Source organism: Leptosomus discolor, chromosome 4, assembly GCF_034619465.1.
Source record: "Leptosomus discolor isolate bLepDis1 chromosome 4, bLepDis1.hap2, whole genome shotgun sequence".
Taxonomy (NCBI): domain Eukaryota; kingdom Metazoa; phylum Chordata; class Aves; order Leptosomiformes; family Leptosomidae; genus Leptosomus; species Leptosomus discolor.
In genome coordinates this window covers 48,362,319-48,506,497 of record NC_141394.1, presented here as the reverse complement: position 1 = coordinate 48,506,497, position 144,179 = coordinate 48,362,319, and the positions used below count along the sequence as shown (strand labels likewise).

The 144,179-nt window shown below is 38.1% G+C and overlaps 1 protein-coding gene across 5 annotated transcripts; it reads left to right on the top strand.

The window, feature by feature from the left end:
* Positions 1 to 31,859: 31,859 nt before the first annotated feature.
* FAT1 (FAT atypical cadherin 1) lies at positions 31,860 to 132,727 on the top strand. 5 transcript variants are annotated; one of them, XM_086464091.1, is made up of 29 exons: positions 31,875 to 35,142; positions 61,471 to 61,785; positions 80,046 to 80,107; positions 85,042 to 85,371; positions 85,902 to 86,112; positions 88,268 to 88,336; positions 90,271 to 90,410; positions 98,957 to 99,232; positions 99,433 to 99,643; positions 102,198 to 106,265; positions 106,894 to 107,090; positions 108,513 to 108,666; positions 110,125 to 110,358; positions 111,648 to 112,037; positions 113,428 to 113,642; positions 114,053 to 114,190; positions 114,497 to 114,640; positions 116,826 to 117,023; positions 121,218 to 122,019; positions 122,851 to 122,982; positions 123,089 to 123,252; positions 123,858 to 124,320; positions 124,862 to 125,015; positions 125,273 to 125,383; positions 125,578 to 126,209; positions 126,455 to 126,592; positions 128,622 to 128,681; positions 131,138 to 131,173; positions 132,102 to 132,727. In XM_086464091.1, exons 1-29 carry the CDS (start codon positions 31,875 to 31,877, stop codon positions 132,725 to 132,727), a joined length of 13,938 nt encoding a protein of 4,645 aa, XP_086320217.1. The 5 variants fall into 5 exon arrangements, with proteins under 5 accessions (XP_009958721.2, XP_086320217.1, XP_086320218.1 ...); XM_086464092.1 differs by lacking the exon at positions 88,268 to 88,336; XM_086464093.1 differs by lacking the exons at positions 88,268 to 88,336; positions 128,622 to 128,681 and having other exon boundaries at positions 123,095 to 123,252.
* The last annotated feature ends 11,452 nt before the right edge of the window (positions 132,728 to 144,179 follow it).

Genomic DNA, 144,179 nt, shown 5'->3' with positions numbered 1-144,179 from the left:
CAACAGAGAGGGAGACAGGGATTTCAACTATGACATTGTAATGTATATCATCCGTCAGATTCAAATTTTCCTCCTCAGTCAGTTTGGGGAATAGTCTTGCATCTGATTCTCAGGAGGTCTGTGTTTATGCCTTGTCCTTTGGGCAGTAAACTCCATCTCAGCTTCTGTTTCACTCTGTGAATATCAAATTGGGCAATACAGAAGTTCAACAGTTTCAGTAAAAATGGATGAGATGGCTTGGGACATTCAGAAAACCAGTGAACACAGGAGTTCTGTAGATAGTAGATTTTTTTCTTCAGTGGTGAAGTTAGACATTTGCAAACCCACACTACCAATCACTCTCCCTTCACTTAAGATAATACAATATTTTGTGGACAGGCACTATGAACTGAATGACTAAAATAAATTTGGATTGAAAACTAAAGAACCTTTATAACAAAGCATCCAGCTGGCTTTTAATCGCATCCTTTAACCACTGAGGAGAGGTCTACAACTGTAGATTGCGTCTACAACTGTAGATTGCATGTACACTTACCATAGCATCATGCTCAGAGATAGTGCCAACTACAGTAGCTCCAACACTGGAAGCAGAGTAGCTCCATTGGCGTGATGTTGCACTCTACATACTTAGGCGAAGACAAGGAGAGAAAATATGATGCTGCATTCTGTCAAGCTCCCTTTCTGATAACCTAGCAAAAAGCTGTACATCTCCAAGTCCCTAGTGTAGCATCTTAACCTGGCTATGTGCAGCACTGTATGCGTGAAGTTAACTGAGACATCTTCGACACAGCATAGCACAATGTGGCATAGAAAAATCCTGCTGTAAATCTGCAGAAGGGGAAGTGGCCAGCTGCTGGGGATGTCACTGCTGGTGTTCTGGATCATGTCGCAAAATAAGTCTTTTCACTGTCAAGGACGACAGTAAGCTAAACTGACTAAATATGCAATGGGTTTCAGTACAGGTAGTGTTATGAAATATCTCTGCACATAGGGTTGATAGTCACAGGCCCAGATCCTCGGCTGTTTTAAGTGGATATGAGTGGAGCAGCATTAACTTGGAGCTGCCTTGATTTACACCTGTAGTGTGTTTGGGTTTGGTTTGGGGTTTTTTTGCTTTTTTGGTTGTTTGTTGTTTTTTTTTTCAGGGGGAGATGTCTTTCCTATTCCCTTTCCCATAATCTATGTTTTTAACATCTTTAGTCTGCCCATCTGCCCAAACTTCTCTTTATCTATTCAGCTATGTTTGGGCATTACGTGTTGTTGCAGGTTGTGAATTAACTTAAAATATAAACCTTGAAAGGTCATGATACCATTTTGCAAGACTTTGCTTAGGTCTCATCTAAAATCAGCAAGAGCAGAGTATGATAGATTGGAAAAAAGACTTAATGAGGAGAGACTTAATAATATGCAGCTATATGAAAGGTTGGTGGGGGAAGTGAAGATGTGAACCAAGAACAAACTCGCTTTTGTTGCTGTATTCAAATATAAAATGTATACATTAGCTAAAATGATGAACACAGACATGAAAGAGGAAGAAAATGGGAAGGGATGAAAGTTTGTTGAGACAGAGAGAGACGTCTGAAAACTTTGCATACGACACTTATTATTCATATTCTAGCATGTAAATTCACTGTATTGTATCAATTCTTCCTTACATTAAATAGGAAAATGCTGGGAGATGGGAAGGACAAGCCTAGTACAAAACATTCATCAGTTACAAATTCAGCACTATATTTCATGGTGTTACTGCTCAAAACAAAAGAAAGGTTTCAAATCCTTTCTGCAGTTTCTAAAAGGCTTTTAACAGTATTATCACCATCAGACAAATCATGTCTTTTCTTGCTAACTGTAAGATGCAACTTTATAACTGTATTAAAAAGCTACTGTGGAACAATGATCCAGAGTAGTGTCTAAAAGCATTTGTTAGGACATTCTTTCATTCTGTGGAAGTACATGCTCAGGGCACAGTTCTTGACAGGGACAAATGGAAGATTGCATTTTGATGGCCAAAGATACCTACAAAAACAAGAGAGAAAAACATGCAATCTCTTTTTCTTCAGTATATCACAGTGCTTTGTAGTGGGAAAGAGCAGCTTTTGAAAGACTAAGATGCAGACAAGGGTGCATGCTTGTACAACCTACCTTCTTAGAAAGGGAAGAGCTACAGCAGTGGATTTGAAAACTTAAAAATTAGCTGCTAAAAGGATGAAAAAAAAAAAATTTCTATGTTCTGCCCCAGAGAAAACAGCAGATGAAAAAACAGACATCTGTCATTTTATACCTGATTAGCAATTAAACAGCTCTTAATCCCTACAACTATACTTACAGGTTAATCAGACTTACAAGAAGGCCTGGACTTCTTATTTTTTGCTAACTTCTTCTGTAATCAACATTGCTACAAAGCACAAACTCAGATTCTTGGATTGCTTCTCTTCTCTAACTATACTTGCATTCAATTTTTAGAGAACTCTCCGTAAAATAAAAATAACATGCCTTATACCTTACATTATTATGCACTTTATTTACCGTAAGGAATTTCACTAGTGTTCACTTTCTGAACATAAAGAAATATACAAAGATTTATGTATCTATGTATGTCTTCACTTAAATACTCACACACGTGGAGACGTATTTATATAGTAAAAGATATGCATAAAGCATTTCTGGCAATCAAACATCAACTAGAAGAGGAGGAGATACAACTAAATGTAACAAAGCAGGTCACTCACTATACTCCTCATACTGAGGAACAGCATGGTTTGATAACAGCAGAGAAATGGTGCAACTATACTGGAAAACTATAGACTGAGCTGGGTGTTTCAAAGAGGGACAACGATCATGGGTAAGTGAATGAGCATTCATCCAAGTTTTGAAGGACCTGATCCACGCAGATTCTTACAGGTCTCAGCATTGGAAAATGTGCCCCTTCAGGGTGTCTATGGCTTTTTAAGCAGTTCAGATGCTGAAGAATACGAAATAGGATTAAGATGTGCTTCTCCAATTTTCTTACAGTTCTATGGTTTTTCTCTTCTGATATCCCCAGCTGTTTTCGGACATGGGGAAGCAGGTTACCGTTCAGACACATTGAAGAGAGACATTGTCTCTGAAGTGCTGTTACCACACACTGATCAGTTGCTTACTCACTGCAATTTGAGGTAGTTCACCATGGCAAATGTGGGGGATTTTGAGCACTGGAAAGAGTACAGATAAAAAGAATGGAAGATGGACCCAGAAGATATACAGACTTTACAAAATTTCCTTTAAATCACAAAAAAAAAAAAAAAAATCCCCAACGTAAAGCCAGATTGTCCCAGAGAGTTTAGACATGTGAACCTAATGAAAAAGTGGAGAAAGATCATTTAAAATCAGTGGAAACTAGGAAAAAAAAAAAAAACAACAAAACAAAAACCAAACAAATAGGCAAACAAAAAATCCCTCATCCAAGCTTCTGTAAACGGTATCAGACCAAGAGACTGTAATCTGTTGATTTTATATACCTGAGCTACAAAGCAAGGGCCACATGATCAGTATGTCGCTTCTCTTGGAAATTAATTTTATTCTCCAGTTCAGCATAATTAAATCTTTGCCTTTAAGACATCAATGGAAGGGAATAGGAGTTATTTGCCTTTTTTCCCCCTCAGTGATATCTCTTCAGGAGCAGACCAGAATTTGCCCTCTGTTTTCAGTTTGTATAACCTCATACTGTGCTTAAATAACCTACAGGGTGAAATTCAAACTGATGTAGCTTCAGTTCCTTCAGGAAAAGACTATATTTTCCTTAGCAAGCTACTCTTCAGAGGTGTGATGTAAGATATGAAACACAGCATTTTAAGGATCAGAGGAAATGTCACCCATGGGGTACAGTAATGCTGAGAAATACAGAAGCCACAGATCCTCACAGAGGAACAAAGTTTAAATATACTACAAACGCAGAAATGCTGGGTCACAGTAAACTGAGAAAAGTCAAGCAAACATGAATGGGTCATGCTTCACTTACAGTCCTACAAACTACATCCAGTAAACATCCTTCGAACAACAATAACTTTAATCTACTTTTCTAAACACTTGGTGTATGCATTTTCTTTAGACAGAGGCGTAAAAACAGAGGGCATGCTCTTGAGCTATTTTTTTCTTTTCTGATTGTCTATATCGTTTCTACACCCTTTGGAAGCTCAGTTTCGAGGTTATAATTCATTTAAGGAAGAATGCCACAATTTAGGAGGAATATCACATCGGTCCTCAAATACAGGCATACAGGGTACTCCTAGAAAGTAAAGATGGAAATATTTTTTTAAAAACAAACAAACAAACAAACAAACAAATGGAAAAAAAACAAACCAGAAGGTAGCTTTAGTGACTTCTTATCTTAAAACAACTGTGCAAACAGTAATAATTGCTCCAAATGGTTGGGTTTCTTTCACAGCAAAGAATGTACCCAATTAATGTATCATGATTTTGCTTCTATATTATCCAATAATCACTCCTAACGTCTGGAACTGTATCCCTTATTCATAGGTACAGTATACGGATCTACAGCCTGAAAACCATCGACATAAGCAATATGCTATTGGCAAGTCTGCTTGGTTAGTCTCCTAATATTATCCACAATAGTCACTGAGGTCACACAGTGCTTTTTTTGTTGTCTTGCTGGATGACTTGAATTTTTTTTAACTGGAGGATAGTAAAAACCAACAAGCAATAATTAAGAGCAAATGCTGTTGTATCTACTAGCTATTTTGAATGTGCAAATCACATATGTTTGAACTAATTTACATTTTGAAGACTTAATAACCTGCATGGATTTCAATTACACCTTTTTTACCTGAGGAACAAGAATATATTGTCCATTCTTTGGAAAATATTTATTCCTACTTAGGATTAACCTATAGATAGAAAGTCTACAAATATTTATACAAGAGAAGCATGACTACTATTCATTTTTCCCTTCAGACATTCTATGGTAGAATCATGTTCTTGAGATATTGTGAAGTCTGGGCTGCTCAGTGACACTCTTCATCCTTAAAGATCTTCCTTCTAATTAAACTTTATATTAAAAACCGAATGCAGACAGGTTTTCCTGCTTTCAATTATACGAAGTTAGTAATTCAATGGCTATATACACATTAATTTACCTCGAACTTAATGGAATTTGTCTACCTAGTTTCAATTGATACTGACATTCGCAGGGCTGTGCTGAAACTCCATTCACATTCCGTATATTCTTGCCTGGTGAAAAAATAGTTGTACATGCATGTGATTGCCTCTTTGGATCTCTTTCAAAGCCTTCTTTAGGAATCTGAATACGCCCTTCTGTGGGAAAAACTGCAGAAACAAAAAAAAAGGAATGAAAAATTCTTTAAGACTGTCCTTCCTCCCAGAAGTTTCTCAGAACTTGATTGAGGGCTTCAGATACAAGGGATCCTAAAAGAGTACGAAGGATCAAAGTCCCCAGCATCAAAACATTTTGGTTTCACCTTTCACTGCACCTCCTCCTTACAGCCATTGGTGTAGAAACAGTAAAGCACAGGGAGGGTGGAGATGCATCTCTGGGAAAGATGTTTAAATGGGAATTCCACCGTGGAGGGAGCCTGGCAGAAAGGTTATATAAGTTGTAGTATTCTTCTGCTTTGATCCCTGTTGGGAAAATACACATCTTTCACTTTCTCAATGTCTGCCATCCCAGAGAAATTGCAGAATATCCAGAGCTTCAAAAGAGTTGTGTGATCTATACATTCATGCACACAAACAGATTCAAACATACTGAGAGCATAAATCAGCAGACACTTGTAGTGATTCATTCACTGTGAAATCATATTCTGCCAAATCAATGAGTTACTGCTGTGTAACCAAAGGTAAATTTCACTCATTATGGACAATTCATATCTGTTGTGTTTGGCAGCATTTCGTCAAAGAGCAATTGAAAAAAATGATTGTATATTATTCAAGAATAGCATTATAAGCATCACATACTATAAAGTGAAAAACTTCTTTAAAATTTTAGTTTTGAACCACAACAGTTTGGTCATAGTGAAAGAAGTCAAAGCATTCAGTGGTTACATGAAATTTTCCGTTAGAAAAGTAGATTTATTTTATGCTTCCTTCTACACCTAGATCAAAGAAGGCTGTGATGTGTCTCATGATTCTAAATAATATTATCTCTGTCCCCAAGGTCTTCACATATCCCAAGAGAATTGGCAATATACATCAATTGCTCTGTAGGTGTAAAGTATAATAAACAAATCTTGGTGTACTAGCAATTATAAATTATAGCTCCTCATGTTTTACTGATTGGTATGAGAGCATCTGTATTGACTTACGAATGATGCTCAGGGAGTGCATACACGTTCTACCTGCTTATGAGCCGAGTTACTGAAAAGCCCTTGGAAGATGAGTGCTTCTCAGATCCTACATAGCATAAATAACTATGAAGAGGTCAGACATAGCATGCTTTAGCCACTTCCCTGATGCTTGAACTGTAGGTGTCTGTGGTTTTGCATTTAGAAGGAATGAAAAAAAAAAAAGAAACAACTGTTCATATATTGGTATTAATCATTTACAGCAAAGTAACTATCCCACATTTGTATGAGCTAAATCTATCCAATGTGCAAATAATTAGATGTGAGGATCAAAGCTGCTTGTTCCTTTTGATGCATTATTTTTATAATATATTTTTAAATGTTCTTTTTTTTTTATGCCAACAAAGAATAATAGAATGGCATGTGACATGTGAATATAGATGTTCACACTGTGTTAATATAACACATGCAGAGGTTGAAGCTAAACAAGAAATTTTGCACTAATTTATTCCTTATGTAATTTACAGAAAATTATGGTAAAGAAGACCATTCAGAAGGACATACATTTATTTCTATGGACATAGTTCATGGGTTAGGATTGTCGAGGCCATTTAAAGGATGAAGGTGTTCAGCATGAAAATTAAATAAACAATTAGATATTCATGTAATCTCTGAGTTGTTTTTTTTTGCCAGGGAACTTAAAATATCACAGCTTTATTGCTACCGCATCTTTTTAATATCAAGGAAAGGGCACACTGGTCCAATAGTTTCTCATTATATGCTTGAAATATGATTATTGAAAATCCTTCATGGCAGTTCTTGCTTTGCAGACTTGCGGGTGTCTTTGGAAGGGCAGATGGTTCTGGGACTATCTGGTTTAAGAACAACCTCTTTCTGCCTTGGTTACTAAAGTAAGAATATAAGAATGGTCATTACATGTCCATCTAGCCCATTATCCTGTGCTCTAACTGTGGACAACAGAGATGCCTAGGGAAGAATATTAACAACCAAATGGCTGGGCCCAGAATGTTGTGATCAGCAGCACAAAGTCCAACTGGAGGCAAGTCAGTGTATACTCCAGAGCTTGATAATGGGGCCAACGCTGCTTAACACATTCATTAATGACCTGGACACTCCTCAGGTGAGGAGAGGCTGAGAGCACAGACTGTTCTGCCTGGAGAAGAGAAGACTCAGGGGGATCTTATCGATGTGTATAAATGCCATATGAGAGGGAAAGAAGAAAAGGGAGCCTGAACAAATGCCCTGAGTGGCGTTCCTCAGGGGTTGGTATTGGGACCGGTGTTGTTTATTATCTTTGTTGGTGATATGGACAGCGTGATTGAGTGCACTCGTAGCAAGTTTTCCAACAACACCAAGCTGTGTGGTGTGGTCAACACTCTGGAAGGAAGAGATGCCATCCAGAGGAACCTTGACAGGCGGGAGAGGTGGGCCTGTGAAAACCTTATGAAGTTCAACAAGGCCTAGTGCAAGGTCCTGTACATGGGTCGAGCCAGCAGTGTGTGCTTGCAGCCCAGAAAGCAAATCACATCCTGGGGTGCACCAACAGAAATGTGGCCAGAAGGTCGAGGAAGGTGATTCTCCCTCTTTGCTCCACTCTGATGGAACCCCGCTTGGAGTACTGTGTCCAGCTCTGGGGCCCCCAGCGTGAGAAAGACATGGACCTGCTCACGCAGGTCCAGAGCAGGGCCACAAAGATGATCAGGGGGCTGGAGCACGTCCCCTGTGAGGACAGGCTGAGAGAGCTGGGGTTGTTCAGCCTGCAGAAGAGAAGGCTCTGGGGAGACCTTCTAGCGGCCTTCCAGTACTTAAAGGGGGCCTACAGGAAAGGTGGGGAGGGACTATGGGTAACGGTTTCAAGCTGAAAGAGGGGAGATTTAAATCAGATATTAGGAAGAAATTCTTTACTGTGAGGGTGGTGAGAAACCGGAACAAGGTGCCCAGAGAAGCTGTGGCTGCCCCCTCCCTGGCAGTGTTCAAGGCCAGGTTGGATGGGGCTTTGAGCAACCTGGTCTAGTGGAAGGTGTCCTGGGCCATAGCGAGAGGGTTGGAACTAGATGGCCTTTAAGGTCCCTTCCAATCTAAAACTTTCTATGATTCTATAACAACTCCTCTCAGTGGTGCCCAGTGACAGGACAAAACGCAGTGGGCACAAATTAAAACACCTGAAACTCCCTCTGAACATAAGAAACACTGTTTTACTGTGAGGATCACCAAACACTGGCACAGGTTGCCCAGAGAGGTCACGGAGTCTCCATCCTTGTAGGTATTCAAAACACAACTGGACACAGTCCTTGGCAAACAGCTGTAGCTGTCCCTGCCTAAGCAGAGGGATTAGACTAGATGATCTCAAGTCCCCTTCAACCACTCAGAGACTCTGTGTGATTCTGTGACAACAGGAATGCCCAGGGAAGAATGTTAATATAAGGTAAGCACATAGAGATATTTCTCCTGAACACTCTTTCAACACTTTTTCTTGGGAATTTCCTTCAGCCAGAAATGGTGTTTTGATATTTAACAGAACAGTCATAAATTTCATAGTTACCCGTAAAATTGTTCTCTCTTTCTTTCTTCTACCATTTGACCAATGATTAAATAGTTAACACTCTGGAGAGGCACTAATTTCAGCCTGTCTGCAGACTCACAAGAACCACTGATTTATTTCAGACTAGTATTTTAAATATTATCCCTGCAATCTGTAAATGTGTTTAGGGCCTAATATCATTTACAGATGTGAATAGAGGAGTTCAGTGGCAACTCACTATTTGCATCATCTTTTTGAATTATATAAGTGCTTAACTTACTATGGCACTTCTGAAAACATCTATAAGCATTTATCTATTTTCTGTCACACAAATTACCTTCGGACACCAATTCCTAATATCTTAGATAATAGTATGCTAGAAGCTAACACATAGGAAATAGTGCTTGCTTGCTGAGGGGGCCCAGTTTAGTTGCTACCTTTGTGTATTTCATTTTTAGGTTATATCATAAGTGGTACTTGATATTGCCCTAAATTTGTGTCAATAACACTTAATCTACTAAATGTCTTCAAAGTCTTTTATAGTAAAGCTAGACTTTATCAACCTGCAAATTTGCATTTTTTTTTAATTAAAATGTTCGTATTTCAAGAAATTTTCATGGAATCTAAAAAAATTCATAGAGATTAATATAGAATAAGTCTTGACTAGCCATATCTTGAGATACAAGTCCTCAGATGGCTGATGAGAGTTGCTTTTTGCTCCTTGCTTTTTTTAAATGATGTCACCCTTTAAATCTTCAGCCCCTGAACTGTAAAATGTCAGTATGTTATTACACTGCAATAGCACATTACCTTCCTGAATGATGGCTGTATTGTTTTCCAAGACTTGAGAGTAAAAAACTTGATTTGAAGCCATTCACAAGGTTCACTCTTACATAGCAGCTTTAAGAGTAGATACAGTCACCACAGTTTCTACTGATTCAGGATCAGGTATAGCACCAGCAGTAACAGATAAAGGAACTATAGCAACATACAATTGGTTCTGATGTTGTCTCATATAAAATGTTAATTATTGTTGTTCTGAATTCATTGACCTATTTTTGATGCCTCAATATTCACAACTAATAATTTAAAATACGGCCTTTGCGTGCTTGAATACCAACAGTACTCAGCAAGATTTTGGCATTAAAGTAATTTAAAAATGGGACTTGGGCAAGTTAATAAAGGTTCTCCTTTGTACTTCTCTTCCTCGAGTACAAAATGAATATGCTAACACCTTCTAACCACAAAGGGTTATTATAAAAAGAAACACATTGAAGTTGTGAAGTAAACAATGGTTATATAATAATGTAAAATGGTAGTTACATAGACTCTTAGCACTGGATTTTGAGACAGATCAATGAACTACGACAGCTCTACACTAAAATGACTTCTCTTGTACTGCAAGGGTAGCTTTGGTACACTTTTTACTTCTCTTCTACAAAGGAAATTAAGATAAATGCCAATAGTGTTCAATGGTATGCTACCAAACCGCATTTATTTCACCTAGGTAGCTAATGAATTTTAAAATTCAATTCTTAAATCTTGCAATTTACATTCAGATAAAGAAAGTACCCAAAATGCAAGCTTCGCTTTCCCAGGTAACCTTCTACTGTCTTACATGTTCCCTAAAAACATTTAGGAGTCTTGTAATATGCTCAAAGAGTTGATTCATCTGGATCCTGAGAGCAGCGAAGAAGTGTGTTTCATGGCTATGGATCTAGAAAGATCAATGCCATGAGAGAGAATGAAATAAACCAGCTGGGACTGGGCTTCTCAATAAATTGAGGGTCATCTTGTTCATACCAGTCACATCCAAAAAAAATTTTGTCAAAGCAGACATAATATATCAGCCCAGATGTGATTAAAACAACCAAATGAAAACTGTTTACAGAGAGTAAAATATCAACTCCTTTAAGCCACTAGACATATCCAAGATGATCAATTAATCCTTAAAAAAAAAACTACTTTTTTTTTATGGGACCACTGAGCATCATGGTGATGTCAATGAATCCTTTTCCTTTTTTTCCTGTGTGTCCTCTAACATGAACAAAAACATTTTTGTTCTTAAGTCAGTTGCAAAGCTTTCCTCACCAGCAGTCTGGTGTTTTCTTCCTCTCAGTTCATCTCTCATAAGTCATTTCTACACCTCGATGACAGAAACATGGAGGAATCACAGAGGGATCCTTTTTTAGCACTTTGGGGTAGAGGATCATTTGCAAATTCTATTTAACATGTTGTTACTTTTACAAACGTTCTCATATTGCCGTCTGGAAACACACAATGCAGCACAACACACTGAAAATTATTTCAAAGGACAGCCATCCCTTGACGTTCTTCAAATAAGTAGCTTAAGGATATAAACTGTTCAATTATGAAAATATCTAGTAAACATCTTGATTTATTTGGGCTCACTGGCCCACAATGTCAGGCTCTCCCATAAGTGTTTTTAAAATAATTAGTTAAAATCCTTCTGAAGCAACCCCAAAAATCCTGATAACAGTTAGTTTACTGGCAGTGATACTTAGTCCTCTCCAGCTGACCAGCACCATTTCACTGCTTCTGGATACTTCCTGTCACCAGTTTGTATCTGCCTATTTTGCTTATACACACACACATTATGAAATCTTTGGAGCAGGAATTTTTTATTCTGTACACAGAATCCAAGAACAATTGTCCCTGAAAGCATTAGCAGAGAATCTAGGCTCTATTTATAACAATACTTGATAATAACAACAATAATGTATTTTAAAGATTTATGTGTTTGTTGAGTAGAAATCATGAAATGCTACTGAACAGAAGAGGCAACAGTAACATATGTTGTGTATTTGACCAACAAAAAAAACGCATTTAAATAAAAGACAAAGAAAGCAAATTCTTAATTTTCTGTGGAAGAAAAAAATATCAAAGAAGCCAAGGAATTTCTGAAAAAACAAACAAACAAACAAACAAACAAACCAAACCAAATCAAAAGTAAAAAAAACAAACACATTTCTGATACTTCCATTGTAAGTGGGAGCATACTTGTGTGTGTCTTTCTACTCTTGTGCCTGTTTCAGAACATATGCTAACTAGTGAAAGGATCATCATGGCATTAAGAAGCCAAACAAAATGTTTCTTTAATAACAGAAAGAAATGTACACATAAATAAACTGTGAAGGTCTCTCTTAGACTAGACCATATTACACAGATCAGCTTGAAGAAATATTTCAAGATCTTAACCAAAGGGGAAAAGCAGTTAAAAAAAGGGCAGTTATTGGCTAACTGTGTTCCTTTTTAATAACTGCCTAATTCACAACTGGAAATCTGAAAGGTGTCGTCTTAACAAATAAATCACAAGAAAGTTTTCATTGGGGTTGTGTGTGACATTTTTCCTGAATGTACTTTAATCAAAAATCAGTATATATTTTTCTAGAGTTTAAGATTATGGTAAAAATTTTTTTGATCTTGAATTTTGCGTAGGGTCCAATTCTGCAACAGTTGCTTACACTGAATTTTGCTTACGGAAGAAGTTTTGTTAGGTACTAGTTACAGAATTTCTCCTTATGTTTAACCAGGTATCTTTTAAAAAGAATAATTATTACCAGTAGTAATCTGTGAACAGCCTGAGAAACTCAACTCCTTGATGAACACAGAAAACATGGAGGTATGGCAACATAGGCTTCACTGTATTGCTATTACCCACTTGCATTTTCAGTGAAAATGTCTGTCTTATGATAAAGTCTCTAGAAGTATCCCTTTTTGTCTTCTGAAACTCTAAGTGTGTACATCTTTTTCTGCATCCCAAACACACATCTACACAAAACTAGATTAATTCACAAACAAATTTCTTACAGCCAGTGACGAGCTATCAGAAGGTAACTGCATTCAGTCTCCACTGAAATGGGTCAGCTTCAAGCCAGTGACCTGGCAGTGAAAAATCCATCCTCACTCCCCTGAGCATTCATCATCTCAGATAGCCTTTATACGCTGTAATTATTTATTTCCACTAAACTCTAAAGTACTCTGTGATGCTTGGTAAGATACAGGCAATTTAACTTTTTTATTTGATATTTCATCAAAATGCAGAAAACTCTTTCATGGTCAGAGCTTTTATTCTTCTGTGCAGTGATCTTTGCAATTAGAACACAATTGAAGAAAATAAAAAAGAAGAAATACAGTCTACTGTGTATGAAGATACGCTGGAAAAATATTTTAATCAGAACTGAAGGCAACAGTCAGTGTTGCCAAATATTAAAAAAAAAAAGAAAAAATCTTCATAACACATTTACAAATACAGTTAACACAATACAATCAAGTAGTGCTCTGTTTTAGCCAATACAATTTAATTATGTAGAATCTTTTTTGTGTGAGCCTATCTGATCGAAAACATCCATTTTCATCAGAAAGAAGGCCAGAATGAAACAAAATCATTTTAATAGGTACTTTTGCTTACACAACTAGATAGTTGCAGTCCTTGTCACCATATAGACTAAGCACTTACCTTAACAATATATTTGACTGTTTAAGTCAAGCAAGAAGAGAAGACTTGTATACAGCAATAAACAGTTTCACATAATACAGTTTCTGCCTGCCCCTCCAGTAATGAAATATGGAGATAGCCAGAATATTTCAAGCAGTTGAGTAAAAAACTTACCTCCTGCCAGCTCAAACACAGTTACTTCCTGAACATACAAACTTATTCCATTGCTGTGAAAGTAGTGAGACTTCTTTAGTCTGCATTTTACTTTCATTTTGCAAAAGGATTATGAGAGTTATGGTAGTGACTTCATGAGATACAACCACTCAATTGCTTTTTATTCCCCGACATACTTCAATCCTGACAGGAAAGTACAGGTGATAAATTTTTGCATTTATTTTATTTGCTTTTCTTTGGGTCATAAATTAAAAATGCTAGTGTAAAAAAATTTCTAGGTCAACATGTCCTTTCCTTAGAATTATTTCATTTGAATACTGCATTGAAAACATCAAATGTAAAAAAGGGAGTGATGGGCTTTACGGCAGAAAAAGGGCTAAAAAATAATCTGGATTTACTGCATTTGTGGGGAGAAAGTTTCAAAACTAAGACCTCCTGAAACAGAAAGGACTCTTAGTTATATTGAGGGAACAGTAGATAAGAAATTCTGCTGATCTTGGGTAGATTTTCAGCAAAAGTTCAAATGAAGGTTCAATGGAGTGCCCCATTCCTGAACACACAGTGGTAACAGTAATAGGAGAGAAAACTGAGCAGAGAGAAAAGTCAATAACTTGAGAGCAGAGAAGGAGTCATCATCAAAGCCAGCCCTTCCATCATGTACTCAGATTATGATTCCTGTTACAGTCATGGGATGGTAAGCACACAGAAAAGTTGTGAGACAGACAGCATTAACAGAAATATCCTTAAAACCTGATAAAAAGGGGAAGAGGAAAGTGGAAGGGAAGAGAGAAACTACAAATAAAATGCTGATCAAGGAAAAGCAGGATTAGGTATGACTTTTCTTCAAAATCATTTAATTTAATACGATGCCTTGGAAATGCCAAAAGTCAAATTTAAAGAAATTTTTTCCTCTTTCTCTTTTGCTAGACTGCTCTTGGTTAACTGAAATATATTTTCCTGTGGGTATTAATCAATCAGTTTGTGTTAGGTAAAACACAGGTTGAAGTACTCTTTATTCCAGTTTTTGGGCAGCACTGTGATTTATTCAGAATATTGGAATGGGCCTGGTAGGGTCTTTGACTCCACCTTGAACAATGTATCTAAAGTTCCACCCATAGGTGTGAAAAATTCTATCTGCACAAGATGTATATAGATGAATGAATCAGCATAAGCATTTATTACTGGCTACATCTGCTTTCAAGGTATAAATAGATCTAACTACACTGGCTAGTTGAAAAATCTGCATGAAACATGCGAAAATTGCCTGGTACAAGAGTAAGTTTGAACATCTGAACTGAATGTCACCTCTGTAGCTTGTGTAGTACCTTTTCTGAAAGTGAAAATATTTCCTTCTTTCTCTCTCATGCATCGTCTGTTGAACTCTGTCCAGTCTACTTCACCAATCTACTTTCTTCTTTCTGCTCCCTGTGTAAGACCTTCCTGGCAGATACATTTTTCAATTTAGCTTGAACTAAAGCAAGGGTAAGATTTTCTGAACTTAAATAAACTGGTTAGGAGTCGAGCCTAGGTGGCATACAAGTTTTATTATACAGCTTCAGCTTCTGAGACACTAGCTTTATAAAGATTGTCAATATAAAATAATAATAGAGTAGAATTTTATTTTAAGGGCAATTCATGCCTGAAGGCATGCTCTGTAACTTACTGTAGGTAAGCAATGATGTTGCAATTACAAGCAGAAAAGGACACAATATATTTCTTGTGTCTGACACATTTATGTATGCTTATGATGTGAAAATGGGTTATATTGATATTGATTCTTACTTAGATCCTATTTTGATATATGCTTTTATTTTACAGACATTGACCTTTATGTGATCCCATTTATACAAGGGAATTTTTCCACACATTCACAGTGACACAATACTGGTTTGAATGAACACTTCTACAGTGTTAATTATTTGGCTAATTCACATAGTAATAACCCTATTTGATGTGCCATAACAGTACTAAAGATGGTATAGAGTACTAGAGATAGTATAGAGACTAGAGCTTGAATATGACATAGTTTTATTATGGAGGATGGCGTGTTGCATCGAACTTGGATGTTCTGTGAGGCTTTTAATTATTTAAAATACAGAACTTTGGAAAAAAAAGGAATAAAGCAGGCAGCAAACCATGTTCTCTATGTTTACAATGAGAGATAAACAGAAGTGTTTTAAGTGCTGAAAGAGTAAGAGAAAAAAACACTTTGTCAAATCCTATTCAGTAATACAGAACACATGGGAGAATGAGAACAAGTAGATAAGTTTTATGCTGAACACATATTAATCCTTTTATTTGGAAATTTAGTTTTGGTAACACAATTCCTTTGCATATAGCAGAAAAGAAATGCCACAGTTCTATGAGAAGGATTGAGATGGAAACCCAGATGAGACAGAGCAGATGAATCAAGACCTTTCTCTTTCACTGAGACTCTGAAAAGGGTAGTAAATTACTTTCAAATACAGCAAAAGTAAATTTTATTAAGTTTTAAAGTAGGAGACTTGACTTCTTAAACAGGAAAAAAAATCCCAGTGATCAGGTAAGATAGAAAACAAATAAAAAGAGTTCATAAATGATTCTTTCCCTGCCCACTGTGCCCTTGTAGGAGAGGTTCATCTTTCACACACTGTATTAATTTCAGGTAGATGAGTAACATTTGAGAAGTAAAGAACTGCCCCCTAGTACTCATGAAGCCAGTTTTCTTTCCATCATCCCTGGCAGAAAACTCTGTATCAGCTCTCTGGTCCTTTCAGTAAAGTCTTCTTAAAGCAAAGATTCTCATTTCCTTGCTATGACACTGTGCTTGAACTAGATAGCTAAAAGGAAAGGGGACTTCTTGTCATGCTGAGCACCTTCTGTTTGTTACTCAGGCATCCAGGCATTTGCAAGATCTGATAGGCATTCATTGAACTTAGATTCTTTTCATTGATTTCAGTTGGATTTTAATTAATACTATAGCAAAGAAGACCACGTAAGCAAACGAAGGAAGGGCTTTTTCACTTACGTAATCTTTCTGGACGAGACAACTCAGTTTATGGTAGCTAAGATGTCATGTGGGATGGGAATGTCTAGTCATGAGAGTCCTCTCTTCCATTGGATGAAATAAAATTCCCAAATATATTGAACTCCAGAAGGTGGATACATATACACAAAGCTTAATCAGAAATTAATCCTAATATTACTGAAATGGGATAAAATCATCAGTAAAGGCCAGGAATCTTCTTCTCAATGCAATCTAAGGGCTCCAAGCCCACAGTAAGAGAATGTAATACTTTACAGACACAGGAGACTAAACTTTTATGAGCACTGGGTTCTCAATTAATCATTTTTGAAAATCATAATCTTAGCTGTAAATCTAGATTAATTGCTGTAGAAGGACTAGGTATAGTATTCCATACCATGGAACAAAACATTGAGCCTTAGTGATGATGGAAAACAGTTTCCTTTCTAACTATCAGCTTTTCAAAATTCTGAAGTCATATAGGCTTTTAACTATTTGGATTTGCAAGTCCTAAACCAAACCATAACCTAGGATTAATTAAAGCTGGAGGAATAAGCAATACCTCTTAAAGAAACATGAAGCTTATGACATTGTAGATACTAGCTCAGTTCAAATCTTTTTGAGCCCTACAGCACACTGAAGTCAATTGGGTTCTAAACTTATACGCTATATATATTTTAGTGCTATAGATTTGTAAGCTGTAAGTCTAAACCTAGTCTTTATAAAAGGACCGATGACCACAATAAAGGGGGCATAATGACTTACTCCCAGTAGAGACCTATGCCTTTCCTTCTTCTTTATGACCTGAAGAATTTTGTAGACATTCAGATAATTAAATTCCGACATCAATCATCCTGGACTAAATTAAAACTGGCCTACTAATCCATGAACACTAGGCAAATCTGTGGCTTACACAGAGACCAAACTTACTCCTGATGTTTATGACTACCACAGTTGCTGGGCTCTCTAGTTTTCTCTACAGTGCTTTAAACTCTAATTCCAGCTCTAGGACCAGTTTTAGAACCAAAAGGACCAGTACCTTACTACAAAACAGAACATAGTACTTTTAACACCAGCCCTTCTTTTACTTCATTCAGCCTTATGTAACACTAATGTCACCTGAGCTCTTAAAAGTAATTTGTGAACTCACATCAACTCTGGGATTAATGGAACCTGAACAACTAATTCCAGCTACTCAGAACCAAGGAAGGTTAGTTCCCAATTTATTACTCTCTTTTAGCACTATGATATATTAACATCATCTGGGCTCCAACTTTTTCAGTTTTCAAAGCCCCAAGCTTCAAATTGCTAAATTTACAGCTGAAGAATCACCTCAAGAAAACAGGAGGTTTAAAAACCAGTGGAGAGCATATTTCTTTCAACTCTTTTTTGTCCTATGAAGGGCAGAAGTCATGTTGGCTTTGGAGTGGTGAGTCTGGAAATTCTGTTCCTAACTGCAGTGTTAAACCTGCGCTTCACACAACCAAAATACAAGCCCACTGAGCTTTAAAAAAAAAAAAAAAAAAAAAAAAAAAAAAAAAAAGTTTAATCATCATTATAGCGTAGCCTTTTTCTGATCTTTTAGAACACTTTAATTGTCCTTTAATTATTTAAATGTAAATTGAAGAGTTCCTCATATTATAGGCATGAGACTGTGAACGGATGCCTTTCTGCCTTGAGCTCTGTGGATTTGAACTCAACAGTGCAGTGTGAGCACCACTCAGTAGCAAGATAACAACACTTAACGGAGGAGCAGACTTATCCAACTTTGCTGAGACATACAAGTTGAAAATCCCTGCAGATCTCCATACCACTATCATTCCACCCCAGGGAATATTGAAGATAAGTGTGATGTTCCACTTTCGATTGGTATGCAGTAGCACCATTACCTTAACTTCAATTCAAACCTTTAATCAAAATACCAGTACTGTCCATAATGGTGCAGCTGGTTGTTCCCGTTTGACAGAAGAGCGTAGAGTAGGATAAATGCCATAAAAGCAAACTTACCTTATGTGATGCTTTTTATTACGTGGTCTTAAAGTAATCTATTGGACTAGCCCTCAGTCTGAGATAGATTGGTGAGGAAAAGTGTGATATGAAAAAGTGTCTCGTTTCTGAAGTGAAGTTGAAATGCTTCTCAAAAGTTGACATAAACAGAGGTAATCTGTAAGGTCAAAATATTGTAAATACGAGGCTGTCTAGCTCACTCCTGTTTAGAGAATGTATTTTTCATTCCTGCTGCTTGGGAAAAAAAAAAAAAAAGAATTAAAAATCACTCTTTTTCAGATCAGCTGTCTCTGACAGTTTGAAGTCTCAGAAAATAACTATTCAAATATTTGGGTATCCTCCCCCCATTAGTACCTGAAGAACTAGTTGCACCTAGAAATATAAAATAATATTTTAAGTATGTTTTCATTTTTTTCCTCTGAATTGCCCCAGGTTTTCTTTACTGTTGCATATTTGTGTATTTAAGACATATCCACAAATAGCTGTAGCTTGTAGGTTTAATCATTGAGTCGCCTCAGTAAACTCCTCTTTAGATTCACAGGGCACAGAATGGGTTGTCAAGTAGCTGAGGTTGTTTAGCATTTCATTACACTGACGCTGATATATGACTATTATTTTGACATTGCTGCCTTGAAAGTCTTGAAAAGCACTGTGAAAGGGTACCTAATCAAGTAGAAAGTGATATTCTACACAGTAAGAATTCTCTAGGGTAAACGAAAGTCAATAAAAATAATTAAACCATGAAAAGTTAAATATTCTTGCTCAAATTCTGTCAGATAAAGAGAAATAAGCAAAGGCAATCCTAAAGATTTTCAAGGGTTTTGCAAACATTTAGTTTAGGTAGAAAAATGCCAGCACTCTCTCAAATGTGTCTCTCAGAGTGCCCCCTTTCTCCCTCTATAAAGGGGGGCTGGGGGAGAAGTGGACAGCTGTGGTTCAACCTAAGCTTGCAGAGAGTAGTCAAGAATAGACAGAAAGGCCGAATTATTTTTTATTCCCCAGGTCTGCATTTACAAGCAAGGAAACAAAATAAAGTGGTAAAGGAGTATACATGCTTGACTGTAGGCCAGGTAGAGGATGATTACCAAGTAGTTGGGAGTTGTATTGTTTTGTTTTTCTTTCCAACAGCTACAACTAATTGAAATGCTGAGGAGTTCTTCCTGAAGTGCTATCATAAGACATTGGGGCCAGATGAGGAACAGCAGAATGGCGGAGTAGAGCTTCTGCTAATCAGACTCCTTCTCTCTGTGTAAATGCAATTCAGATAGAGCACAGGTTTTGTGCTGTATTTTTGTACTGTAGAGAAATTTTTTCTTACCTTAAAACCAATGTCAGATCAGTTCATATTTAACTGATGGACAACGTGCTTGAAGCTGCGCCTGACCCCATTACTGAGAAGATGTATTTGCCCTCTGCCACAGAGGCTCAATGTTTATGAGCCCTTGATTGCCCCTGAGTCAGAGGCAGCTATTGTGTTCCGAAGTGCTTTTTTTGACGCTGCACTTGGTGTAGCAACTGCAACGGTTTCACCCTCATAGAGACCAAGCCATAATTATCCTCGCCTTTGCCTTCTCTGAGCCAGTGCAATTCAAAGGGCCGATTTCGATCTTTAAATCTTTATGCAGTTGAAGTCCCTACAATTTAAAATGAACTTCTCTTTTCTGAAACAGGAGCTGAGACATCAATCCAAACTACTTGAGATGTCATTCCCCATGTGCATACCTGGGCCTGGTAGCAGGAAAATTTCTCTGGAGAACACTGGACTTCAGTATTTACTTCTGATCTATTGATGTATCCTGTTGATCTATCAGCTCCTGTTTGTTAAATATATAGTAAACAAGACTTGAGACCTATAATGCTAGGTTTTGAGGTAGATTAGTGAGAAAAGTGTTAGTGCCATAATGCCTTACAGGGAGATGATGATGAAGATGATTATGTGGGAATATAATTTCTGATTGTCTTATTATTTTATGAAAAGAGTTTTCTAACACAAGTGCTTGCTGGCAGTCTGACATCAGATTTCTATTTTAGTTTTGGGGGAAATAATTCCAAAGTTGAAGGATCCATGTTTCTCTTAAAAGAAACCCATATAATCCAGAGAACTATTTTTTTATTGACAGCTGAGCTAAAACTAGTTTCAGCTCATCTAGTTTCATAAGAACAAGCCTATGTTAATAGATGACAGAGAGCACCGAACATATTTTGCTACAATGGTTATAAGACTTGAAGTTTTTCAGAGCAGCGCATGGTGCCCTAGGTACTGCAGTGTGATTTCAAGTATTCTCTTTTGTACTTTTCCTATAGGTTAGCAAAATGTAACAGAATATATTAATTTTCTTTAGGATAACATATCAAAAAGATACCCTGGGAAGATTAATCTTTAAATGTGAAAGTCAACAGTGATTATAATAGCTTTATTGACACTATTTCCAAGAACAAAAATCAAAGGGCAGAAAAGACATGAAATAAAAACAGAATATTTAGTAACTATCAGAATGACTTTGTCAATATTATTCATTATGTTAGAAACCTGTTTTAGGAGATAAAACTATATATAACAAGAATACACTTGCCTGGACATCTTGGCTCCAACACTTTATCTGAAGTGCTAAGCACCATTACCCACCGTTGGAGAGTGACGGCATATCCTTTTATTCTTCATCTAAAGTACTTACTGTCAGCATAGCATGTGTATAGCAGGAAATCCAAATCAAAAGTCCCTGGGTTTTTTGTTATCTTTACCAGCTACTTTTAAGAGATGCTCCTGTCCCACTTGTAGGAGGTTAGTGCAATTAACCACCACTGCACCTCTCCAGGCATTGAGAACTAAAGTTCAGATAAAAGTTTAAACAACCTGCTGCTCTGGCCTTTCATTACTTAACATAGCAATCAACCACAATATGGCCAGGAATCTGAAAGACAGCAAATTTCATGCTCCAAAATTATGAAATATTTGCAACTGTACTGAGTAGAAGTGTGATTTACATTTTTTTCTAGCCCCTAACTATAGTGCTTTTAAAGTGTTTTAGCTCTTCTCTGGAATGCTATTTGCAATGCAGTTCAGTTTATGAAGATCACTTTGAAGCAGTTTTCACAGAAGGAAAAATCATTTGGCCCAGTGGCACTTGGATAAGGACTGAGTATAATTCCATTTAGGGTCTTCAAAAAGTAACTCTGAAATGCTAAGTAAGTCAATCAGCTGTGTCTGTTGTGGAAATCTACTAGGCCAGAGAATTTTGACATTAAACTTTCCAGACAGGTTCATTCAAAGTGATCATTCCCAAGCTGAATTGGTTTGTATGCACTATTTGGAAATGTACTTAGTATTTATACACTGCAGTTTGTATCTGCTCTTCGTAACACAGAATGTACTGCACGCTCACTTGGCTGATAGATTTTAGTGGTGTATCCTACAGGAAATAATGATCTAATGTCTTCAGAAGTCAATTTGACTTCTGGAGGAAGGCCACGACTTTAAGGTCCTTTGGGATAAATGGTGTCATAAAAGAATATTTTATCTTCTGAGAATCTCAGAGTGCTTTACAAAGTTAATGTTACACTATCTGTCTCAGGTAAATAGCTTTTAGAGCATTTTCTGTAGTTTCCCCAAATTTTTACAAATATTACCATTCAGGAACTACTCAGGCCCCCGGTTTCAGCTGATCCCTGCCACTTAGCTGTGCCACCTCTCCTGGACTTTGTCAAGGAAGAGTAATTGTTTGGGGGTTACTTTGAATGAGGTAGAACCACAGTATAAATATGCCTTGCTCGGTTATGCTTTACTATTTTTGAGAAGGAGATGTCATTTTGCATTTTGGGGAGGAAGGGGGGTGGTGGTGCAGAAAGCCTTTGCTGTGTCTTGAAAAATACAGCTCTCCTGAAGAAAAGAGAAAGGAAAAGGAAAAGGAAAAAGAAAAAGGGAAAAGGAAAAAGAAAAAGGAAAAAGAAAAAGGAAAAAGAAAAAGGAAAAAGAAAAAGGAAAAAGAAAAAGGAAAAAGAAAAAGGAAAAAGAAAAAGGAAAAAGAAAAAGGAAAAAGAAAAAGGAAAAAGGAAAAAGAAAAAGGAAAAAGAAAAAGGAAAAAGAAAAAGGAAAAAGAAAAAGGAGAGGAAAAAGGAGAGGGAAAAGAAGGGGAAAAGGACAAAAGCAAAAAATAAAGAAAAAAGAAAAAAAGACAAAAGAAGAAAAAAGGAGAGGAGAGAACTATTCTAGTCGTTACGTGGCTGTGGGAGAGTGGGAGATTCCCGTGCTCAGCCCACTTGGAGTCACCCGGTTATTTCAGCAGCTGTGCCCCGCCGAGGAGGAGCCGTACGGCGCTGCCGCGGGGGGGAAGCGGCGTCCCCGAGCCGAGCGGCGCTGCGGCGGCGGAGCTAGCGGGGTCCTCAACCGGCAACGGCCGCGGAGCGTCGCCGCAGAAGGGGGCCGGGGTCGGCGGGGGCTGCTGGGCGCCTCGCCTCACCTCACCGGCGGGTGAACGGCCGCGGCCCAGGTGCGCGGCAGAGTCCCCCGCGGAGCCGTGGGGCGCGGAGCCGCGGGGCGCGCACCCGTGGGGCGCGCTGCTGCCTCCACCGCCGCGCTCCGCTGCAGCGGTGAGAAGAGCGGGGGGGTGGTGCTGCCGGGAGCAGGGTCTGAGGGGGACGGACGGAGTGCGAAAGGCAGAGGGAGGGAAGGAGGGAAGGAGGCGGGGGAAGGAGGGAGGGAGGGAATCGGCAATCGAGCGCCGCTTCCCCGCTCTCACTCTCTCCGCTGCTGCAACTCCTCAACTCTGCCCGTTCTTTGCCTGGACATGTCTTAAGAAAGTTGGATCTGTCCCTCCCTTTCGCCTTTTTTTTTTTTTAATTTTTAATTTTTCTTTTTTCTTTTTTTTTTCTTTTTCTCCCCCTCCCCGTCTATTTTTCCTTCCCACTCTCGTTCAAGTTTAAAGCAGCGGATGGGTCGGAGCCGACATGCCGCGCTGTGGCGATGGGGACGGGCGTCGCGCTTGCTGCGCGCCGGGACCGCGGCGGAGTTGAGGCTCTAGAGGCGTGCGGACACCGGGGCAGAGCTCGCTGCTTCTCAAAAGGACAGAAAAGAAAGGGGGGGAGGAGGAGGGGATGAACTGAGCTGGAGCGGACTTTGGGAGAAGAGCGCCGAGTCCAGCTGGTCTGGTGAGTTCTTTGTTTAATGAGTTTATTATCAGCAGGGTGCTCAGGTGTTCCCTCGAGAGTTTTGGTGCTCTAGTTTGTTGCGTTATTGAAAATACTCAGGTCTTCGCTTCAAACTGTGGTTCGTAACTGTGTGGCATATGTATGTTTCTCTATATATCAATATATATATATATATAGATGCACACCGACTTTGTCCAAAGCTACGCGTACGAAGGGCTGAGGGCACCCCCGACTCTACCGCCACCTTCACGGGCAGGGCGGTACGCAGGGGTCCCGACCCAGCCCCCTCCCGCCGGAGCCCGGCTCGGCGCCGCGGGCTCCGGGCTATGCTCGCCTCGGCCAAGCCCGGACTGCTGCCGGCGCCCTGCCCGGCCGCGGCCGCCCGTGCGCTGGGGCGCGGCGCCCCCTGCCCGGCCGCCGCGGAACTGCGCCCCCGCCGCCGCAGGGCGGCCGGTGCCCGGGCCGAGGGTGGCCGGGGCGGCCCCGGGAGGGGGCGCGGGCGCCGCGGGGGCGCTGCGCGGCGGAGCCTGCCGGCTGCGGGCTGGTGAACCTGAAAGCCGGCGCGTTCCGAAGGGGTCGGTTTCTTCTGATCTGCAGCCCCGGGCGTGCGAGGCTTTGGTTACAGAAGGGCCCCCTGCGCAGCTGGCTTTATTTATTTATGTGGCTAATAAAAGACGTGGCGGGGCTAATGCGCGGTAAATGCGCCTCCGCCGGTTTCTCCCGCCCGCAGCCCAGCTTCGTCGTGAGCCCGCTGGGTCGGGATTCCCCAGGCAAACGTTTGATCGTTATTAAGCGTGATCACTTATTAATGAGCGGGGAATCCTCCGAGGACTATTTCCGAGTATTAATCTTTAACGTGGTCTGGCTGACAGACATCCTTTCAGCACGACTCCTGCAGGGCGCTCCCCCGCCTGAGGTAGCCCCTACCCCCTCCCCGGCCCGGGGGCTCGCTGCCGCCGCCGCGCTCCCCCGGCTGTCCCCCGGCCCTGCGCACGCTGCCCCCGCCGCTGCTTCTTAAAAAGGTGGCGGGGAACGGCGGTAGCCGTCAGTCGTTCTTGGCCTCTGCTGGGAGACCTCCGTCCGCACGGCTGCTCGGCGGCGGCTCGCCCAGCCCAGCCCAGCCTAGCCTAGCCCGGGGCCAAGCCCGCCGGCGCGACCCGGGGACGGCAGCCCAGCCGCCCGCGCCCCCTCCTGCTCGCCGCACGGGGGAAGGGGGAGCGGCCGCCGAGGCGCTGCGGTCGCCGCAGGGCGGTCCTCGCTGCTGCCGGCACAAGTGGGGACCGCGGGTCTCGTCCCGGGTGCCCGCTGCTCCTCGGACGACCGAGCCCCGCCATCGAGGACCGCCTATTCCCGTGGGCTCTGACGGTCTCCCTCGCCACCCCCGTAAGATATTCTCCGGCAGCTGCTTTATGAAGTTTCTGAGCAGCCTCTCCGAGGGACGACTTCGCCACGCGCGAAGCCGCTCGCGCCCCCGGATCAGCAACCCCTCCTTGCCGCCCCGGCCGGGCCGGAGCAGGGAGAGCGCGGCTGCGGTGAAGGGTCCCCCCCATTCCCGCCCCGCTGGCGTCCCCGTGAGCGCCGGGACACCGGGAGGAACAGCTTGTGCTGTGGTTCGTCCTTCCTTCCCCCCTCTCCCCCTCTCCGCGTTTCGTCCTTCCCGGCGGGGCCGGGCCCCGGGCAGGGAGGCGGGCCGGGGTTCGGAGGCTGCCGCCGCTCCCGCGTCCGCGGAGCGCCGCAGAAACGAGTTCCGGAGGGGCGGCCGTCCAGCGCTGCGGAGGAATACGGCGGCTGGGGGCGCCGCGGTCCGAGGGGGACCGGCGGGACGCACTGGCGGCCGGGGGTAGAGAGGGGGAGCGGCTCGGCGGGCACCATGCGGGGCTGGCCCCGGCCCGCGCCCCCGCCCCGTAGGCAGTGAGCCGCGGAGAGGTGAGGTGCGGCGCGGCCAGGCCAGCCGGGAGAGTTGGGAGAAGTTTTGGTGGCGAGGGAGGGCTGGCAGCGGTATCGCGGGGAGGGGGAGGCGCGGGTCCCCTCGGGAAGCTGCGGCTGTGAGGCGAGGCCGGGAGCACGGCGAGGCCGCCCGGACGCGCAGGGCGAGCGGCCGCCTCGTGGTGCGGGGCCCCGCGGGAGGGGGGCGCCGGCCGCCCCCGCCCCCCCCCCTCCGATCGCCGGCCTGCCCGTGGCGCCGGGCCGGGCTGGCCGCCGGGCGTCGCGGGCCCTGGCGCTCCGCTGCCCCCCTCCCCCATATCCCGCGGCTGGCGGCGGGGCTAGAGCCGCGGCCGCGCTCCCCTGAGAGCCGGCAGGAGTTGAGCCGGCAGGTTGCTGCTAAGTTGCGTCGAGGCAAAGGGGTGGCGGTGCTATTTCCCCCTGCAGGCAAGGTGTCTTCGGGTGCGTCTGATGGGCCGCGACGAGCTCAGTTCCCCGGTAAGCCGGCAGGGGCGATTGGCGGCGAGCAAGTGCCTTGGGGTGACTTTCTTCCTTTGTTTGCACTATAAGACCGCGTCCCTCGTTGTGTTCCTCGCTGGATTCCTTCGAAAAATAAAGGGCAGCGTCCGCAAGGACGCGGCGTTTAGCAGCGGTGCTCTGGGAGATCCCGGCTGAGCGCATCAGCCGGCTTCTGCTGCTGCTTCTCTTCCTCTTCACGGCAGCTGAAACAAAGCAAAGCTTTGTTGGAAAGGTGCACTTTTTAATCCTGTAGTGTCAGTATGTGGCGGTTTGTCTTACCGCTGATCAGTTCCCCCCGTTGTAAAGTTGTTTGGGTTTTTTTGGAAACGCATTAATAAATTAAAAAATAGTGCCTTCTAACTGCAGGTTTTCCTACGGTTTTAAGTTACTTGCGTACAAGTTGTTCCTAGGCAGCTGCGTGGGAAATACTACCTGTATTCTCTTACCACCTCTTGTCTTTCTGTAAGAGAAAAGAATGCTGTGTAATAGATGTGTCTTTCTTATTTACTTGTTTAACCATGTGGAAATAATCAGCTACTTGGTGAGTAAACGTTGAAAACTTTTTCACTTAAGTTTTTGTTTTGTCTCTGTGAAATCCTGAAATCTTACTTTTAGGAGACTGGGAAGCAAGCTTTAGTAGTCCTCCCAGTAGCAGGATAGTCTCCTGAGTTTTATAACTTAGAATGAGAAATAGATTTGTGTAGCTAAGTTATCACTGTTATCAGTGCAAGTAAGCAAACTTAAAATCCCTTTAACCCCTCAAAGATTTACGTCTTTTAATTTTTTTTAGGTTTAAAACGGAGTGCAAGCTCAGTAAAAATATTTTTGTCATCATAAACTTTAAGATGTCGTGTTAAATTTCGATCAAACTCTTTCATTCACATTTCTTTCACAGACCATTGGAGGTCTGCTTTTCCTTGCACAACTGGTGAATTCAGTATTAGATATGCTAGTAAGTAACTGTCCTGCAGATAAATAGTCAAAATTCTCTGCATGAAACTTTGTTTTACTCTGGATGCAGAATCGTTGCCTGCTGTTTGAATACAACTGCTGTGTTTTCCTTTCAACAGCAGAGATCTCAAAAGCATAAATCAAAGTATCTCATGAGATTAACTCATAATGTGGAGAATACAAGCATAAAACTTACTGGACTTCAGTCACAAGTTGAAGCTGTTATGTTAATCTCTCGACAATGTACATTTTTTGAATAACTTACCAGCTTTACTAAAGTAACGTTACCATACACTTTCATCGTGTTAATTTTCTGAATACCAAGACAGATGGATACCCTCCCTCCCTCCCAGAAAAGCAGAAGACACTGTTAAGTGTTTTTGATTGGAAACTTAAGCATGTTGAAACAGCAAAACCTGATTTTTTTTTTTTTTTTTCCAGTGGGGCTACGTAAATAATTGCTTTTAAACAATTGAAAGCACAGCTGTAACTACAGTTAGTGCAGCCCACAAAGCCACATGATCTCTCATAGACTTCTACAATAGGAACCCTGGCATGACAGTTTAGTTACTGCAGTAACAACTTTTCACAGTGCATTTGTGTCAAATGGCATCAGCTGTGTGTGCTGATCAAAACTGACAGGTGATGTTTTGATTGGTGGAGACATTTTAGTGTTAATAACATTGTGAATTAAAGAAGCTGGTGCACCTCTGGGGGGAAACCCCCACTACATTGGTTAAAAGGTAGTGAAAGATTTCAGTAGACAAGCATTGTAGAAACCACAGTAAAGAACCTCTTTTAGTCCTCAAAATGCTCTCTGATGTGTCCCTTGAGCTGCGTAACAGGCCATGCTCACAGACTCCCCTTCTGCTAACGTAAACGATGTAGCTTAGTCATACAGTAGGTCCTGCTGGAGTTAACCGGCAGACCTTGTGTGTAGAAAAGGGATAGCAGCAGCACTAAGGCTCATCTCCACTTGGGCTATGTGTCCCAGTTGAGGTTCTTTTACTTGATTGCTGGGGGAGTAAATCTCTCAGTGTACACTCCTCATTGATACATTATGTAGAAGATAAGCTTGTTTTATCTGTTATTTTTGTTGTCTTGCTTGGCATTGAGATTGCCATTTACCAAATTTTGTATTTTGTGCTTAAAACTTTCAAATCTCAAACTTTGAAATCTAGATACTGTAAACATGCTTCTAAGAGAAAGTCTTTCATATGACTGCTATCTTATCCAGATCATCTTCGTTTGCAAGTTATCAGTTTGAGGTCTGCTAGCCCCATGATTTTGCTTGTTCTTGTACCTTTAGCATGAAGACAGTTCATATTTCTAAGTTGTGTTAGTATTTTTTCCCATATACAAATTACGTTAAGGGTGTTGATGTGTTAGTAATTTTGTTAACATTGTAACTAAGTAATAAAACGGTCTTACATATCCCAGTGCTGAATAGGCATATAAATAAAAATAACCTGGGTATGCATATAAATGAAAATTACCCAAATAATAATTTCCAAATAGGAAATCAAATTTTTTTGGAAAGTAACTTTTCAGCAGAAATACAGTGTGCACTTCTTATAAACCTAGGGCTATTATGTTTTGCTAAGCAAACGGTTGCTTTATGTGTTGCAAATGGATGCAGAAAATCCTAATCTGGTCATGTTCCAAAGATAATAAAACATTTAGGAGTTCAAAGTGTAGCCTTTGGCTAAAATGTTTCTGAAATTCAATCATTCTGGCTCACTGCAATGAGCCATCTGAGTTTATATCTAACACATTATCACTTTATATTAACACTTTCATACTTACCCTTAGTAGTTAACTGTCTTTGCAACTGGCATTGTTTAATACTTTAGATATTTATCAAGATTATATTATGTTGATTTTTTTGGATAATCCTGGATCAACACTTTTTAGTTTCCAGTAGCTCTGTAAACTATGACAAGATGGAAGAAGTGTCATGTAACAGAAATGACTAACTTCTTTTTATCTAACATGGTTAACTGTTCAGTTGAGAGATGCTCTTAAATTCTTGATTGTGACTCAGCAAACTTTAGAAGTTGCTGCTGAGGAATGGATTCTCTTACTGGTAGCTGCATCATCGTGTGTAATGGGCTGTCTGCTGCCAGTTCTGAAGGAACTCCATTTGAAGTTGCTACAGAAAACCAGGAAAAAATGCTTAAGGTGTTATGTCACAGGAAAATATTTACGGTAATAGTAAAACCTACACGTCTTCAACTTTGAATTTTCATGGTGGGTTTGAGTAGCTTAATGCAGTCTAGTGCATCACAGTGTGGTGCGCGTTGTGTCTGAGATGTGAGGAGCAAATGATAAAAGATGCGGACAGGTACAATATTTTACATAATAGGTACACCACTTCAGACAGCTTGTTGCCAAACATAAGCATAGGGAGCGAGTTACAGGATGTCGTAGCATCAGAGGTGAAGCTGGGTTTTGGACTTAAGCATAAATTTAAAAAAAAGGTAAAAAAAAAAAAATCCTAGTGTGACTGAGGGAGAAGGGAAGGAAAGATCTGATCACTAACTGATTTTGATAATGGACAGCTTCCAAAATTCCAGCAAGATGGAGCAAAAGAACCTGTTGCTGTTGATTACTTAAAAATTACATAGTAATTTCTTAATGTCTTTTAGGACAGTCTAGTGGCATCTTAAATTGCTCAGAGTTTTGGAAGTATTGATAACAGTTATTTATGGCAGGGTGGTTTGTTGTTGTTTGGGTTGGTTGTGTTTTTTTTTTTTTTTGATGAAAATGTTCGTTTATCTGGCAGTGTGTTAGGGGGATGAAGCCTTGGAGACCCAAGTGTCTGTTTGTTCCCAGGATGAATCATATCCTGCGAAGAAAAGTAGATAGGGGAGGAGTAATACTGTTAACCCATTGAAATGGTGACTGTCCCAACCTCATGTTTATTTGCCCTCCCAGCCTTCCCTTCGTCCAGCGTTAAGACCTTGTAAGTAGTGGTTCCAGCTAGTGACTTTTAAAAGCTCGTACACTTTTTATTGTATGCTCATTCACTTTTTATTGTTTGCTATGGTTATAGCTTTAATCGTGTAACTCAATTGCTAGATTTGTAAAACTTGGCGTGTTGTGTTTTTTTTTTTTTCTTTTCTTCCAAAAGGAATACTGGATAAGTTTTCATTACTCCTCTCCAATATTTCCTGTAGTTTGTGTGGACCCAAGTGTTAAATTCTTCTCTTCTCAAAGTCATTGACTTACTAATGTCTGTGGCTGGATTAGCTTCTTCTGAGGTTTTTGGAGTCAACTGTTCACATGAGTAGATTAATTTGCTGTAAAGCTTTCTAGTGGGCAGAGGCAGTCCATGGAATTTCAGCCAATGTGATCTTTCATGTATCTATCTGTGCAGTTAGGAATTAGGGGAAAGAGAAATCTGAGTGGAGGAAGTAGACAACATAATGCGATACCTTTTCAGCTGAGATGAACAGAACTAGTGTGAGGATAGGACCTGAGGAGAGGCTGACAGCCACAGATAGTGTGAGGACAAACTAGGGCTGAAATGTGAGAGAAAAGGTCAGGAAGAGTGAAAAAAGGGTACAGCTGGGAATTAGCATGATTAGGTTTTAGTATGAGTTGCCTAAGAAGGTGCTAAAGGAGAGGTAAAGGAAAAGTATTTAGCATAAATAGGGAAAGGTGAAAGAAAAGGGTGTGTACTACTTAAAGTAATCAAGCCAAAGCTAGATTGCCTTCTGCTTGCTGGAAAGAATTTTTTCCCCCCAAGATTTTGTTGGAAGCTTGGACTTGTTGAGGAAGGATTCTGAAGGTTTAATTTATTATCCTGTGAGACTTTGGGGAGTAAAGACTGTTGCTATAAATGCAGATGAAGAACGTGGTCCCAAAGGTCTTGTTTCTGAGGTTTCTGCCTTTCTTCCTACTGAAGTCTTACCTGGACTTAGGCCTTGGAAAGGATACGCTGACTTTTTCAAAAGGGAAAGCCAGTGAGGGTGTGTCTCCATGTCTGTCTTGCTGTTCTAGGCTCTTTCCCTGTAATTTCTGGAGCATGTTTGAGAAACGTGTCTTAATAGTTCCTCCAGTTATTTTGATAAGATTCTTGTTCTCATAGCTCTTGCTACTAATTTGTTTCAGATCTGTTCTGAGAGGGGAATAAAGGAATATGTCTCATTCTTTGTTGGTTTTACAACTTAGTGATGCTTGATAAAAATGTTTTTTATTATATGCACTGCTATCCGCTGCTCTTATAAGGGTACTCAGAGCTGGAGAGAATACAATACATGCAGAATTATTATGTGTTTATCACTTTTATAATTCTTGGAACACGTACTCATAGGATACTTTGAAGAATTCATGGTAATTTCAAGCCAACTCTTGCCGTTTACTTCCACATCATTGGATATCTGCCATTTTAACAATCTAAGTGAAAGAAGAAGAATTTTCTATCAGAAGACAATGTCACACGTGAAGTAGAGGACTGGAGTGAGTGTTTACTACTCCAGTTTAGTTCAGACCTAGTTTGCTCGCTTGTAGCAGACAGCACTGGCATATTTCTTCTAACATGTATCTTCATGGAGTTGTTAATTTGAAGTTAACTCTGTATGTTCCCCTTGTGTCATGGTAGTAATTCCTAGACTTTTGGTCTTGCGGATTTGTAGCATTTTTTTGGAGTTCTAATTTATCTGCTTTTCTGTTACTGTAAATCATGTTGAAACTTCCTGCAAAAACGGATATAACTTAGATGTGTAACTTCTAGTTTTCTTTCAAGTGTGAATTCTAAACTAAATATCAAGATTATTTGAATAATATTTGAACAATTATAAGTCTTAACACATCTCTCTCTTGTTTTAGGGTTTCTTTGTAATTGCTGCCATGGGAAGATACTTGACTATGCTGTTGCTGCTGATGCTGCTGATGCAGCGTTTCGAAAACTGTGAAGGAAATCAAAGGCCACATCATGCTCCACCAATGCAATTTACACAAGTACAGTATAATGCTACTGTGTATGAGAATTCTGCAGCCAAGACGTATGTTGGGCATCCAGTGAAAATGGGCATTTACATTACAAATCCATTATGGGACCTAAGATACAAAATTATTTCTGGTGACAATGAGAACTTGTTCAAAGCTGAAGAATACGTTCTTGGAAACTTTTGCTTTTTGAGAATACGGACCAAGGGAGGAAACACAGCTATCCTTAACAGAGAGGTAAAAGACCATTATATGCTGACTGTTAAAGCAGTTGAAAAAAATACAAATACTGAAACACGCACAAAGGTCAGGATACAGGTACTGGATACAAATGACTTGCGGCCTTTGTTTTCTCCAACATCTTACAGTGTTTCTTTGCCTGAAAACACAGCAATAAGGACCAGCATCGCAAGAGTCAGTGCAACAGATGCAGATATAGGAACAAATGGAGAGTTCTACTATAGCTTTAAAGAAAGAACGGATGTGTTTGCTATACATCCAACTAGTGGAGTGGTAGTTCTAACTGGTAGACTTGACTACTCGGACACTAAGCGTTACGAGATGGAAATTCTTGCGGTGGACCGTGGGCTGAAGCTGTATGGTAGCAGTGGCATAAGCAGTATGGCAAAACTAACTGTTCACGTGGAGCAAGCAAACGAATATGCCCCTGTTATTACAGCTGTTACACTGACTCCGTCAGAATCTGACAAAGATCCAGCTTATGCAATTGTAACTGTAGAGGACAATGATCAGGGTTCAAATGGGGAAATAGCATCACTAAATATTGTTGCAGGTGATCCGCTTCAGCAGTTCAAAACAGTGAGGTCTGTTCCAGGAGGTAAAGAATACAGAATAAAAGCCACTGGTCACATCGATTGGGAGACCCACCCTTTTGGATACAACCTTACCCTTCAAGCTAAAGATAAAGGAGATCCCCCACAGTTTTCTTCTGTAAAAATTGTTCATGTGACATCACCACAATTTAAGTCTGGTCCTGTCAGATTCGAAAAAGAGATATATAGAGCTGAAATAAGTGAATTTGCCCCTCCAAACACACCTGTGATAATGGTGAAAGCTCAGCCTAGTTACCCACGTTTAAAATATGTATTTAAAAATACACCGGGCAAAGTAAAATTCAGTTTAAACACTCACACTGGTCTTATTACCACTTTAGAACCCATAAAAGCACAATATGCATCCCATTTTGAACTTGAAGTTGTGACAAGCGACAGAAGAGCTTCTGCGAAAGTATTAATTAAGGTACTAGGCATGAACAGCAATCCTCCTGAATTTACTCAGACATCCTATAAAGCCTCTTTCAATGAGAATGTGCCAATAGGTACAAGTGTCATGAGAGTAACTGCAAAAGACCCCGATGAAGGGGAGAATGGTTATGTGACCTATAGCATTGCAAACCTAAATCCTTTGCCGTTTGTGATTAACCATTTCAGTGGGATTATTAGTACCTCAGAAGACTTGGATTATGAATTGATGCCAAGGGTTTACAATTTAAGGATTCGTGCTTCTGATTGGGGTATACCATATCGTCGAGAAGTTGAAGTTCCTGTTACTATTATTTTAAATAACCTGAATGACAATATACCTCTGTTTGAGAAAATAAATTGTGAGGGCACAATACCCAGGGATCTTGGTGTTGGAGAACAAATAACCACTGTATCTGCTATTGATGCTGATGAGCTCCAGTTGGTGAGATACCAAATTGAATCTGGAAATGAACTGGATTTATTTAGCTTGAATCCAAATTCTGGAGTACTTTCACTCAAACAGTCACTAATAGATGGCCTAGGTGCTAAAATGTCTTTTCACAGTCTGAAAATTACAGCTACCGATGGAGAAAACTTTGCAAAACCATTGTACATCAACATAACTGTAGCTGCTAGTCGCAAACCAGTCAACTTGCAATGTGAAGAAACTGGTGTTGCCAAAATGCTCGCAGAGAAGCTCTTACAAGCAAATAAATTGCACAGTCGTGGAGAAGTTGAGGATGTTTTCTTTGACACTCACTCTGTGAATATGCATGCACCTCAATTTAGAAATACTCTCCCCAGCAGCATTGAGGTAAGAGAAGACCAGCCTGTGGGCTCCAACATAATACTTATGAATGCTACTGATCTTGATACGGGCTTCAACGGAAAGCTAGTGTATGTTATTTCTGGAGGTAATGAAGATAGTAGTTTCATTGTTGATATGGAAACAGGAGTGCTGAAAATTTTATCTCCCCTTGACCGAGAAGTAAAAGATAAATATACTCTAAATATTACTGTCTATGATCTTGGAATACCACAGAAGTCTGCCTGGCACCTTTTAGATATAACAGTTTTGGATGCTAATGACAACCCACCAGAGTTCCTGCAAGACAGCTATTTTGTTGAAGTGAGTGAAAACAAAGAGCCAAACAGTGAAATAATTCAAATTGAAGCTACTGATAAAGATTTGGGAGCTAATGGAGAAGTGAAATACTCTCTTCTTACAGATACAGACAAGTTCACTATTAATGCTGTGACAGGAGTTGTGAAGGTTGTAGGGGTTCTGGATCGAGAAGAACAGCAAGTCTATTTCTTGAAAATAGAGGCTAGGGACCAACCTACTGAAGAACCTCAATTATTTTCAAGAGTTATCTTGAAAGTATCTGTGGAAGATGTTAATGACAATCCTCCTAAATTTATTCCTTCAAATTATCATGTGAAAATTCGAGAAGATCTTCCAGAGGGAACTATTATTACGTGGCTGGAAGCCTATGATCCTGATTTAGGCCAGTCTAGTCAAGTACGATACAGTCTTTTGGACAGTGGAGATGGCACCTTTGATGTTGACAAACTAAGCGGAGCAATACGTGTTGTACAAAGACTGGATTATGAAAAGAAGCAACTCTATAACTTGACTGTGCGAGCCAAGGACAAAGGAAAGCCCGTTTCATTGTCCTCTACGTGTTACGTTGAGGTTGAGATAGTTGATGTGAATGAAAACTTGCACCCTCCACGGTTCTCTCTATTTGCAGATAAAGGCTTTATAAAAGAAGATGCCCCTGTTGGTTCCTCAGTAATGACAGTATCTGCTTATGATGAAGATGCAGGACGAGATGGGGAGATTAGATACTCCATCAGAGATGGGTCTGGTATAGGAGTTTTTCGAATAGATGAAGAGAAAGGTAAGGTGGCTTTCTGTTATTCTTATATTCTAAATAAAATCATATGCCAGCAGAGAGCTAAGAGAAGTGGCATTGTCGAAGTTAACATAGATATTCTTGTTAGGACAAAAAGATGTCACCAGTAATGTATATAGTTCTGTCTACCTACCACTTTAGTGAAATTATATTTATACATTTGATTAGTAATTTTCCTCTATTGCCCTCATTTCTTTTCAGCCTACCTAAAGCAGTTCTTAGATCTTAAAATCTATGCCACCTGGCAAAAATAAGAATACCATTAATACAAAAAGAAGGTCTGTCTCGTGTGAACACTGTTGACTTGTGTACAGTGGGACTGTGAAGCTAAGGCAGAAAACTGCTTTCTGCAGGGATTTTCATGCTTTTTAATCATAAGTGGCATCTCTGTTGCTTCATTTACTGGAGGTTTGCATGGGTGTGATATTGCCATACATGTTGGTTTTGGTAGTTATCTTTCAGTTATCTCTTAAGTTATTAAGCGATGCCTTCTTCATGGAAAGGCTTCTGTCAAGGAAAGCGTAGATGTAGCTTTTAAAAACATGAAGCAGACTGAAGTGTTGACTTAATTTCATTAATAATGCATAAATTGATAAGCAACTGTGAGAATTATTCCACTGTCGTGTATTCAGAAGAAACATAATTATGATTTCAATAAAATTCTCGTTCTGGCTTTTAACGTTTTGGTTGGACATCTGTGTAGCTACCCATTCATTTATGTCTCTGATAAAGATAAAGATATCTGATAAAGAGCATTGATATTGTGCTGCTAGCTAAGCACCTTAAAATAAATTGAGGAAGAATCTTGTGCAAAATTCAGCTATGGGTTACATGTAGGTAAATTATGTCATAAGTGATTGATGTCTCACAAAAAAAAACCCTTGTAACTGAGAATAAAAACTGCCAATCATATCTGATTCATTCAGTAGCCATTCTGGGTGTTCTAGATGCTTCCCACAATTGTGAACGTGGGTAATATGGACTCACAAAGTCACTTTAGTCTTTGAGGATTAGGTGAACAAACTGTTACTGGCAATATTTTTTCTTCTATAGAAACTCAGTTACTAAATTATGTTGTTTGCGGCTAAAGAGCCAACTCTAGAGCTTGAGATGTGTGGCATTGCTTGTCTTAGCTTTGCTTTTAACACAGCACATAGTTAAGATTGTGGAACAGATTTTCTGAAAATGGAGAATTGAATATTTTCCAAGACTTAGTAGTTTCACTTTTAAGTTTTTAGTATGTGTGCAGACTATTCATTTGTGTATCGTTATGCCTTTCTTTTGACACAAGTACATTCACATTTACTTTGCATTATAATATCTTGGAAAAGTATCTAGTTGTCCTATAGAATGAGTCTGAGTTTGCCAATTTATTGTCCAAATGATAGACAACAGTAATGAGAATGAAAGTGAAGAAGGATTTTTATTTTGACACCAATATGTAGATGTGTATCTATTTATGTGTATTTTTGTGACATTTCTACTGTGGCAGAATTAGTTGTCTGCATGTGTGGCCTCTTTACTTTTGGCACAAGGCTAGTTTGCTTTCCTGAAGAATTGGTGTGAGTTTAAGTTCCTTTAATCTTCCAGGTTTACAAAGTTGGCAGAACTTGGGGGAAAAACAGCTTCTATTTAATAACCTTGTCCAGACAGTGGCTCTGTATTTTCAAGGCTGTGGAGAGGCGTTGTCTATATTTGTATCTGGTATCTAGTGTTTGCAGTTCTTCAGAGATGAAAGTAGAAGGATTTGGTGGGGAGGGGGTGGTGGTGAAGAGGGATTACTAGTTTTTAATCTCAGTGAACAAATTCCACTTAAGACACTGGTGTGGCGAAGAATGTCTGTATTTGTGTCTTTTAGGTGTGCTTTTTCTGTCACAAAAGGAACATGGAGTATCTGCAACCTTGACAATGTATCTTAAATTTTGTCTTGATGCCTTTTTTTTTTTTTTTTTTGGCAAAGAAGCCATTGGAATTGGTATAGAAAGCACTCTTATACTGTGGCATCTGAATATTTGTCATGTTTTTCAAAATGGACTGGCCTTGATACTGGGAGCAGACTGATAATTAGCCAAGAATGCACATTAAAGAACTTGTGAAAGCGATCTGGCAAGCAACTCGTTGACTTTTTCAGCTTGCTAAAGGGCTCTTCTGACTTTACCCTTGAGCTACATGTCTCTTCCTGCTGTCTTTGAAAGCATCATACTAAACTTTCAGTTCAAAGACGGATAAACTGGGTTTAGGAAGTTATTTGGAGTCAGCACTTAACTATTCGGTGGCTAAGAGGAATCCTTTTGTGCTTTGCTTGGTAGGAATCAAGGACAACAATCACATTTGCAGAAAGACTAGATGATTGATGGTTATAGAAGCAACAAATAGCTAGGTCCATACGTGGAATTTTTGCGGCTTTTGGGTTATCTTTTCCATGTTAATAGGGTTTTTTAATTTTACATTTCCGAAGGTAGGAAATTCTGTTAGTGTTTGGTATTTGTACCTGTAATTCTGGAATTTTCACAATATAATTTAATATTTCTTTTCTACTTAAGTCCTTTTTTTCTAAGACGTAGCTTTGTTTCAGGTCAGCTGGTTTTCATAGGTTCTGTTTTCTGCAGTCCTGTCCAAACGGTGAGAAGTACATTTCTTAACAGGGAGCCCTAAGGCATCTCTAGTCCCAAACTCAGGAGTTGCTTTGGCTACTTTGTTGCCCAGTTGTTCCAATGCTTTTCAAAAAGACACAGGAAAAAAGTACGTTAGGGGTGAATTTGGTTGTCATTCATATTTCAGCTTTCATGTAAGTATTCTTTAGCCTGAAAAGGCAATGGTCAGGAAAGGAGGAGAGCAAGATGATAAAAGTCTGTAAAATTGCAATAGTTTCTATACCACCTTCCTCATATCACTGTCTGTTTTTTGCAATGCAAGAAGTAGGGCACATGCAGTTAACAGGTATCCACCCTAAAAGGAAGTCTATTTCACATGAAGTGTAATAAACTCATGAAACTCATTTGCCCAGGAAGTTATAGAGATTGAAAGTATGACTAAAGAAAATAAATGGTACTAATGAGATTACTTTGAGTTTCGGCCACATGCTATCTCCAGCTTAACTGGAAGCGAAGTGGATAAGAGAAGGAGATCAGAGATCATGCCTCAATATATGATGATTCAGAAGTGTAAGGGTGCATTGTGGCTGTTATTGTACAGAGATAAAATTAAAATTACATAATAAATGGAGTCGCTGAGTGTATTATAACAGTATGAGGGGAAAAATGTTAAAACAAGTTTTCTGTACAGTGAATTTATACCACAAAGCAATTTGTTTATCCTTCAGGTATGTGTGTTCAGGAGAAGTTGGAATTTAAGATCGATTTTTATGTGTTAGCTAGACTTATTTCTGCAAATTGAGGTGATCAACTGGCTATGTAAATTGTCTACTAAAGCAGCTGTAAAATATTTTGCCGAAGAATTTGATAAGGAGTTGAGCAGATTGGGATGTATTAATAATAGAATGCGTTGTGTTATACAGGTCCCAGTGTGCCACAAAAAACCACACATACACCATCTAAATCCCATTAGCACTGAGCAATAAAAGTGAGATAAATCATGTCAATACCATGCTGCTACTGCCATTTAGAAAAGCTCTAAGGAATGATAGAAGCAATCGCTGGAGGAGAAGCTGCATGGGACCAAGGCAATACTGAAACCTCTTCCTTCCTTGTCCTGGTTCTCATCCCAGCAGGCAAGCAGGGAAAAGGAGAATGTCTTCGTGTTTACTTTTTAGTTGTCAAATAAAAGGATAGAGTATTTCCATTAAGTATTTACACTCCTCAAAGGTGAAATGAAAGATGGAAGCTCCAGTATGTAAAAATGCTGTTAGAAAGAACTCCTAGTACTTCTTCCAGTTGTCCAGGTGAACAAGGCTATTCAGTGTTTCCCACTGGGCTGGATGTGACACTGTCGTGGCAGCACCACCACTGGTGAGCAAATTTCCACACTGATCTTCTGTTGTAAAAATGAGAAATGTTACTGGTTTTGCTCAGTATCTGGCTTTCTCCAAAGAATTTTTGCCAAGCAGTTTCTCCTTTCCTTGAGATATCAGGGCTTTTAGCATATTGCTGAGAGCTGTTTTTTATCTTGTTTCAAGGTTTTCTTCTTTTGATTTTGGTTTTCTTTCTAGTGCTCAAAATTTAGATACCTGAGGGAGCCAGCAGACTTTGGGAGTGTAGATGCCCTAGGTCGTTTAGCGTAAGAAAGGTCTCGTTGCAGTGTTTGTAGAAGATGGGAGCCTATCCTGGAAGCTGGTGTTCCGAGACAAAGTTTCAAGAGCCATGAATTCTTTGGTGTCCTGCTGTGTCTAACCAGTTGTGTACTAGAGCGGTTGGATTTGCAACCCTTGTACACCCAGATGTGGGGTGTTACATGCAGGCCCTACGGAGTAAGGCTTCCCCTGATGACATTTTGTTTGAACTATTTTAGTAAACCACCGTGAATTTTGCAAACACTGTTATCAGAAACTTCCCAGCTAGCTCAACTTTTGCGAGGCTACCAGCAGGTGTTTTCTAAGCTTCTGCAATTGAGTATTTTTCCCAGCACATAACCTAGTTTCAGAATGGTGTTAAGGGTGATGTGGCAGTCTGAACTTCATGCATGATAACGTTATTACTCATGTTTTATCCAGTGATACAGTTATTTGTTACAAGGAATCTTCCCGTTCTTTCAATAACTTGAGTTTAATTTACTAGGCCATGAGTGTTACAGAAAACAGTAATTCTGTTCTGACAATAACAAAGTTTCAGGTGATTAAACTAATTTGCTGACTTAAAAAGTCATAATATGACTGCTTTATTAGAACAAAGGTCTTGTCTAGCCTGATATGCTGTCTCTAGTAGTGTAAGGAAGAATAAGAGCAGGGCAGACACATGATACTTCCTTCTAATACTTTCCCAGTCTCCGGTTATTTTCTGTTTGGGGAATTTTTGTGTCAGATGTGGTTTGTGTCCTTCAGCAGATTTCTCTTTCTTGGGTAGTCTTCCCTTGGAACCATGTAATTTTCAAGTGTAACCTTGCTACCGTGATAAGTAAAGTTTATTTGTTTTGGTGAAGAATGTTAAAGGAGCAAGTAAAAAAAAAAAAAGTTAACTGGGATATATGGAAGGAAATTAATTTTATTGCACCATCTCTGTGTGCATAAAATACCATCAATAAAGCTTAATGGCTATGAGCACTTTTTTAATATTACCAGAGCCATTTCCAGCTGGGAAGACAGTAATTCATTAAGCAGAATGAATAGGATTTTAACTACATAAAACAAAGTACTGAATTGTACTCTTGAAAGGTACAGAGCATTGCTAACACATAATAAGCATGTTAACATTTCTTCGTAGTGTTCTTGTAATTGCATTAATTAAAATGCGGGATATGATTAACATTTATACATAAGGGCTAGCTTCAGGTTCTGTTTCTTCAGTGATCTTTGGCTTTTGAGCTTTTCAAATCATCCCACCACTCACTGTTGTTGAGCTTTAATATGAAGACAGGCGTTAGCAAAGATAAAGGACTATGATCATCCGTTGAGCAGAACACTTAAGTACCTATTGGATAGCTATTAAACTAGCAGCCTTGTGTGGAACAGAAGCCAACTGGCCTGCATCTATCCTAACAGCACTCGCACCTTTAGGTGGGGTGGCTGCATCCAGATGGTCTGTTGGGAGTGTTATCTACTGCATTTGGACTCCTCACTGCACCCTGGTGCTCTTTGGAAGAGTGATAGCTGGCATAGGCCAAAAGTAGTTTAGCAATGTAGAGAATAAAGTTCCAATGCCTGGGAATGTTTTCTGTCTGTTTGTTGTGCTAATACAGCCATAAACCACTTGAAGGTAGGGGAGGCATTTCTAATCAAAACTGAGACTAGTATGATTTGATTTTAAGTTCATTGTAGCTAAGCTTACAAATATGGGACTTTCTTTGCTGTCTTTAAGTGAATGCTTCATGTTGAAGTTGCACCTTCCATATGCTTTAGTTTGTTACCCCTTTTGTATAAGTCATGAATATAAACAGCAGGATATACAAGAACTTAGTTTCCCTCAGTTTAAATTTAAAAAAAAAAAAAAACAAAACCACAAAACAAACCCCAAATCAAAAAAAAAAAAAAAACCAACCCAAAACCCCCAAGAAACCAGAAAGTTCCTAATAATGTCTGGATTTCTACTGTATCTATTCCAAACATACTACTGTCAAAGCCATATGGTGACTGTGTGCTGTGTTTTTTCCGAGTCCTTGCAGATCTGTTATATAGGTTATAGGTCAGTGAAACTGTTAACAGAAAAAATGTTGCACAAATCTTTTTCTTATAAAGCTGTTAAATATTAAATTAAAAATTGTAATCAATTAGGCGATGTTGATAGTCAGGAAAGAATGTTCCTGGTGGGTTTGATATGATAGGCTATGAGGAGGAGATACTCTTAAGATTTAGCCAGTTTGTTTACAGGAGTTGTGACAATGATGTTTCCTGCTTAGCTTCTGTCCACAGGTACAGTCTCATTGGTACATAGTTTTGGCGTTAAAATTCTTTATGTGAGTATTTTGACCAGGTAAAAATGAGGAGTAAATGGGAAGACGAACCCTCTCCTATGAGGGTCTTCTCATAGTGTTTTCTTCTTGCAAAGCACAATAGTTCTTGCCACTTTTGAAGAGAGACATAGTTTAGGAGATGCTCTGTTTCTGTAGAATACTAAGTTGTTCCAGTTTTTTGCACAAGAAATTTTTACCCTAGCTAGTTCGAGTACAGACATGAGTGAAGCTCAGAGCACAGACTAATCTCCTGGGTGTCTAATTAACATTTCAGACAAGTTTTTTTCACCCTACCCTGAATTCTGTACTGCCACATTGCTTTGTACTGAAGTTAATGACTTGCCCATATAGCTATAGCAGTGCTAGAGTAAGAATTTCTAAGGTTATTCTGATGTGGTTTGTAACAAAAACAAAACAAAACAAACAAACAAAAAAAACAACCACCACCACAAAAAACAAAAAAAACCCACCCACCAACCAAAAACCCCCCCAAAACCCCCAAAGAATGATTACTATGTTCTAGAAACTCCAAGTACAGTTAAGTTCTTAAGCCTGTGAATGTTAACTTGGAAGGTTAGTCTTTTAAATGAGGGACTGTATGAGCACATAAGTTACCAGTAAAGAGACCTAGAACCTGAGTCTAATATATACGCTGGAGATTTGAATTAAATTGTAGTCAGCAGAGAGGAGTTTTTTCTTAACCAAAGGACCTGGATTCTGCAATTGACTGATCAGTTGCCACACTGACATTCGGAACAGGATTCCGGGTCAAAACCTGGAATTCAAACGCAAACTATTAAACTCATTATTTCTTTGGAAAATAATACAAGGGCAAACATTTTGTATTTGTTTAAGTAGTGTGTAATTAAAGCTCTTAAAGGAATTCAAATAACGCTTTCTGAGTTTGAGAAGCATTTTTGTGTGTGTATCAGGATAAAAGTGTATGTTGGGGTTTTCTGGTTTTTGTTGAGAAATGGGAACATGTTCAAGAAATACTAGTTTATCTCTGCTAAATAATAAAAAAAATATATAGCTGTTCTTATTCTGGAAACAGGAAGTAGCTTAGGTCAGAGATGCAGAAATAGTCATTCCCTTAGCTTTCTCTGTGAGGAGAGTTTAGTAAAAATAATACCACATTTAAAAATAAGGGGGGGAGGGAAGTGAAGATTAATTTGGTAGTTAACTGCTCTGGAAAGATATTTTAATGCCGGTATACGTTCGGTGTTTTTTCTAGTGGCATGGTTATTTTCTGCTGTGCCTGGGCATTCCCTCCCTTTGACATTGAATTGGGAAAGCTGAACAGAATGAGACCAGCTTGAATTGATGTAACTGGGAGACAAGATCTACCCATTTCAACTCTAGCACCAGCAGTTTTGTGAATCCTTTGCAGGAGAGTCATTACCAAACTTCTCCAGGGCCCACCAGAAGAAAGATTTTGTTGTGACAATAAAGTATGAAGCCACTTAGAGTACCATGCCCACCCAAACACAGTAATCTCTTTTTTAAAGCATTTCTTCCATGTTTTACTGACTTTTCTTCCCTACCAGAATTTTCAATGATAGTCAAGCATGCAATACATGGAGCGGAGCTAAAGTCCTAGCTTAGTCTGCAAGATGGGAGAGACAGTTGTATCTGTATGGGACACTTAAATTGAAGAGGCATATTTATGTTTGATGATTACAGGTATTTTTAAAACTTATTGTACAGAGTATTTTTGAATGGGTTATCTTGTTTTCTAGTTTCTAGTTAATGATACCAAGTGGGTTTGAGTGTTTTCAGTATGATGTTGAAAATAAGAGTGAAGTTGACACTGAGGAAGATCTGTATGGTTTCGTTCTGGTTTTACGGCATTTTTCTTCAGTGGCATTAAGCCAAACTTGGAATCATAGAATCATTAGGTTGGAATAGACCTCTGAGATCATCAGGCCATTGTGCAAGAAAAAATTCGTTATGTTAAAAAATAACTGTGCCTAAACTGACTAATAATTTGAGTTTAAAAAACGTTTGCTTAAAATTTCATGCAACTAAAATGTATTTTCCACCAATTTGTTATGGTTTTAAAAATGAGGCGTTTGGCACATAGATTCTCTGCTATGAGACAGTACAAATAGCTGTAACAGCAGCTTGCTAAGAATAACTGTTGTATCTTTAGATCCCCTCTAGTATTAGGCGAAATTTAAAAACTTTTTTTCAAGAAGTATAGACCCAGTTTAGCACAATTTGTGTCTGTTCGAAGAAATAAAGATAAGAGCCAGAGACCCGCTATCAGTTAGACTGAGGACAAGTCCTGAATTTGCTGCTATCCAAAAAAACAGTCCAGAAGGCTTTTTCCTAGGAGATAACTAACTTTTGGGGATGCATTATTTTGCTTTATTGCTGGTACCGATAGCCTGGCTGCCTGACACATGAATTTAGTTGTGTGCATAGAAGTATTCAAGTTCAGAAGGCGTTACCTGGTTAACCTGTCAGGGACCGTCTGGCCTTGACTACAGTTAGCAGCTTTGCACTGCCGTACTCAGGGTGTGATTGTGTTCAGACTAAGGTCTGGAACTGATGATGCTGCTGGGTTAACCTGCAGGATGATGCTGTTGCATTCTTCTTTCTTTGCAGGGGTATCAAATGCGCTAGAGCTAAGCCTGGCATTTAGAGCTAATGTTCAGAGTTTCAGTTTGGCAGAGGTTAAGGAGGTCTGGGTTTGGACCAAGGTCCTGAGCAGCCTGGAGCTAGCTGATTACCTTTCTTTCTTAGATTAGAAGGAAACTGCATGGTTTGCATTTGTGATGGTGGTAACTGTGAAGTGCTATTAGGTTGTTAATGTAGCTTTTAGAATGTGTCTCTGGAAGAAGCTAAATTAGTTTTAGACAAACATATTCATCTTGTGTTTTGCTGTTGGCAGGGGGGTCTTCCAAAGTAGTTTAAGAGTTTTCTTAGGTATCCTGCTGAGTAAAACATCACCTTAGCTGCCAAATAGAGATTGCATACAAAAGCTGGGGCTCCCCTCCTCTTCTGCACTGATGCTGAAAGTAAGGGATTGTTTTGTTGTGAAAGGTGTTGATTGGGTTACAACTTGGTCTGATGAAAACAGAGCTGCCTGGGGGCTGTGTCTCTGTAGGAGATGAACTGAGGCTGAGCCACATGTAGTCCCAAAAATTACCTTATAAACAGCAATCAATTCAGGCAGTGGAGTACATATTAAGGGCCTATTAACTTGCTTAGGCCTCTCTTTGACTTGGAAAGTGCTTGTGAGCAGAGGAATAATGAAAGGGAAGGGTTGCCAAAAGCTATGGAAGGTGCATCTTGCCATATCGCTGTTGGTACATCTGTTGAGTTGGGGATTTATTTCCTACTAAGCATCTGCTTAGCTTTTGAAGTACATATTAAGGTCAAAGGAGGGGAGCTTGAAATAATTGCATAATGTTTATTCTTTTCTTTGAAGATTTTAAACTTTAATCTTACAGCATTTGGACATATTTAACAAAGGACAAACTTGCATGAGTATTTGGCAAACTTCCACAACTTAAAACATGCAGTAGTTGCAGCTTTAGAACTTGGATTTAAAAATACTTCAGACATTGCTGAAACTATGATTTGCAGTTCCATTTTGTAGTGTGTGTCGTTCTTACTGCATTTGTGACTTGGTTACACTGGTCATCTGAACATGACCAAAAATGAATTTTCAATTCATCAGTATCCACGTGGCTCAACAGAGTATCTCCAGCATTCCAGTGTCATCAAGGAGGGATTTTTAGGAAAACAGAAGTGTCCAAAGAAGCTAGCAACAGGACTGCAACAGATAGTGTCTTTATTCAGAAAGGAGGTTTCCCCAAACTCCTTGGGTTCTCTCCGTGCTTCTAATAGCTGCTTCTGTTTCATTTTAAGTTATTTGTGAGCAAGGATAAATCAATACATTTATGGTTCTTTTAAAGAGTTGTATAGTTTTGATAGGCATTGGGGTTAAAGAGCAAACTTCTGAGCTAGTGGATATAAATTGTCTTGACCTACCAGTAGCAGTGATCATTAATAGTTCTTTTGACTCAGAGTTCTGTGTCTGTGCAGACTTGTCAGCGTGGTGTTGCTGATACCAGGACTGAGTATCTGCCTATATGACTGGGAAGGTTACACACAGAAAATCCAGTAGTTGCGTTAGTTTATTGCCCAATTTATTTCTTAGAATAATCCTCACTGGCATGGATTGCTTCAAAAATCTGCATTTTTCTTGAATCAATCAATTTGGGTGCATACACAAAAGGCCATTTTTATTTTGCTGGTGCAAAAAGCCTGAAACCCCTTCAATATACTAAAAAATGCAAATTCCTGAATTTTGTTTCTGAAGTTGCTGATCATAGTGTGCTTATTCATGTTTTGTACAATCCTTTTAAGGATTAAAAGATTAATAGATTAAAAATGTGAGGAGTATAGTAAACAGAATAGCCTTCTGATTTTAGTGTTACTGGTAAATCTACATGAGCATTACAGAAGTTCTCCAGTCATGTGGGTAAAGAAATGAAGATTTTTGGTAACATAATGTGCTGAAAATTAATACAAAATTAATGAATGATGTGTTAAAAATGAATACAGACTTCTCCTCATATGCGTTACTTGTAGTCCTGGTTGTATTTATGCACAGAGGGAGTTTGGTGGTTCAGCCTGAAAGACATGCAGTACAGAGAAGCTTATGATGGAATGTACGAATGGAATTAATGTATGTGGTCTTTAATGCTGGTACCTTGTGCCCTTCATTTCTCCAAAGCTGTGATGGTGACATGCATAGCTCTTTCATGGGGAATACATCTCTATTCTACAGATTTTTAAATTTTTTTTTAAATCCCCCTGGCCCCTCCCGACGAACCTCTGCCTGTAGATTTACCATGACAGGGTATATCCTGTCTCTATGAAAATTAGAGATTGCTGTCTAATGATAAGGGTTTAATCTGCAACGAATCAGACATGTGGAAACTTCTGTCTGTGGAATTTTCTGTTTGATCCGAGAGGAATGCCCTTGCTGTGCCCTTCCTGTAATGAAAGCAAGGTAGAGTGAATCAAAGTGATTCTAGATAAGATTGGAATGTGTGCATTGGTTATGCCTCTATTATATTTGGTGTTGCAATTCTGGTCATCTGTATTATTTTACTACTCAAGAGATTAACAGCATAGTTCATCTTTTTTTAAAAGATACCTTTTTCTTCCTGCTTTAGTTAAAAGTGCTGGTTTATAATTTATTAAATTCCTGAGTTGATTACGTAGGTTTGAACATGGAAAGTCTTACTCACAAAAGCAGATATTTTCAGCAAAATATTGGACATAATACAGCAGGGTTTTTTGTTATTGTAAGTAATCTTAAACTTTTCACTAAATCTTCTGTCTTAAAGATTTTTTTGGTGCACCATTGTGAGGAATAGCTAGCAGTTTCTCTCCCTGTCTTTATTACACAGACAGTTAATGATTAACAAATGTCCAGCTCCCTGTGCAAGGAATGTTAATTACTTTGGGGAGGGAGGGAAAGTTTACTGTGTCTTTGCATGAGAATATGGTACCATAATGCACTTTGAAGGTAGTTTGAATATTACAGTACTGGTATTAGCAGATTAATCAGAAATGGAAAGATGACCTATATGTTTCTCTTTGATAGCTGGTTATATGTATATGCTTCCATACCTGTGCTGCTAGCTGGTACAGTAATATCTTGGGTTGCCTGGGTTTGTCCAGACTGTTTTAAAGTAAAAAGAGATGTGTAAGAAGAGATGGCAACTTCTTAGGAAGTGCATTATTTGTGTATGGATAAAGAGTAAACATGGTTCCAAAAAAAAAAAAAAAAGTGATAAAATAAAAATCAATCAGTTTATAGTCCCCACTGTTTCACACCATTCCTAATCAGCTTTCTGAATGGGAACTTGTGTGTTAAGTAAGTACAGAAGCCCAGAGATCAAGAACTGTGCTTGCAAATATTTTAAAAAACCAAACCCACAAAAACAAACCAACCAAACAAAATCTTAGAACTTGGACTTTTCAAACAGCTTTTTGCTTGCTCAAAAATGTTCATGCTCCATGGTGAAATTTTGTGGTGAAATTTTGGACTGACTTGAATCCTTCCAGTCAGGGAAGATAAAGTAGGGGAGGAGAGTGTGAGAAGGTTCAAAAAGTGTTAGTGAAAGATGAGTTGTCAAGTTGTCATTGACTCAAGTGACATGTCAGTTTTGATGTGCATTGTTTAATAAGAAGATGAGGGGGTGATGATTATAGTCAGAACAAGATTATTGCAGATTATGTGGATTAAATTTGGAGTGAATATTAATCCAGCAGGTGCTGATAGGAGGAAATTGAGTAAGAAATGTATGCCATGCTATATCTGTGATTCCAGGGGTGATCAAAAGATCCTGTGGAAATTGAGTTGTTCACTTTAGTCAAACCCAAGAATGGCCAGCATTTGAGAATATATTGTTGAGAACAGTCATGCACTGATAGAGAGATTTGAGGAGTTCACCTGCCTGGTGCAACTCCATCTCTATTCAATTTCTGTGGATTTCTTGAACAAGGGAAAAATCTTCAGTGATTCAGGAGCAAAATACATTTTGTGCTGAAATGGTCTAGTAGTTACTTACAGTGTCATAGTGTTCTTTCATTTACAGTGAGTGTACTAGTGTAGACAGAGTTGATCTACTTTTATCATGGCTCTGAGATGACCAAATTTCTTGTTTGGTGGACAGTTATTCACATCACTCATTCTGTCATTATTGAATTGTTATTAAAGGTGCAGTTATCTTCAGCAAAAAAATGTTTCCATGGGGAATAATGAAAAAGTTTACAATTGAAATTCTAACAGAGAAATTCTGTGGTCTGTTTATCCAAATATTTGAATGTTCTGCTATTAAGTGATAAACATACAGTGAACTAAATTTATAGATTTTTTTTTTAAATTGTTAACTTGCTTTAATTTCTGCTACCTTTAGTAATTATTTTTTTCTTCCAGAAAATGTTGATTAAAACTGTGCAGGCAGTTAATCCGTTATTTATGTGAAAAAGACTGGACCAATCTCCCAGCAAGCATCCAAGGCAGTTACAAATAAATATGCTTGACATCTAATAAGTTTTTTCTAGTTGCAAGTCTCCTTTTTAGATGTTCAGTATTGATTCTTCAGTGTACATGTAAGAATTTGCTTACAAATTGAGGATTTATCATTTACTTGATACAGTAATCTTAACCAAAGAGAATGAACATATTTTTTTAATCCCAGAATTCTTTGCCTTTGTGACTCTGGTCCTGAAGTTTCTACTCGGAAACAAACAAGTTTGGAAACATTTTTTTGTACGCCTTTTATTTATTTTGATTCGTATGCAAACGCAAATAATAAAAGAAATTAACATAACAAGTACTGATCAATGCGGAATCCCCTATGGATACATGAGTAGAAATGAAGCCTGAATAAATAAATGGATACTTTGTAGGTTAATACATCTGATTTTGTCAGAACAAGGACAAAAATGTTTTTTGATGCCTCTGGATCCCAGATGCTTTGATCTCATGACTTTGTTGATTTGCTTTGTTCTCCTGGAACTTGCACACCCACAGGTACACCAGCTCTTCTTTGTACACATAAATCTGCTTTGGAGCAGTATTTCTGTTGACGGTAATTAAATGCCATTGTGTACATAGCTACCTGGTGCAGTAACATGAACAGCAGTAGTAGCCTGATTTCCACTATTCCTCAACACGCGACTTGCCTTTTGGTAGGTATCAGTATCTTTTCTTGCTCAGAGCTGGTCTGGGAACTGTCATTGTTAACTGGCAGTTTCTGCAACTGGAAATAGTCGTGAGACCGAAAGCTTGAGGCAAAATTGCAGCAGTCCAAAACGTGAATGGGAATAAATAACATGCACATGCTAAATGGGAATTTTTTGCATGTGGGTTAGTCACGAGCCAGTGTTGCTGTGGAGCACAGCTGTAACTGCCTCTTACTAAAGAGTAGGACTGCTCTGTTGAACTTGCTGGGCCTTCAAAGTTACTTTTGTGGCAGTAATACAAGGTAGGCTGCAATTGTTCAAACTGCAACCAAAAAGGGAATCTGAGAGAAATGCTGTGTATGCAGGAAGAAGGTTCTTGGGATACATGGAACTATTTTCCTTCTTTAATATGGTCATTAAACTTTGAGATTTACAGCCAAAAAGTGACTGCATGTGTTGCAGAGCTGTCCAGGTATTTTAATAGTTTGCAGAGGTCTAAACAACTAGATCCTTCTGGATCAACAAAGCAGTTTCTGTACAATTAGATGTGTTGCTCTTGTGGGTAATTGGCTTCCCATGCGTCTCATTATTTTCCTTGTAGCCTCTTCTTCTGCCTAAGGGGGACCTGGGTTAATCTGTCAACTCCAGTTAGTCTTGAAATTCCTGGGGCCATTTGCAGAGGAATTTCACCTCCAGTGGCTCCACATTTCCCAGTTAGATTATTAAGAGTGGTAATATAACCACTCACATTGTCAACAATTCCTTAGTACTAGAAAGACTGACAGTGAGTGAGTTTGCAGGGTCAAGCCAGAGTTTTGAAGAGCATATACTTGTTCATTTAAGAAATTTGTGTAAACTTCAACACAGAAATTCATCCTTTGCATTTCTTATGTACATGCAAGTACACATACATTCTAAAGATTTGATTACATAAATGTCCTTCTTTATCTTTGACATTAGTGAGTAAACGAACAGTAGACCTGTAGACCCATTTGCTTGTTCCTGAATTACCTGCATTTCAGTAGAAATTCTCTGTTGGTCATGAAGTTGTACTAAGAGAGCAGGATTTAAAGGTAACTGAATAGTGTAACAATACTATCCCAAAGTATTTTTGCTTAAACGTAGTTTCATGATACTGTGTAATTGTATTTCGTGGGACATAGAAACCAGCTGTGTTTTTATTTGAAGACAAAATTCTGTCCTGAGTAAGGGGATGGGTGACTGGAGCAATGATTTGTGTCATATCCTGCTCATGTAACTCAGTAAGATTAGCTGCTTTTCTGGGTGCTGAGAGCCCGCACACTTGGCCCAGAATCTACTGGCAGTTTGTTCCATTTTCACTAATATTTTATAAACACACTGCAATGCTGATGTAGTAGTGCAGTCATTTTCTTTCAGCATGCTTTCTCTCAAATCATGAATGACTGCTCATGTTAGCAGCAAAGCTTGCTTTACTTGCTCTCTCTTCAAAGAAACGTAGATCATACGTGGTTGTATTACAATAATTTTTCCTATTGGCATAGGAGTTAACATTTCATTTCCCTAATGTGTACTCATCAGGGGGTTTTTATGTCTCTCCATATCGAGCTTTAGCAACATGGTACTGTTCCTCTGTATAGCAATTATATTGCCTGTCCAAAATCTTGACATACAAGCAGCCTAGCTGACAGAAATAAGCTGGAGCTATTAAAATAACCGTAAATGAGGCTGACAATGGGAGCTGTCTGCCATTGTCCCAAAAGATTTTCTGAACTGGAAGTAATCAGTTGAGTTCTGAGGCAAACCCGTCAGGGATCTTCTAATTGCGAAAATTTTCCCTCGCCACCCCCCAGCTTCCTGAAAGCAAGTTCACAATCTTTGTGGACCTTGGCAGATTTATTAAGTTTAGCCCAGACTACCTAGTACTGAATCATAATTTCTGGGCATAATCTTTTATGTAGACAATTTTAATAACATGTTTTCAGAACTTTTTTCTTTTATAAAAGGTCTAAACACTGTGGTTTCCATTCATTTGACTTGTTTTTGTAGAAATGATGAGAAAGAAATGTGGCAGGAACTGGAAGCCAAAATGTTACTGAGTCTAATTATTTACAATTCTTTCTTTTGGCCCGTGTTTTGTTCTACTTTATGTATTTAACTAGATGCGTAAACCCCATTTTCTCAATGTTTAAAATAGTGTAAAAGTTTGTGTTTGGTGCAGAGCTTTAACTATGCACGTCTTTGCTTCTAGGTCTTCATACTATCTCTAGATGCTTATTTAAGTGATAGCTGCTCTGTTAAACATTCTGTATTTCTTCAAATATATCTACTTTGTTTAGGAGCTGCATGTGTAGCGGAGATCAATAGTGCCGCTTTCTCTCCCTCTGCTTGAACACAATTCAAATTCTGTCATCTGCTTATAGCGCAGAAGTGATGCATAAACTGTTCTCTGTTTTAAATTTTATGTCAAGATCTGGATTGAGCACATGCAAAGGTTTTGCCCCAAAAACATATTTCGCTATGAATGCATTGGTAACTTCTATGCATTTACAAAAGTGAATCTGCTAGGTTTGACTGGACACAGATAGTGTCCGATTGTTTCACCAGCTACTCTCTCTGTCATTCCATTAGTGTCATACGCAGAAATCGTTTAATTTCAAATAGAGTAGGTTATTTAACAGAATTTGGGAGTTTTTTAAAACTTATACTCATGTCAGCTTTACTTAAGATATTGGTACAAAACTGGATTTGGCTAAATATTTCATCACATCTAGACAGTTCAGTGAAGTTAAATTTGAGCCATAAAACAGGTCATCGTTTCATTATGATTGAAGTTTTACTTCATTCTGTTTGGTTTTGTTCAGTTAAAATCTCAGATCTGTTCTGATGATGATGGCTACTATACTCTGTTAAGGGTTCTACGTGCTCTAGAGACCACATATGCTCTGCAATGATATTCTTCCCCTTGCACCTCCCAGAACTTGCAATAACTGGTCCCTGGAAAGAGAGCAAGCAGTGGTGGATTTGACATGTTTGAAGGTCTTGCAGCTGCACAGTGAAATGGCATTTACCAGTTAAAGAACTTGTGCAAATTCACTACAGTTCCATCACCTGATGGTGCTGATGCTGCTAGTGATCAGTTACTTGAAACTTTCTAAGCCTTGTTTTGTTAGAAAACTGAGCAATTTGTCCTTGAAACAGTAACAAGAGTTGCTTTACATTTAACAATCCTGTCTAAGTATGATTTCTCAGGTAGTAGTACACAAGACAGAACTTGAAGTGTATACAGCTGTCTAAGAGCTATAAATAAAATTTCATTCAGTTTTCTGGGATTCTACCAGAAGAAAAAAAATGTTACATATATAAAAATGTGGATTAAGATCACTATAAAGAAACTTACTGAATAAAGACATAAATGTGTGAAATATATATATGTGACAAGCTATAACTATTAGAAGGGATGTTTATATTGATGACAGATGTTAGATGATATTATTTAAGGACTTTTGGGGTGCATGTGAAAATCTTAACTCTGTAGCCTGCGAACATAATTTGTTGCAGGATTTTTCAAGGGTGGTTGTGTTTTTGTGGGTATGGTTTTGTTTGGTTTTTTTCTTTTAAAAATATTGCAGTACAGTTAAACAGGATTCATGTAAAATGTAAAGCCACCAAATTATTTAAAAAATAAATCAGAATGTGTTGATTTAAGATTCAGCTTTACTCAGACATATTAGAAGAATCATTCAGTGGTCAAAAAGAAACAATGAAACTATTTCAAAGTAGATTGAATTTTTAGTTATGCACATTCATATTCCTCAGACTTTGTTTGCAGACAAGAAATCTGAATTCTTCATGAGTTATGCAAGACACACTATCAATAGTTTGTTGCTAGATTACAGTCTTTCTAGCTGTGCCTAATTAAGGCTCCTGGAGAAGAGGGGAGAGAAGAGCAGTGAACACCTCTTGTTCATGTGTGATTCAAAGGCAAGCAATAGTTGTTAAAACTTTCTGCTCTCCTTCAGGGCTGCAGCCAAGGATTATTTATATTCTGAAACAGTATAGTTTAGTCTGTGTGAGTCTTCAGATGCAAGAAGTCTGATACGTGAGTAGCTCACGTTGCCAGTGATAAACTTTAAATTGCTATGCAGTTGAAGAGCAAATCATATTTCTCTGGGTGGCTGTTGCACTTTGTTCCATAGAGGTGTAAACACGTAATGCTTCCTGTTCAAAGTGCTTATGTGATACAAGTAAGGAAGGCTAGCACTTTTCCAGCTCAGTTTATTTATTGAAAATACTACTTCTCTTAAAAGAGAGATTGTATATACTTTTTGAAAGTTCACACTGCCTGCCGTAGGTCTTTAGTATTTCAACAGTTAGAGTGCGGTGCATCTCTTGGCATTCTGCCCTGTTTATAGAGTGGACGAGCTGACATTTCACTTCTGCAAAAGGAATCTCATTCCATTCCTTCTTTAGAAGGAGATTGTTTCAAGGAGTTCACAGGATGGGAGACTTTGGTCTTTTCAGCTGACATTTTAAGTGCTGGATAGTTCCTTGTCTCTGTGGCAGGACATACGTGAAATCTTCAGTGCTTAAGGATAGTTGGTTTGTGTAGAATAGATTGGTGTGATATTCTGCTGCCTTTGTTTTGGTTTTACCACGTGGTTATTAATTAACTGATTAAATTAATATTAAATTTTGTTGACATTAGCGTTGGATGCTGTTTTAGAAGAACTGTAGGCTTAAGGCTCAGTTGTCTCTTACACACCGGAGCTTGGTAGAGACCTGAGCTACAGTAGCACAGAAGCCTCAGTGAAAGAATGAATTTCTTCTTCTTTGGGTTTCAAAACCTTCACTTCATAGAACCCTTTATAGCATGTAGGGTTGTGCTTATACTTGTCTGCTCCTTCAAGGCATTTCCCAATGTCAGACCACAGTGGTGGCCAGAAGTTGTCAGAAAGATGTTAATAAGTAGTTAACAGAAATGCAGATGAATTGGTTGGAGGATTTTTTTTTTAATTGCTCTAAAAATGGAAAGAATCTGAGCTATGACACTGGTCACAATTAATAATAGAATCACAATTTATACCGAGTACTGCAAATGAGTGTAGTACTTGTAAATTGTGCACTCCAGTCTGCTGTAGTCTGTTTTATCTTGTGAAGTTCGGTGCCATAACTATTAATAAATTTGCTTTTTTTTTCCAAGTCACCTTGCTAACTCTTACTATGTCTGACAGGGAGCATAAGATAGAGAAAAAAAACCACAAAAAAACCCCATGCATAACACACAGGATTGCACTTGCCAACTGTCCTGATTTGACTGTGCCTCTAGAAGTTACTCAAGGGGAAAAGGAGGACGAAAGAGTATGGATGTGTTCCTCTGAGGCCTCTGGGGACTGCTGAGAAGCAGACAAGCACTGCCTCGTCTTCTGTGCCAGATGTTCTTTCCTGGTTTTTTTTTTTTTGTGTGTGGTTTTTGGTGTTTTTTTTTTTTTTTAATCCTGTCAGCTCAGCTATAGCCTCTGTATTTATACAGCTCAGGAAAATGCTTATCATGCCGTGGCAGGTAGTAATCTAAGAAAGAGAGGAGTATTGCAGAAAAGGCAAAGATAGAACATATAAGAGATGAATAGGAACAAGTCTGCTGAGGAAGTCATCTGCGTTCAATCTGGGTAGTGTTGAAGAACTGCGCTGTCACTAGCTTGCACCAAAAGGCAAAGTATGGCTTAGAACAGACGCTGTTTTGAATAAGATGACCTGAGCAGAAATCAAAAGTTAATTAAAATAGAAAATACCAGCTTTGTAAAATGTTTTTGGTGGGTTTTTTGCCCTACTCTGGTTGTGCAAGTGTGGAGATCTTGGTAACAATATGAAAACTGTTCTGAATTGCATAATGGTAAAAGCCAAAGTATGGATAGTACTGTATTTCATAAGATTTAACTTAAAATCAAAACGAAATAATCCATTAATCAATGAGGCTGATGTGATTCTTTGTTTTAACAACAACTAAGCAAAGTTTCACAAAATGTAAAGCAGAAATTTGGCCAGAAAAACTATAAATTTCTGGGAGTTGGGGTTATTTGGACCTTGTCCACAGAAAAAGCTAATTTCATAAATATTAATAACTTTGTGGAAAATACATGCAGCCTATCTAGAGGTAGCAGAGGTTCAAGTTGTAAACTGCAGTATGTGCTGAGCATTTCCCCCAATTTTATTTTTAATTCAAAAGATTGGGCAGACATTAGTAATAGTTTACACTGCAGTGATTTACCATTTGCTTAGAATTCAAGACAAAGTTGCAGTCTGTTGGTGTGTTGACAGACTAGTGCCATTGACAGACAGCATGCCTCTGTGTTTATAACAGGCTTAATCCACTCAAACTTTAGTTTGGATTGATTGTTCACTGAAGGTCATATTTGATCAAAACCTTTGTTCATGCAGTTCTTAAAATACTGGCTTTTTTCCCCCAGAGATGGCTTTTAAAGCAGCTGAAGAAGCATTTTGATTTGCGCAGCTTATTAGAATTTAGATTAATTAAGTTTGTAATCAGATTTCAAGCATCATGTTCCAGGCCAGGGATTTCTCTTAGTTTGTTTCAAACGTCACTCCCAGGGCAAATTCTGCTAAACTGCATTTTCATGCTTTGCTGAGAAATGATTGCAGGTTTTGATTTCCATTACAGAATCATTAATATTGTTAATGAGAGTTCTCATGGATAAGCACACTTAAGGAGGATCATCCCTGGGAATTGAGAGTATTATAGTTTGAGCATTTGTTAATTAGATAGAATTGGCATATGTAAGACTGTCAGATTTGAGGTGGATTTATATGTTTATTTTTGTTTTAAGAGTGACTTTGGTTGTAGTGATTTGGGTTGTGGGATTTAAATTGGAAGTTATATTAGTCCTTGTCGAGAGTGGGGTTAACATTCTGATTTTTTTCCTCAGTTGCTGTATTCATAAACCAGCCTGTTCCTCCATACTGAATTCTCTCCAAATTCTATTTTATGGTATTCACTTACAACTTTTGCCTTCTTTTAATGAAATTGATAGAAAAGTCCTATTGTATCAAGTGGGAACAATAGCTAGTCTTAAGTTTTCAGACATATGAATATTGTAAAATCAGCTCTGATGTCCTCTTGCAGATGACTGAGAAACATTTCATCAGAGCTCATTTGTACTCCCCTCTGGTGGCTAGTGACTGAATTCCTTTGTATCCTGACCACCTGAAAGGCTTCAAGATTGCATATCCAGCCGAGTGGAAAATGTTTTTGGAATCCTCACTTCACTGCGTTTTTTGAACAATAATATTTACAAGTCTTTGGGATTACCATACATGCTGAAGATTCTTTAGTGGTTCTGTGTGGAAGATTTCTCTACTTGTCATGCTACATAAAAAGCAAATGGTTTGTAAAAGTTAAAATTACTAAATTGCCTCAACATAGAAAATGGATGGGATGTTTGCTGATTAAAGATTTTTCTGTGAATGGGAGAAGAGTTAGAGCAGAGATGGAGCATTGAAGATATAATAGACGTACTTAAGCTGTACTCCCTAAAGGTGCTTTGCAGCACTTGAAGAAAAAAAGTGAAGATACTTTCTAGGAGCCAAAATACGCTGTTGAAACTGATGTTACTGATCAATGTTTTACTTGTGCTTAATGGATCTAGCCGATTGCAAGATTAAAACAAAATAACTCTTACATAGATTGTTTTATTACTTCTCTTTGATATATGAATTCCCACCATTTTTCTCTCTGCTGTCTTGAGAACCACTAGAACTAGAAGCCAGTGGATTTATGAACTCAGCAAGTGTTGGCTTTCAGACAGCATACATTATTATGCTGCCCTAATATGTGAAATAGACCACTACAGTCTGCAAAAGCAGAAAGTTGGCATGCCAGCCAATGATACTTTAAGGACTGGTTCTAGATCTGTGATTTGGTAGTTATCTTTGTTTTAAAAAGAACACCCGAACTTTGTCTTAGTTAAATTCCTCTTTGGGCTTGCGGTTTTTAGAAGGTATAGTAGACTACTGAAGTTTACATGCATTTATATTTATTATTGTTCCATAGAAATTAAAGATGAAGCTATTAGTGCTCTCATAGGCAAAACTGGGAAAGATTTAGTGTTCAACTTGCAGAAGCAGGAGCAATTTCGACTAGAGTAATGAGAAAAGGATGGTGTTTTGTAATTACTGATGTAAGATCAGTAATGTTAAAAGAGGAAAAAAACCCAAGTACTCCATGGAGTTGTGTGCATTTAGTGTTGATAGTGTTTTGTGACATAAGTGCTGGTGCAGAACCAGAAGAAATTCATGTTTTGGTAGTCAGAGCTTTCTCCCACCCCCAGGCATGTGTACTGGATCAGGATCTGTTCCATTTTATTGTTGGGTGGAAACAACAGGAAGAAAGCTGAATCACGTTAATAGACCAGTTGTCCCTTCCCTTGCTGTGCCTGCGGCTTTGATTGATGAAGGAGAACTAGGTGTGGTGGCCTCTCCTCCACTCCTGTCAGTGTGTGAGGGCTGAAGGGAAATTTTTGCTCCCTGTTTTCCTTTTCCCCTCTTGCATGGCTTTTGTGCTGGAGGAATGTTATTTTGAGTTTTCATTTCTGATATTGTCAAAGTAATCCACTTATGTGTGATGTCCGTCTCTAATAAGTTTTCCAACTTGCATACATAGCTGTCTGTTCCATCTATTTGTAACTGTAAGGGGAGTACATGGAGGTTTTTCTAAGTACCCTTTATGCCTCTAGGAAATGTGCATTCAAGAACTGATTTGTTGATTAGTGTTAAAAAGTTATGTAGAAATTTTTGCATATCTGACTGATTATAAAATAATTTTCCTAGATGCTTTCTATTTCAGTTTAGAATTATAAACAGCACGTGCAGAAAAATTGTTCACCCAACAATTCAGGATCTGTTGGGTGAGAAACATCAGAAGAATGGAAAAATAATTTTAGTGCATGAGATTTCATGTTACTTTGGCTAATGCACACTTAGAGTGTGGGCGACCCTGTAGAAAACTGGAAATATTCTGAAAACCAGAGCTACGCTGTTGGGTAAACATCTGTGTTACATGATGTGTTCAGTGGTCAGATGATCAGACAGATTACAAGCCTTTCATTGAACATTTCTGCAAAAGTCAGTGTAAAATATACGGAAATAACGTCGTATATGCAAATCTAATTTGGAACTAAAACTTAGCCAAAAAATAAAGCTGCCCACGTGTGCTGTATTGTATTGTTAATCACTATCCCTATAATCTTTTTACATATTTCTTTTTGAGATACTGTTGTTACTGGGTTTTTTTCTGGTCTGGTACTTTTTTCCCCTTTGTCCCTTGTGAACTATGTGATTTAAGAGAATGGACACTTGAGAACTCATAGTCCACAAAAACAAAATACCTTCAGTCTTCATTTTCCTTGAGGTAAGCTTTGATAACTAAGGTGGCAGAATTTGTAAATGCCGGGTGAGCAGATTGCCGGAGGAGAGCTCCATTACCACGAGTCTCTCTTTATGTTTCTTTAACATCAGGCAAGGCTATCTTAAAATTTATCTGCCACTTCTGATGTAGCTACTGTTAAGAAGGCAGGACAGGTGTAAAGTGATAACAGTTGATCAATTCAGCACATAAGCCTGCCCACTGTGTTCTGCACAGATCACAAGCAACAGAGCAGCATTGCTGGAAGCCTTGCTAAAAGGGAAGTAATACACTCTAGTCTTGTGCTTGGTAGGACATGAAGGTTTTACAAAATTTTCCAAGGCATACATGGAGTCTACCCAGGCTTAAGATGAAGTGCTTGCATGCCACATCCAGCATTTAGGTTTAGAAGTGAGACCACAGTAATTAACATGTATATTTACTCCCAAGCAAGTCTCCTGGCTGAAGCAGAGAGGTGCAAAAGGTATAGCGTGAAGGAGTTATGGAAATAGGATCCAGGTAACTGGGTCCTCAAGGCTGTGTGTCCATTTTTAAGAGCAAATTTATGACCATTAACAATCAGAAACTATGCAGGTAACCACAGTGCAAATCCAGTGACTACATAGGATTTTTTTTTTTTAATAGTAACAATAAAACTGCCATCAAACAAAGTAAAAATACTGAGATGAAGAGACTGTAAACTTAAAATACCAGTATCCTTAAAATTAGTACCGTGGCTTAGTTTTTCATGATGTTTCCCTGAAAAAAAAAAAAAAAAAATTATAAACCCACTAGTTTACTTTCAAGAAAACTTTTATAGACTGTGTGTGATGCATGTATATTTTTAAATTGTGGTGCCCCTCCTTTTTATCCCAGTTCTGAAGCCTTTGATGCTATATAAAACCAATTTCCACACTGACATCTGGTGGTAGTTCTGAAGTGCTGTGTTGCTTGAAATGCTATATATGGGTATTTTGCAGGACTAAGCATTAGATGCTATCCCCTCCAGCCCTTCTGAAGTGATCTTACTGACATCTTAAAATTTCGAATGATCATCATTAGACTTTTATGCACCTTCCCACAAGGCAAAGGAAGTAATGAATAATGAGTAATTCTTCAATATTTATCTCATTTTGCTCAGGTGGTATAATGCATTCAAAAAAAAAAAAAAGCCTCTGGACTTTGGAATGTGTGAAGGAAATGATGCTTAGAGTTTATTCCTTCCCTGAAGTACTCCTGTAAAAGCACGGTGGGGTAGTTTTATTGAGGTCCTATTTTGCTGATGGTGTGTGTATATATGTATATGTGTGTGTGTATATATATATATATATATATATATATATATATATATATATATATATGATGTGTGGAGTAAATGAGCTCAGGAGAAGAGCCACATCACGCATAGTCACGTTATGTGGCTGTACGCAGACTCCAAAACTGTCTGTCGTGGTGGTAGTTTGACTCTTCTTGGCTCCAATCCCCAATAGGCCTGGTGTGTGTTGGTGTAACAAACAGCAAGAGCTATGACAAAGGCCTCCAAGATTTCTACAGAAATGTTGCAAGGGCTTGCTCTATCCCTCACCCTGGTATGTACCAGATTCATTTTAAGTTCTGTTTAGAAAATATCTCAAATCAGACAACCTGTAAGAGCGACTGGATCAGGAAAAGGAAAGTGCAAAGTTTTGTTGTGCCATGGCTTCATGAATCTGCTTAATATTCTTCCCCCCATCATATAGGTTACACCATGTCACTTATCCTTTTGACACTGTATTATGACTGTACTTGTAAAGTAAACTGCTTATAAAAATAGATCTTTGTATTGCCTTCACAGTGGATGAAAACTTGAGTTCCTCATTCTTTCTTTAGTTCTGGCTCAGACAAGCTCCTGTGTACTCAGCGGACAGATTTTTATTGAGTTTGTAAACTGTGTAGCGGTTCCTTAAATGGTAATTCATTTTATGTGTGTAAAACTGAGCTAAGTGCTGCTTTCCATTGCCAGAGTAATGGCAGCCATTCATTGGTCCTAATGCTACAAAGGTTAGCTTCAGGTATAACTTTTGTTTTCTTTTCTGTGTGAAGCCAAATAAGCACATTAAGAAAATTCAGTTAAATAATTCATTTGAACACATAGATGAGAATGTTTCACATTTAAGTAGCTGCTCATTAATATGACTGATGGTAAACAGTTCAAGAGTTTGGCATCTAAATCGGATAGTTTAATATGGTATAAAATTTACTATAATTGGTGATGAGTAAAGAGGGTCATTCAAGTCCCAAAAGACTGTGAATTACTCATTATATTTAATCTTTTAGGCAAAATAGCTTTTATGAATAGTGCTAATGGATCTGATAAATCTCAAAGGATGTTGGAAAGGAAATTAAGTAATATATTGTTTTAATATCTGTAATGCATAATTGCTGAAAACTGTTGTAGTAACTTTATTTTTTCTGGCTTCAGATTAGCGTCAATATGTTTGTGTATACTAACACAGATTGTACAGTCAACATCAGGTATTTTGAACTCGCATTCATTTTTATTTATTCATTTCTTTAAGCCTGTTGCTTACTCTGTTTTTACACACTTCTACATACTTACTGAGCATTTTCTTTTTATCTTTCTTCCTATTAAACAGGTATTATTGAGACTGCAGATCACCTGGATCGTGAGACTACTTCGTATTACTGGTTAACTGTTTATGCAACGGACCAAGGCGTTGTGCCTTTATCGTCTTTCATTGAAATCTACATAGAAGTTGGGGATGTTAATGATAATGCCCCTCAGACCACAGAACCAGTTTATTACCCAGAGGTCATGGAAAACTCACCTAAAGATGTATCTGTCATTCAGATTGAGGCGTTTGATCCAGATTCTAGCTCAAGTGAAAAATTAACCTACAAGATTACAAGTGGAAATCCACAGGGATTCTTTGCAATAAACCCCAAAACTGGTAAGTACAATACGCTGTTTTATTTTACGTATGAATGAATCAACATATTTGCATAAATGCATAAACCAGGCAAAATCAAGATCTTTGGCTTCACATTGTAACCGTGCTTTCACAATAGTTAGAGTTAACCTGGTATCTTGGGCTGTGTCAATATTAGTAAATTATACAAACAAGAAGAGGATTTGAGAGCAAAGCGGTTCAAAGTACTTGATATCCACATCGTGCTTATTTTGGGAAAGTTTATTTCAGAGTAGCTCCACTTGAGGCTGGTCAATACCTATTTGCTTTTGTAATGCAGTAAATACACAGTAAATACACGTATTTTAGCTTAGTTTCATCCAAGGTGTTTTTAGCAGTTTCACGCATAGGTTTTTCGTTGGGCTCTTTTTTTGTTTTCCCCCAGGTAGTGCTAGTGTAAGAGACGCAAGCCATTTATTAACTGTAAACTCGCTTGTCCCGCAGTCAAAAGGGACTATCTTTGTACGTAACTGTTGCTATTGTAAGAAATACAAAATCTGAAAGATAATTTGGAGGTGTAGTTTTTACATAATGAAAAGAAAGAGTCTGAGTTCAGTGGTCGTTTGGAAACCAGGAAAAACATACTGAGGTTTTAATGGTACAAATACAAGAACCAAATGACCTTTTACTAACTGTGAATTACAAATACTGAAATGTGTGTAGGGCAGGAAACAGGAAATAAAGAAAATAATCCATTTTAACTGAAGCTACACAGTGATTTTGAAAACAGTGTAAAGGTTGCCTACCATCCCTTGCTTCTGAATGAAAGTAGAGAAAATAGTACATAAGCTGGATGTTTTTTTCCACAGATCTTTCTTAACGGTAAAGAAGAGTTTGGTTTTAAGTAAGTAGTATTTTGCTGGGTTGGACACAACTTAGCTTTTCATACGTTTCATTTAGGTACTATTTCACCACACAAATTACAGGAGATGCTTCTGATTCACTCAGCCAGAAATTTCTTCTCAAAATCTGGAGATTTTTAGACTAGAGATGCTGTAGAAGTGTAGAGAGTGACTTTAATCTGTAACAAACACAGTAAGTAGAAGGGAGCAGTAGAAGCATTATTCATTAGCTCTTGCTCATTCATGGAGGGACTTTCAGGGGATTTAAAGGAGCAAAAATTGGATGAAAAGTATGTTTTGAAGGCTGGGTTGACCCTACGGCCTTCACTCTCTTTCATAGTTGTTTCAGCTAAGGGTGTGAAAGACTTGCGTGCTGTATCAGCTGTAGTTATTGTGTTAGCAGAGCTCTGAGTGCAAACACAGGTATGTTGTTTGAGTTATTTCTGACAATAACTTCTTTGTCAGCATGTGCTGCATCTGCTTGTGAAGACATTGCTGAGAGGGGCATATGAGATAGCTATAGAAACAGAAGATCTTTAGCATAGTTAAAGCCTGTATCTAAATACTATATTTACAGAAGTATTTGGTTTAGAACAAATGCAGCTTAGGAAGTAAACCAAGAAAAATTCAAATGCAAAGTCTTCTAGAATGAATGCAGAAACTCTGTGTGCGCTTTATTTCTATTTGTCTTTATCTGCTTCCACATGATGCGAAAGGAAAAAATTTCCGCTCTTCTATCTACTTTCTCGCCCTTTCTGTTTTCAAAAAGTACTGTTTACCTGCTTCTTTGATATTTCTTGTCTCAATCAGTGATACTGATAAAAATGGGAGTAAAATTGCTTGTGAGTTAGGTGGAAAGAGCTGAATGACTGCAGTGCTCAAATTGCCAGTGAGCGTAAACTATCTACATTCATTAGTCTTTACTGTGCAGTTGGCCTACTATTTCTGGTTGCTATTTTGTTATTTTTTCATGTAGCTTATTTTCTTCTCCTCTTTCTTCTGGTCCTGTCCTACTCCTCTCTGGCTTCTGTATCATTATGCAGCGTTTTCCAAACTTTGTTTTAAAAAAGATGCTTGAATGCCTTCCTTTCATAAGTTGTGAGATAAGAAACATCTTTATTTCTATTTAATGGACAGAAAAAATAGGGCAGCAGGAGATTGTGACTTGTCTTCAGACAGAGTTTGTAGTTTTCGGCGTTTTCCACATCGTTTATGTTAGAAGCGGAGCTTGAGGGAGCTCAACACACTAGATAGTGAAGTGGTAAGGAACGCTTAATAGAAAGCTAGTAAAGATTTTCTGTCAAGAGTTTCTTACCTGCCTGTGTTGTAGCATGCATACTGTAGAAGCAAGGAGTGTGGTCCAAAGTCCTCCTCAGCTCTGTGTTAAAAGGAGGGGGAAAAAAAAAAAACACCAACAAAAAAACCCACCAACAAACCCACAAATTGAAATAATTATAATTAATAATTATATTTCAGCATACAAGCACTGAAAAGAGAAGAATCTCCCTCTGATTTACGTTCAGCAGGAGTTTTGTTTTAAATACAGTTAAAATCACAGGGATAGATAAATAAATACATTGGTGTCTATTACTGTTAAAATTGTAGTGCTAGATAGACATAACAGAGAGAGGAGGGGAAGATGTGGGCAGAAGAGAAGGGAAACCTCTTTGGCTGGTTTCTGTTGTGTTCCCAGAGTGCACACAAATATGTTCAATGAATATTAAATAGCTAGCTCATGTATACAGGACACTGGATTTCATGCAGTCTTAACAATCTGTCTTGTTTTTCCTGTACATGTTTGGTTTGAAACTGTCAGTCTGCAGTAGGTGCAAACGTAGTGATCAAGATGAGTTTTGACTGAGGTTATCAGGTTCGTAACCTCCCAAGTCTCTCTTCTGTCTATTAGAAATCAAATACATTTAACCTAAATAGATCTTATTTGGGGTGAAAGTGCTTTCACTAGGATTGGGATGTTAAGGAGTTGAAAAATCTCTTTAAAATACACTAGTTATTATTGTAATTATAACACAGTATTTTGTCTCCCTCAATTATTTAAAATAGCACTCGGCTGAAGAGTACGTTTGACTAGAATTAGTGAGATCAAATCCGGTCTTGTTTGCTTATGCAGGTATGTTATCCTTGTTGGGCCATGTGAGGCTATCACACTGTGAGGTATTTGTCAAAGGACGGGAGACCTTCACAGGGCCTCAAGTTTCCCTTCCAGCCAAAGGGGAGATAGGGCTGGAATATGAATCAAGTCTGTAACTGTATGCCATTGTAACACTGAAAGTGACAGAGGAAGAGTTAGGCGTGTGGTACGTTTGTTACTTTGGGCTGCTGTGCGGCCCCAAAGACAAATTGAGGACTCTAATGGTGTTCAGTTCAAGTCAAGGAAAGGCTAGTGTTGGAATTCTTAAAATATGTGATGAATGTTAAAAATGCATTTCAGCTGATAGTATGTTATTGTCCGCTCTCTAGGTCAAGGCTCCATCTTTCTCTGACTCTCTGTAGAATTTAACACTATGTATTGCAGTCCATAGCTAGAACTCCTACACATAATAGTAATACAGATTATAAAATAGTAATAACCTACATGTCACCTGTGTGAAGTAAAATACCGCTTTCTGTTCTCTGGAAGTAGCTAATTCATTTCTAGAGTTTTTTAGGCTCCAAACTGATACCCGTGTCTTTGTGCAATAATCCTGAATTTTTAGGTGGACCTATGTAGGATATAGTTAATCTTTCACAGAAAGAAGGTATTTCTTTTCATGACAAGATTTATCGATTGACTGATCTGTTTCTCAAAAATGCTACTAGCTGAAGTAGTGTCTTGTGCTTCTTACAGTGATCAGTTTCTGAGTATCCCCTTCAGTAAATCTTCATTGGCACTTAAAAACATCTTTCTTATTTTAAGTAATTTATAAAATTTACTTAAAGGAAAATAATTTATAAAATAGCTTATTTAAAGTTTTTCTTTCATGCAGAAATGCTGTTTCGCTTTTTGAAGCAGGCTGTGTAACACAGTACATCTCAGGACATTTTGTAATCTTTTCAAATATACCTGGCCTTTCATTAAAGCAAATTAAATACCATTTTCTTTAGTTTCCATGTAATGAAGAAAGACCTGCTGTACGTATGAGCTGGCCAAGTGGAATATAAGTAGATAGCATAATATTATTTGCAGGAAAGAATTAGAGCAAAGACTAATTGCACAACTTTAATGTTCTACCTGAACACAACTGTAGAGAAATATGTAAGTTATGATAACTACTTTGTATCTGCTTAACTTTTTGCAAAATAGCTTGTAATTAAATGCAGAAGTAATTGACAAAACAGTAGAGTTCCAAGACGTTTTCATATGTTTAGATGGAAGGAGTTGGCAGAATTTGATAGCTATTCAGAACATGTGTCCTAGGACTCTATGGTTAATCTTACCACTTAACCTTAGAGCTATTGCATTGAGGATCAGAAAAGATTTGCGCTTTTAGCAATGCTCATGTAAAGCAAAAGATTATAGAACAGTAAAGAGGTTCTGGGTTTTGTGCTTTGGAGCTCACAATGTACAATGTTTTTTCTGGTATGTATAATAGAAAGCAGTTTAGTAATATTCCACTGTTTCTTATGGGTGTGCTTTATTTGCTTGTGAGTTATTCAGGTATTTTTCTTTTTACATTTCATAATTACCTTGTAACAAGGTCAGAGACTTTGAAACTTAATTATCATAATACTCGTAGTTGCTAGTTTCTATATTTCACTGGATGCATTTGGGTACGTTTTGACTGAAAAAGCAAGATGGACAATAAATGAATGCTTTAGGGATCAAGTAATGAGCTCTTTCACTTAAAAGTCAGTGATTCAACTGCAATCTAGTTGTAGGACTGAAAAGTTTTTACATATAGTTGATGTAAACTCCATGGTTGTATTTACAAAATACAATTGAATATTATATTGTTTGAATTAAATTACTGAATATTTTTACATTAACACAATCATATTGAGTGGACAAATTTGTATTTTTTTCCATCTTTGGTTCTTTCATATTATTTCATCTTAATTTGCTTTATTGCTTTTGAGGAGGAATGTTGGAAGCAAGACAGTTGATAGCAGAATTGCAGTAGTTCTTAGAAAAAGTGGAACAGGTACTTAGTATGGCATCTACTAGTAATAGCTGTTAATACCGTTGTATGGACCTGTACATTTATGAACAGTTTATGAATTATGATTATACAAATTTCTAATCTATAATGGATTAACAATTTAGAAATTGATCCGTTAGTGCCAATTCAGGAGAGAGTTACTGTATTCTCTTTACTAAGAGCTTTCAATCAAAACATGCAATTTCTTTCTGTCTGAGACAGCAGAGAGGGACATGCATTAAATACAAGCTTTTTGTTGCACCCAGTAAGAATTATAAGGGTAGTATGCAAACTAGCTCCCCAATTTAAAATGTATGCTTATAGTTCTCCAGAGTGACGTTGTCAATTAAATTCTTTTTCTATCAATTTTTTGCAGTTTTCTTCTATTTCTATTCCTTAAATTGTGAGATTGCAAACTTCATGTGAAATTAGAAGAAAGTATTCATTCACCTTTAACTGACCAGCAATAACAGATCAACAATCCATATGTAAAACAGGGAAATTTAAGAGCTAAGGAGAACATCCTTAATTGCTCCAGAACTAGAGCTGTTAGACTGAACTCTCTAAACAAGAGGAGCTCACTAAATTCTCCTAGGCTCTGTATCAGTTTCCATTTGGATGGAATAGTTTTGCCATGCCAACAATTTTAAAATATGGCTGCTACTCAATGATACAAGTTTTGTATAATTAATATCTCAAAGTGCTGAGTTAAGGTTCCTGAAAGAAGCTTATGCTGCCTTGTAAGTGGCAGTATGTGCATTAGAATGCAAAAACTGCATTTGCATGCTGAAAAGAGTTCCAGTCCTCTGTAGTATTACTGAGCAAGAAACTGGAATCCTCTCCAAGTATCCATATAGGGTGAGGGAACGCCCCTGTACTTGTTTTGGATGACCTTGTCAGTGTATTCAGACAAGAAATAATTTCTGATCTTTTTGCCAAATTGGTGTGCTTATTTCCACTCCCCCAGGACTTCCGTTACTTTTATTGTACGGACTAGATTTGGCTTGGGGAAAGAATCAGAGTTGAGTAGCAAATAACACTTTTTCCAGAAGCCATGCCTTACTTCAGAAGTCTATAACAATAGTAGCAAATGAGGCAGGGAGTTACTTGATATTGCTCCATATAACAATTTTGAGTCTGATTTGCAGAAATGCTGATTGCAGAAATGTAGCTTTCTACGCCTTTAATGCAACTTGCTGTGAAGATGATGCATCCTTCCAAAAACTAGACGTGAACGGGAGAATGACAAAATTAATTTTGAGTATTAATTTCCACATACTTCAGTTTTCCAGGTATAAAACAGGAATAATTGCATGACCTAATTGCTTGGGAGTGTTGTGAAGATACATTCATTCATATTTATGAAGCACTTGGGTATTGTCATGAGAATGCCATGGACATTCCTCTGAGGAAATTAGTAATCCTATGGTGTAGGACTTAGGCCATTTAGATAAGACCTTTCTTACACAGGGAATTCCAGCAGAAGCATAAGAGTAATTACCCATTTCAGAACATACTGTATCCTGTGCTCCCAACGAGGCCTGAGTCTGTGCATCTTAATGCACACGTGCAAGACAGTCACATTAAGATCACATGGCAGTCTTGACTCTGGAATTTCCTAGTTTGAGTGACTAAATCTGAAGATAAGTGTTTGTCTAGAATTTAATATTATTTGACATAATTTTTGCTCTTATTTTCTTTTTTTTTCTATGCTCTCTTTTTTACTATCTCAGTTTTTGGGAGTACTGACACTAAATTGATCCTGTGGCAATTTAGGATTGTGGCAGTTGTTTCATAAATTATGCTACACCTCAAAACATGCATTTCAACCTTTAAATTAAAGTGCTGGTTTAAAGACATTTTTATATGCAATCCCAAAATAAAATGCTATTTTAATATAAAAAATTTCTTCTATCAAACAGTAGGATTTAAATTTTATTTACACTGAGTCTGTGGCTCTCACTGTCTATTTGTTAGTCTCTAGTAATCATCAGAGCTTTGTGAAGTTTAAAATGCTAATAGCTCATGGACAAGTCATCTACCTCACAGAATTTTATCATTTTACACTGTTTGCAAGCTTTAAAGCACTATCTCTGTGTGTGTGTGTGTGTGCGCGTGTGTGTCTGATCTGGAGACTGACTGAAGTGAAATAGGAAATGGGTACGGCTGCAAACAACTTCCATGGGTTTCCGATAACACTGGAGAATTACTTAGTGAGGAAATGAAGGGCCAGTGACTGCACAGTAGTATTGGCTTCATTTTAACAAAGGAAGTATTTGTTGTTTAGCTACTTGTGGGTTTTAATCCCAGATGACCTAATATTTTAGAACTTGCATAAAACCAAATTTCTACGTTGCACACTGGTGTTATTTAAAGTTAAATAAAGTCCCAAACACAGAAATTGTTCTTGTTACTTCTGTAGCTGGCAAACAATGCCAGGCTGAATTATTGTTTATTCATGTCACATGGCTCAAAGTGTATGTAGCAGCCTTCATGTGCCCAACTGTTTACCTGTCACATGCAAAGAAAATAAATGTCTACATTTAGCCCATATCCAGGGCTACATTATAACAGCCACTCTAGCACCCGACAACCCCTTACCAGCCAGGAAGAGGAACTGGAAAAAGGAAAGGAGATACAGGGATTGAAGTGAAAACAGATTTAATGAAATAGCACTGATACCAACAAAGTTATACACAGCCAAATGAATATGCAGCTGTCACAATCGACAGGAGAGCATTCCTCAGGAGGAGGGGGAGCTCATGTGGGACTTCTCCTCGGTAGCAAACCTTCCCCCTTTATAACGACCATGACATTATGGGATGGGCTACACCTGTAGCTAACTCAGGTCAGCTGCCCTGGCTGACTCAAAACTCCTAACAGCCTGGCTAGTATGGCTGGGCTGTGATTCTATCCCAGCCAAACCAAGACAATAGAGTATTTGGTTGCACTGTCTCTAGAACAGATTCTTTTTTTTCCTTTACCTTTACTGAAAATGTGACCAGAATTAACCCAAATATTTAAAGTCCTGCAACCAGAGAGGGTTACATGAGTAGACAGAAGTTTGTATAGACGTACATTTGGAAAGAGAGTTTAATTCTGCAAAAACCTAGTTTTATTTTCCTGTTTAAATCACTTGAAGTTCTATTAGACTAGTGGTTTTCAATCTGGTCTTTTTTGGAACTGGGAAAACAAGTTCATATTGATGAAATTTCTAATAACACCTTCACATCCACCCTACAATATTTAGGGATGTAGCACTTGAAAAGCTGGGAAATTTCCTAAAATATAGACAGCTATTTTTAAAAGTATTTGCAAGCATTTATGTAGAGATCACTTGTTTTAAATTTTAGGTGGTGGTATTGGAGCTTTTTAAAATTTATTTTATTTATTCTTTTATGTCTCTTTGGAAAAAGAGGTATAGTAGGAGCTGGAAAAATAAATCAGAAGCACAGCACTCCTTTTTCAGTCCCTAGAACTGCATAAAAACTTCAGCCCATACTCTGCATAATCTATGCTGTAAAGCAGGAGTTTAAAGGAAAGTGAGGTTTTCTTTCAATTTTCCCATTTTTTGATGCAGAAATGGTGGTGGAGACAAACTCCCTCTATATCATATGTTCTTTTGTGATGGAATATATAATGTGCAAAATTATAATTTTAGCCAGGGAAGAGACAGTGATCCAATACTGTTATGATCCGCTTGCATATTACCACCTTCACAGAGGCTTTCAAAGCTATCAGTCTTTCCTTGATGGGCTCTCTGAGTAGTGTAACTTAATGGATTTTATGTATATAGCAACACTATAACATCAGTATTGATTAATTTCCTTTTAAGAGAAGATTATTCAGAATTAGAGCCCTGATTCACATCTAGCTTAGCTTGATTTTTGAGTGGTGAAAATAAAAGATCAATCCCAGAAAAAATGTAGTTCTACATGAAGTAATAAAATTTTTTTTATCTGAAAAAATCACAGTGGAGTCACAGTCAAAGGCTAACTAGGAGTCAGCTGTAAAATTATTCTTCAGCTTTTCTGAGAGTTGAGACAAGACCTTTGGCTGCAGTTTATGTGATAATCTCTGTCATGAGTGTTTCATGGAGGTCTTTACATATGGTCCAGTTCCATTAAATCAGTAGATAAAAGACTGCAGTGCATTCCAGACTTGTTCTAGTGGTATTCTGTCTTGTAAATATAGGAAATAACATGCAATTAAAACAAAAATGAAAAAAAAAAAAAAAGGCAGCAGCATTGTATAAATCTCCAAATTCTCACTTAGAAACTAATATTTTAGGGTTTAGATGCATAGGGAGTTAGAGGGCCTTGAAAACATGTAATGGTGTTGGAAATACCCTAACACTCTTAGTGTCACATGAACAACTTTCTCTGTACTTTTGTAAATACATGGCATCCATAAAACATTCTTAACATCCAAGGAGAAAAGATAGTAAGGACAACTGTATCTAACAGAGCTGTTAGATAACTGTTGCCTCAACTTTTTTTGATATGAAAGATTTAAATGAGTAGCCAAAGAAAATTCCAAGAAGGTTATTTGTAGGCTTAAGGCTGCCCAGAACCCTGAAATACTCAAAGTGCTAATCTTTGTACCTCATTTATCCATATGCGCTGGATAAGGCTGTTCTTTAAAAAATACTTTCAGTTAACTCAATGCAAAAAGTTCAAAATTTTTTTAACTACCTTGCATTTCAGAGACAATATTTACCAACTGCAAATAGCTTTACGAGCAGAGTAAATTGCAGAGACTATATATGTTTGTTCTTTATGAATTGGTCTGCCTTCCTTAACCCACGTGTGTGTTGCAACAGTTTTATGGGAGATTAGTTATGAAATTGTAAAACTTCTGTGGCAGAGGAAGGGACCTCAAAATTAACCTCAATCCTTTAATAATTGGTCTTAAATACTTCTCTCAACTGATCGTGACTTTTAAAAAACATATTAATAACTTAGTGCTGGCTACTATAAGCCGAAAAATGCTTTTTCTTTATTCGGGAAAAAAAGAAGCCAAGTTTGGAAAGGAGTGTGGGGTTTCTGGGGTTTCTTTCTTTGTTCAAGCACTATAAATGCAGTAAGATTGTGTCAGGTTTGAAAAAGATCTTTCAAGATCAAGATGATGTGAGATTTTTATGGTAATAATTCTGTGCTTAATTATTGAAGGTGGTATACCTCAAAATGAGATAGTAAAGGTGAGTGATGAAGATTAGGTTACTTAAAGAGTTAAGAAGGCATTTGAGCTTTGAATTGCTGTGGCTTTAGTATACCAGATGGTGCTGAAGGCAAGAGTATTTTTGCAGGGTAAGCAAAGAGATAACAAAAATTTATAGTGTTCTGTTGATAGCAAGAGCAAAGTTCATTCTACATGAAATTTATTATCACTTACTAGTTTCCTTTCAAGAATCATAATTGGGTTTTGTTGTTTTATTTTCCATTCAAAAGTATTTCAGCTTTTTTTTTTGTTTATTAAGTACCATTTTTTGGTGATTTCATCTTATACTGCTTATGACTTACAGTTCTGGTTTTTATCTCCTTATGTATGAGAGAAAAAAACTACCAAAAGAATATGATTGACAGTGAAACTGGACACATCCTAAATGCTTTCAAGCACTCAGAATGCAGGATCCTAGACTTAGGTTTATTTTTCCAATGTAGCTATTTGGGCATGTGTGATTATTTATATATTTCTTTTCATTACTCCCCGAATAGTTGAACTATATACTATATACTGCAAAAGCAGTTATACCACTGTCTTAGTAAATCCAGACAAAATAATGTACTCCATGACTAATTAGAGTATACAAAACTACATGGTTTACTTCTGTAGGATACATTTGAGCTGTTTTCTATAATTATATGATCACTAAACATGGATTTTATACCTCATTTGAAATGTAGTTGAAATTGAAGATCTACAGTGTTTATTGGATTGGGTGACTTAATTGTTTATGTAAAGTGGTTTTTTTCTCCTTATACTATACGTTAATAATCTTTGATGGGTTGCTTGTCTTTGGTCGCTGCTTGCAATCACTAAAATGATTAATGAGTACTCTGATCAGCAAATTCCAGGTCTTTGTATCTGGATGCTGTTAAAATAATTCAGGGAAGTGACTCAACTTCAGATGTGCACCTTGCACTTGTACACTGTAGTAGTAGGATTGAGTAGTTAAATTGCCTGGTTATTGATTAACGTGGTGACTGGTGCTATGAAATACCAGCCATAGGACTAAGTAGCTTACTTTTTGACCTTATATACAAAGCTTACAGTCTGTCTTGGCAACAAGTAACAAACTTATAAACACTGATATTACTGTACTTCAATAAACGTCTAATGTGCTGACACAAGCACGCCCCTGTGGACTTGGCTAGTTATCCCTTATTTGATACAGTCCTGACTTGGGCAGTACTGAGATCTCAGTTACTACTTTTCATGGGGTACCATTCAAAGGGAAGACATTTATTCAGCTGGGATAAATGTGCCAAAAATGTTTTTTTTTTGTGGATGAAATCCAGAGCATATGCATCAGCATGTGAAACAGGCATAAAGAAGTGCCTAAATAAAAACAAAAGGTGATGTGAAGAGCAATTAGAATGTGTGGTTCTGTAAAAGCAGTCTGGAGTTTACCTAGATGTCTGTGCACTGTGGGAATGTCCTGCTGGCTTTTGCCTGAACTGCTGCAGATGGGAATTGAAGACGAAAAGGACACTGAAGCTGTGAAAGCCTGCACTAGTGCAATCACGCTATACTTAACAGAAAGGGAACCCTGATTTCAGCACACTGTACTGCAGTAGATCTCCCTTTTATTTTCTTCTAAAACTATCTATTTATTGAAAAGTGATATCATTTTTACAGTCTTTATTGAAAGAACAGAAATTACTGCTTTTAAATGTTTTGCTTCAGCAGAAGAGGCATTTGCAGCCGTTTAATGTGCTTGTAAATGATATCTCTAGTTCTTTTGGGACTATATGTTTGTAATGATATTTTCAGCACTTGAAAATTACTTGTGACAGTTCTTTTGCTGATTTTATTGAAAGCTATTAAAGTGTTTAGGACAAGGAAGAGTTCAGGAATGAAAGGCAAGTCAAATTGCTAAGGAGCTATTTTCAGGACTGTGTAAACCAAAGCTATTCAGTTCCTTTTAAGATATGCTATTTCCACTATGATAGCTGGTTAGGACTATGGTCTTGTTTGTTTTCTAACTCAGTAGCCTGTCTTCATGGCAATATATTACAATGGCACACTGTCTAGCTTATAATCACCATCTATACATGACTGGTAAGACATGGAGTTTATATTTTGTCAGCTGCAAAGCTGAAATCTGTTCTTAAATCCTTCTGCTATTACTTTTCTTTGACCTGTTTTTATTAACCTGTTTATTTACTTTGATTGTGAAGCCTTGTTTTGGTTTATATAGCTGACAAAATTTGACTACAGTCTTGCCAAAAAGCTTATCTGAACACCAGAAAGGAAATGTGGGCCTTTTCTGATGGTCACTGATTGTAAAGTAAGTTAGGTGTAAATCATAGTTAGCTTGAAATCAGTTGAATGAAAGAGGACTGAAAAAAATAGTCATCTTTCTGTGGCAGTGATGAAACAATCAAGGATTATTGTGCTTATCAGTTATTTTGTCTGTATTTCAGAAAGTATTGAGATATTGGAAGCAATTTTAAACTGTCATAAGATATCTTACTGACAGTGAGACTTGATGCTCACTGTATTATTAGAGATGTCTAAAACATGACTTGATCACACTAAGTACTTTCATGAGGAGGAAACTGCTGATTCCAGTGGACTTCTTAGTCTATCAGACAAAAGAAGGATACATTCCTTTGTCTTGAATGGAAAGCTGTCTTGAATTGGATATAATACGCTGTTTCTTAAATGAGGATGATTAGTAGGAAATCCTGCCTTGAGGTGCACTTTTATCACTTGAAGAGACATAATTGGTCTTCGATTTACAGAATATATGCTGTAATTTGCCCAATGCTTTAAGCTTGTGTTATGCAGTAGTCAAACTACATTATCATGACAGCCACATGGGAATTTAAAATCCATACTTCCTTCAACTCTTACACTGATTTATATATTAAGACCTTGTAAAGAAAATACCAAGGTAATTGTTTTTAACATTCATTAATAATTTGTCATTTGTGAGGTTGAAGTGGGGGAATGAGAGCTTAAATAATAGTACCTTGTGAGTAAACTGATCTAAAGCTTTAAACTGATTGAGTAGCACTAATGCAGTCCAGGAAAGCCATTTCTGCTGACTGCTTGTGGTTTGCATTCAACACAGAAGACAAAAAAATCTCACAAGTTGTGACCTCCCTTATATTTAATTCCAATGTCCTTTATCTGTTGAAGTTGGCAACAAAATATGTTCTAACTGCTTTCCTTAAACTTTCAGTGCCAGTGCATTCAAAGATCAGAGAAATTGTATTTCTTCTCATACACAACAATTCAGATAGTGTTTCAAATCAAGCCTATCAGGTCAAACTCATTGAAGGCAGCTTAGTAGACTTGGCATCTGCTTTAGTCTTTTGGATTGTGATGGGTTAGCCCTGGCTAACAGACAAATTCCTGTCCAGCTTGGGAACCTTCATCTCAAGCTGAATGAGTGGTTGGAAATTCTGTGTATATTTGTGAAAGAACAAATGCAGATGTTTGTAGATATGCCTTGAGTAGGGAATGCATCGTGTATTACATAGCAAGAGAAAAATTTTGAGCCTTCCTCCTCCCCTTGCAAAGACTGCTTTTTCTGATGCTACTTCTTTCATCACTGAGATCATCTATGCCATAAAGATAGATAATAGCACGGAATTGATATTAACGTTCTTAATGCAGTGCCTACCTAATGTTCTCTGTTTTTTAAAGAGATTTGCCATTTCAGCATTGAATGGAAGTTGTTGTTGATGTGCTATTTTTCAGATACAGAGGTAACATGATGTAACTGGGCACTGAGATGAAAGCTTGTATGGGATAAAATAAATTCCTGCTAATGTCAGCTCCCTTGTGCTATTTTCTGTTCTAAATGTAGTGGATTTATTTAAATTTACGTAAGTGAATGCTATAGTTGCATTTTTGTCTGTTTGTTTTAATACTGTTTAAAATAGAAATCTGAAGTGAATTTTATTTGAATACAGTTGAAACTGTTCTGATTTTCAGTAGACCTCAAATAGACAGCAGATATCCCCAGGACGTAAACTCAAAAGAGGAAGGAAGGCAGAATACAATTGTATTTGTTACCTGATGTGTGGTTTTGTTTTGTTTTTGTTATGGATGTTTACAGTTAGTTTCAGTTCATTATAATACCTCTCCAACTAGTGAGGCAGAACAACTGTGGTTTATCCAAAGTCTCTCCAAATTATTAAGCTGCTGTTACGAAAATGCTTCTGATGAGGTGAGTTTTAAAACATTACCGAATAGAAAAATTGCACCAATTTGCTAGAGATTCCATTTGCTCATCGTTATGATGTTTGCAAACTTGTGTTTTCCCAAGGATGCTTAACCCAGCTTGCCGTAGTGTGCATTGATTTCCAGGTAGAATAATAGTCAGTGATGTGAATTGCTGGAGCTCATTGTTCCTATTGGTTTTGTTGGGGCGGGGGGAGGTGTGGTAAGAGGAGGTAAAAGGAAAACAGGAAAATATGACTGCAAAACGATGCTCTGGGAGTCAGTTTTGCTTCAAAAATGAATGCTTTGTTACAGTGATCTGTTTCCTACACATGCTGTCATTTCTGTCATTCAGCAGTAAACAGATTCTCCCCACTTCATAATAAGGATTTCAAAACTGATTGTTACAGACTTCTTCAGAGATTAATTGAAATCATCTTTTACTTGTCACTTCTGTGGGGATGTGGTGTATGCAAAGGTGTGGTTATTCATTTATTTATTTGTGTAGAGGGAGGGGCATGGCAAGGAGTTCTCCAAACTGTTACAGAAATGAGAGTGAGCTCAATCTAAAAAGTTTGAGAACTTTTGGTGTCAGTAGAAAAAGCAGAGTGGTGGCTTTAGTTGCAGGAAGCTGACTTATATTAGGTCCAAAGATTGTCCCCAACCCTCTTAATGTGCAGTCATAAAAGCCACACTGCATAGGAACACTACACTCGACCTTATTATCACGGCCTTAATTCAGAAAAGCTCTTCAACTGATGAAATTTATCACTGCAGCATTGAGTACGTTGTAATATAGAAAAACTTGGAAAAAGGGGAAACATTTTGTGATTGCCATAATCAAACCTTTTACAGTCTTTAGGCTGTAGTGAAACACTTCACTGAAGCTAAATTTTCACTTAGGAAAGTGGCTAGCAGTAAAGAGTTAAGTAAAAAGAATGTCATGCATGTGTGTGTGATTCTAAATCCAGAAGTGTTACATTTCCTTTGTTGGCATTAGTTTCTGCTGAATATACAGGATATATATGGTGAAGACTAAACCCTTCTGTTGTTGAAGTGTTTTAACAGAAATGTGGCATGCTTGGTTGAAAAGACTGGAAATTTTAACAGGTCAAAGCATATATGTTTTGTTCTTACCAGATATTTTTCTGCTTATCTGGTTGAGTTGTATTGACCAACTTCATTAACAGAAGTTATATCTGGAATTAGACTTGCTTTAACAAACAGTAGTATGTAGAGTGGTGGTACGTGATAGAACTCTGTCTGGAGTGCTTGCAGCAAAAGTGTTTGGTTTGGGTTTGTTTTTTTTTTTTGCCCAAAAGTATTAGTTGGCATTTATTAGTGGTAGCTCCAGTCTTAATGGCTCTTGATGGGGGGGGGGGGAAATGGATAGGAAGCTGCTGAAAGGTGCCATCTTTCTGCTCTCGTGTGTTGGCAATTCTCTAGTTGCTGCTGCTGTGAGAGATGGAATCTAATATTGTCAGAGGGTATCAACCGAATATTGAATATTCAGAGGAACGCAAGCATACTGAGATAGTTCTGCTGGAATTACTTTATTCTTTCTGTGCTTTTTGAGATCCTCTCCATTCTCAATCCAGCTATTCAACATCCCATTCCTTTAGCGGCTGTGCTGAAATTTCCTTTTCCCTTGCAACTGCGGTGAGTCTCAGGGGATTGATGCTTCATGGGAGGGCTTGTGCTGGCTTTCTCCAGAGATACTTCATAGAAAGAGGTATTTAGGAGAGCTCGTGTTTCTTGAAGTCACCTGCTAGTCTGTTCGCTCGAGGGAAGCAGATGAAGCATCGTCTCTGCCATTTGTTCACTACCAATTAACGGTTCTGTGCTATTCCCCATAGAGCCTGTGAAAAGAAAAGGTGTGGCTTGACCAGCCTCAGCCAGGAAATTAGGAGAGCTTTATTTAGAATATGTGACAATAAATATTTTCAGTTGTCTTTGTTCACAGCTCTGTAGTCTCTATGGGAATATATTACCTCAAGGAGGTTAATACAGAGTTGTCATCCTTCCTTCCCCCACCGTGCCCCACATTCACGGTACTAATGCAATATTTTTTCCTTGCTCTTTGTTTTTTATTTTCTTTTCCGCTTTCTTTGTAATTAAGGGCAATTACTTCATAACATCAAAAGATGCATACTAATAATAACATGCATATCTTCTATGTGTTGTACAGACATAAAAAGATAAAGTAGGAGAAGATGATAGATCTTCAAGTCTAGAATACTAAGTATATAATGGATTTGATATAATGGCAAGCCAAATTGCTGGAAAAACGAGGGCAGATTTGACCATAATTGAAACAGCCAATATTTCCACTATTTTCTGAAGAATAGTTGTTTGAACATTTGACAGCTGTAATATTGCCTTCTATAGTTTTTTTTTCATATTCTTTAGTACAGACTGCCTATTTTATTGTATATGTAGACTACAACTGTATTTTGACAGGAGCATTGAGTAGCTATGCATGGGTGGTATACAATTCTGTTTCTATTGGCCTTTCTCTTTTAAGTTAAATTGAAATCTTTATTCCTCTTCTTACTTATATGCTCTTTTTTTGTCAGCTGTGAGAAAAAACTTGAAGGCTTTTTTTATTGTAGCAGATCAACCCTGAAAACTTTATAAATGGATTTTGATTTTGCTTATAAGATGTCTTATTAATAAAAAGCTTACGCTATAGTTAGAAAAAGGAACATGAAGTGTGCATCCTGTGTTTTGATCTCTGTTTTGTCCTTAATTGGGTAATTGCATCCTTGTTTTTTGGTTTGACAATTAACGATCAAGGTGACAGTGCTTTCCGGTCACTGTAAAAAGCTGCGATAGTTGGGTAAAAGGTCTCATCACATTGCAGCGTCTTCTGTATCTAGCATATGCTGGATTCTTGCTGCAGAGAATATGGGGTGCTTTGGCCAGTAGTGGCTTAAGTTGGGCAAATCCAAATCTTTGTGTTTGCTCCATGAAAAGGCAAGTTGGGTCTAGCAGGATTTACTAGCACAGGCTCAGTGCCATGTGAACACAGCGATGGTGTTCCAGGGGCCAACTTGTACCTGTAAACAGGTTAATGGCTTTTGTTGCAGCAAAGAAACCGAGTTACCTCTTGTGTCTGCATCTATGGCGCTGTTAACCCACACCATAGCAAACCATTCAACTATAACTGAGAGCTGACTAAATTCACTTTTCATGAAACTCAATAGTTTAAATTTTGTGCCTGCTGTTAGGGAGAATTAATTCAAGTAAGATACTTTTGTATTTAGATTTCACTGTCTTTTTGTCACCTCTTACTCTGACTTTCTTCGTTTAAAGAAAAGCTCATCATGCCTTCCTAATCTTGCATGAAAGGTGTATCAAACTCTTGCAACAAAATCTAGCATCATGTGTCAAAAACTTGTGCTTATTCTCTGCTGTTGCCAACAGCAACTGTTTAACTCCTTGTCATTGACAAATGAAGCAAACACAGATTGCTTTGGTTTCCACCATTAATGCATCTCTTCAGGTCATCCTTCTTCTGTTATTATCAGTAAAAATACAAATAGGTGTTTCTCCTGAAGACCTAGGTAATTATTCAAATAATGTGTGTAAGCACCCTCTGAAAACAAGACTTCATCTGAGAATTACATATGTCACTCCTGTCAGAAGCATGACATGCACAGTTGTGTTGGAAAATTGAACTATGTCTGTGTTAAGGTCTACAACAGCTTCACTTTTCAATTGCAAAGCATGTTTTCACGGCCCATAAGGACTGGAAACGCCTCACCCCTGAAACTGTGTGTATCAGTAACTACTGGTTTAACTTAACCTTCATTCAATTTATTTTCTTGGAAGGATCTGATTAATTATTCTTTTATGTTTATAGGTCTAATTACAACCACATCTAGAAAACTAGATCGAGAGCAGCAGGGAGAGCACATACTGGAGGTAAATAATTTCTTTAGTTCTCTGAAAAACAGTGACTGTAAGTTCGTTGCTCTTTTGCAGAGAGTGAAGTTTACCATACTTGATTACTTTATGAAGTATTTGGAGAACCGGATTTCAGAAGTAATTTGCTTTCATGTTCATTATAGTGCAATGCAGAAAACTACCTATCTTATAAACAGTGTGTTGGGACTTTTTCATAAGAAAAGACTTAAGATACTGATAGAAGGCAATTTTTTTGGTTTTATATCTGTAAACCAAGATTTTTCTTTCAAACAATGCAAAGGCATGATTGTTAAAAGGAGGAGTGCGATTCCTGTTTTTTTGAATCTTCGTATGTAATTGGAATAGCTATTTCAGCCTGCCCTTTGCTGAATATAGGCCTCTGAAAAAGAAGTGAAGAATCTTTTTTTTTAACATTGAGGATACAAACAGATTGTGAGTAGACCTTTTTTCTGCATAACATTTATCAATCACGTAGGTAGATGAGTTGCAATATATGCATTGTGGAGTTGGAGGCCAAGAGCATGAAATTCATGACATAGTTTTTTTATTTAGCTACATTTAACTGATTGCCTGAAATTTATGTAATAGCTATTCTCATCCTCTGTCAAACAACATGAAAAAGCACCCATAGACAACTGTGAGTCTTCCAGTTTCGTGATGTGTTCATGCAGTGGGACAGCATTGTACTTTGCCTGCAATGAAGACTTAATATTCACAGTGATACTTACATACTAAGATTTATCTGGAACCTTTATTGTGCCTCTGCTGCTGCATTATAGATAGAAGATTGCAATGTGAATCGACAAAACTGAACGTTAAAGCTAGAGAAGCAAGCCTGGATTTACTCAAAACTTGTGAGATCTGTAGAAAGGTTTTCTAACAGGAATGCAAGGACTGCATATTCTTGGAGGTGAATGTGTTCCTTGATAGCCAAACTATCCTTTTGCAGAACTCCAGCGTACATGCAGTCTTCCTGGCCCTTTTCAATCCCTTTGGTGCATTGCAAGGTGGATTAATGCAGCTTTTGGACCAAATTTTTATCAGTATTTTCGTTTGTTTCAGCTTGGGAAAGAATGCTTTTCACCTAAGTAGCAATAGGGTGGAATTTGCTCTGCATTGTGTTTCTAGTAGTAATAGTAGCAAAGTTAATTAAGTGGCAGATCTGATTTAATACTAGGCACGTTTTTCCTGTAAATCGCAAAGTCATTATATTAATCTTTTTCAATTGCCTCCTTAAATCTGCTTGTGTCCGTTTCCCAAAGCACTTCATGTCAGTTATCTTATTTCTTGACCACTGCTATGTTTATTGGTTGTGAGATTGATATCTCATTACTTTTACTCCTATGCATATTATGTTGGCTTTTGTATTAGATTTATACAGTAAATAAAATGAGCTGTGGATCATTCTCTGACCCTGAGGCCACCTGGCACAGTATGGCTTTGATTGCTTATATCTTATCCCTGGAACAGGGTGGCTGTGTCCAAGGTGCCTCTTGAGAATTGTGCCTAAATTGGGTGAATTCTCAGGCTGCAGCTAGGGAATGTGTGGAAGTGTGCTACTTGTTCTGGCCAAAACTTATGCCAGAGATCACACTAGCAGTGTAATGTTATGGGTAGTTACCTTCTAGCAGTCATACCTGCTAGTTTAACCTTAAGTTATAACAAGATAGCATGTACAGAACTCAGTTGTTTTTCTTTTTAAGGTAACAGTTGCATACAACAGTACAAAACCTTCTGGTTTCAGCATTTGCTGTAAAGATAGCAGATTAAGCTGTTTGCTCTTTTGTTTGGAATATTGGTTATTGCCTGCTGCTATCATTTATAATTCTTCTTTCTTCCTTCATTTTGAATCCCAGCCTGTTGTTAAGATTTTAAATAAAAGTCTGCGAAGTATCCAACTGAAGAACTGTTAACTACAGAGGGATACTGACAGACAGCACAGCCCAAAATAGCAGTTTTCCCATTTGTTAGTTTTATGTTTACAACTTTGAAAATAGGTTGGAAAGAAAGGCAGAAATGCACAGAATGGTGTGCAATATTATGAGCCAAGTGCTAAGCATCTGGCTAATTAATTGAGCATTGAAATGCTGGATGGGTTGGTGGATTTATTCCTTGTTTGCTGTTAAATTTGATCCTTGATTGCACTCCTGCTTGCACATTAGTAATTAATATGCCCCATTTTTTTATTCCCAGCTTGTAACTATTTTCTCAGTCCAATTGGCACTTTTTATGCAATTATTTTAGGTTAGCTTTATGTTATTCTCTCATATCTTGATATTTTGTTTGTTATGTCAGTAATGCTTTCAAAACTGATGTTGCATTCAAATCAAACTAGATTTTCCTCAGATTTGCCATTTTTTTTCTGCTTGGCTCAGGGTAATGCTAATTTTATGTTAACAGAGAAGTTATTCTGTACCCCTTGGAGTTTCCTGTTTTGGGATGTTTTGGGGTGGGTTGTTTTTTTTTGTGAACTGAAAGATATGTGGTGATGTTCCAATACAAGTACTAAAGGGAACAGATACTCATGTATGTGTAAATCTTACCATCTGCTAGAGATGAGTATGAATATTTGCATTTCATGTTGCATTTCGTGTGCTTTGTTGTGGTTAATCACTTTACTCACACTTTTTCATTTCTATCATGCTTGCAAGTTATACCACATTTCATTTGTATTTCTATACTTTTTTCCTAAAATAGATGAGAAACAGGAAAAAAAAAAAGAATATCTGATCATGTCTTCATTCATGTCAATGTAAATTAACTTTTTCATCAAGGATTCCATACTAGACTTCCATTAGTATTAATTTCATTATTTTATATCCATATTACCTTTGAATCCTTATGTTTCTCCATAGTCAGATTTCCCAGGGCATCCTAAGAACCGGTGAAGGAATTCTTGAAGAAAAACACTTGTTCTCCCCAAATTGTGGGGTGAGCTTGTTTGAACTGGAATATCATCTATCAACCTATGATGTGCAGGGGTTTTTGTTTGGGTTAAGGGGGGGAGGGTGTTGTTCTTAAACACCCTCCATAGCACTGATCTTAGAAACATAGAATCATTTAGATTGGAAAAGACATTTAAGATCATAGGGTCCAACCATGTATCTTCTCTATAATGTTTTCACGTTATAGGGAATATACAGTGCTACTGCAGTGACTGACTTCTATACGGAGCTTCCTCCCAGCAAAGACTTGTATCTTCCTTGCGAACTCAAAACCAAAATAAGACTGTAGTGTGTAACACATTTCCCATAGAATTTGTTAGAAACATTGGGTGTTTGATTTATTTTATTTTGCGTTCCTCTACAGCTTTGACAAGTATCCAAGAGAATTAGATGAGCATGTCTTAGTTTATCAGTTTCCTCTAATTACAGCAGAGCTGGCACAGGAGACCCTCAGACATCCCTGTGTGTTTCTGTGTAATAATAAGGAAGGTAAATTAAGTCAAGGGAGGTGTTTTTAAAGGAAGGAAAAAAAAAAAAAAAGAGTGAGAAAAAGAAAATGAAGGGGAGACCATAGAAAGGCTGAGCAAGAGTGCTGCACCAGGTCATAAAATTTTTCTTAAGATGAGAGGCACAGGGATTAAAGTTCTACAGCTAAAACCAAAACCAACCCAACATCAAAGAGAAATAAGGAAAAGAGCATGAAGGATTGACAAAGAAAAAAAAAAAGTCTTTACCCATCATTATTTCTTATGTATTTAATGCCATTTTTTTGGAAAACATCCCCTTCAGAAACTGAGATTTAGCGAAACTGCTAGAGGTCAGGTAATACTGTTATCAGTGAAAAATTTGTATTTGTTTTAAATGCTTTATGTAATGGCAGCTGAACTCTCCCTTGCAAATGCCTGGTGTCTGCTGAGCCTGTTAGCTTTTATGTGGATGGCAGGGTGCAGCCAGAAAATGATGGGCCTGATTCTGTAACTCTTCTACTAACTGAGCTCTTACAGGAAGCAGGAACATAAACCCCATATCTTTTTCTTCTTCAAAATAGATGCTGAAGTAATTTGCATATGCTCATTTTTACTCCTTATTAGCCAATAAAGGAATTTAAATAGGTAAGAGTTAAGGTAATAAGGTAAGATTCCTATAAATGAACTAAGTTTTTCCATCAGTTTGATCCTTTTCCAGTAGATAAGGATTTTTTTCTGTTTTCTGACTTCAAGTTAACATAACTCTTACTGTATTTTTGTTCACTACCCGTGCCAATAACATCAGATCAGTCCTAGAATTGATTTTGTAGAAGATTTCATACTCATTTCATGGCTTTTTAGTAGAAATTTTGACTACTACTGGAAGAGCAGACTTGGTTTAATTCCCCATTTCATGTAGTCTATGAAATAGATTGTTGTGTGTCTTCCTTAAAAAGCAATTTTTTAAGCTGCTTTCAAACAAGATAGTGATTTTTATATCTTAAAATATAGGGGATTTTTAGTGCATAGGCCTGTCAAATTCTGAAACTTTCATTCATTGAGAGAATGCAAAAGGTGCATTCTCATGAATTGCATATTTTGAGGTGTAATATCGAATTATTAAATCAAAAAGTTGCAAGGAAACACTAGGTTGAAAGTATATTAAGATATTCTTCCAGTGAAGCTGTTGTCAGAGATGCTATACTTGTGTGCAGTTCCTGTACGCAATATTTCAGTTGCAATGCTGCAAAATAGTGAAATAGATTTAATATGTATCTACCTACTCCTATGTGCCATACATCAAGCATCACAATATTAAGATAGTAGCTGAATAAATTTGTAGTGCCTTTGGTAAATATTCACCAAATAGGTTTACACAATGGTGTTTAAGTAACTGAAGTCAAGGAATTACTTCACAGTTTCTATGGGCAGTTGTAGGAAAATCTGGTTTAAGAAAAGCACTGTTGGAAGGACCATGATTGAATTGAGCGCTAACCCATATCCTTTTTAATAAAAACAGGTAACAGTAACAGACAACGGTATTCCTGCAAAATCGACAATCACACGGGTGATTGTGAAGGTCTTAGATGAGAATGACAATAAGCCTCAGTTCTTGCAAAAGTTCTACAAAATCCGTCTTCCAGAGCGTGGTAAGCCAGAACGAGAGAGAGCTGCTAGGAGAGAGCCGATCTATCGAGTTATTGCTGCAGATAAAGATGAAGGCCCCAATGCAGAGATCTCTTACAGCATTGAAGATGGTGATGAACATGGCAAATTCTTTATTGAACCAAAAACTGGAGTGGTTTCATCAAAGAAATTTTCTGCGGCAAGGGACTATGATATCCTTTCAGTGAGTCAAAATCTTGTGTATCATGAATACGTGAAGTGTTCTTTTATCTGTATTCTTATCACTTCTTCAGTAGCTGGCAGATGGGTGACTGGAGTGTCTGAAGGAAGAATGCTTCAGCAAATCTGGATGTATTGTTTTGTGTGCTCGTTTGTTTTTGGGTTTTTTTTGTTAAATGATGATTTCAGATGTTTATATTGAGAAAGTGAATCAAGAAGCTGCTGTTCTTTTCCAGAACTTGACAGATAATGAACATGATGAGGGAACATAAATAATCAATTTGACTTTCTTTCAGGAAGAAAGCAAAATAAAGTGAATTTATTGTAACAGTTTGTGCTGCTATCAGGTGCTGCATACTTTTTCTCCATTTGCTGCCCAGATAATGAAGGGCAAGTGGCACTTTGAGAGACACTTAACCTTTTTGGATATATCTCACACAAGCAAACATGCTTGGAGCTTATTACTACTTCTCCATTTATGTGACATAATGATTTATGTGATCCTGTAGCCTAACAGATGTGTCTGTTTCATAGATTAAAGCTGTAGATAATGGTCGTCCACAAAAATCGTCAACTACACGGCTTCACATAGAATGGATTCCAAAGCCTGTCCCACCCACAGAGCCCATTTATTTTGAGGAAGCATTTTTCTCTTTTACGGTGATGGAAAGTGACCCTGTTGCTCACATGATTGGTGTAATAGCTGTTGAACCTCTTGGAACACCACTTTGGTTTGACATAACGGGTAAGGATGCCTTGAGGGCTTTTATTATTAGAAACAAATGCATGGAGTACGAGATACTGGAGGGCTCATTGCAGCTTCGTTTCTTAATCACTCTTCTAAATAATGCAGAGTTTTGGCATTCTTTAGCTGTAGATGTGTTGAGGTTTTTTCCTTCCCTTACTTCATTATACAGCAAAATGACTTAAATTTTTATCAATGCCACTATATATAAAAGATTAAAATTACATTGCGAAATACTGTGTTGCAGTTTTGGAAATGGCTTATGAATAATGTGTCAGTGAAATTAAAACTAATAAATTCAGTCTCATAGAGTGTAGGATAGGGAAAGAAATAAAACGCCAGTTTTCTACAAGTGAGGATAGTACACCGAAAGAGAGATTATACTGTTCACATTATTTCTTGTCCTCTGGGCTGCTTCTCAGTTTGCTCTCCCTTATTTCAGTACTGAAAGGAAAGCTTATAATGTTCCTAACCCCAGCAAACTTCTTGTACCTGTTCTTACTGCTATATCTTACCTTAGACTCTGCCATTGAAAGGGGAATTCTAATCAGTAACATGACTATATGTTGATGCTGTGGTGACAAAATTAATAGTACATCTTAATTTTGGACTTACTCACTAGACCTATGAGCACCAGGAATACAGAGTGTTTGCTGTTTAGCTGATACTAAAAACAAGTTCTGTCATGTGCTACGTGCTTTACAATCAAGGAGAATAGTACAGCCTTGTTGCAGGAGAGGTATCTTGTAGTGAACTGTTTCTGGTCTTAAGATAGCCCTATCAGATTGGAATTTTTCCACCACATTCCCAAGAGAGAGAAGGATCTTTTTCACCTTGTTTAGTACTGAAAATTTTAGCCGTGTAATCATGGTGTTAACTCATTGGGGAAAGCATTTTTTTGAATTCTTTCCTTAAACTTTCTTTATTTTAAAGGTCTGTTTTGCTAGTATGTATTTCCTAAGAGATGCTGAGAACAGCAATAGTTAAAAGTTTGTAAAAGTGATACATGCAGCAGGAATATATAACTGCCAAATACTTGAGGGTGTTCTCAGAAAAATTTCAAACACATGAGAGTAGATGCAACTCTTTCCTAGATGCATGCTTCATGTGTGAACAACCTGTGATGATATTGATAGTCATTGCTACTATATTACATACTTACATAGAATTTTTTAATGGTTCTTTCTAATGTATTCTGGAAAAAAATGATTTCTTTCCAAATAGATCATAGTTGAATAAAAAGTGTTTGCATTTAGACAAACTGAGGGGTTAGAGATCTGTACAGCTGTGTAGAGGGAGTACAGAGTTCAAGATGCCTTATTGCATCCTCACAGGGGCAAAGCTCACTGCATTAGAGGTGTTTTTTGAACTGAGGCTGCTCTTTTACTGTTCTCCCAGACATATACGCACATAGACATGAGAGTAGACAAGCAGAAAATATGAAAGTAGCTTAAGTGAGCAGCCAAGATGAGAAAGTTCCACATGCGCCAATCCAAACAGGGTTATCCAGCCAGCAGCAAACAGAAAAGGAAAGATTAAGAAAGGGATATTGTCAGAAAAAGGTGAGTTGGTTCATGGAGATGAAAGAGAGTAGAGAGGAGAGGCCTCAGAAGTCTTGAGAGTTTCCACAGAGTACAGCAGTAGCATTTCCTGGGGTCTTTTCTTAACAAAATCTGTTAATTAGATTGAGGAAGCACTTTTCTGTTGTTGTTTTTAGTTTGCTTCGACTGCTGTGCACTCTGAACAGTGGATACATCTGAATAGAATTCTGATTATAGTATTATTTTGATTTGCTCCTTCTAAGTGTGCAGCACAGTTTGGACGTTTACAGAATTTTTATTGTATGCTTAACACAGAAAACAGGTTATCTTTTCCTGCTATTTTTAGAAAGACCTATACAGAAAACTCCAAGGGGAAAGAGCAGAACTTGTCCATGCACTGTAAAAGAAACCATTTTATTTTGACTGTTTTCTTAGTAAAAGTGTTTTGGAAAGTTTGGTGTGTGATCATATTGTGAAGTTATCAGCTACTCTTACAGGTGGTCACTTTACTGCCCTCTTTTACTGTTTCTAATAGCATGAATTAATTTGATTGACAGCTTTCCTTTATGTTCTGTGCTTGCTTTCCATGCTTTCTTTCTTTTTGGCTGAGCCAGGAGACAAGCTTGCTAGTGAAGTATTTTACATCTTTCAGATGGCTTGTGACCTGAACTGTACAGCAGAAGGTATCTGCTGAGATCACATAATTTATTACCAGATTATGAGATCTGAAATGAAAGCGTACATTTATAAAATATTTATTTTATTAACCCTTCGGAAATCAAAGTGCTCACAGTTGCATTTGTGACAGGTTCGTTTTTGTTTTGTTTTGTCATCATTACATTTGTACAGCATCAATTCAGAGCATCTAGTTTTGGCTTTGGCCAAAACTGTTGCTGTTACACTTTCAGTGTACCAGATGCAGAAGTTTGGGTTGAGTTCTGCTTCAGCGGAATACCAGATATCACCAATACTACAAAAATTAGGCAAGGCCTTTGTGATTTCCTTGATAAAGAAGAAAATAAAATTGGTTAAAGAGCTTGCCCTTGTATCAGGGAAACAGAATGAATAGATTCATGCGCATTCACCCTACTCTTTCCTTAAAATGGAGATGGCTTCATTGAGACATCTGAGAAAATGGTATCACATGCCAGCTATAGAAGAAAAGCTGGAAGCTCACTTTCTGAAGGTGACATCTTGCAAAAAGCCTATAAAAAATAATTTCATGCACACCTGTTTAAAAAAAAAAAAAGATGCTGCCTTTCGTGCTGTCCAGTCTATATCCATTCATGTGATTCAGAAACTGCTGCTGGGCCAGTAAGAGTAGTTGGCTTTCAGTGAAACTAGAAAAATTACATTATCTTTGTCATTATTAAATACCTGAAATCCGGTGAAGCAGAATCCAGCCCATCTTTCCTGCACTGATATGTCTGTCATGCAATGGAACCTTCCAAAGGTGAAATGCTTTTTATGTGAGTGGGGGCCCATTTGAGTGTTTAGTGTTCTTTCTTGGATTAAGTATAAATTTGCAGCCTTTGGAACTTCACCCTCTCACTTCTAGCCTTGGCTTTTCATAAAACACATTTAGTGATTTACAAAACATAGCATGTAAAAACGCTTTAAAAAAAAAGAAGCACTCAGATGATATCGGAACGCTATCCTTGTAAAATATAATTAGAAAAACACATGCATGTAATTAGGAGAAATTGGTTTGCCATATCTAGCACTGGCTTGATGAAAATAAAAATTGATTCCTCCATTTTAGGCAGTTTATTGAGAGGTCTAAAGCAATTGTAGTTAAATGGCATTATTTATCATTGCTAACAATATTTGGACTTAATGGACATTGTATTCTCATGACAGTCTGCTCAGGATGGCATGATGATGATCAATTAAATGTTTAAATGAATAAGTGTAGCTATTGATCTACACAGTTATTTAATATATTTCAAAGGGTAATTTGAAAGTTTCACAAGGGAAGTTAAGATAATTTGCTCCAGAAAAGGAGCTTGGCCATATTAAGCATTTAAACATTTAGCACCCAGATGAGTCCTGCTTATCTCAATAGGAGTGACACAGTGAGTTGTTTAGATACTCAGCATTGAGATGAGAATCCTTTCGAGGTACTGTAGCTTTTTCAACCTTATAGTCATATGTGAGTAATTTGTACTCTGATCCAAAAGACACAAATTTGATTGTTTGTCTGATTTGGGATTTTCATTTATTTTGATTCAAAGTAATTTTTTCACTAATTAGCCTGACAGTCTGCACAAAATATTTCACCTAGTAGTTCTCAGTTTTCCTGCTATTTGGAATCTTTAAATTCTGGTAAAAAAAGATAGAGAATCTTGCTAAGAATCTACCTGCCAACTTTGCATGAGCCAGACAAATTAACTTTGTCCAAAACTAATCAGTTTTAAGTATCTGTAAGTAGCAGCATATCACATCATTACCAGAAAAAAAAAACACAAAGGGTTTAAATTAAGTGTGTATATATAAGCATATGTGTATATAGTTCCACCTTCATTAAGCATCTGAAGACAGAACATGATCATACATAAAAGCAATGAAATGGTGCTGTGTTTTATGACCTTCTCCGTCTCCCAATTTCCTGAACAAGGTGGCAACTATGACAGTCGATTTGATGTGGACAAAGGCACTGGAACTATCATTGTTGCTAGACCTCTTGATGCAGAACAGAAATCAAATTACAACTTAACAGTAGAGGCAACGGATGGAACCAGATCTATCAGCACTCAGGTAATGAACTTTCTAACGAAGCGCTTATAGAAGAAGGAATTTGTAGCTGGGGGGTGGGGTGTTGCTTTTTCTCCTTACCATTTTTTTCATCCTGGACAATGAATATGGTTTGTATAAATTAGGAACTGTGTCTAAAATAGAAGTGGATCCTGACGTTCGTAGAGCCATGTTGTTTGGCAGTGGTGGAAGGCTGTGTGTTACTATGCTGTAGTCTGAATCGGCAGCTTTTAAGTTGTATCGTGTTCCTATATTAGCTGAGTAAATGAAAACAGTAACTAAGCCCTTCCATGCATGATTTACTCACAAGAAAGGGATTAATACTTCTTATATGAATTACCCCTCTTTTCCAGCTCCCCCCAAACCACCAAATAATACGATTACTTTACTTGAAATTTAAAAGACGATGATTGCAAGGTTGATTGGTTCCCCCCTGCCGAGATCTATGGATGACAAATTTTACAGTGTCCAAGTACTGTTTTTTGAAAGTGAGCTGCTCTTTCTGCATGGTATACATATAGAAACAAGATTTAGATGATAACATCTCTGTGTATCTTCCCAAGTACTTCCTTTTAGCTTCAGTGGAGGTAGAACTTGCCAAAAACTCTCCAAAAAAGCAGCAATCTCAGACAAAAATTTTTTTCAGATTACCTCTCTACTGAGGCTCCATGGTGGTGGCAATTCTTTGCATTTGGACAAAGAAGTTCACTTTAAGGCAGAAGTCTTTTGTGACACTACTGGAAATAACTCATAGTAAAGTAGGTTGTGATGTATATCCCTCCTGTTTTTCCTGTCTAGTTTCTTTCCCCAGCCCAGTTTAGCTGAGGTTGGTGTGAATGGAACCACGAGCATAGAGGAGCTCCACTTTTCTTCCAAATAGAAAAGAAAGGATTTATTTCCAGATTTAAGACTTTTGGACTGGGACAGTGATGTGTCTGTGTTATTGACCCCTAACATTGACCTACCTCTCAGGAGCTCAAAGAGCAATAAGAGGGTTGCTGCTGTCTTTTCTGTATATGGAAGTCTGTGTTCTGAATGCAGTTTCTTGTTGTTCAACTTCTGTGCAGTATGTATGGTTTTATGTTGTCTTTTCTAATTTCTTACACGTTGTCTTCCTCCTTTTGGCTAGAGGGAAAGATGTTTCTTGTCAATGTTAAGGACTTAAAAGAGAATCTTTATTGAGCAGACTGCATGTCTGGAGGCTTGATAGGTCAAATAGACTAAATTCAATAGAAGATTGCAAGGTTAGCAGTTTCCTTTGAGAGCTGCCTTTTCCTTTAATGGTGACAATTGTGGGTGATATTCCAGACCATGAATCTCCAAACATGACAACATGTCCCCCAGTCAGAACTTGCTGCTATCATAGACGTGGTGCCATTGCTTCTAGTGCTGATAACTAGCATAAAAGGTCTGGAGAATCCTGCTGTAAATTTACTGCCTAGTTGTAGTAAAAATATTAAGCAGTTTCATTTCTGTTGATTACAGAGTGCTGGATAGAAGGCATGAATTAGTTTGAAAAAAAAAAAAAAATCAGAAGAAACCCGAATCCAGCTAAAAAATTCCTTTTGCCAGGAGAGTCAGAAAGACAGCAAGAGGCTTTCCACACAGGCTTTCCCCCACTGCTACCAAGTCAAAAGTGCCACCATACAGAGTGTATTGGGATAGCCTGGGGAGTAGTGAAGGGCTGAGTATATGGTCTTGATGACTACAGATAATCTACCCAGTGTTGCTGCTTATGTAGTTGAATTTATGCAGACATCCTAAGCTGTCACAGTTGAACCATAATCTGCTTTGTCTTGGAACAACCAAGAATTGGAAGGTCACAAAAATACTTTAACCCTCACCCTTTCTCTTCCTCTAGGTTATGCGATTCATTTAGTTCTTCTTGGAAGTGCACAGTGTAGCTTTTGTCCAATTTCTTTAAGTGAATTTGTTATTTTAACATTTTGTAAAGCTGACTGAACATTATAAACATTTACCACAGGAGTCTTCTGCAGAAGAATTGGAGTAGTAGTCTCAAATTTATCGTCTCTTATTTCTGTGATTGCTTTTTGAATGGATTTTCTTTTGTGTCTTTCTTTTCCTCTCTCAGCTAGAGTTGGCAGGAGCTGAGGTTGTGGTTTCTGTTACAGGCGAGCACAAAGATTTCCTTTGCATTGTCTTACTTTTTACCCCTGCGTGTGGGATAAGCACAAGTTACGCTGTTGCTGTTGGAATCTCATGTTACTGTGGTACATTGAACTAATCCATGCTCCTCATTCTAACTTTGCAACTGTTGGTGCATGAACAGAGTCCTGATTTTAACTGATTCTCTTATCTCCCCTGTAACTCCTGGCCCACCCAAATGGACTAATCTGTAAGATAGCCCTCCAGACTGTCGTTAAGGACATGCATTTCAGATGAGGCTTAACTTCAGGTGAATTAAAAATGTTGATATGAAATCAAAGTTGAAGGTGTGATTTATGGCTGCCACTGTGTATATTCCATACTCACTACTGAAAAAATTATGATTAAAGTTTGTGTGTTGATGTGGTGGACTCTTCTAAGAGCTGATAAACAGTTAAAATGGAGCGACAGGCAAAATTCTGAATATGGAGTGCATACATTAGGAACAACAATATGCCACTCACAACTTTTAGCTTACATAGTAATTGCTGTAAACATTGGAAATACGGTAAACAAGTTAAGAGACCTTGATTAAGTAATTTTACATTTAATTTGGAAGGAGAAGTTACATTGCCGAGACATTGGGGAGGGGGGGCAAGAAATGAAAATCTTGTTGTATAAGAGCAGGGTATTGAATATGACTTCAAACTAGAAGGCATTTGCTGGCCTCAGGCCGTTAACATCTGTAGAGCATTTGACTCTTTCAGGACTTCAGTTAAATAGCTTTTTTGAAAAATACAGCAGCAGTAGGCGTGGAGGCTATTAGAATTTTGCTTGCATCTAAATGCCAAATGTGTGATGCAAATAAGGACAAACAAATTCCAGGCCTACAGTAGTGATGTTTGACAGATGATGTTAGAGATTACTAGTGTCACACTAGGAAGGAATATCATTAAAAAACCAAAGCAATGTACTTATGGTTTTGGTTTATAATGTTTTAGCCTGAAATAGAAGAGGTTATTCGCAGGCTGTAAGTAGCAATATATGAGCTTTGAGTTGCTTTTTGGGGGAAAACAAAAAGAAAGAAAGAAAGAGAAAAAAATCCCGTTTCTAACTATAGCCACTTCCAGTCATTCCTATGTCTATCAATTTTTTTCACTGGAAGTAATACTTTAGATGGTTTAAAGCTAATTGCAGCATTTTACCTATTGTTGTGCTATTGCAGAATATTTAATCTTCCTTCATGCAAAATTTATATGGATATTATACTTTGGGAATGAAGGATAGAATATTTTTCATTGATTAAATGTGCGTTTTTGCTTCCAATCACCACACTGCTCCATAGAGACATTTTAGAACTGGAATGCAGTTATATTATCTCTGGATAATAGAAATTTTTGTTTATGAAAATGATTATAAACACATCAGTGTAACTATAATGTAATTATGAATGGAGAGAGGAGGAGATTTTAAACTCCACATAGAATCAGCAAATGAAAAATTCGATTAAAACAATCCAAAAGAACATCATGTTTAAATATTATGTGCTGAGTATGTGTTGTCAATGGCACATACCTCCTTTATAACTTACTGGTAGTCAGTGCATTCCTATGCAAATTTAGGTTTCACCTGTCAAATAATTAATAGATTTCAAGTCCTTCCCCTAAATAATGCTGAGCTGCTTTATTCTCTGTCTGTATAACCAGGTTGCGTCGGTCTCAGTGAGATCTGTGAGTAGAGGGCAGCTGTGTAACACAGCCCTTGCACAGCCTTGCAAAATGAGTCAAGTTTCTTTAGTTCCAGACCATTTTGTTTCAGAGATCACCTTATGGTGTGTTAATGTCAAACTTTTCTGTAGTGTGCCTCTTTAATATGCAACTTCTTTCTTAAGAGATAATATTAGTGAATTTCATTTGAATTTAATCTTATCATTTCATTGAGAAATACTCAATAACTGTTTTTATTGTGTTATATGTGTTACTTTAGAATAGCACGAGCTCTTCGTGTATTTTGTTCTCAGGCGCACAAACCTTCATTTTTCTGTGAGTCTTTAAAATTGCACTCACAATTATTACTTCGGGTGCCTTTCGTTTAAATGGAAGGCCTTAACAGTTTACATGAAAATTTTAAAAAGCAATTGCACATCTAGCTCTTGTCACTTAGCATCGATCAGAATCCCTGTCTTGAAAGTCAGGTTTCCTTAGTACATTTCTTTAGCTGTTCAGACTGGAAGGAGCCCCTGGAGTTCATCTAGTTGAAACTCCTGCACAAAGCAGAGCAAACTGCGAAGTTGGGTCAGCTCGTTCAGGGACTTGTCAGGTAGTGGATCTACAGTCCCCGCAGTGAGTGAAGATAGAGGGGAGTAATTCCTTTCCCCTACCTGCTGCTCCCCTTACTAAAGCAGCGCACATGTAGTTAGCCAGATTACCAAAAGGGTGCCCATCTATTCACGTTATGCTTGTCCACCAGAATCTGTGGAGAGGCATAAAGTAACATCAGTGAGTGAGGAATGAATCCTCAAGTATGTAGATAAAACACCTTTCACTTGAGTCTAAGATAAACTTTGGATTTTAGGTACGTTTGAAATGGTTGCACTAATAGATCAAATTGTGTATTTGTAGTTCTGTTTACCGGTGTGGAAAAGAACTGCATGCTTGAGCAAGTGATTTGACAAGTAATGGAATACCTGAGCAAGCCATTCATAGTGACTGAGTCATTATGTTTATTCCTTAGCAATATTTTTGTTAATAATTCATATTTAATAGTGCTGTACATTTTGAGGCACTATCTCCTTACCTGCTTAGCCCAGCAGTATCTTTTTGGAGGATATCTCCTTATGTGTTCAGTGGTAAGGTTGTTTTAACTGCTTCACTAGCTAATACCACAGGAAGCAGATGCTAAGTCCTTCTGATCGTTTGATTAACAGATCAGTTCTCAGTTAAGCTGGTTCATTGGCTATGTGGTTAGTCTTGCAGGTACCAATGTTGATTTCACAGTCACTATATTGCTAGCATTTAACTTGTACTTTGAACAGTTTTTTGTGGTGCTTCTTTCTAGAAATGCTCTTTTCCTGTGCTTGTTTTGTGTAGCACCACAGGTGGCCATGTCTTCTGCTCTGAAGATTCATCTAGCACAATTGCTCTGGAGTTGCGTTCCCTCTCACCTGTGATTTTGACCTGTGTTTCTGTATTTCCTCATTTGGGGGGCAAATAGACATGAACTTAAATAGCAATTTTGATTTAAATTCGTCAAATTTGACACTTTATCTTTTTACTTAAGTTTCTGAGTCTGAACATAATAATCTCTTGGGGTGGGAATTGAATACAAAAATGGTTGACATGTTCATTTTGAAAGCATAGTGTCCATTAATTAGGCATTGTAATTGTATATGGTCTTTTAACCTTTTATTTATACAAAAATATATGTATAGTTTGATTTATATTGAGGGTTGGAGTTTTCTCCGTATGTTGTTTTTTTTTTTTTAATTCTTTGGCCATGTTCATTTGGTTTCATTTTTCTGAGCACCAGTGTTCATTAAGTAGCTGTTTTTACTATAATACTGTATAAATGACTAAAACCACTAAGTATTGGACCCTTCCATATTTCTTCTTCCAAGATTCATTAAGATGTATTTAATTTATGCAGAGTTTATTTAGACAGAGCAATTGTGCTTGAGTTGCTTTATTACATAATAGAAGTGTTTGGGTTGGAAGGGACCTTAAAGACCATCTAGTTCCAACCCCCTGCCATGGCCAGGGACACCTTCTGCTAGACCAGGTTGCTCAAAGCCCCATCCAGCCCGGCCTTGCCCACCGCCGGGGAGGGGGCAGCCACAGATGCTCTGGGCAACCTGTGCCAGTGTCTCACCACCCCCTCAATATAGAAATCCTTCCTTACATCTAAACTAAATCTGCCCCCTTTCAGTTTGAAACCATTACCCCTTGTCCTGTCACTGCACTCACTGGTAAAGAGTCCCTCCCCACCTTTCCTGTAGGCCCTCTTTAAGTACTGGAAGGCTGCTATAATATATATCCTCTCTAATCATGACAATCTAAAAAAAATCACGTATTTAAGGTCATATTCTTTTCTTTCTTGCTGTTCATTTTCCAGCTGAGTTTGTTAGTGCGTGTATTTAAAAATTTGACTTAATGTGTATCCTCGGTCACCTATCATTAATTTTTCAGTACTTATTGCAACTTTTTTTTTACTTCTTTAATCAGTTTCTAATCCAAACAAACTCCTTAGTTTCCATAGCAACATCTTGCAAGGGATTTTATTGATACACCAATATTTCATATTTCTTCCATTTTTGAAGAAATCTAATAAATCGTAGGAGGCAGCATTTTCCTTTGCAGTGACAGTTAGTAATTATCCCAATGGACTGTTTCAAACACTGAAAAACTACCTATGTTTATGAATATTTCCCTGCATGTACTATATATTGGATCATGGCCCAGTGACCTGCAATGCCTAGGACTACATCTACTAAAAAGTTAGAAGCTTGTGTGTGTGACTGTGGACACTAGTGTGTGCACACATACACACATGTGCACCCCTCCCTGCCCTGACTGGCATTTTGGAGGTGGAGCTCAGTGTTGACAACAGTGTGTGTTACATTAGGATTACCATTTTTTTGTGGGTTATTTTTTTTTTTTTTCCCCCTGCAGTACACGAGAACCTGGAGGTGGCTCCTGTCTTGTCTTGATGATTTGTTTCCATTTAGCAGCTAATTGCAGCACCACTACTTTGCCAGTGTCCTCTTTTTTTTGTTTTGTTTTGTGCAGGGTCATGCTCCCTATTGTTCTTGATGAATAAGACTGAGGCAGAATTGTAATCTGGGACAGGCTTTCCTTTACCATAATTGCTTTTTGTATTTCCTGGTGGTCTTGCTTACCTGCAGGTTGTTTCATGGTTTCAAATAAACCCATTTTTACTCCTTACCTGGCTTTTTATTTCATACCTGTTTTCTGACTCTTGAGGTTCCACATTTGCTCTGTTCCTGTATTCCCTTTTATATGTTTGTCTGTTCTTTTTTATTATCCAAGTGAAATTCTCAGTGAAAACAGTCTTTCTGGTCACAGTTATTTCAGCCACCAGAGTGGGCAATATTCCAGGTTTTGGGATGACTTTCCTATATTATAATAGAAGGTTACCCCAAGTTCTATGTGTTCCCAGATTCTTACTTCCATTAATCTGTTTGCCCCGTGGTGCCTCCAGGGTTGGTGCAGGACTTCATTATGTACAGGCAAAAGTCTTTCTGTATGGCATTTCCTTAGTATTTACCACCATCAGGATTCATCTCATCTAGTTCCTGCTTCATGCAGTTTGGTACCTTGTCTATACTATATCTCTAGACTCCACGAGGTATCAATAGAAAGCAATAAGTATCTTCAAAGAGCAATTTGCTGCACTTATGATATCATAAGTACTTATTTTAAACATCTGTTGATGGTACTTAACTAATTTGTACAAAGCAGCTAACCTTTGGGCGGCTAAAAGCATGGTGGTATGTGCAGCACAAAAAGAACCTGAATTTAGCCATGCGTTCTCAGAGCTTTGCTATCTGCCTGCCAACTCCTCTGCATTACTGTTACTCGGCCGATGTTATCACTGTTGCGGGAACAGGATGGTGGCTGAGTCTTACTCTTTTCGTACAAGAGTTCGATGGTGCGAAAGGCAAGTGGGTGTGCAGGGAACTTGTGGTCCAGTGAACATTAGTATTCAGACAAAGAGAATTGTCTGCATAGCACGTAGGTAAGCACAGCTGAACTTCTGTAGGAAAATGCAATTCGACGCATCAAAGTTAATATAACTGTAACTTCAGAGAAATTGTGTTGGTGACCAGTTACCTTCGCTGAGGTTGTCTCCATAGCTGAAGAAGAGCAAATAATACCTGTGGCTCTTGGAAATAATATACTTTTGTGGGACTTCGACCATTTTTCAATTCTTGCCTAGGCTTGGAAATGTAAGTTGCTGAAAGAGGATTGTTTCCATGTGAGGGCAAGGTGGAGTACAGTGCATCCACTGCCTTGGAAAACATTGCTTAAAATTCCAAATTTGCACAAATAAAAAGGATTTTTACCTATCCTGGGATCCATGTTGAGAATTTTTTTTTTCTTTTTTTTATTTTCAATTCCAAAATTACTAAGGAATTCTTTTCCGTCTTCTTGTAGACAAAACTCATTCCCTTTAAGATATCTTACCTAAGGCATTCTTGGTCATACAGATTTCTGATTTGACTTCGGTGAAGGCGAGGCAGATTTGGGTTCAGCAAGATTCTTCTTCCCTGCACCTCTTAGATCTGTCCCTCTCCCTGAAAAAAAAAATTGTCTTGAGGTGGAATTATTTCGGTATTATGGTCTGACTTTTAATGAAATTCCCTCTTTTCATCTCTGTTTCTCAAATATCATCAGTGGTTTCCCCTTCCCATTTTATTATTTCAGGTGTACATCAAAGTTATAGACACAAATAATCACAGGCCTCAGTTTTCCACTTCAAAATACGAAGTTGTTATACCTGAAGACACCACACCAGAGACAGAAATTCTGCAAGTCAGTGCCACAGACAGAGATGAGAAGAATAAACTGATTTATACTATGCAAGGCAGCACTGATCCCATCAGTCTTAAAAAATTTCGTCTGGACCCTGGAACTGGCTCTCTTTATACTTCAGAAAAACTGGATCATGAGACCATGAACCAGCACGTTCTCACAATAATGGTAAATTAACACAAAATTTCTTCTGCACTCAATAACAAACAGATCTTTTTAAATATCTTTTTAATTTGTTCCCTTAATTCAAACACTAATTTGTATGCAGTCTCTGTGACTAGTGCAGATTGAACCTTGAATTATTACCAATATTTGATGAACTGCTGAAATAACAGTGCTAATTGCTGGTAATATCCTAACTGTTTCAGGTTCGAGATCAAGATGTTCCTGTAAAGCGCAACTATGCTAGAATCATCATTAATGTTAGTGACACAAATGATCATGCTCCATGGTTCACCAGCTCTTCCTATGAAGGACGCGTGTATGAGTCAGCAGCTGTTGGATCAGCAGTACTCCAGGTTACAGCATTAGATAAGGACAAAGGAAGAAATGCAGAAATTGTGTACTCTATTGAATCAGGTATATTGACTTTTTTACATCTTTAGTTTATTTTGAAACAATGCTTGCTGATACTTTTGTTTCAACTGTAGACATGAAAAAATACCTATAAAAAAGGACAGTACAGGGGCATGTGTTGTGTTCTTACTTCAGATGCAGCCTCAGAGCATTTAAAAGAAAACTACAATGGCAAATATTCATCTCCCTCCCTTAGCTGTTTATATTATCCTTTAGATGCTTTTGGAACATTTTAATAGTAGTAGAAGAAAAAGCTACCTTTAAACACTTAAGAGCGTATGTGTTCTTTAGAAATTAAAGAAGCATTAAATTCAGATCTAAAAGAAGCGTTCTTTTTTGATAATGTAAGTGTTATTTTGTGGCATAGGCAAACCAAGGATTTAATGAAAAGAGTGAGAGCCTGAGACAAGTGTTTTCATGCTTAGTACTGTGAAAGAAAGGAGCTCAAAAATAACTTAAAAAATCCATACATTTAACCACTGAGTAGCCCCAGTTTTTGAGTTAAACTTTCTTATAGATGTGGCAAGGAAGGCAATTCTTTGCATGTTTCCTTCTGGCTGATTTTAGATAGTGGGACTGCTCTTCTAGCTCGAGAAAATATATTAAGAAATTCTCTAATAGCTTGTCAATTTGGCATTAAGGGTCCTTTCAGATTGCAGGGCAGAGAAGAACATTAGATGGTCCTGCTTATTTTTAATGTCAGAGTATCTTTCTGAACTTGTCTATAACAATGCAATTCAAATGATGACAATTTTGAATAATGTGAAAGCAGGATGACATTGACTGAGTTCACTTAGCAGATGGAAGTGAGTTTTGCTTCAGTCCATTAAATCTCGATACAGACCTGCCATTACCAAGGTCTTGTGCTATTTAGGTACTATGACTGGAAAAAAAAAGTTATTTAAATTTCATTATCGATGTGCAGTACTACTTTCAAGATAGAAAATAATTTAAAATAAAAATCCCAGTAATAAGCATAAGAAACTGTATATTAAACAGAAGAGTAGGTGAAAAGTTACTCAGTTACTGCTGCATGCAAGATGATAGGTGCAAAGGCTTTTTTTATTTGACATAAGTTTCTTTGTAAAGCATAGGAATTGTTTACTGTAAATATTTTCCTTTTCTTCCCCCAAAGTGTTGTTTTGCTATGAAAGCATCCTTTAACACTGTTTTAAAACGAAGCTGTGATTATGATAGTCTGAAGAGGAAGAATGTATTTAAGTGTCTCCTAAGTTGCTTAAAAATATCTGTTTATTTTCTTTTATTTGTAGAAATATGACCTTTTTTCTAATCAATACACTAATGTCCATGAAACCTTCTCTTGCTTTTCCCATTTCAGTAGTGCTTGTTTTACAAATGCCAACGTATGGCAAGAAAAAACTGTGTGTGTGTGCTGTCTAGAATGAAGTTACACCATGTTCACCTCCTTTTTTCTAGCTTTTTGTAGGAGTAAATGTAAGACTTTCTTAGTGTTTTTTTTTTTTTACAGGACTGATCTACTGGGAGGTTAAAAGCATTATAATTGATGTTCTAAGCATATGGAAGGAACATTCCTTAAATGTTTGTAATGGCTGCTTAGATTTGTAATGGGATATTCTAAGAATGCCACTGTGTTTATAGCCTCCACTAAAAAAAAAAATCCCAAACAAAACAAAAAAAAAACACACACAAAAATCCTTCACTTGCCTACTTGTGTGCATAACTCAGAAGTTCTTAATGAATTTTTTCCATGCTGAGAACATGGATTTAGTAATAAAATTTTTTAAGGAAGTAAAATGTTAAATCATCATATTTAGCACATGAGCTGAATATTGTATACAATGTAGTTCAGCTACATATTTGAAAATGTAAAGAAAACAAGTGTTTATCAAATGGCAGCTGGTAATCTTCAGCAGGTAGTATTGTTTTTCTGATACTATCCCAGGGAATAACTTGCCTATGTATTAATAGGAAGTTAGAGAGATAACTATTGGTCCAATTCAGAAAGATTAATTTTGAAGCAGTGATTTAAACAATACTTGCATAAGCAATTAAGACTCAGGAGTGTGAGTTCATTAAAACACTTCTTTTTTTCAAAGCAGTCTAGTTATTTTAGATCATAAAACGTAACTTGCGTTCCACTAATGTTAACTTCTGAGTATAATTTTCCTTCAGCTTCAGTAGATATTTAAGTTGGCTTAAATATGAACTCAATGGCAAAGATAATTTGAAGAAAATACATAATTTATAATGTTGAAACTTACAAAATAATTGTTATCTTTTTAAGGTTTTTTTAGTGGAGAATAAAACAAATCTTTTGCATTTATTTTCAAGGCTTGGGTGGCTTTGCTAACTATGTTTTATGTAATGTTTCCACAAGTAAACTTAGAATTAGCGCTAACTCTTGATGACAGAAAACCTTCCAGAGAGACTAACAAATGTTTATTAAAGAAAACTAAGAAACTTTAATATTCTCTGTGTTCTCACTACATGATCTCTTTTAGGATATAGCTAAATAAGCAATCATCCTTTCATTTCTGTATACCTCTTTCTTGATTACTTTTCTTTTTCTTCACAGGGAATATCGGAAATTCCTTCTTTATAGATCCCATTTTGGGTATGATTAAAACTGCAAAGGAATTAGATCGTAGTAACCAGGAAGAATACAACCTGATGGTAAAAGCTACAGACAAAGGAGATCCTTCAATGAGTGAAGTGACCTCTGTGCATGTATTTGTTACGGTTTCTGATAATGCCTCACCAAAATTCACAGCCAAAGAATATTCTACAGAAATCAGTGAAAGTGCCAGCATTGGCAGTTTTGTTGGAATGGTTACAGCATACAGTCAGTCTTCTGTAGTTTATGATATAAAAGATGGTAACATAGGTGATGCCTTTGCTATCAACCCAAACTCGGGTGTCATTGTTTCTCAGAAGATACTTGATTTTGAAACTTTGCCCATTTACACTCTGACTGTGCAAGGAACAAACATGGCTAGCTTGTCCACTAATGCAACAGTTTTGGTACATCTTCAGGATGAGAATGACAATACACCAATTTTTATGCAGGCTGAATATACAGGACTCATTAGCGAATCAGCTTCAATTAACAGTGTGGTTCTAACTGACAAGAATGTCCCATTAGTAATTCGAGCTACAGATGCTGATAAAGAATCTAATGCTTTGCTTGTTTATCAAATTGTTGAACCATCTGTCCGCAAGTATTTTGCCATTGATTCTAGCACTGGTGCCATTCGGACAGTAATGAGTCTGGACTACGAGGAGACAAATATTTTCCACTTCTCAGTGCAAGTCCATGATATGGGGATACCACGTTTATATGCAGAATATGCAGCTAATGTTACTATTTATGTAATTGACATCAATGATTGCCCTCCTATGTTTTCAAGAGACTTGTACGAGACATCCATTTTGGTTCCAACCTATAAAGGCGTGAAAGTCATCAGCGTAAATGCCACTGATGCTGATTCAGGCATTTTTTCACAATTAATTTATTCCATTATTGAAGGCAACATTGGAGAAAAATTTTCAATAAACCCTAAGACTGGAGATATAACAGTACAAAATACAACTCAGTTAAGAAGCAGATACGAAATAACAGTGAGAGCATCTGATGGCAGATTTGCAAGCACTGCATCTGTGAAAATTAATGTGAAAGAAAGCAAAGCAAGCCAGCTGAAGTTCACACAGAGTTCTTACTCTGCAACAGTGCAGGAGAATTCCACAGAGGCAAAAACAATAGCTGTTGTTACTGCTATAGGGAATCAAATAAATGAGCCTTTGTTTTACCATATTCTAAATCCAGACAGCAGATTTAAAATAAGCCCAACTTCAGGAGTCCTTTCAACAACAGGAATACCGTTTGATCGTGAACAGCAAGAATCTTTTGATGTGGTCATAGAAGTGACAGGGGAATATAAACCATCAGTTGTTGCACACATTGTAGTTAAAGTCACAGTGGAAGATGTAAATGATAATGCTCCATTTTTTGTCAATCTTCCATATTATGCTGTTGTCAAAGTAGACTCTGAAGTAGACCATGTTATTCGACGTGTCACTGCAGTAGATAAAGACACAGGCAGAAATGGAGAGGTGCACTACTATCTCAAAGAACATCACGAACACTTCCAAATTGATCCCACTGGTGAAATCTCACTAAAAAAGAAGTTTGAACCAGACACACTGAATAAGGAGTATCTGGTCACTGTAGTGGCAAAAGATGGAGGAGACCCTGCTTTTTCTGCTGAAGCTATAGTCCCAATTACTGTTATGAGTAAAGCTATGCCAGTTTTCGAAAAGCCTTTTTACAGTGCAGAGATACCAGAAAACATTCAACTCCATAGTCCTGTGGTACATGTACAAGCAAACAGCCCAGAAGGACTTAAGGTGTTTTACAGCATCACAGATGGAGATCCGTTCAATCAGTTCACTATCATCTTCAACACTGGAGTTATAAATGTTGTTGCCCCTCTTGACTTTGAGTCTCATCCAGCATACAAACTGAGTATTCGAGCAACAGACTCCCTAACTGGGGCACATGCTGACGTGTTTGTAGACATAATAGTGGAAGACATCAATGATAATCCTCCTGTGTTTACAGAGCAGTCTTACAGTGCAACCCTTTCTGAGGCATCTGTCATTGGAACATCTGTTGTACAAGTGAGTGCTATGGACGCCGATTCTGGAACAAACAGGGGGATTTCCTATCACTTGGTTGAGGATAATAGTGAAAGTCATGACTACTTCCACATAGATAGCAGCACTGGACTCATTCTTACAGCAAGGGCTCTGGACTATGAACAAATTAAACAGCACAAGTTACTAGTAAGGGCCATAGATGGTGGCATGCTGCCCTTGAGCAGTGATACTGTTGTAACTGTTGATGTAACTGATCTCAATGATAACCCACCTCTTTTTAACCAATTGCTTTATGAAGCTAAAATTAGTGAACTGGCTCCCCGAGGGCATTTTGTGACATGTGTGCAAGCCTCAGATGCAGATAGTTCGGATGTTGACAAGCTGGAGTACTCCATTCTGACAGGCAACGACCAAAAGAATTTTGTAATTAATAGTAAAACTGGTGTTATCACCATCTCAAACCTACGCAGACAGACACTGAAGTCGCATTATAATCTTAATGTGTCTGTTTCTGACGGGGTCTTCAGAAGCTCAGCCCAAGTCCATATAACTGTAACCAGTGCCAATATGCACAATCCTGTTTTCAGCCAGAATGAATATGAGGTTGAACTAGCTGAAAATGCTCCATTGAATACTTTGGTGACTGAAGTTAAAGCAACAGATGAAGATTCTGGTACATATGGGCACATCACCTACCACATTGTGAATGACTTTGCCAAAGACAGATTTTACACAAATGAGAGAGGGCAGATATTTACCTCCGAAAAGCTTGACCGTGAAACACAAGCAGAAAAAGTAATTGCCATTAGTTTAATGGCCAAAGATTCAGGAGGAAAAGTTGCTTTCTGCACTGTTAATGTAATACTTACAGATGACAATGACAACGTTCCTCAATTCCGAGCAACAGAGTATGAAGTAAATATTGGATCTGATGTTCCACGGGGTACTTCTGTCATTAAAGTCTGGGCATCTGATGCTGATGAGGGTACAAATGCAGACATCACATATGCTATTGAAGCAGAGTCTGAAAGTGTTAAAGAGAATTTAGAAATTGATTCATTGTCTGGTGTAATTACTACAAAAGAAAGCTTAATTGGTTTAGAAAATGAGTTTCTGACCTTCTTTGTTAGAGCAGTCGATGGTGGATCCCCAAAAAAAGAGTCAGTTGTTCCTGTCTATGCTAGAATACTCCCACCAGAAGTGCCTCTTCCAAAATTTTCAGAACCATTTTATTCTTACACGGTTTCCGAGGACATTCCAATTGGGACTGAGATAGATGTTATCAAAGCAGAGCATAATCGGACTTTAGTATATAGCGTGATTAAAGGGAACACTCCTGAAAGCAATAGAGATGATTTTTTTGTGATTGACCGGCAGACTGGAGCGTTGAAACTTGAGAAGAATCTTGATCATGAAACAACTAAGTGGTACCAGTTCTCAGTTCAAGCACAGTATGCAAATGAAGATTATAATGTTGTTTCCTCAGTAGAGGTAAGCATTCAGGTAAAAGATGCAAATGATAACAAACCAGTTTTGGAGTCCAATCCATATGAAGCATTCATTGTAGAAAACATGCCAGCTGGAACAAGAGTCATCCAAGTTAAAGGAACTGACTTAGATTCAGGACTCAATGGGCAGGTTACTTACAGCTTGGATCCTTTTCAAGAACTAGACGTTATAGAGTCTTTTGCCATAAACATGGAAAATGGCTGGATTACCACTCTCAAAGAACTCGATCATGAGAAACGAGACAAATACAGAATCACAGTGGTTGCATCTGATCGGGGTGAAAAAATTCAACTGTCTTCTATGGCTGTGGTTGAAGTTACTGTTACAGATGTGAATGACAATCCTCCACGCTTTACTGCAGAGATATATAAAGGAACAGTCAGTGAGGATGACCCTCCTGGTGGTGTGATTGCCATCTTGAGTACAACTGATGCTGATACAGAAGAAGCCAATAGACAAGTCTTTTATTACATTACAGGTAAGTCTTTCTGAGTAATGTCAGAACAATCATTTGAGTAGTCCTGACATGATGTGAAATATAGCTTAATCTTCCAAATTATTGAAAAGTATTTGAAACCATAGAGCTGCAAAGAAATAATGTGTGTTGTGTGTCTTAATATTGAATATTAAAAGACTTCAGGGGAAAAAATGGGGTTTAGAAAACGGGTCTTTGGCTTTCCATTTCATATGTGCCTTACTGAAAATGCTTTCCTACGTTTGTTGTTTACTTACCAAATTTTGTTCAAATGTGAAATTTTATTCAAAAAAATACATTTACACTTAAATTAGTGATGTAGTTAAAGAACAAACAAAATAAATTTAATTTTAAAATAGACTTTTAATTTCCAATGGAGTATTTTATTGGTTTTTCTGTTTAGCATATGTCTTGATATGATGTTATCTATACTGTTACTTTAATTTCTACATTGATTTTTATAGATTTGTTGTATGAGTATCTACTGACTTTCTACCTGAAAAATGAAGCTATTTCCCTATAAAGCCATAGAGAATGGCTGCTTATTTGCATTTATATTTTTCCTTTTTAGCTATAACTTGATATAGTAGCGATCTTTCTCTTTAATTCAATGTTTCTTTTTGTATTTCAGGAGGTGATCCCTTGGGACAGTTTGCTATTGAAAACATACAGAATGAATGGAAGGTCTATGTCAAAAAGCCTCTGGACAGGGAAGAAAAGGATAATTACCTTCTAAATATTACAGCTACTGATGGGACCTTTGCAACTAAAGCTGTGGTGGAGGTTAAAGTCCTTGATGCTAATGATAATACCCCTGTTTGTGAAAAGGTAGGCACAATCTTGTATCTTCCATGTCCAGCTGCTTCCATACGTAGAATCTAAATTTTCTCTGAAGTTGCTTCTCAGGAGACTGACCCATAGGTATTCCTTTTATGTTGGTAGCAGAAATTCAGGCTATTGAGATAGTGCTCTCAAAGAAAAGTTATTTCATGGACAGGTTTCTTAAATAAAAAACAAAAGACCATTCATTGATGTAATTTTAACACTCGATGGGTATTTGAAGAGTATAAGGAGAATTGTAGTACATTTATCCTGTGTTAATGCATACTTTTCCAAAAGGAATTGTTTTAAGCTGCAGCCATGATAGTTTATATGCTCTGTTTTCTGAAGGAAGCAAAGTCTCAAAGAAGGCTGTTTGCCGTCACTTAGTTGATATATTTGTGCATTTCCTGTGATAAGAGTTGAAAAGACTGGAATATTATCATACAGTTTCACTCAACAGCACCGAAAAAATCTATTATCCATAAACACTTTCTTGTCACAAAGCCACCTACCTTACCAGATTTGGTAGTCTGCAAAAATGGACATGAAAAATAAAGAATGGAGAAAAAACAGAAAGGTTGACCCTGCAAGATAACGTAATTGCCTTACAAGAAAGCCCTGGGTTTTCATAGTCAGATTTTTTTTTTATTTTTTTTTTTTTTGACTTTAGCACATTTAGACTTTTCATAGCCATCTTGTTGAACACAGATTTGATGTTAGCAGGTGAAAATCTTTTCTTGTTCTGGGAAGGATCAAGTATACAGTGAGCATTTGATTCTTTTCCTTAGTCAGTGTTTATGTTGGTTACTTCTATATAAATATTTGCAGTTATGTACAGACTGGTAAGTCAGTGTTTTTAGCTTTTTTCCTTTGTTAATATTGGTGTTATAAGGCTCAGTCCTTCTAATCTAATGCACATCCCTGACATGGATGAATTGTAAGAAGGCTTAGTGCCTTTAAATTCTGGGTGGTTGTTTCTTAGCATTTATTTAAACTGGAAGCTTTTATTTCATGCCATTACAAAAAAAGTGAGATATCAGTTTCTTCTAGATTGAGTCAGACCTAGAAAAGATGGAAAGAGGAAAAAATGAAATTACCAAAAATTTGTAACTCATATTTTGGTAATGCATTTAATTATCAGTTGATCGGTTACAAGTGTTTAGAGTTCTTAGCTATGCAGTGATACTGTGGAGTCCCTGTGGTTGCAGTATTAATTACCTTTCTGAATAATCTGATAAAGGTGAGGTAATTAATTAGAGAAATGTAAGTTCTTTTCATTTTCAGATATTAGTCCTCTGGTTTACTTCATATGTTACCAAATATTCAAACAGGATATTATCTCATGTGTCACTCCTTCTTCCCCTCCCCTTTTCAAGCTCTACTTACATTGAAAGACTAAACATATGAAGTAACTTTAAAATCTTGCAGGCTTTATACACTGATTCTGTTCCTGAGGATGCCCTTCCTGGCAAACTGATAATGCAGGTGTCTGCTACAGATGCAGATATTCGTTCCAACGCAGAAATCGCTTACACGCTGCATGGCACAGGAGCAGAAAAATTCAGACTCACTCCAGATACAGGTAATAATACTGTATACACTATTCAAAATTCCAATTATCACTGCATTTTATAAAATATTTTACTATTACATTAAGACATACATAAACATCAGTACTTTAAGCTTTCCATTAAGGGTTCATTTATTATGTAAGTGTTTAAAATGTGTGTTTCTGCTACACAAATACTAATAATATATTGAATAGAAGTCAGGGAAAAGGCAAGTATTTTAACATATGAGGAACTAAGGATTAAACAGGCTAACTGCCCTGAAGCCAGAAACTTCCATGCTGAAATAATTGGAGTAAAAGTATGCTATAAATTTTGTACTTTTTATATTCTTTGCCATAGTGGCCACAGTAGTTTGTAAGTGAAAATATCTTCTTTTGCCACCATTTGGTTTGGCATATTAAATGGGATGAGGTTAGATGGAACATCTAATTTTCTTTCCATAGTAAACACCAAAAGTGCCTCTAGTTTTATTGGAAGCATATATAGATGAGATTATCTTTTAACTTGCCTGACTGATTTTCGTCGCATTCGTGTCTTCTGGATTATAATATAGGTCAAAGCTAATGCTTGAATCCTGTGCTCTGCAGGCTGCAGTAGACAAGCAGTAGGGATGGAGTAGTAAACAATATAGAATAAATAAGATAAATTCAAAGGTACAGTGGAAATATGGAGACAAAGATTAGAATACTTCAGTGGCAAAATAAATGAGAAGGATCTTTTCATGGGGTGGTTTGTTTTTTTTTACTTTGAATGTCAGCTGTGTGCTGTGCTAGCATGTCATTGCATAAATTCAGAATTGGTGGGGCTAGAATGCTCATAAACAATATTTCAGAATACTTTTTTTGAATTGGTTAAAAGAGACAACGGCTACACGTTGTGCCTGTCATTGTGTTTTGTGTCACGTTGGAAAGAATGTGTTAGACCTCTAGAGGTTTGTCTGTAGCAGCAAGTTATATTCGATAGTGTGAATAGCTCTGTTTATTCATTGACTGTTACAGGAGGAGAGTCAGCTCAATAGCTGTGGAAGGAATACAACTAAATAGCCCAGGGAAACCATACATGGATTTTACCTTGCATTTTGTTAAAGCCAGAGTTCTAATATTTTAATTTTCTTTGCACCAAAACACATGGATTTGTGCATGTATACACATTCTGTCTTTTCTGCACCGTCAGATAGCTTTACTTTAGCTAATTTCTGTTTCAGAGGCATTTGAAAAAAAGGCAGAAGATTTTAGTATTTAATCTTTAAAAGCTGAAAACGCAGCTGAAAACGCAGGCCACTGACATGCTTTGCCCAAAGTGGAGCTCATTAGTGTGGTACAGCTGTTGACTTAGCCACTGACGAAATTACTATCAAAAAGAAAATTGTTGTTTAGTTTTTCTGGCTATAAAGATTTTAGAGGAAAACATACTGGGGATACTTAAGTCTTGCAACTCGCATCAATTTATGTATGCTATTCTGTTTATAGGTGAACTGAAAACACTAATGCCACTTGATCGTGAGCAGCAAGCAGTTTATTATCTTCTAGTGAAAGCCACAGATGGAGGAGGAAGATTCTGCCAAGCTAATATTATTCTGACTCTGGAAGATGTGAATGATAATGCCCCAGAGTTTTCAGCTGATCCTTACTCCATTACAGTATTTGAAAACACAGAGCCTAAAACCCTTTTGACAAGAGTGCAGGCAACAGATGCAGATGCAGGTATGAATTCTTTGACAGATACTTTTTTCACGGTCTCAAAGTTACAGTACTGTTTATTTAGTCTTATCCTAAGAGGTGTTAAGTCTTTCAGTAGAACTGACAGATGTTCAATACTGCTCAAGATTAGACTCCTGAAAGATATATTTAGGTCTACTAAATCATATAACACCTGACTTCCATGTGTGAGTAGCCTGGAAGACATCCCTTTTGTGTCTCTGCAAAAAAGAAGAGAGGGAGAAAGAGACAAAATGTGGGCTATTTTTAGTGTACTAAGCTATTAATGTTACAGTGGGTTAGGTCTGTCTTTTTACTCCCGGTGTCAGTAAAAGGAGTATCAGGCCATGTCTGTTCATGTAAATGTGCATTCATGGATTTTTCTATGTGTGCTTCTCAGGCTAGCCTTCAATGATCGTACCATAAAGAGAAGCCTGGTCGATCGAAGCTTTCTGTATATGCTACCCTGTTAAGATTTTTGCTGTCTCTTTATCTTCACTGTTTAGTTACAAGTATTTAAGTGAACATGAACTGAAAATGACATTGGAAACAGTTTGTTCTTAGGCTTTGTTGTAAGGAATATAACAGCATAAGGTCTTTTTATAGGTGTATAATTTCCATGTGTCATCGCTTTATTAATCAAACAGTATTAATTAATAGTTGACTCAGTCTCGTGAAACAACCAACTGGCTTTGTGCTATGATAAAGCTAGGTTGCTGAATTAGAAGGTAACAGGCAGTTGTTTTCACACTTCACTAGTCTTTGAGGCTCAGGAGGAGCAAAATACATGGCCCAAAAAACCTGTGGGGTTTTTTAGTGGTTTGTTTTATACAGAACAGTTGCCAGAAATCATATTGCTGTTAATTTTGCAGCATGGTTCTTAAATAGACTTAGTATTGAGTGTAGTTACTTGATGCAGCCTAGTTCTCCAATATCTTCCCGTGTTATTTATAAGTCTGCTAAGCAGATGCTGTTGTTCTAAAGTTATAATTAGATTTCTATTACTAATCATTTCATATTAGCTAGTACTGTGACTGAAGCAGAACCATGCTTCATGTTTTTTGTGTGGTAGAAAATCAGTGCAGTGAAGTGTTAGCTTAATTTCTTAAATCGGATTACATCTGTCTGGAAATCATTCTGCCCTTCACAAGAACGTTGAACTCTTGCTGAAATATACTTTAACATGAATGGCAATATTTAGCATGCGTGTTGTATTTCTATAGCTATCAGATCTGTTATTATGCTGGTGTATTTTAGTGGCTGCTTCACACTCTGCAATTGTTTTCAAAATGTAGGGATGAACCGTAAAATCCATTATTCACTGGTGAACTCTGCAGAGGGCCAGTTCTCTATTGATGAATTGTCTGGAATCATTCGTTTGGAGAAGCCTTTGGATCGGGAATTACAAGCTGTGTACACTCTAACTTTGAAGGCTACAGATGAAGGTTTACCTAGAAGACTGACTTCAACAAGTAGTCTTATAGTTTCTGTTTTGGATATAAATGATAATCCACCTGTATTTGAGCATAGAGAGTATAGTGCAAGTGTATCAGAGGACATCCTGGTTGGAACAGAAATTCTCCAGATCTACGCTGCAAGCAGGGACATTGAAGCCAATGCTGAAATCACATACTCAATAGTCAGTGGGAATGAACATGGAAAATTCAGCATTGATTCAACAACAGGTAATGGATTACGACTGTGAATACCTTAGGCTAACCAAGCACAGCGCCATACTGTGTTCCGCAGTAATTCAAATAGGTTATGTATAATCTGTGTACATCATCATGGCTGTAAAGCCAGTGCTACTGTCTGTTCAGCCATTTTGCCAACATGCTTATTAGAAGAGTGCAGTAGAATGTAGAATAGGAAATTTATTTGTTGCTGCTATTTATTGTTATTTGGGCTAGATTCTTTTAGCTGGCAAGAGTAAGGGTTTCCTAGGTGGAATATTCCCCGCCCTGGGGGCAGAGTGGGTGGAAAGGATAGCTCTCTAATCATAGAAGCATAATAGTCTTTTCACAAAAGCTGTATAATCAGAATGAGTGGCCAGGCTTGGTAAAAGAAAGATCAGAAATTGAATTGATTGGCAAAACTAGTCATTGGTCTACAAAGACAGTAATCCTAGAGGAGTTTGACAGGACATTGACAAAAGGTTGGAATATTCTGTTCAATCATGTGTCCAGCATGACAGTGGAGACTTTAGGCTTGCATGTTAGTCAGATTTAGTCTCAGGAAGTAGTTAGGCTCTGTGAAGAATTTTTCCCTATTAATAATTCTTTTTTAAAAATCAATATGCACCTCAATTTTATTTTTGTTTTCTTATATAGTTATTTTTCTAGAGTTAATTTCTGGTAAAGTTTGGGGTTTTTAAATAAGATTTCTACCCAAAAGTTAGTGGTTAATTTTACCAGTGTAACTGAAATTATATTTCTTCCAGTTGTTTTTTTTTTTTTCAGTATGCATGCTGGTACTGTGGTATAGAAGTACTTTGCCAGTTTAACTTCTTCACACATTTGAAATGAGGAAAAAGGTTCCAGGAAAACACTCTTCCAGCAGCAAATCAGCATGTATGTCAGGGACTGCACAATCTTAACTAGTTGGTTAAAAACTCACAGTTTAATTCAGATATTTCTATAACTCAAAATTCATGGTCAGACACTTCTCTTGCTACCTCTGCATACTCCATGCCTTAACATTAATGCTAGTTGCAAGGAAAGTCAAGTTAAAGGTCATTCGTATTTTTGGTTCATTTTAATTGAAAATTAAGAAAAGGACATTTTCTAAACACATTTCTTGGTTTTCTTCATTTTTTTCATTACAAAATGTCACCGAGGTGGTTTTAAAGTGTGAGTCTTTTGTGGTAATGGCAGGAACTTCTCACCTTTTTACGTTTATGCGTCAAGCCTGATCATTTCAGTGTGTAGCTCCAGCTATGCAGCGATTTGTCCAGTGACAGTGCAAGCCCTGAAGAAGCTGAATATTTGTCAGACCAAAATCAAAGGTGCAACATATAATAAATAATACAGTAATAGCAGTGTTTGTGCGAGGTTTAGATTTTTTTTTCTTCCCTAGGAGCCATTTTTGTCATTGAGAGCTTGGATTATGAAACTTCTCATGAGTACTACTTGACAGTGGAAGCCACGGATGGAGGCACACCTTCATTAAGTGATGTTGTAACAGTGAATATTAATGTAACGGATATCAATGACAATACGCCGGTGTTCAGCCAAGACACTTACACTGCAGTCATCAGTGAAGATGCTATGCTTGAACAATCAGTCATTACAGTACGTATTGTTTTTTTCCTTTTAAATACTCCGTCATGACAATCATGCATTCAGCCTTGAAGGAATGAGTATTAATTTGAAGATGGACATAAATGAATAGATAAGTTTGCCACTGAGTGAACTGAAAATTTATTTGGAAAAAGTTTCCAAACCAGGGACTTGAGATACTATGGGAAAGCAGGTGATATTTTGTGATATATTTGTGTTCTCCTCATGAGAACATGACTTCATTTTCTGAAGAAGTTGAGGAAATTAAGTGATGTTGGTATGTTCTATTCAGATGACATTTCTCCTGAGAACTATGAAATGTGTTAGACCAGAACAGCTGTGCTTATCTTCAGGATGAGTTTACCTGAAAGGTGATAGGGTCTATTTTGACCTGTTTTAAATGAGACTGTAATGTCCCTTAGGTTATGGCAGATGATGCTGATGGACCTTCGAACAACCACATTCACTATGCAATTATAGATGGCAATCAGGGAAATCCTTTTACAATTGACCCTACCAGGGGTGAAATAAAAGTGACTAAACTTCTAGACAGAGAAAAGGTAAGTTTTTCATGCTTTCTGAGCAGTTAGGATTAATTTAGCTATACATAATTGATAACCACCATTTTTTAAATTATATTTGCCAATTACCATTTCATGTTCCAAAATTAATATAGCCATAATAAAGTGAAAGCATCTATTTATGTCAGTGCTCTTTGGGGTGGGAAGGAAGAGAAAGGATTACATATGTGAAAGTGAGCTGTACTGGGGATTTGCGCTAAAATAATTGTTCCTTAAAACAAAAACTGAGTTTGCTACTTTTTGCTCTTTAGTGAATGTTTGAATTTTTTCTTTATTATTTCTTAGATTTCAGGATATACCTTGACAGTTCAAGCTTCAGATAATGGAAACCCACCTAGACACAACACAACCACAGTTAATATTGATGTTTCTGATGTAAATGACAATCCTCCAGTATTCTCAAAAGGGAACTATAGTGTTATCATCCAGGTAAATACAGATAGTGAAGCAGTCAAATCAGTAGTATTATTGGTGTGTTAATTTGTGACTTGAAAAATTCTGCAAGATATGATAAACCTAATGCTTCAGTTTTATTTTTCTGGGTTTTTTAATTATTTGAGGTTGTCAGTGAGACTGTTTACCTGAATAAGTGTTAAGGAGTGCAAAATTCCTATTGTGCAGTCTATTTAGAACCTTACATTGCGAGCTGAGCGTGTTCTTTTTTCACGTACTTTATGTGTGTACATGTATGTATATATTACACATTGCATTTATGTTTATAACATTCTTAGCATCCTACAGGTAGGTTAAAATACGTGTTCGCTATTTCTTTTTAATCTGAGAGTTGCTGCTTGGAAAAAGAAACTTTAGGTACCTGTTACTGTAAAGCAAGAGTTGTGCGCTGTGCTACGTAGGTCAAGACTTAATTCCTGTTGGCCTCCTCTGGGATCAGAAGCCATTAAAATAGGAGTAGTATTTCATATTGCTGCATACTGATCCTTCGACTAATTTTGCGCTTAGGATGATAGTAGTGGGCCAGACTCTCAAATGGCTGGGGTGTACTTGTCTGATTCAGAGAACTCTCTGCTAAAGCAAAGATGGCAGAGGCAGTGTCTGTTCTTGTCTTCCTGAATCCAACAGAGAATAAATGGAAGGGAACAAAGGAACTGCAGTAGGACCTTTATGCTAGTAATGTCCCGTGGGTCCTTTTGCTGTTGCTGGTGCCTACCTTGTACAATAGATAAGTGGGTGCACTGAGCCATCCTAACATACCACTTCTGTTTGAGACTGGGTACGTGATTTGTAAAAGTAGCCTTCCGACAGAGGAGAAGACGATTCATCTCTACCCAACATCTACAGAGTATGCAAGTAAGATGTCCTGGATCTTACTTTTCTTTTTTTTAAAGCAACAGATTTGTGTGCTGTCAAAGGTATTTTGCTTTCCCCAGTTACAATCTTTCTTGAAGTGAATGTTAATTAATGTATCCCCTAAAACTGTAGACTATATAGGCAAGGGCTGTAGTGTTTCCTTTATGCAATTAAAAAGGAAGACCTCATGTTTTATAGTTCATTCATATCAGCCTGTCCAGTATGAGGGTAGCGGGGAGGAAGTTGGAGGAGTTGCCAAAGAATGCTGGTGTGCATTTCCTGATGTACTGGAGATGGACCTATTTGGACGCAGTTGGAAATGTGCTTAGTTGTTATGAAAATCAAATTACTTTAGATGTCCAAATGTAAATATTTATATTTGAAAATGATGGTCCTTGTCTGTTTTGCTGAAAGGGGGGCGGGGAAAGCTTCATCTGCAGTGTCTGATGATTAGCTTGACTTACTCTCTAAAGAACAAAGAGTATGCTTGTTACTAGGGTTTTTGCAACTGTGAAAGGATAGCATTTTATTATTGTTGTAGTTCACAATAACTCTTCCACTTTTTTTTTTTGCATTTAAAATACAGGTGTATATATATGTGTGTGTGTGTATATATATATATATAAAAAAAAATCTGCTCAATACTGTATAGCAGAAATATTCTGGGAGTAGTAACAAATGTTAGATGAGGTTGTGTGTGTGTATCAGGTACATGTTAAACCAAAGTCTGTGAAGTGTCTGTGCCTGTGAAACCTCAGGCATCCACATGATGCAAATTTGAAAAGCTTTTATGATAAAAATTAAGACCTGTATTTCATATTTCAACCGGACTCTGGCTATAGCAGCCACAACTGTAGTCAGAACACTAATTAGGGAAAGAAGAGGTCAGATGGAGGAGTGTGTTTTTCTAGTCCTCCCAACAAAGGCATGGGATTGTTTTTAACAGGTGTCCTAGCTAAATTTGAAATCTGTCATGACTTGGTAATTAATCTACAGTAATCGTAATTCAGAGCAAAAGTGGAAACTATAAAGTTTCAAGGCTGAGCTACTTTTAAAAATGTAAGACAGAATTCAAAAAACCTGAAGTTTAAAAAAGTACTGCCTTTCTCCTTTTACTGTTTTCATTGTCATTCTCAGAAGGGAGTATTTTCCCTTAAACAATATTGTCATTCTGATTTGTCTTATACTGATTAACTGGTTTGACAGTAATTTGATTATTTTTTTGTTGTTGTTGTGAAAAAGAATCAATGTCAGGCTGTATCCTCAATTATAACAAAACCAATGTAATTGTATTGTGCGCTTACAGGAAAATAAGCCCGTTGGATTTAGTGTGCTACAGCTAGTGGTGACAGACAAGGATTCTTCTCACAATGGCCCTCCTTTTCTCTTCACTATGCTGAGTGGGAATGAAGAGAACACTTTTCAGATTAACCGACAGGGAGTACTGACAACAACTGCTGCGCTGAATCGCAAAGTGAGGGATCACTATTTACTTCATGTTAAGGTAGGACGTGCTACCTCTAGCTCTTTTGTGCTACTAGTGTAAGAATTTAGTTAACTTTTCCCACTCATGCCCAATCCACTGCTTTTTCCTGCCAACCCCTTGTTTTTCTGTTACAAGGTCCTGACATGCCAAGTAGTCATTGGAGGCATGTCCCTTGAGGTGAGATCTTCAGAGAAAAAGTCTGTTGGTTTAAATGGAAATCCACACAGGTGTAACAGAAAGCGTAGTTAAACTCACAGTAATGGCCCTTTGCCTTTCGTGTGGGGTGCTGGAAAAGCCAGGAAGGGGACAGGTCCCCTGAGCCACCTACTATTGGCTGCAGACTTCCTCTTGCCACTGTCACTTTGACCCTTGAAGCCGTGAGCTGGACTACACTGATAGATGTAACAGGTATATTGAAAGTTGCACATCATGGCACTACTGAAATTTTTTTCTATAGTGCCACATTCTTTTTCCAATGGCAATTGAAAACATCTTTAAATTTGGAAAACCAGGTCAGTGGACCTTTGTAGCATTGAAACTTGCAGCGCAGATCTCAGAGTCTTGCAGTGGAAAACTCAAAAATGACCCTGAAAGGCTATAATATATGCCTGCATTTGCCATTGCTGTGCAAAAAGACCAGACCATGTCCAAAAATACAGGTTACATTAACGTAGCTAAGTTCTCTAAAATAGTTTTTAGTAACCTAATGAAGAAAAGTTCAAACCAATTTTTTTAATCTTATCCCATCTTTTTTAGTTCAGTCATAAATTAAGCAGCTGTGAACAGGAGACTTGAAATTGGTAGGCTAAAAATAACTGGCCTTATTTCTTAAACCTCACATCCAGGTTCATGTTTTAAGAAAAAATTCTTACCTTTGTTTTCACATGAGGAATTTTTTCACTCTCCAAATTATTCTTGTACATAATACTGCGGACAATTTCTGCATGAACATGCACTTGGAGAGTTTTAGAGCAGTACTGTCTATGTCAGTGTATACTGAATCCTGTCCACATTGGGATAGTAATCATGACATATTTACACAAAGTCTATCTCTTTTCTTTGGGGAAGGAAAAAAAAAATCCCACAGGTACTGTCATTTGCTGCTTGAGTCACTAAAACATGTTATCAGGAGCCACCAGTATAAGAGCCAGCATAGATAAAAGTTCCATTTAAATGTAATTTAGTTCAGTGTTTGAAAACTGAGATTAAAAAGGGGGCAGGGTGGTATATCACTCCTCTGTTAGCCTTTTTTTTTCCTCAATAGTGATCTGCTAATTAGTGGTGGGACAGATCAGCCTTCAAGGTACCTAAGCAATGGCTCTGGCCTTCCTAAGCTGTGTGAGTCCAAAGCAGCAGTAGAGCAGAGCTTTGTAACACTTGCTTAATAGGCTTTCCAAGTTCTATACCAATTCCCCAAAGTCACCTTTTTGTTTAGGGGAAAAAGAACCAACAATGTTTTTCCTGTATGTGCAATCAGTGTAACACAAGATTCATATGTTTTGGTTTATATTGTGTCTAAGCAGTAACTAATTTCTATTTATTTTGCTTCTAAAACATACTCCTATGAATGCATGTGCAGGCAGTTATGTCTGTTCTCTGTAGCCTGTTGCACTGTCTGTGTCACATTTCATGATTTAGCTGCACCTTTGACCCTTCCTAATGTTCCTCCCTTTTCTTGTGTATGAGGCACCTATCTTACACTTTCCTCTGGGTGGAATCATGCAATTCTCTCATTTCCAAGCCACTTCCTAGGCTGTAGGATGTCAGTACTTGAGCTGTCTTCTCTTTAGCACAGAAGTTGAAAAGTACCTTTTTTCTAAGGACTGAATAAGGGCTATTTTAATGACATCCAGTAGCTAAACAAGTGTCTTAGAACAAATGTACTCATTTAGAACAAAAGGCTTCTCAGTGATTGTAAATCATTAAAGCAGACTATACTAATGTGCATTTTTTGTGTGCTGTACAACCCGGTCTCAGTATTTTGGACCTGTGTAGTCCCTTGATTTACAAGTTACCTGACTGGATTCTGGAAATATGTCACTGTCTTTTAATTGCCATTTATCATCTTATACTATGATACTTTTTTTATATAGACACAGTGCTAAAATTTGCTGTTATCTTCTCCTTAGTGAGTCACTATACATGAGTATGAAAGCATCTAAGACTAAAACTAGCATTTCCATATCCACAAGACTTCAGTTCCAATGATACACACAAAAATAGATGCATGACTTCTGTGGGAAAATATTCTTCCCCTGTTTGTTTAAAAGAAAGATTTTTCCTTTTTTTTTTTTTTTTTTTTCAAATGCTGTGGGAAGGCATCTTCTCAAGTTTACACTGTCTTTAATTTCTGCACTTTCATCCTGCAGCTCACAAGTTGATGGCTGTGTATGATCTCTTCATACTCGTTTTTGTTTTTTAACTGACCTTCACTGGTGTGCTTTTCAGTATTGACAGCTTTCACCTTAGCTGCTTTCTGAACAGACTGTTGATGCAGTGGTCTTGTGTTACAGGCATACTTTAATGGAAAAAAACCCAAACCAAACAACCTACCAAAACCCAACAATCAACCCCTCCCATACACACCCCACACACCCACTGCTGCCAAAAAACTCTACTTAACATGAGCCTTTCTTTTACTTTACTTTTGTGGGTTTAATAGAAATAAGGATTCCTTTTCCAACAGCCACCTACATGTGCATGCCACTCACATTTGCTTTCCTTCTCTCCAAAGGAAATAGATTATCCATTAACAAATGTCTCACAGCATTAGTGTGTGAAATCTTCAGCTATGAGTCATACAGTCCTTTGTGCCGCACTCTGAAGTCTTTAGTTTCAAACCACAGCAGATTTTTAAATATCTGCACTATTGAAAAACCATTTCTCCTGGGGCTCTTCTTTCCTACTTGCTGTCCATTTGTTGCAGTTTTGCTTGCCTGTTTGTTTTAAGCCCTTTCTTGCTTCCCTTGGGCATTTCTCCCATAGCTAAACTGCCTGCCTTGTCTTGTTTCCAGGCAGAAATCTAGGCAAAACAAAACTTTGCCAACTTGAGCGCTCTCTTTCTCTCCTTATTTATGTTTGGGTAACTAGAGGGCAAGTTCTAGCCATGCCTGTCTTCTGGAGTTAACAGATGAGGACATGTATTTTTAGGAGACATGCATTATCTTTTAAAAATGCTACAATTATGTGCACATCACAACACATCTTTTGCTTAAATTTGTATGAAAAATCAAAAGCAGCTTCTCTGCACAGATCTTCAAAGTGTACCAACTACCTGTAGTCATTGTAAAATTAGTGTAAAATCTTTTGAACAATGCAGGGTATCTCTTGCCTTCTGACCCCTGTGTATCCCCTCTGTCCCTTCTCCTCTCTCCAATTCTTTGCTCATTTCTTAAGTCTCACTTTCAGTAACTAGGAAGGAGCTCTGGGAAAAAGGTGGACAGGAAACAAAAACTGAGAAAGAAAGAAAATAAACCCAAGGGAATGCTCTTTTCTTACTTTTTTACTCTTTTTTTCAAGGGCAGTGTGTGCTTTTGTCAAAAAGGGGAGGAGGACAGGGGACGTGATGTTTTAAAAGGCTTTAAAATTGAATTAGGCTGATTCTGTTAAAGATAATTAGTTTAATTGTCTGAAGCAAATAGTACTACAGGTGGGGTTTTTTTCCTCTCCATGATCACAAATCGTGAAAGATAACATAATTAATTGTAACTTTCTACATGTATTGTTTTCCTTTGGAAGTACTGTGTGGCATACTGCATTTAGATTGTCTTCAAGACCACCTCCTAATAACTGCGGTGAAGCATGTTGTAAATTTCTAGTGCATGAGTCATTTCAAGTTTGTAATGTGTTTCCATGCTTGAAATAAAAAAGCTTCAAGCACCATCTGCTGTCTGAAATCAGCTACTGTGCATTTCCTCTGTATTTGCTAGAAGCGTTAGTAGCTTCCTGGCATTTCCAGGTATCAAGAGCACTGTAGCCTTTAATCTTGAAGAAGTGAAAACATGTTTGTGTGTGCCTGCTGATATAAGCTTTTGAAATTTTCAACGTTAACTTTTATGTCACGACCTGTGTTATGAAACCTTGATAAAGCGTTTTCCTGTAGGAACTTTATTTTCTGGTAGAAAAATACAGCTCTGCTTGTATACAGTACAGATATCGACAGTAGAATTTGAGATAAAGCAAAAATCTAACTCTGTTCTCATCTTCCTTTAGGTGGCAGATAATGGAAAACCTCCGTTGTCATCTTTGACTTACGTTGATATTAGAGTAATTGAGGAAAGCATTTATTCCCCAGCAATTCTGCCTCTAGAAATCTTTATCACAGCCTTTGGGGAAGAATATTCAGGTGGTGTCATTGGAAAAATTCATGCAACCGATCAAGATGTTTATGATACTCTGACATACAGTCTGGACCCCAAAATGGAATCCTTGTTCTCAGTTTCCAGTACTGGTGGCAAACTAATAGCACATAAAAGGTTAGACGTAGGACAGTACCTCCTAAATGTCACTGTTACAGACGGAAAATTTACAACTGCAGCTGATATTACTGTACACATCAGACAAATCACACAAGATTTACTAAATCACAGCATTGCAATACGCTTTGCAAACCTTGCCCCTGAAGAATTCATCGGTGATTACTGGCGCAATTTCCAGAGAGCTTTAAGAAACATCTTGGGTGTGAGGAGGAATGACATCCAGATTGTTAGTTTGCAGCCTTCCGATCCTCCTTCAAATCTTGATGTCCTCCTGAATATTGAAAAGTCTGGTAGCTCTCAGCACCCAATGAGAATTTTGCTCCACAAGATAAATTCTTCTGTGCCTGACCTAGAGGAGATTTTAGGTGTCCGGATAATTGATGTTTTCCATAAGCTTTGTGCTGGCCTAGATTGTCCTTTGAAATTTTGTGAAGAAAAAGTAACAGTGGATGAGAACATCATGTCAACCCACAGCACAGCCAGGCTGAGTTTTGTCACTCCCCGCCATCATAGAACAGCAGTTTGTCTTTGTAAAGGTAAGAAAAGCAGTAAAGAAAACAGTATCCTTGAAAAGATTGTTGTAGTTTTGAACAGCCATAATCCACAGGGGAAAATTTATATAATAGGACAAGATTAAGAATGTCCTGTAACCCTCACTGCAACATTTCCCTAATTTTATTCGGAGTAAGGAGTAATTATTTCTTGTCCCATTTCCTCATTTTTAAGTTTACATAATACAAGCTTATGGGAGGGGATGTTTTTATAGTTACACCTTCCATTTTATGAAAGAAGTTCCTTTTTTTTTTTGTTGCCTATTCTAAATTGCCAGCCATTTTCAGTCTTGTTTCCACGAAGGTAAGTTCTTGCAAAGTAACCGAATAAGTATAGAGATTTGTAACCAAAGATTAATTTGTCTTTAGATCTGAGGAAAACAGCATTGCTTTTTAAAATCATGACTTAATGTTGCTGGGTGAACTTGCACATCTTAAGTAACTATTTAAAGCCTGTTCCTTCTCTGTCTCAAATACAGGCACACTTTTCTGCTCTCCCCAACCCAGTCTGTCCATGTTTAGTATCACCATGTGATTTTTAAGGTGAATGATAGTAATGGTAAACCTTAAACCACAACAGCAGTTTACAAATTTTACCAATTGAACTGTTTGAGTAATCACGATAACTATGAACATCAGCCACTATATATGCCATTTGTCTAGTCTGTCTTTTTGCCAGTCATGTCCTATAACTCTTACTTCACTTGATGTTAGGAATATCATTTGGGCTGCTTTCAGCTACTGTACTTAAGTGTCCCTTTTCATAAAATACCATTAGCACTAAGAGGACAAGAAATAATGTATTTTGTTTTACAGAAGGGAAATGCCCCCTGGTGAATACTGTGTGTGAAGGAAACCCATGCCCTGAAGGTACTGAATGTTTAGGAGATCCAAAGGAAGGGAAATACACCTGCGTTTGCCAGGACAGCAAAGCTGGACAGTGTCCTGGTAAGAAACTAACTCTAAAAATCTGCATAAAATCATATTAAGTTCCAAATACAGATTTGATTCCAGTCCTGTGTTAACCCATTTCATGCTTTTCTGTATTCCTAAGCATCAGCTGGCTCTGCTGTGACATTTACTGGGAGCAGCTACGTGAAATACCGTCTCATGGAAAATGAGAACAAAGAGGAAATGAAGCTGACAATGAGACTTAGAACTTACTCTGCGCATGCAGTGGTTATGTATGCTCGAGGAACAGACTACAGTATCTTAGAGGTATATTAAGATCTCCTAGTGCACATCTCCTCCTCTTTTCTTCTTACCATCTTCTTACCATTTTTTGTGCCAGATTGAAAGACTGAATTGTAACATCTCTGTACGACTGTTATAAATGAGAATTGCCTTCAAGGTAGAGTGTGTTATACATCTAGGTGATGAACTTGTACAGAATTTTTTTTTAATGTGTAAAAGGAATTAGTTTAATGTTTTAAAAGTTAAAAAAAAACCAAAACAAAACCTACCCTGAATTATCTATTTTAAATAACAGCTTTAAATTTATTTGCTTATAATACTCACTAAGTCCATACAGAAAAAGCACTTAAAGCACAAGATGAAAGGTCTTGAAGTATTGTAATCTTTTGATGATGATCTGTGACTTCTTTACTAGAGGAAAAGATGGACAAAGTACACATTTTAATTAAAAGAACCATAAAGAATCAATCACAATCACTGCAACTGTTTGGAATACAATGTTATTAAACTGCCTTTTATGAACACCATCATATCCTGTCCCTCCAGAAAACATAAACTTTTATAGGCATCAATATTTTGTACTCTTAAGTGTGTAGACCATTTGTTGATGTTGTGGCTCTTCTCTGTAGATTCACCATGGAAGGCTGCAATATAAATTTGATTGTGGCAGTGGACCTGGGATTGTCTCCGTTCAGAGCATTCAGATTAACGATGGCCAGTGGCATTCAGTATCTCTTGAAGTGGACGGAAATTATGCACGACTTGTTCTGGATCGGGTGCATACTGCCTCTGGTACCGCTCCTGGTACGCTTAGGACACTAAACCTAGATAATCACGTGTTTTTTGGTGGTCATATTCGGCAGCAAGGTGCGAGACATGGTAGAAGTCCTCAGGTTAGCAATGGTTTCAGAGGCTGTATGGATTCTGTTGTACTTAACGGACAAGAGCTGCCCCTAAACAGCAAGCCACGAAATTATGCACACATGGAAGAATCTGTAGATGTGACTCCTGGATGCTTACTGACTGCCACGGAGGGTTGTTCAAGCAGCCCATGTCAGAATGGAGGCATCTGCAATGCACTGTCAAATGGAGGTAAGCGATCCTATGTTCTTCTGCTGTTAGTTTTCAAAACTGCTTTTCCACTTCCCTGCCGTGAAGGACAAAATGACTTTGTGAATATTTCCTGCTTTCCCAGAGAGCTGTAGAAGGCTGCTCGTTGACCAGGTAGGGATGCTGTGTCTGCCTGTGTTCTGGACTCAGTTCTTTGGGGTGTGAAGTAGACAAAGTCCATCAGGCAAAGTGGGGATTTAATCTTCAGTGTCAGTACCTGAGGTTCATCCTCTTAACTGCCTACTTTAGAGCCTTATTTTAAAAATTCTGAAATCATTGTCACAAGCTTTGTGTGTGAGTTTTGTGAGAGAAATGGAAGTTATCCTTCAGTCTTACTCAAGAAAAACTTTACTGTTGGACGTCCCTTCATCTTTCGATAAAAGTATTTCTGTTTCTTCCCATCCTCTCTCTCTTCGAACAGGTAGGTAGGCAGGGAGGATTTTATCTTAAATCCGTAGGTGGGCAGGGAGGATTTTACCTTAAAGCCATGTGTGTCTTTCAAGAAGGCTGTACTTGATTTCAGGTTACTACTGCAAGTGTGCACCTTTGTTTATGGGAACTCACTGCGATGTAAGTGTCAATCCGTGTGCTTCCAACCCTTGCCTTTATGGTGGTACCTGCATCCCGGTCAGCGATGATTTTATCTGCCAGTGCCGAGGACAATACACAGGCCAAAGGTATGTTTGTGTGGTTTGTTGTACCAGAGAACCCTTAGAGAATAGGCTAGAAATATAACACTTTTTCTGTTGGGTTTTTTTTTTCCCGTTTCCTACTTAAAGCTCAGACTTTGAAACCCAGTGGAGTTAGCTGAAGTTAGTGTGAGCCTTTATGTTACAGCCCTGAATCCCACACTATGTACTCACTTGCAGTGAGGTGATAGTTCATGCTTTTTCTTCCTCACCCTCCTTTTTTTTTTTTTTTTTTGCATTTGCAGGTGCCAGCTGGGTCCATATTGCAAAGACAATCCTTGTAAAAACAGTGGCAAGTGTATTGACAGTTTGGATGGACCTGTTTGTGAGTGTGAAGCAGGCTTCCGTGGAGAAAGGTAGGTAGTGTTCCACATAGGTTGATGTTTTAACTGTGTTACTTAGCCGTTCAACGTTGGTAAAATAGCAAATTGCCTGATAGTGCACAGTACTGTATATTAAATATATCTAGAACTGTTGAGAACAAGGAGACTAACTAAACAAAGACTATTGATGTAAACTAACCCTCGTTTCTCTGCTCTCTTTCTGGTAGGTGCCTGGTTGATGTCGATGAATGCGTAGAAAACCCGTGTCTTAATGGTGCCCTTTGTGAGAATACTTACGGTTCATATCACTGCAATTGTAGCCGTGGCTTTGGAGGAAAACACTGCACAGACATCGTTCTTAACAAATATGTTTCAACGTCTTGGAACATTAGCTTAGCTGAAGTGATTGGGATTATTGTTTTCATTGCAGGAATATTCTTGTTAGTTGTGATTTTTGTTGTTTGCCGCAAAGTGATTAGCAGAAAGAAGAAGCATCAGCCAGAACCTGAAGACAAGCAACTGGGAGCTACAACAGCTTTCTTGCAAAGACCTTATTTTGATGCAAAATTGAATAAGAACATCTATTCTGACATCCCACCACAGGTTCCTGTTCGTCCCATTTCGTACACTCCAAGCATTCCAAGCGACTCCAGGAACAATCTTGACAGGAATTCTTTTGAGGGGTCTGCTATCCCTGAGCACCCAGAGTTTAGTACTTTTAACCCAGATTCTGTACACGGTCACCGGAAAGCTGTAGCTGTTTGCAGCGTAGCACCAAATTTGCCACCTCCACCTCCCTCTAACTCTCCTTCAGACAGCGATTCAATACAGAAGCCCAGCTGGGATTTTGACTATGACAGTAAGAGATGTTCTTACTTTATTACTTTGCTGTTAAAGGTGTGTGCTGGAACAATTTTAGTGAGTGCAAAGCCTCTGTCTATGCCTGTTAGGGTACAAAAGGCGTTATGACTTTACTGGGGTTTAAGTCTGATCAGTTTCATGCTCTGTTAAGTTCTGTAAAAACATGCAGATCTCAGCCTAAAGTTTTATTGACTCTTTAATCTAGAATCTATTCATCTCCACACTTCAAACTTTTTCTTTCAGCTAAAGTAGTAGATCTTGACCCCTGCCTTTCAAAAAAGCCTCTGGATGAAAAGAACTCCCATCCTTACAGTGCAAGAGAAAGCATGTCTGAGGTCCAGTCTCTCAGCTCCTTCCAGTCTGAATCATGTGATGACAATGGTACGTAAAATACAATCATTCTGTGCTGCCACTTACGTTCATTTGTTCTGTCTTTGCATCTGTATCTCTTAGTATCAGTAGGACTTACATATATCAAATATATATTAAATAACGTATTTAATATATATCTGTATTTACTTCTGTTAATAAATACCCAGATATGTTATTTTTTTAAAAGTATTTTGTCTACCTCACTTTACCTTAAAATTATATATAATCAGTGTGCTGTTAGAATATCAAGAATGAAAATGCAGCACATGGTGTTCCGAGCCTTGTGTATAAAAGGCATTAAAAGCGTGTTCAAATTTGAGAACTTTTCTAGGTAATCACTAGTTATCACCTTATACAGTGAATTTTAAAAAATGGCCTCTGCACAAGTATAACTTTTGCTTTGACGTTCAGCGCTCAGTGAAAAGCTTTCTGGTGTTACAGTTTCATTTGTTTCCTTCTCTTTTTCTTGCTGCGACCTCAGCTCCCATATGGATCAGATCAGTTCTGAGTGAGAGCAGAGTTTAAGGGACTGCTTGTAAGTTTGATTACTTTAGTAATGAAGGAAGCTGCACAAAAAGGAATTTTGTTATCGTAAAACAGTATATTTGGCTTTCACCATGATTAAAATGAATTCATAAAAAAACTCATGCATTGAAAAAAGCCAATATAAAAATATAAATATTTCGATCACAACTCTAGTCCATCAAAATAGAATCGCCATACCTATTTGTGGTGTTTATTACTATTAATTGGAAGACTCTTACTTTTCCATTGTGATGACGGATGCTTTTACAGTTGATACCAATGCATCTGTGTATTCAGAAACATTTCAGACTGATTGGACGAAGCCACGGCTGTCTCATAACTTAATTCGCCAAGTTAAGGTGACTCTCTGTTCCAATTTCTGCTTTTGTCTCTGTATGGTAAAAAGAATTGGAAATTCCTTTAGCTTAGGAATAAAAAGAACATTCTGCTTCTGACTGAAGTAGAGTGATTTGTTCTAAAGAGCATGAAAAGAAACATCTGTGTTAATGATTGGTGAAAGTAAAATGGTATGCTTACGGTGCTCATCATTTTGTCAGTAGACCTGATACCAACTTGCAACTTTTTTCCTGTGTTAAGTGTTGTGAGCTACATGTTGTTCTCCCCTCCTCTCCATCCCATAGATTTCGTATATTCTTACTCACATTTCTTGTCATGTGTTGATTACTCATTAATCTATCATTTTGATAGAAATAGCTGTAGCATCATAGATATCGTTCCTTCCTTTTTGATAGATTCTGAATTTATTAGTTTGAAATTTAATCCCTGAGCCGTGCGAACAAGTTGCATGTGCTCACTTCATCCTACCCTTTTAAGAGTAAATCCTTCTCTTCCAAAAGTATCTTGGGAAAGGGAAGATATAAAAAATACATTCATTTGGGGTGTTTTAAAATAAGAAAGTCACAACCTGAATTTGGTATTCCTACTGTGATACCACTGTTCGCACACAATTTAAGTAGATCAGCAACAGAAGTTTTCAGTAGATATTTTTCATAGTCCAGTATTTTAGTTCACTTCAGTGAAAATTTCTTCTCCTGGTCTTCCATTGAGGAGGGAAAAAAAAAAAATCTAGTTTGCAGTCTAAAAGAGGAAACCTAATGCAATACTCCTTAATTCACCCAACACAAGCCTTTAGAAAAGTCTAGTTTATTGCTACCTAGATGAAGTATTATGCAAATGGTGCGTTTAGGCAACATTTCAGAATTTCTAACACAACTGAAGCAGATTTGTGTTCATGCAGAATTTGCTTCAGGAGCAGTTGCGTGTGCCTTTCCATGTTTATCAAGAATAAAATTCAGGTTTAGAGATGTATTTTATGTATTACAGGCAACTGCTTTCTAGATAGAGAGTAAATGTATATGTACAGCAATAATCTTGCTCTATAAAATAGTAATGAACTACAATTTTACAGTGTTTTTTTGTATATCTGAATGCTGTTTAAAGTGATACTAACTATAGGTTTGTTTTAATTTGCTCCTTTTATACCTCTTACAAGCTTCCATAGTGACTGTAATACACCTTGTCAATGCTGTTGTTGACTCGGTGGAAAAAGAAGGTATATATACATGTTTTCATCTTTATTTACTGCTTTTGCAGAATAATGCACGTTTGTCTTCTAGTGATGTAGCCCTAGCAGATGGGAGTTAGAAAATGTTGCTTACTTGGACATTCTGTTAAGTTTTAGCAAATAATATATTTATATTGTATATCTGTTCATGTTTTCATGTGTATGCTGTAGCTACCCTGTGGGCAGGTTTCAAAAGTGTGATTTCTTGGGAAAAAAAAAAGTACTGGCATAAAAAGGTGGTGGTGCTTACTCTCCTGAAAATATTAATGCTAAGGCTCCTGGCAGAATTGAGACAGCATCAAAGGCAATTACACACAGTGCTGTAGATGAAAAAGCAGCAACCTCCCACCTGCATCTGTTGGCACCTTATCCAGCTGAACAGACTGGGAGTAGCCTGGTATCAGTACTCGCTTCCTGGGCCTTCAGATCGATCTGTCTCTTCAGCAGAAATAACTGGTTTCTGCAATGCAGTTGAGCTATTATATAGCCCCACACAGCCCCATCAGTTTAAGTAGTTACTTGCTACCCAGCCTTACATCAGTACCTAAAAGGTATGTTTGGGTGTCTGTAAGTAGACCCAAATACATTTGTATGTATTTGGAAGTTAGGAAGGGCAGAAGCAGACATTTTCAGTAGAGTTTTATTTCTTTTCTGCCAACATTTAAGAACTGACTACTGTGGAAAACATGAACTCTTTACAAAATAATAGTAGTAATAAAGGTGCCAGCGAGTCTATTGAAATGCTAACTCTTGTTTTAATTGACTTAAAAGTCCTTAAAGTTCTTGTAATATGCAAGTAATTTACTCCACGACCATGAGTCTGTGGAGGTTACTTCTGAAATAACATCTACAGCATATGTTTCCTATTTCTTAATACAGACTAGGAAACCCTGCTTTTTTATTAGGTCTTATTTAAAGCCATTTTAAGAACATAAAATTCATTTCAGTAACTAAAGATTCTCTTTGGTTTGTTATTTGAAGTACATGTCTAACTTATGCACACACACAAAGGTAGACAAATGCAAAGACTTCTTATTACGGGAGAGTATTTCATTAATGTGTACCTATAGACCATAGTCCTCAGTGCTAAAATACTGTAATGCACAGTACTTATGAAAGGGAGAATTATAAGACTAGAAGAGGCAAAATCTAGTGGGGGTGATATTTTAATAACTTATTCAGATTTTCTCTGAAATTTTAATTGGTAGAAACTATAAATGATGGATGTAGTTCTCAAGTCAAAGTTAAAAGGATTGCTTAGTGGTTTAGTATCACTGTAAGATAAATACAAATATTTTATGCATTGCAGAATATTCGTAGAGAGATTAAGGATGTCCTGCTCAGCTGCTTCTTAATTTGCAAGTTTCTACTTGTAATAAGCATTCCTTCTTTCAAAGCATCTTAGGTAAAGAGTTCTGCTTTTGAGCACCCTCAGGAGGGTGCCAGTTGGAGCAGCAGAGATCCTTGCTCAAGCCTCCAGCAAGGTCTTTGCCTCAGAAAAAGAGGACAGGACCAAGACCTCCCCATTCCTTGGTAAAAGTGCTCTAAATCTTAAGGCCACAGACTGCCTGTTGGCTTTAGTTTCCCTAGAATGTCATCTTCTAAGTAGACTAGTGGTCAGAACCTTCTCCTGGAGATAAGGCCAGAGATGTTTTAAAAGTCTCAGACTGATACCTTCTTCAGTGTGGACAGTATTTTTCTTGCCTGGACTAGGCAAGCTTAAAAAAAAAAAGGAACCCCTCCCACAGTCAACCTCAGTCCCTTTAGTCTTCCAAGAACAGATAACAAGAGAAATGTATCAATTCTTAGGAGAAAATTCTTGTATTTGGGATAGGCATCACCCATCCTTACAGACCTGAATAGGGTATATTGATTTGTGAAGAGAGAAATGTTTAAAGTTTGTCAGATAACACAGGACAGTTCTCTGCTGACTGAGAGCTGTTGGGAGCAGTGTACAAAGGGAGGTGGGTCTCCCAGTGCACAGCATGTGGAAGCTACATACTAAAGGGAGATTTCCCACCTTTGCATGAGATACTTGGAAATGTAAGTCCTAATAGATGCAGCCCTGTATCAGATACAAGGGGGGGATACAAAGAAAGAAAAAAAAAGCAGACCAAGTCTTGTTACCCTTGTTAGCAGAAGTCCTAAATCCTACTGATAATCAGGATTTCGGCAAGCGACAGACTGCAGATTTTGCCACTACCCAGCCCTGTCCTAGGTGGGCTGTACCTTAACTCAGTGGCTGTTCTGCAGTTCAAGTCTAACAAAGAAAGAAAGTGCCCACGAGAAAAAAAAAGAAGCCAGCTTCTGTACTGCTAAGTAAACTGGAAAAAAGCAGCATGAACATCATAGTGACAGTCATTGTTTGTCTCCACATTGGTTCTACTATTTGATTCCTAACTACAGGTATTTTCTCCTTTTTCTTCTCATTCTGCCACCTAAAGAATCTTTTGCTGTTCCTGACCTCAGCAATTCAAGAGGTGACTTCTGCATGCAGTTCATTGATGTTCACCAAAATATTTCTGTTAATACTTGGTTTTAACACAGACTTACTATCAGTTGCTTGCTGTGCATTTGTCTGCAGTGATTACTCTTTACTAGATTTGCACCTCATTCCCGTTCGTATTGTTTTCTTTTTTTGGTGTTCAGATGAGAAAAATACTGGTTTTCTTAATGAGGTTAGGCTTACATCTAGTTTCCAGCAGATGAATACAAACTTACTCAAGGGGAACTTGCAAAAGAGGATCAAGTTCAGTCATTTATGCATGATTAAGCTTGATTTTTCCTGTTTTGTTCTTGTATTTGAATGTGGAATGTCTTTATTAATAGTCAAAGATTTTTATCAGAGGTGTGGCCGTTACTGTAGCACCAACAGCATTTTGTGTAATTAACTTTACAATTCAGTTAAGGGGTAAAGTCCCTTTAAATGGGCTGGATACTTTACCAGTTAGAATTTCTACTTTGGTGTGAGAAAAGCATGGTTTCTATATAATAAATATACTCTTAAGAAAAACAGGCAGCTGTTACCATCCTAATTACTCAACAACACTTGATTAAGAATTTAGCTGCACCAGGGAGGCTGTTGGTTCTTTGCCATCCAGTGAACAATTCTATACCACATTATGTATTACGACAGCACATTCCATAGGTGACATACAGCTCTTCCCATGTTAGGCAAGATGTCTGAGAAAACATAGAAGTTCAAGTGTGAATGACACAGTATCTTAACGCATGGCATAATGTAAAGTTGCGTTGTGGAACCGGGCAAGCTGTTCTCTAATTAACAAGTAGCCTCCTAATCACAGCGATTGCATTGTCCTAATACATGTGTTGACTTCTCAGTTCAGACTCACTTGAAGACAAGATACTAATACTACTTTTTTTGAAAAAAAAAAATTAACTTTTCAGGTTATCACTGGGATACATCAGACTGGATGCCAAGTGTTCAGTTGCCAGGTATCCAAGAGTATCCAAATTATGAAGTGGTTGAGGAGTCAGCTCCCCTCTACACAGATCCAAACACCATCGATACAGACTATTACCCTGGCGGTTATGACATAGAAAGTGATTTTCCACCTCCACCTGACGACTTCCCTGCACCTGATGAGCTTCCACCGTTACCACCAGAATACAGCGACCAGTTTGAGTCAATACAGCCACCCAGAGACATGCCAGCCGTAGGTAGCTTGGGTTCTTCTTCAAGAAGCAGGCAGAGATTTAACCTTAATCAGTACCTTCCCCACCACTACCCTGCAGACATGTCAGAACCTCAGACCACAACCAGCGGTGTCAATGGCAGTTACAGAGAACCTTATGCTCCTTACACGTTAGGGTACAATACAGACTTTGAAGCACCCACCGTAGACAACATGTCCATGTCTGTGTATGCTTCCACAGCTTCATGCTCTGATGTGTCAGCATGCTGTGAAATGGAGTCTGAAGTCATGATGAGTGACTATGAGAGTGGAGATGACGGTCACTTTGAAGATGTGAAAATTCCTCCACTTGATTCCCAGCAACATACAGAAGTCTGACACACTCAACAAAAGTGCCTGGACTCTAACAAACTTTATCAATTCTAGAACAACTTTGAGAGCTTTATTTTCCCCAGCCACAGTGAATGCTTTTTTTCCCCCCAGTGAGCTAAACTGGCATGGCAGCATTGGATCATGCAGTTCATTTCACTAGATCAGTCTATTTCCATTTCCTGACCTACTGTAATTGGACAGTTCCAAGATTTCCATTGGCTGTGCCATTTCTGAACATCTTTTTTGTACTTACATTGTCTATGTTAAAAATCACATACCACTTCTCCATGTTAGCATGATGCATATATTTATATAGTTCTAATGCAATTAATTTTCTCCTACTTTTTTGTAAATTTTATGTACAGTTTTGATTTTAATAGTTTTAACTAGATTTTGTAGATATTTTGTGAATTTGTTTTCCACTGAAACTAGTGGTGTTAGTGTGCCATTCAAAACTAGCACCCTGACTTCTTATAATCAGGGCATCACTGTATGTATTCCCCTGAAAACTAAGGTTTGACATTTCATTATAAAAAAATTCAACATATTCACACAATTCCAACTGTACAGAGGTTAGGTCTGATATTTTTCTGGGTCAGCTACATGGAAATGTCTTAAATGGGTTGCTGTATTTGAGAACTGTAAACATTTTTTCCCTTCTTGGAAAGTGTGTTGGGGGACCCTCTACATACCAGTTTAGAGCCAAAACCACCATGACACAGTTTTTATAGTGTCTGTATATTTGTGATCAAATGGTCTTGTAAAGGTTTTTACTGAAAATTACCATTAGCCAGTCTTTCTTACTGACAATAAATTATTAATAAAATACTTTAGCTTCGCTCTGTGTATCTCTATTATATAATATACAATTGACAAAGCATTCAGTGCAGCATTTTTAAGTCTGTATATGTTTTGTACTGTATTGAGTTACTTGCTCCAAGCAACACATTTTCCTCTCCTCAGAAATCAAACTGCAGCTATGTTAGAGATGCTCAACTAGATGGCAGTGTGTGTCTACTTCATGGTGTTTTAAAAAGTAATCGGGCCAGTATGAATAAAGATTGATGGGTATCAACTTCAGTAGCCTTCTCGGTAGTTTGCATTTTTCTTTAAACATACAGTATCAGCTATGTAAATTACTGAGTATTTTTTTCTGAAGTCCCAAAAAATATATACAGAAAAAAACCAAGCTCTTTAAAGCAGTTTCTTCCTTTCTTAAATCACCTGAATAGTTATTTTCATAACTAATTGTCCCTTGATTGTACACTTGCATGTTGAAATTTCTGAGTTTGCGATAAATACATTGGGGGTTTTATGCAATTGTATTTCAGTGGCAGATTCTTACATTAAGTTCACACAACAAGTTTACCTTGAGGTCAAGACAGGATACAGTTTGCCTGTATATTACCCAGCTGCTTTTCCAACTAGAAAAGAACAAAGCCTCTAACAAAGTTCTCTAGCATAAATATGCCCTGATGGCAAGCTAAAGGAATAAGATAGCTGTTGTCTTGCATGAGGGATGCTTTTTAAAGTTCAGAACAGATTTCCTGGCACATCAGGGAGTTTTTAGTATAGCCTGGAATCCTTTTAGCCCCACCTCCATTTTTCTCCTACTGTCTCAAAATTCTGTAGCCAGGAAAGGTACAATGTCAGGTTCTCTCAGGCATGAGAGTTGGGAGAGCTTCCACCATCTGGGGGAACAGGGTACTTTGTGCTATTTATGCACAAAACAGAACAACTCCCAGCCTGGCAGCTGTATAATGGAAATTGAGGGATTACAGGACAGACTTCTCAGTGTTAACTTGCCCAGATGCAGGTAAGAATCTCATGACCTATGTAAAAAGGCAAAAATCAATGGGTTTAAAACCATATTCTGGCTGCAATACTCACCCTGATAACAAAGAGCTTTTTTGTACACTCGTTAACATTTTCTTATTTAATAGCTTTAAAAGAATCTCACAGAATTGCGGGTAAAGGGCATCAGGCACTCTAGAGTAGTTTGGATCACTGCTTAAGGTACATCTTGAGCTACAAAGGTTAAGCTTAGTGGCAGGTCTGCTCAAGATTTGTTAATACCCACTTCTCACTAGGAACAAGCCTCAGGAGTCAGTGAGAAGACACTGCCCAGACTTTCATCAGTTGATAAGGTCTCCCAGTAAAGACAGAAGTCTGCCCTACAAATACATTTTCTTAAGTTACTTGTTTACAGCAGAACGGTCTGAAAACATCTTTAAAATTAAGAAGTGTGAATATCAACACTTAATAAAAGTACAATTAAGTCATAGTACTGTGAACTGGAGGCTAACATAGAACGTCATGCCGAAAAGGAACAGTCTCGTTACTCTGCAAAGAGACTCCAAGTCACATTAAGAAAACCTTATGTTGAAAGTATCAGAATGTCCTTTTTTTTTCCTTCCAATTCACAAGAACTGTGCTGCCAGGCTTCATGCAGCACCCAGGTTATACTTCACAGGAGAAGGCAAGAGGACATCATAGCACTCACTTTTGGAAATAACAGGCAGATTCAAGTCCACAACAGCTTTGCAGCTGGTGAGTGAAGCAAGACTATGCTAAACAAATGCTCTGTCTGTAGAAGTACCAGGAGCTATTGCAACCTAATTCAGGTCCAGTAAGTGCAATTAAACCTGTTGTCCCACACAGAGCTACAACAATACATGAGACCAAGCTGGTGACATTTCTAACCTCATCAAATCACTGATACAGTAGAGCGTTGCTGTTTGACTCAATAGTAGTCCAAGACGTTCAAAAGCATCACCCAGATTATTTATTTTACGAGCCAAACATTTTAGAATGGAGTTTCAGTGAAGTCATACATTCAAGTCCTCATACTTAATATGTTTTACTTTTAACTCCTTATACTGATTTTTAAGGGGCTAAAGAGGATTACAAACTTTATCTCTCACCATGCAAGTAGTTGGCCTATCTGTATTAACAAGTCTTAAAGCAATACCCTGAATCACAGAACAGTTGAGGTTGGAAGGAATCTCTTGACTACCTCCAAGAATGGAGGCTAAGACCTCTCTGGGTGACATACTCCAGTGTTCATCTGTCCTCACAGTAGGAGTTTTACATTCAGATTTATGAAATTACACATGTAGTTTCATGTGTTTCAATTTGTGCCTGTTGCTTCTTGTCCTGCCATAGAGCACCACTGAGAAGAGCCTGTCTCTGTCATCTTCACATCTTCACATCAGGTGTTTATAAACATGGATAAGCTCCCCACTGAGCCTTCTCTTTTCCAGACTGAATAGTCCCAGTTATCTCAGCCTCTCATGTGAAAACAGCTCCAGTCCCTTTATCATCTTGCTGGCCTTTGCTGGACTGTAGTTAACTCCTTGTCTTTCTTACACAGGAGAAAGTGGAAGCGATTTTTTTTCTATTTTAAAAAACTTACAAGGTAGTAAAATTTAAAAGTTTTATTGAGCAGATACAAGTCAAACTCTCTGCTCTTTTGCCCAATTTACATTTTATTTGGAGTGTATGAAATGTCATTCTGCCTTGGAGCAGAGAACAAACTGCAATTTTACCTCGTTGATGGTATTTGAGGTAGAAACAGCAACAGACAGTTCTATAAATCTTTTTTCAGTCAGTATTTAACACTCACAGCTGGTCTGAGTACTCCAGGATATACACACACACTTACAAGAAGGAACACAACCAGGGAATACCAGGTTTTGTCCCCTCCTCCAAACATACTCAGTTTGGTTTTCCACTGTTCCCTGCTCTACCCATTGCCTCCATGAAACAAGTACTGTCGCAAGCAACCAAGTCTAAAGAGAGTTCTTGCACTGCCCAAGGGATACAAACCTGAATGCACTCAAGCCAAAGAAGGCATTAAATCAGTCTCTAACTGCAAGGCACAAGATGCAAGATCCACCCTTTTATTGGGATAGAAAGGGAAGAAGGAATGCACCACCTCCACCTTGAATCTATCTGTGAAGCCCTTGAGGACAGTTGCAGGGATTAGTCTGCGCTCTGTCAGGGGTCATGGCTGGCACCTCTCTGCAGACAGACCAGTGCTGAATAGGTGCAGTTCACCAGAGTGCCTAGGGTGACTCCTGGCTTTGTATTCACAAGCCCTTTCCAGATGGCAGCTCTGCAGGCTGAACAGTAGCTGCTAGCTGCCACGCCAAGGTACCCAAAGCCTCCACACAAGCAGTCCATGCACTTCGCAGTGAAGCTGTGCTCACACTCCACACAGAAATAAGACAGCCAAGAGGCGGGTGCCTCAGTTTCTTTTCATAGCTCTTGCCAATTTTTAGCATTAAACAGCTTTCAAGCCCACACAAGCCTTCATAAAAATATTAAAAGAGATGAAGTCCCCATTAAACCAAGCACACTGAAGCAGACGTAAGTTGGCAGCATTACTCATCCTTCTGCAGCTGAAGTGGGGGAGAAAAATCAGAGGAGCACAGCACAAAATCCAGTACAGCTGCAAAGCAGGAAAATGAGCTCTTTGCTTTGATCTTAGAGACAAAAGTTTAAGAGAAAGCTTATTAGAATTATTTTCCCGTCATGTAAGGTAAATAGATTTCTGAACTTGTCAATAACCAAAAGCTTATTGATTACCAATACTCAACATCTATTGCTAAATCTGATCCACAGAAGCATTCCAATCATAATGCATTTAAAACTTCACATACACAAAAAGGCATTTGAACAGTCCAGGCTATCAGTAAGAACATGACATTATGACCATTGTAACAAGAGCAAAGAGTTTAATTTAGAGTTATCAAAGCTGAGCCATATGCCTTTCTACGCTTTTTGCTGCAGTTGATCACATCTCAGTTTCTTTTCTTGTATGTCTGGAGTAGAAACCTTCAGTGTGAGGAAAAGCACCAAGACGCCCAATTATGGGAATGAGTCATACTATCATTAATCCCCAGGGCACCAATTGGAAAACATGCTAAGCAGGATTAATTCCTTTCAGAGCTTGCATTTAACTTTGAAGAAATACACAGGGAAAGATGTGCTGCTGCATCAAAAAGTTTCTGTTTTCTAATTTCATATCTTTTTCTAAAGAACTTCAAGCACTGACAGTTATTTATAGCATAAAAGTTCATATGCCTCCTGTTTAAAAAATACTTTACAATGGCCGATAGGTAGCAGGAACTTCTGCTTTGAGTTTCACTGGAGGAAGACAGACCCCCACTCACAAAGAAAAAGGCTAAAAATATAATTAGTCTAATAACTGGAGCTTGATTGTATGTATTGAGCTTCTTTTGTTTTAAAGCCAAACACTGTTCTGCCCCACTGAAATTTCACAGAACTCTCCTCCAAAAACTCAGTGTAGCTGTTCAGAAACACCTAGAAAGCAGAACAAAGCTTACTGTGCCTGCATTAGATTAGACACTTCAAGTGTTTAAATCCACACTTTTCACTGGTCATCTACCTTGAGAGCTGATGCTGAGGAAGCCAGAAAGCCATCCAGGCGGCAGGAAAAGGTAAAGAAAAAAGACGCACCTTGTATCCAAGAAAACGAAAAGCAACCAAACAAGTGACAGACCCCCACCTCCTCAAACACACAGCCCACAACAACCACCACCACCACCAAACCAAGACACACACTTTTCAGCTCAGAGCAAGGCATGCACAGAAGTCAGCATGAGGAGTTTTGAAAATCAGAGGGAGACAGCTACTGAAAGTAGAGAGCAGCTGAGGCAGAGAGGTTTTGCCTTAAATCCAAGAAAGTATATCCTAGTAACAGTTTCAAAGCCTTTTAGTAGGCCATGTCTTAGACACTTGAATTTGTAGCCTAGAGGCTTGTTCTGATTTAGTGTGGGCTAATTCTTGCTCAGTGTGCAAGATTTTCTGAGAGCTTGATGCAGTTGTGTTCCTCAAGTTTAAGTCCCACCTTACTTCGGAGACAGCAAACCTTTCTGGACTGCCTTTGATAGCCTTCCTAAGAAGGAAAAGAATTTCCTTGTAGCAGGGCTACTAGGATCCATACATATCACTGTATTGCTGCCATGACTTTCCTATTGGCCACTGTAAAAATCCTGCAGTCAGTATTTTACCATTATGAGGAAGTGCAGCGGGCTCAACATTAAATGTCCTCAGTCTTGTGAGGACAGCAGTTGATTTCCATTCCTCTTCCTCAGCTCTAGTTGAGGTTAATAGATCCTGTTGCCAAACCCCTGCTAAACAGTCTACAGCCACTTCACAAAGTCCCTTCCCTCTTAACCGCACAAGTACGCAGGAGGGAGGGCTGAATTTTTATTCCTAGAAGGCAATGGTGTTCACACCATAAAAACAAGTGGAGGAAAGGTCTCACATTAAATGGCTGACATTCAGCTCAGACTGTACCTGGATTCAGATATTACTGAGTCACCCCTCAAATAAGGAAGATGTACAGTTATGCTGTACTTCAAATGCCAGAGGTTATTTCCCTATATCTGGAGAGAAGCATGTTATTTTAAGTACCCTTAAAGGTACTTAAGGGGTTTTTTCCTCTTGGCTATAACTTGTCAATTTCCTTGGGAAAAGGCAGAACTACCTTCCTCCATATTCGTGTTAGATTTAACCACTGCCAGAAACTTGTTTAAATCAATCCATTTAAGGACCATATACAGAATAGAATAGCATTCAGTCAAAAAAAAAAAAACACCACAGAACTCACAAGTGTCCAACTTGGCTGATCTCTCACAACACGGTTACAGTCTTAAGGAAAGCTCGTGACAAACAAGTTTTACCCCTCTCTCTACAGAGTTAGTAAAAAAGGAGGCTCTAGGTATGGAGGGTATATCAAACAGTTTGGTCCATATCTGAGGAGTAGTGAACAAGGCTGAAAATGCCTCTTTTCTATACTGTGCTTAAGGAGGCTTTGCCATTAAGAACAGCTGGACACCTCAACATCCATTAATACCCAAACACCAACAGATTCTCAAAGATGATGAGAAAGTTTGAGAAGGAATCTTCTCGTGAGCAGAACATTTCAAGAGTAATTCACAATTAATATCTTAATCCTCCATGCTTCCAATGTATTGCTCCTTTACCACAAGGTTAACTCTATAGTACCTTGCCTCAATATAGGTAGGGTACATATTCTCTCCCCATTTGTGTTGATATTTCACACACCCCCACATGGTGCACATCATCTTTCAGCCTCAGCCCTGTCAGCGACTCCTTGACTGCACAAAACATACCATGAGCCCCTAAAAGCAAAAGCAGCTCTTGAACTTGTCCTTTGCAGTACACAGTACTCAATAATACTGTTGAAGACATAGTATTTAACAAAAGAAATTAAGCTTTGTAGGAGCATCAAAAGCCAAAACCTCTTACTGCTGTGATCAAAAACATCCAAACAGCACAGAAGTGAACAAGCTTTTTAAAGAGAGCTAAGAGAGGCAGTTAAAAGGCAATTCTTAGCATGGAGCACAGATTGCACAAAGAGGTCATGTTGGCAAGCTTGTACCATTTGTCTCAACAAGAGTTGAAAGACAAAAAGGAGACCAGCATGGTACAACGGTAAAGCAAGGAAGGCTATGAACTTGTTGAAGGAGATTGAAGTTGTACAAAAGTGAGGAAAACATGAAGGAACAAACCAGCAGGTATGCTGCGAAGTAAGATTATCCAGAAAGGTTTGAGGAACAACTTGCAGATTACAAAAATTAAAGTTTACTTTAAAATACATTAAAAGCAGAAGGTTCTGCTGGAGTATTTATAAATATAAAACCAGTGGAAGATCAAGGTCTAACAGGAATCTCAGAGAATTCAAAACTAGCATATGTTTTCCCCACTGCATCTATGTCTACACTGTGAAAAGCTGAGATGTTTCACTGCTTTCTAATGTCTTAACATGAAAATCACGCGATAAAAGGATATTAATGAATGAGAATGAACAGTCTCAAAGACAATACAGCACTGACTCAACATTTCTAAAGCACTTCAGGATCAGAGGCGCGTTATCTGGGGCACAGCCAACTAAAACTGCCTCAGGACCACGACGCTGGTCGCTAACAAAGACAGGATACCGAGCAAGATGAACCAAGTACCAGCTCCCCACAGCTGCAGCATTCAAGAAAGAATGCAAACACTAACAGCAGAGCAGCAGCAAACAGGTAAACTGGGATTGTCAAACCGGACAATCTGGTCTGCTGCTTGTAAAATGAGAACTGAATCAAAACACAGAGCACCAGTCTGGGCATTTGCAGATTCTCCATGCCATCCTTTCACATTTCCTTTGTTCCTACACATAAGACACAAAAGAGCACCTGCCAAGATGACCATTCTCAAAAATGTTCATCCAAACATCTTGGTCTTAATGTAAAAGGAGATATCACATGGGCACTGTGACAATAAGACTGTAGTCAACATTAGAGGACAAAAGCTGCACATTTCTGCTTTCACTCAGATATGGAACAGGGACAGAAATTCAGGTTCTGGTAAAAATATTAGTGCAGAATTACCACCTGAAGATAACCAGATGAGTACTTCCTGAAAGACAGATTTACACAGCAGCCAGCTCCAAGCTTGAAATTGAAAAATTAGGGGGAAAGAATAGTCTTTATGTAAAGCAGAGTTTTTACCAAGGTTTCCCACATAAAAGGACAACTGTTTTAGCAGTTTGGAGCATTAAATAAAGCTGCAGAGGAGCTGTATTAGTGCCTTCTCCCAGTTTTTGTGAATTATTTCAGTTCTGTTCCTTCACTACTTTGGTAAATAAAAGAAACAAGATGCTTTCCTTTCGAGAGGAACTAAAGGTTCATTTGACCCAAGGGTGTTTGGGACTTTGTTTTCTGGGGTTGTTGTGTGTGGGTTTTTTTCTGCAGTGTTCATTTCAGCAAGGCACAGGAGTTTTCATGCAGCTGTACTGAATGAAGTTTTCATTTTGGTGTCTGAACCAGGGAGAAGTTATTTTTACTGCCCTGTTTCTGAAATTGCTTTTCATCTCTGTTGCTGTATGGCAATACTGTCAGCTATGTCCTACAATGAAGTTCCTTCTACATTTTTCTAAGACAACACAGAAGAAATGTTCATTCCTCCACTAGAAAAAAAAAAGCTTTGCAGAAACCACTGCTACAAGAACGCTCTTGCATAGCTTTGTCAATACGTTAACTTGCAGTTTCAAATCTTAAGATAGTCATGGGCAGCAAAGTATTAGTTGTAATTTAAAACCTCTGTTATTACTTCAGGTATTAGCTCTAATCATCCCATCTTCTACCCCTCCTTCAACTAACTTTAAATATAAATCATTTCAAGCACCAATAAAACAGGTAAAGATGACATCAAACTCTACAGCCTGAAGTTAGTAATGCAGCATCTCAAAGCATACAGACTACAAGAATGCATAAAACAAAACTGAATTATGGTTGTTTTCCCTTTCAGGGAACATCATAGCTTAAAGGAAGTGTTTGCTTCTTCTTAATATTCCTTCTAAGCAGTTGGATTACCATCCAGCAGAAATAAATCTAAACTGTGAAGTGTCTTTTCATTAGGATTTACAACAGCAAACATACATTTGATTCAGCTAATAATAAATAACTGTTACGTTAGACACACATGACTTGACGAGATTTTATCCACCAGTATTTTTACACTTCAGCTCCACATTCATTCAAAGGAAAGATAAATCCAGATCAGCCCCCAACGGCACCACATGGCAATGCAACAGCACTGACACCACAGGTTTGGAAAACATGCAACCATAATGCTCGCACTCCAGCCCAAAGACCTTCCTACCTTTTAAAATTCCAGTTCTTTCATGATCTATTGTTGGTGCTTCCTGTTAAGAATTTCAGAACCATCTCGTACAGCTCAAAACACACAGGTATATTCACAGTGTGTGGAGAAATATTTGTTATGCTTCTCAGGATGGAACATTTCTCCAACATCATCTTCATGTGGTAAATTAGATCTCACCATTACAAAGTGCCCCTCCTTCAAAATACACTGCTGGACCAGTAAAACCCACAACAAAAACCCCAACAAGAATCTTGGAGATTTTTCAAGGTTCCATTCTAGTTGCGACACCTAGCATGCACGCCCCTGGAGGGGCCAGTGCCCCAAAGCTGCACTCACTGCTGGCCAGTCACTTCCTTCCCAACAATTTCTCTTTATAAGACTAGATAATACCTCTGCTCACATTTCTCCCCTCTAGGAGGCCAGTTCTGTCTCTCAGGTCCTTCACTTTCCTAAGTCAACCTCTAGGCTCTTTTCCAGAGTACGTCCCACCAGGAGCTCAGCATGCATGAGAGAAGCCGGTGGTCTAGCATTGCAGCCAGAGAGATTTGTGAGATTCCTTCTATCATTATTTCTCTTTTCTTCTGCTGTTCACTCCGACTAGTGCTGCTGCCCCCAAAACAGCTGTAGACCCTTTCAGGTAGCAAGCAGAGCCATCTCCCAGAGTTCATACTTCCTTCCATTCAGCAGCAGCAGCTCTGAAGCCCGTTTAACCAGCGCTGCTTATATGGAAACCCTGAATGCCAAAAGCTCTTCTTGTGATCACAAGGGGCCGCTGTTAACTGTTATAATCAAGAGGGTTTGGAAAGCACTGCATGCATCAACATCAAGCAAAACTCATGATACCAGAGCGATGAAATTAAGTGTTCAGAAATGCAGTAGCGGATCCTAAGCTATAAGACATAGAGGTTTCTTCCAGGTGAGAGATGCCTTTTTTTTGGTACGGGATTTGGATTATTGCTACTGTTATCGGGGAACAAGAACCAGTGTATCACTACTACATTGCTTATTAAGACCACAGAATTACAACTGACCTTCAGATAGTGCAGATGGCACGTCAGCCTGAATTAGTGAAACTGGACATTACACAGCAAGATTGTCATGGTTGCCTGGTATAAAAATTAGCAAGGAAAACTCTTCCTTGGGGAAAACAAAGACCTAAAACAAAGGCAATGCGCGTGAGAGCTGCAGTCACAGCCAAAACACAGGATCTGACACTAAATGACACTGGACAGACAAAAAACACCCAAGGGATCACTGTGTTTCAGATCTTAGGATGACATCAGACTGCACAGCTGAGAGCTCATCACCCAGCACTGTATATATCTGGCCTGACACACCTAGAGCAGTACTACCTTTATGATTATTTATATTAACAAAGCAGCATGACAATAAGGGAACTGCAGTCTGAAGCCAATCCGTAAATATTCTCTGAAGCATCTAAAAATTATTTACTCTAAGCTAGAATTAAAACAGAAACAGATTTTAAAAAAAACTTCTCCTGCAACTTGTGATCGCAACACCAGACTGGTTCCTTGTGCTGCAAGTGTCAGTTCAAAGATGTCTACTATTCTGTTTTCACTATTGACTTAGTAACTGGCCCAGCTGAGTTGTCAGCCTCTCAGGCTAAAGGATCTCCACACAGCCTTTTGGTCTACTTGTCTGACTGTGCTCAGTGTTGCTTGGGCAGGAGAAACACCTAACTCACTACTCACGAGAGCTAGAATTACAGAACTGTTCTGTTTGAACTTCAGTA

What these genes read in the sequence shown, in the direction of transcription:
- FAT1 (XM_086464091.1), top strand. Translation starts at nt 31,875, where the DNA reads ATGGGAAGATACTTGACTATGCTGTTGCTGCTGATGCTGCTGATGCAG. An exon ending in ATACCCCTGTTTGTGAAAAG is followed by an intron (nt 107,091 to 108,512) that starts GTAGGCACAATC and finishes AAAATCTTGCAG; the next exon opens with GCTTTATACACTGATTCTGT. An exon ending in CTGGGATTTTGACTATGACA is followed by an intron (nt 126,210 to 126,454) that starts GTAAGAGATGTT and finishes TTTTTCTTTCAG; the next exon opens with CTAAAGTAGTAGATCTTGAC.